At 48.5% G+C, this 144,179-nt stretch overlaps 1 protein-coding gene and 1 non-coding gene across 2 annotated transcripts; one reads left to right on the top strand and one right to left on the bottom strand.

Annotated features, from left to right (window-relative positions):
* Positions 1 to 28,058: 28,058 nt before the first annotated feature.
* On the bottom strand, positions 28,059 to 141,987 carry LOC144948136 (receptor-type tyrosine-protein phosphatase beta-like). Its single transcript, XM_078877565.1, has 16 exons — positions 141,831 to 141,987; positions 140,574 to 140,681; positions 133,398 to 133,658; positions 120,877 to 121,143; positions 106,199 to 106,513; positions 105,144 to 105,404; positions 80,778 to 81,038; positions 80,273 to 80,533; positions 78,916 to 79,254; positions 77,885 to 78,034; positions 76,971 to 77,178; positions 76,412 to 76,533; positions 71,269 to 71,365; positions 40,415 to 40,453; positions 31,737 to 31,865; positions 28,059 to 30,374 (listed from the first exon to the last, which is right to left on the bottom strand). The coding sequence occupies exons 1-16, from the start codon at positions 141,985 to 141,987 to the stop codon at positions 30,251 to 30,253; spliced, it is 3,099 nt and encodes a 1,032-aa protein (XP_078733691.1). The 3' UTR covers positions 28,059 to 30,250.
* On the top strand, positions 88,759 to 88,862 carry LOC144948331 (U6 spliceosomal RNA). The gene has a single exon (XR_013640143.1). It is a non-coding gene; the product is annotated as a U6 spliceosomal RNA (small nuclear RNA).
* Positions 141,988 to 144,179: the final 2,192 nt, after the last annotated feature.

The raw sequence follows: 144,179 nt of genomic DNA, 5'->3' as shown, positions 1-144,179 counted from the left end.
TACATGTGTAATAAAGGACTCGATCCTGGGTCTGTCTCCGTTGTCCTTTATTCGGGTTCTTACACTTGTCCCACACGGCCCTCGCTCAGAGCTCTCCCCTTGGCAGCTCCATAGCTGCGCTCGCTCCCGTAGCCTCCACACCTCTGCAACTCCGCTGCAGATCCCCTGTGCAGTCCTCCGGCTGCCCTCACTGCAGCTCCACCGCTGCCCGTCGTTCCTCCGCGCTTGGTCACCGCTGGCCGACGGTGCCAAGTTTTACTCTGCGTGTGTGTGGCGATCTCGCCACTCCTCGACCTCCGCCCTGCGTGGCCTCACTCTAACTCTATCTCCCACACTCTCCCGTCTCTTCCGGTATCTCTCCCTTAAGACCTCACCCCTTTCTCCCACGTGACCTAACTCCTCCCCCCCATGACGTCATATCCGCGAGGTCGTTTACGCCCGCATTACACCACCCTCCCCCGTAGAGAAAATCCAGCCGACCTCGGCTGAACAATAACGAGACAAGTAATGCGAGCGAACACAATCATCACACATTCAAGGACAACGAAGCATACAATAAATATAACAACAACAACACAACAGTAAAATTCAACGAAATGTAAGCGCGTTCGGGTCGCCGGTCCGTCCCGGACAGGCGGCGGCCCTCCTGCAGACCGGGAACGTGACGGGGTTTTAGGAGCGACAGGATGAAGTCTTCCTGTCGCTATTGGAGGCCCGTCAACGTCCCGGTCCCGTGTCCCTGAAGGCCCAGCGTCGGGGGTGCGTCGCGATCGTGTCTGCGACGGGGTCGGAAGGGCGGCGGGGCTCGGAGTCCCCGCAGCCGTGGTAGGCACACCCCGAGCAGAGTCTCCTGTCTCCAGCAATGTCACGGCCGGCTTGTCTGTAAAAGGCACGACAGGCGCTCTTGCAAGGTCAACAGGCACAGGCAAGGATGAGTCGGCAGCCACAGACCCCGGCAAGGCAACATCGGGAGATGACGCATCGTCTCGAGGGGCCACATATGGTTTCAAGCGCGACGTGTGAACGAACCAACGCCGAGATCCAAACCGAACACGCGCAGACTGTGGGCTGGGAACCTCGATGAGGCGGACCGGCCCTTGCCATGGTTTGTGTAATTTAGGAGAGGTACCTGGCCGCACCTGTGGGCAATGGAGCCAGGCCATGTCCCCCGCCTTCCAGGGGCACTCCCCCTTCGAGCGTCGAGCACACCGCTCGTTCCGGGCCTGGGCTTTGGCAGTAGCCATGCGGGCCCCCTCCCGTGCCTCAGTAACCCGGCGAACGGTATCCCGAATGTAATCAGGAAGAGGCTTAGCAGGTCCCCTCACTCCAGTTCCCAACTGCACATCCATTGGCGGCACGTTCTCGCGACCGTACATAAGGAAAAACGGCGAATATCTTGTAGCCGCATGCGGCGTCATTCGGTATGCCGAAAGTACCCCAGGGATATGCAAATCCCAATCTGATTGCTTTTCACTCACGGTGTGACACAACATGGCGGACAATGTCCGATTTAGCCGTTCGACCATACCATCCGTTTGCAGATGGTAGGGAGATGTCCGTATCTTTTTAGTTCCAAGAGCCGCGCACACCTCCCCCAACAATTTAGAAGAAAAATTACGGCCTTGGTCTGTGACCAAGGCCATCATTTTCCGGCGCCCCCTTGTCCATAATGTACCCGAATAGAAAGGCGTCTGTGATAGACGCCGCTGACTGGTCAGGCAAAGGCCAGGCCATCGGCCAGCGGGAGAGGTACTCCACCCCAACTAGCAAGTATTTATTTCCCTTAGCGGATGGCGGGAAGGGTCCCAAAATGTCCAACGCCACCAATTTGTTAACTCTAGACACCTGAATAGACTGTATGGGCGGCACATATGGTTGCTTAGGTGGTTTTCGCCGGGCACAATCGGGACACGCGCGAACGTGACCGACGACATCCGTTGTCATGCCGTGCCAAAAATAGTCTCGCTGCAGCGTCAATAGGGTCTTCTGCACCCCCAGATGTAAAAGCGTGTCCCCATGCAGAGTCCTAATCAACTCGTACCGCAAGGATGCCGGTACAACCAGACGCCAGCGTTCCTGTAACCCTTCCCTCCACATCAGCAGACCATCGCGGAGAGCGGTTTCTGGCATATCCCCCGTACCCAGTCCCCCACTCTTCTTCGCAGTCCGATTCCGTAACGAGACCAATGAACCATCCAACATTTGTTCCCGAATCCACACAGCCCTTGGAAGATTCAGAATCCCATCAGCCGGTCCCGGCTGCTTTGGAGCTTCAGGCACGTCGACCTCCAACGCAACAGGCTGAGGGGGTTGCTGAATCGGCGCACATCTATGCGTCCCCGACGCGCACGCGCAAGGGGATCGCTGCGGTAACCTAGAAAGCGCGTCCGCATTCGCGTGACGCACCCCCTTCCGATGGTGAATTTGGAAGGAAAATTATTGCAGCGTGTCCAACCACCGCGCCAACTGGCCAGATGGTTGGTCCATCTTAAGAGCATACTTCAAGGCCGCATGATCCGTGAGAACAATAAACGAACGACCGTAGAGATACGGTCGAAATTGGCGGAGAAAGAAAACAATAGCCAAAAGTTCCCTGTGTGTGACGCAGTAGCGAGTTTCTGCGGGAGACAAAACCCGGCTACCATACGCCACCACGCATTCCACACCACCTTTTGATTGAGACAACACGGCCCCAATGCCCGTGTCACTCGCATCCGTATCCAGAATGAAGGGGTGATCGGCGGTCCCCAAGCAAATTTTCTTCCTTTACCCGTAAAGAGGTGCAAGGGCCTCGCGATCGTCGCGAAATCCGGAACAAACCTCCGATAGTATGAGGCAAACCCCACAAAGCGACGTACATCCCCCACCGTGGCCGGGGTTGGCCAGTCACGGACGCATGCTGTCTTGTCCGGATCCGTGGCCACCCCGTCCGCACTTACGATATGCCCCAAATAGCGCAAGGACCGTTGCAGTAGGTGACATTTCTTAGGCTTAAATTTCAAATTTGCGGAACGCATCCTGGCGAACACCGCCTCCAACCGCAGTAAATGCTCATCAAATGTGCGGCTGAAGACGATAATATCATCTAAATATATCAGACATGTCTCCCACTGCAACCCCGTTAACACCAACTCCATCAACCCTTGAAATGTGGCAGGGGCAGCATTCAGCCCCATCGGAAGACAATTAAATTGGAATAACCCCTGCGGCGTACGGAAAGCAGTCTTCTCCCGCGAGGGCTCGTCAAGGGGAAGCTGCCAGAATCCCGAAGAGAGATCCAGCGTTGAAAAGAACTTCGCCCCCGACAAGGCATCGAGGGAGTCGTCCATACGCGGCAGGGGGTACGCATCTGCCACAGACACTTTATTCAATTTCCGAAAGTCGACACAAAATCGCAATTTGCCATCCTTCTTTTTAACCAAAACAACAGGCGCGCCCCATGGGCTGTTAGATGGAGATATTATGTCCGCAGCCAACATGTCATCCACTGCCCCTCGAACCTGATCTCGCTCCGCCGGCCTCATCCGATGCGAGTTCAACCGAATAGGGGCAGCGTCCCCTGTGTCAATATGATGTTAAAGCAACGAGGTGCTTCCCAAGACCAACTCGTCGGAGCTAAACACATCAGAATAACTCAACAATAATTTGCGAAGCGCACAACGTTGTTCACCGGAAAGGGAAGAATTTTCCCCACACAATTCGGCGATCCAACGATTATCAGCGGCACCAGGACCTCAAACACCACCAACCACGACCTGGCTGCCCAGATGATCTTGTGCCGTAAACGCCGTAGTGGCATGTTCCACAACCGTACCAGCCGGCACACACACATTTTCGGTACTTGCATTAAGCACCTGCAGAAACGGCTGCTGGTCAGGCCGGACAATAGTTTGCGCCCCAACAAGCGCCGCTCCGCCCGTTATAGTGGCGGACGGCGACAGCAAAATCCCAATTGCACCCTGACGACCAGGTACAGGCTTCCGATATTGCAAGGGGATAAGCATCTGTGAGCCAGGTGGAATATCAACAGATACCTCGGACAGCGCCTGCACCTGAGTGACCGGAGCAGGTCGCCCCCAGGGCGATGGTAGAAATGTAATTTTTCGCCCACCCGGTAATTCAATGCAGTTTTGATTAATTCGAATTAGAATGGGCATCTTGGCCAGGAAGTCAGTTCCCAACAAGCAAGGAACCGCGAGGGACCTCGAAATTAACACAATTCCCGAGGCCGACACTCCCCCGATAGATATTGTAGCGTCCACCTGGCCCACAATGCCCATGCTACCCCCGTTGGCAGCGACGCAGGAATCGTAAACCGGACGCACGACCTCAGGTGGGATGTTCAACAGATGGAAAATGACATCCGATATAATGGTCGCGGACGCCCCTGAATCCACTAGCACACGTACGTCCACCCCTTGTATAGAACCAGGTACAGTGGACGAACCAGTAGCGGCCGCGACGACCCGCCATGCCAATTTACGCCACTGCGTTACCGAGTGACGTGGCCCAGTCGATGGCCTCCCCCCGTTATTAACAACACCCGGATCGCACGACAACGGTGATGAGTGAGGTGTCAAGCCTTGCCGGGTGTCTGGTGCGCACCGACTTGCCTGTCCTGGAGGATCCTTCCGTGGCACGTCCGCTGACGAGGCCTCCTGCTGGTTCGGACCCGGGATGCGGGCCCAGCAGTCCCTGGCGTAATGGCCTTTACGGCCGCAGCGGAAGCAGTCGATGTTGTTGCGCCGCGCCGCAGGCACCCCGTCCCGATGCTCCCGTGGCGGTGGCGCAGATCGCGGCCCCGGCGTACTGCGGGCCGACCACTGAGCAGAGGCGGCTGTCAGCTCCTGCGGGCCCCCCCCCCGTCAGGAACGTACACCGCCTTCTTGGGATCCCAACCCGCGGCACCTCCATCGACGATGGGCCCCCCCATCCACGCCGTAACTTGCTTCCAACGGCGCAGGTTGAACTGGGCATCAAGACATTTAGCGGCCACCCGGGACGTGAGCTTTTTGTGGCCACACACCGGCATAGGAATCCCCAAATCCCGGGACAGCTTGAGCATCTTACCCAAGATGAGAGGTTCGAGCAGGTCAGGCTCCGTCTCCGGGTATGCAGCCATGGCCAACTCCAATACCGCACCCCTGTATGCCACCAGCGACTCCTCGGGTGCTCGCTGACGTTGAACAAACCGGCGATGAGCATCATCCGGTGGCTCATATGCATCTGCCATCTCGTCGAAAACTCCTCTTAATGTTTTCTTCTTCTCGGCCTTTATAGAGCGAAAGAATCTCACCGACTCGTCATCGAGAAGAGTCGGTAAAACCTCCAATGCCTCAGCGTCCGTCCACCTTGCTGAGCGTACCGCCGCCAGAAAGCACTCCAATCGCCCCCGATGGAGAATTCTTTAACGGTCGTGAGATGACAACTGCGACTCCTTGTTGCACCGTCCTCAGCCGATGACTCACCCGGCGGCATATTCAAAATGGCGTCGCATCGCAACGCGTTCAAGATGGCGGCCTCTCGCCGCGGAGAGCGCAAGATGGCGGCTTCCCGCCGTTCTTCTCCTGCCACGCCCAAGATGGCGTCTTCTTGCCGCGTGGCCAATGGCGCCGACAGCGGAGGCAAGGCAGCGACCTGCGGACCTCCATCGGCTCTCCCCAACGCCGTCCTCGGCGTGACGAGCTCGCACAATTGCGCGAGCACGATTTTCAGTGTCTCCAGCTGCGCCGCCATCTGCCTCCATCGCCAATCGGCGTCCTCTGGTGTAGACGGGTCCACCGACGTGGCGACATCTTGGACTCCCGGACCCGCACTAGTTCCCGCACGGATCTCCTCCTCCATCGCAGGCAGGTCGACCGCCCGAGGAAGGTCGTTGTCGTCGGATGATGTAGCAGATGATGGCGCAGGAATATTCTTTCTTCTGAGCTGTTTTGACATGCCGTTTCACTTCTGACACCAGTGTAATAAAGGACTCGATCCTGGGTCTGTCTCCGTTGTCCTTTATTCGGGTTCTTACACTTGTCCCACACGGCCCTCGCTCAGAGCTCTCCCCTTGGCAGCTCCATAGCTGCCCTCGCTCCCGTAGCCTCCACACCTCTGCAACTCCGCTGCAGATCCCCTGTGCAGTCCTCCGGCTGCCCTCACTGCAGCTCCACCGCTGCCCGTCATTCCTCCGCGCTTGGTCACCGCTGGCCGACGGTGCCAAGTCTTACTCTGCGTGTGTGTGGCGATCTCGCCACTCCTCGACCTCCGCCCTGCGTGGCCTCACTCTAACTCTATCTCCCACACTCTCCCGTCTCTTCCGGTATCTCTCCCTTAAGACCTCACCCCTCTCTCCCACGTGACCTAACTCCTCCCCCCCATGACGTCATATCCGCGAGGCCGTTTACGCCCGCATTACACATGTGTGCGTGTCACTCGATGTGTGTGTGTAACTCAATGCATGTGTGTGAGTCGATATGTGTGTGTTCATCCATGTGTGTGTTTTTAAAGTAGATGTCTGTGTGTGAGAGTCTGTATGTGTGTGTTAGGCAATGTGTGTGTCAGTCTATGTATGTGTGTGTGAGTCTATGTGTGTGTGTGTGTAAGTCGATGTGTGCATGGGTCCATGTGTATATGTGTGTGTTTTAGTCGATGTGTGTGTGTAAGTACATATGTGTGTTTACGTCAATGTGTGTGTGAGACCAGGTATGTCTGTGTATGAGTTGATGTGTGTGTGTGAATCGCTGTATGTGTGTCTGGCAAAAAACAACCCCGTACCTCCTCGCGGTGCCGGATGGGCAACACTGTCGTGGACAGCGCTGTGGGGGGAGGGCCAATGCCCATTGGCTAAACGGGGGCTCTGGACGGGTGCGAGGGGCTCATAACCCCTCCACTCTCAATTAATTACCACTAAACCACGACTTAAACATAAATATGTGACTAATAAGCTTGTGCCGGAGGCCTCGGGGGGACAGGCGTCTATGACGTATCCTGGCCAAACTCCAATTGGCGGAGCCAGGAGATTGAATCTTCACCCTCGGAGCTCCTCTAGAAACAGCGAAAAGCCACTGCGTGTGGCCACGTGGAATGTTCGAACACTTACTGCGGAGGAGAGGCTGCCACTCCTTTGTCGGGAGCTGGACCGGTACCACCTGGATCTCTGTGGCATTCAGGAGGTCCGGTGGACCGGTTCTGGCTCCTGTCACCATGAGGGGTGGACAGTCCGCTACTCGCGGCTGGATTCTGCCAAACAACAGGGTGTGGCTCTTCTTCTGAACAAAAGAATGAAGGGGGCGTGGGAGCGTGGTAGTGAGGTGTGGGAAGCTGTAAGCCCCAGGCTACTTTATGCTCGCCTTCCTGTCAACCGGAGGTGAGGAGTGGTGGTCGTGGTTACTTATGCCCCCACCGAAGACGAACATCCGTGGAGGGATGCAGGGAAAGCCGATGAGTCAGATGCCTTCTATAACCTCCTGTCACAGATGCTGGCTAAAGTGGCCACTCGGTACAGAGTCATCTTGTTGGGTGACTTCAATGCCCCAGATGGTCATGATGCTGGCAACTGGTCTGGAGTGATTGTAAGGCATGGGTCAGATCAGCTCAATGACAACGGTAGGAGGCTGCTAAATTTTTGTGCAGCCCATGGGCTTGTAATTACCAACACGCTCTTCTGACATCGGCGCATCCACATAACATCATGGATGCATTCCGGGTCCAAGCAAGAACATCTGCTGGACTACATAGTGACGGACCAGTAGATGCGAGCCCATGTCCTTGACACCAGGACCTACCGTGGAGCTGATCTACCCTCTGACCATCGACTAGTCATCTGTAAGATGCGCCTGCCATTCTTCCACTACGGTGGTGGGTGTACACTCAGGACTCCATTCCAACCAAAAGTGGCCTGGTCTCAGTTAGCTGATGAAAGTTGCAAGCAAGAATTTCATCATCGCTTGCAGCTGGGGTTGGCATCGTCCCCCACTCCTCCCGATGTCGAGGGTAAATGGGCGAGGTTTAGGACTGTGACTCATGTAGCTGCAATGGCTGCTTTGAGTACGTGGTCCAGACCTCCCCAGAAACCCTGCCTGACAGAGGAGGTGTTCAGGTTAGTTGAGAAAAAGCGACAGGCCCACTCTCATCGGCTACAGTATCCCACGTCAGAGAATGAGGAGGTTTACTGCAGCCTTCACTCGGAGGTTCGGAGAGCCGTAAGGTGCTGCAAAGATGGGTGGTGGTCGCGGGTTGCTGAGGAGATGGAGTCTGCAATAATGACCATATACACTCTCCACAACACCACAGCCCAGTCCCGCAGCATGGAATCCGCTCAAATCTAAATTATGTTAACAGCAGCTTGTATCGACGAACATTTAACATACAAACATCTGCCAAAAACATATGTAATGCCTCCTAAATGCCCTAGTTCCTGATAATACTTAAACGAAACAACACGTTTCACAAGGCTATCACTATCTGAAGCCCCGGTGGTTTCCACGAGATTAATCTCGAACAGTCGGCACGATGGTTGCCACGATGCCAATCTCCAACAATCTCTGAGGCAGCGACCTGATCGTGGGCCTCGCTCCCCCTTATATACTTGCTCGGCCATACCCTGGTAACTTCCAGCATTTTCCCCCTGGTAGATTCTTCCAGCAGACTCTACTATATTCTACTTCCCTTCTCGAACCTTCCCTCACCTGTTTCCACCCATTTCCATTTAACCCACTATAACCCTTGCCACATACAGAATACCCTACAAAAGTATGAAAATTAAGAATTGGTTTTACTCTTTTGTGAGGTGTTACGATTTTTAAACACCAAATAGAGCATACCTTTATGCAGGAAATAATGTCTGCATTAACCATACTTACTTGTGCTGAACATATAAATAAACTATAATATGTGCACTGTCTTTGAAACTGATTGGCCTACACCATAGTATTTTTACAGCCTAGTCTCAGTGTCAGACCAGAAAACGCCAAAAAATGAACAATATTTTGATACTTGCATTGCCTTTGTATTGTGCACCTTTTGGCGTTCTCTGGTCTGACACTTCGGTGATCGCTTATCTTCAATGGCTAGTCAAAAGCCGTTGCTGCTGGATTGTGTATGCTCCTTGACAAGTCAAGTTGGGCACGATTGTGTATTATTAATCAGATAATGGGCTAAATTGCTGCCAAATCAAGGCACTTGTTGTCGTTAAACCCGCCACTACCCTACACAGACGATTAGTAAGGTTTGTCACTTAGACATAACATGCCAATTCGTTACTAGTACAGCACACCGGTGTGTTGGAGAGCAAAGCCACAGCATTTACAATCTAAGTGCGACGTTTTGCCAGCAATCACAACTAGCTTCATCAGGTGACGGTCAGATTTGTGGAGAAATCCGCCTATTTCGTTCCTTAGAGGCGTATATGTGAAGGCACCACTTGTGAACACTTCTTGAGGGATGTTGGGGGGGGGGATTAATGAATGCATATAAATGACAATAGGTATCCATTGCCGGTTGGAAGATGACCAGGCATTAGGTTGCCAACATTATTCAGAACAGTAAATTGCTAAAAACTAATATTAGACCATTGGAACCTCCTTTGCCAGTAGCAAAATATGATAATTATTTTTGTTAGTTTTGTTGGCAGATGAAAGGGTAAAAAAATAATTGTCAACAAATATTAGTTTCAGTGAAGCAAAAGCCTTAAGAGAATTGAGAGCAAATAAAGATATCCAAATTCTTGCTCCTAATAAGGGCCGATCAACTGTTGTGATGTTCCGTGAGGATTATAATAATTAAATCTAAAGATTTTCTCAATGAAGGTACCGACCTTCAAATTAAACGAAACCAAACCAACAACACCTTGGGACGTAAAACAACGGCAATCATTGCCAAGTCATCAATTCCAAAGGAAAATCAATACCTGATCAAACCAAGAGCCTCAAAACCACGAAGACTTTATTGGCTACCAATGATTCACAAACCTGATGTGCTCTCAAGACCCATAGTTAGGAGAATAGGCTCTGCCACATACAACCTAGCACAATACTTAACAAAACAAAAACAGCCCTACATCAGTAGGACCCGTTCATTCATAAAAAAAATCTGAACATCTCGTAGATATCATTAAAGATATTATGCTTGACCCAAATTATATTCTCAAATTTTGATGTGACTTCTCTATTCACGAAGGTTCCAGTCAATGAGCCAATTGAATTACTTGAAACTCTAACAAACACAGGTTTAGCCAAAGATATCCCACGACTAGCTTGAACACTGTCTAAAGAACGCATATTTCTTGTGGAAAGATGATTTCTACAAGCAAAAGGAAGGAGCAGCAATGGGCTCTCCTTGATCTCCTGTGATAGCGCATTTGTACATGGAAGATTTTGAAATAAAATCAATAGCTTTAAGCACACTAAAACCCTCTACTTGGTTTAAATATGTGGATGACACATTGGTGGTCTGGCCACACGGCAAAATACATTTAACGAATTTCTAAATCATCTCAACTCAGATTAATTCTCCAAAAAAAATGTTACGCATACAATAAAAGGAAAAAAGTCAACATCTGAAAATGTTGCTTCTGCCTCTACATGAATGTAATAGATGCAGGCATTGGCTCGATAAGGTCCATCATGTATTTATCGGATACAAATGGTTGACTGAAGCTGCTTGCTGCCTCACGGTTCATGTTGAAAAAGAGCAGTGCTCGGTTTCAAGTTCCACATTTTACAAAACATTTGCTCGCAATTACTAATCTCCATTTATTATTTAACGTGAGCACAGTTGGTCACGTATGGTGCGAAATAAGTTGAACATAAATTTTAACTTTCAACTTCCGTGACTGCAGGAATTCATAGTATTGGTTCTTTCGGTAAAGTAACGTAATCAGAAAAAAAAAATCTAAAAAATAATAATTAAAAAATAATAATATACGATTGTAAATAAAATTAAATTGAAAACAATAAAAGCAAAAAACCAACGACATTTCGATCGCAACAGAAGCTGTCTTCATCGGGTGGAGAGAAAATTGTTAATAATTATTTTTATTTTATTTTTTAAAATTTAGATTTTTTTTTCTATTTACGTGACTTTACCGAAAGAACCAAGAATAAGTTTAATTTACATTGTAGCGCATTTAAACTCTGCAGGGTGCTTTAAACCTCATCTTTCAGCATTTGTTTAAGGCACTGCACCAAAGTCGAGTGATAATGATGACAAGGGTCAGTGTGCAAGGCCGATCAATGGGTGACCTAACGGGAAGGCACACGGGGTCACGAAAGGGCGACAGTGGTGGGAAGGAGTGGAGTGGCGAGGGGAGGGTAGAGGAAGGGAATGATGGGCAGTGGGTGAATCCACTCGCTGTAGCAACGGCGCCCTAACTGAAGACGACAGTCGTAACGCCTTTGCGAGAGCCATGAGCTATAACAATAAAACAATGTCTTTAGAAATGCTTTTGTTTGTTTTGTTTGTTTTGTTTGTTTTGTTGTCCTCCAATTAGCATGGCCGGCTACGTGCGATGCGAAGCGCAAAGGTCTTAACGCTGCGACACCAATCCCCTCCATACACATAGATCCACCATGCAGATTTTAACAACTTGCTGGGGCACGTGGTGTCAGCGAGCACCTTTGATGATCGCAACCGCCTTTGTCTCACCAGTGACGATGATTTTACAGATCACACCAGGTACTCATTTATGGCTGAATCGACCTAGAGTCTCAGGACCGGTTAAGATAATCGTCACTGGTGTTGGCCGATGAGTGGGAATCGAACTCTGGCCGCTGGGTTCGTAGGTCAGCGCGCTAACCGCTATACTACCGCTCCCCACACCATACACAAGACAAAAATCCCCTGTATAGCCTTAACATACTATAGGGGGCAAGTGCTGTTGTCTCCCCAGTAACGATGTTAAGATAATCGTCACCGCACACACACACACGTAAATACACAATACCGTAAAGACAAATTAGTCCACATGAGAAATCGGCGGAAGAATTTGTATAAGCTTGAGTAACTCTTCTTGGTTCTTTCGGTAAAGTCACGTAGAAGGGAAATAATAAAATAATATAAATAACACATAATAAAATAATCATAAAAATTTGATTTGTATTATTTCATTATTTCCCTTCTACGTGACTTTACCGAAAGAACCAAGAAGATGAATCCCTGCAGTCACAAAAGCTTTAAATCGAAACTTGAGTAACTCGTCTTGTGACATTTTTGGGGGTGTTTGGGACGACGGAACGCAAAAAAACCGGTTCACAATTTGGAAAGCTTTTACAATCGGTGTCCTCTTACGAGAGGACGAAGGCGCAGGCCGGCAACTTCCCGCTCAGACTACTGGCAAAACAGGACTGCCCCCCCCCCCCCCGCTGCGAAGAGGGTTATAGAGCAGTTTCTGTTCTCCTATAACGCGGTTGTAGTTGTGTTTCTGAACACAGCTTTATTAAAGACTCGTATAACTAAAGAATATATAATATAGGGGGGTAAAGCACAGTCCACGATAATGCATGAGGTGTGTAACACAGTCCGAACAAAGACCGAGGTGCGTGGTGGGTAATGTTTAGAAGAATCCAGCAGCATCCAAGTTCCTCTTGCGATTCTATGCCGAGGCAGTCGAACGTACGATCGCTTGTTCCTATTGGCACTGCGACGTAGTTCCGTTTTCTCGATCGCATAATATATCCGAATCGCATCCGCGTTATAAAAACATGCATTCTCTGACACAGTCATTGCCTAAGCCTATCCTTATGTTTTCATCATTCTGAAACTGGAAAAAGGTTTCATATATATATATAACTACTCAACCCAAGCTTTTAATAATTTGATACTTGTGTAGAGGTGCGAGACACACTCTATTCGGTAACCTGCCGGGCACTATGTAATCAGAGGGAAATGCAGTGTTACCGCTCTGGGACCAAGGGCTGGGGTCAGGGAAAGGCGGGAGCAGATCGTAAACACACTTACCCTCCAGACCAATGGCCAAGGGTCAGTTAGGATAAAAGAGGATCGAAAACACAGATTCTAGAGAACCAATCAGAGGGTCCCACGAGGGAGCAGTTTTCCTCAAGACGAAGACTCAAGCCAGCTCAAGATGGCTAGGACCCTGGACCAAGCCTTCTAGCTCTTCAAGAGCTAAGGCTCAGTGTTAACAGTGGTCAAGGGCAGAATAGGTCCTGGCAGGCAGGACCCTGGCTCCCCAGCCTTCCAGCTCTTGTAAGAGCTGAGGCTCGGCGCGACCTGTGGTCAGGGGACCCACCGAGCCAGCGGTGGGTCAAGCTAGCCTCCCCTAGGTTCCAGCCGGAGGACGCTAGGGTAGCGGGTAGATGGAGAATAGTCCCCACCAGGTAGGAGGCTGTACCTCCCTAGGCTAGCATCCAGACCCGTATGTAGGTCCCGCTAGGTACGGAGGCTGTACCTCCTTAGGCTACGGGTGAGGGAACCGCATATCCCTCTGTGTGTATAGGGACTGTGTCCTAAGAAAGACAATAAGCCAGTGTGTGCCTTCAGAAGTTTATTTATCTGTTATTTACAACACAACACTTGCATTGCCTTTGCACTGTTCGCCTTTTGCCGTTGTTTTCTGGTAAAGCACTCATGAGTCAATGCCATACATAATGGTGTCTCTGTAGGCCCATCAGTTTCAAAGATAACGCGTATATTATAGTCAGAGCATGTTTGTTTGCATGTTTGGGCACAATTACATGTGGTTCATGCAGACTTGATGTCTTGCAAGAGGATTTTGGTGTATGAACATTTTAACACCTTCTGTTATAATTGCCAGAAAGGGTAAAACTTATTCTTATGTTTTTCATTGTGCCCTAAATATTACAAAGTCCTCCACGTTGCCCACTGCTTGACAGACCACTGTGATGGCAAACCGGTTATTGTCCATAACCATAATTTGTGGGGTTTTTAAGGTAAAGACAATATGTGTCGCTAAAGCGCCACCACCACCCGACATACCCAATTAGATGGGTTTTCACGTAAACAAAAGGGGACAATTTGCTCCTAGTTTTATACCAAACCGGTTGTGTGCTGGAGAGTAAACCCACAACACATTTTACATGGGGGTTTACTCTCCATCACCCATTTATATTCACGCCATTTAACCCCTCAAACAAACCTTAATGGTTAATATTGGTGGCGAAAGCGTATGAATACGTGTTAATCATTGTCCATATCGCCGATCTTACCAATAAACATTTTCCAACGGCCATCGAAGAGACCCATTCACGGTGCCTCTCAAAACCAGAACTCACCAGTTGCTTTCACTCACCTTCATTCGAGCTCCCTCTTGATGGGAGAATAATCACTTTCCTCAGTGAGCGCTCTCCGACCCAGAGAAGATTGGTTCCGGATACAACCAAATTTTAAAATGTGGTTTGTAACTTTGATCCTTACCCGTGTATCGATAGTTCAATGTTATTGTGTAGTGTTATTGAGGGGCTACTGCTGTGTGTTGTGGTCTTAGTTTAGTTAAGGACTATTGTTGTTTTTCTACCTTGCCCAAACTTGCATTTGATTCTTCAAAAATCGGCAGGAATGTATGAACTTATGCAATGTTCCAAAATTAGATTTCTTATTTCTTGTTTATTTTGCATTTCACACTTCCTGGTAGACATATATGCGTTCCCTGCATGCCGAAAGTTGAAAAACACGATGACAAAGCCAAACAGCAGCAGAATGAGAGGCAGGGAAACAGAATACAAGATGTTTTGATCAGATGGGCATGCTGATAATTACAAGAGCTGAGGATGGTCTTGTGAATTCGCAGTATAGTTTGCTTCCCAGGAATTAACCTAACTCATGAAGCAGACGGGGAACAAATTAATGACAGACCATAAAGGAAATAACCCTCGCGTGGGCAAGGAGTGACTCAGGGAAATTTCTGAGAGATATTCACGGAAGGGGTCTTACATCATCACCTCCAAAGGACAGAGCAGAACAGGATACGTAAGAGAGCACTCGTGGCAAAACACCATAAACCACTGCCCACCCGAGGACAAATACAGGGCAAACAGACAAGAATGTCCCTTGCTGTTGCAAAGACTGTTGAAACAGCAAGGGACATTCTTGTCTCTTGTGCTTGGAGAGTTTAAACGTTCAAAATGACAAATACGCTATATGAATAATCTTAACCATCGTGGTACTACATGGTAATCTATTGTTGCATGACAATAGAGCACAGAGTCACGAAGTTTTGAATACGACTAGTTGCATGTTTTATTAACATCCACTTATCCGTACATTAGTGCCTTGAGATCTGGGTTAAGCATATACACTTGATAACGAACGGTTATGAAAAAATACCTAAGATAAAATCACATTCACGTTGTTGTCGTGAATTTTAATAATCTCCAGAAGGAGGTGTGGCAATTTTTTTATTATTTTATATTCGTGTGGGGACACAGATATGAGAATGAAGAATATTTCCTGCTGATGCATTGTGTTACATTCTTCACAATGACATGAGTGACTATCGAGCTGTGTAAAAAAAACAGAAAATAAAAAGTATTTTTTAAACATCCATGGAACAATAAAGTTACAGATACATTAAACATATTCTAGGTGATTATTGCACTGCAATGCAAACAGACAAATTATATCCTTGTTGGTTTAATAACGTTTCAATAACGAATTATTAGGAATCGCTGCCTTCTAAACGAAAGGGCTGCCTGAGAATGCTTTACATTTCTTATGAAGAAAAATTCTAAAACACCACGCAATCCGGTGGCATTCGAAGTTGCAGACAAATAAAGGGGACCCATGTCCCTGATTTGTTTAGTATGCCTCTTCAGCCAACTTGCTGGGGGAGATAAATGGCCTCGTCTGACATTTCGCCCCTGGCATCAAAACACCTTTCGGGGGGGGGGGTGTCCTTGCTATAAATTCTGAATCACGTCATGTTGAAACTGGTCTACTTTACTTGATAAATGCTGTTAGGATGCTATCGATCAAATAGAGCTTAAATTCAAAACAAACAAATTAAACTGTACGTTGTAGAACTACTCGAAGTGCGTTTATATGTTACTGCTCGATAGACCATTCTAGCGAAAAAGTAATGAACCTCCCTGCTGGAAGTGGTGGCATAACAACCATCCCTAGCCCTCGAGGGAACCGTGAGCATTTAAGCCACACGCTCAAGGGCAGGGAGCAGGGAGTTTGAGGCTAAATTGTCGCCCACTCCCACTGAGGGGACGGGGGGAGGGGGACGGACGTTCCATTTAATCTGACAGTGAGTTATGTAGCCGGCAGCAGTGCACCTGCACTGAGGCCCAAGGGCCAAAGTGGCTGAGGTACCAGGTGACGAAGACGGGGGGGGGGGGGGGACCCTTTAAAATACTTGTGCCATGTCCCCTCACAATCGTCTTAGAACACTTCAGCGCGGCATTCCAGATGTTACACCAGTCGTGGTAAATGGACGTTTTTGGTGCGAACACGAAAATATTCTACTGACATCCAAAGAAGTGGAGGAAGGTGCATTAGCCATAGCGTAGATACGTAGGGCTGGTCAGCCTTATTATTCCAGATGTAATGTGTGCACATACGTATGTTAAACTTCTTTCACGCCGTACGTAGCCAACCGTGCTAATCGGAGGTGGTTGGAGGATTCATTAATCACGAATTAATAATGAATCCTCTGAACAAATCGCATTTAAAATATGTCGGATCGCGGAAGCTAAGGTTTGAGCCTGGCTCGTGCTCGTACATGGGTGACCATAGGCGGCGTATAATACGTTATGGACTTGGAACTATGCGATGACCAGCCGACTACAGTCCAGTGCAGCAACATCCATTGTTGTATTGTACTTTTATGTGTCTCGCCTTCAACAACCCACATTTACCAGAATAGTGCAATCTGGTCAAATACCCCCCCCCCCTCCCAGCCATCAATGTGCATGGCTTAACCTTTGTATTTTGCTTTTGAGATTTTACAAGATCAGGTGCATTCTATGTTGTATGTGGAATGACAATTGAGCCTGCATGTGGTGTGAAGGGGCTAGTGGCCACGGGAGGTAATGACGGGTAATAGTTGTGAGTGCGAAGGGACTGGTGGCTACGGGAATGTTCGAAAAGGGAGCGTGGTCAGGTAACGGAAGAAAACGGTTGAATCTGCCGGTAGAGCGAGCGTCCAGAGTCGGCGAGAATGATCGAGAAGGGGGGCGTGGTCTCAGTTGGTATAGAAGGGAGATGCGTGCGAGACTCGGGGCTGTTGCCATCTCAAGAGAAGTGTCAAGTCGTAATTACAACCGGTGCCAGAAGTGGGGTGTCATCATGCAATGGCATGGTTGCAAGGAGAACTCACCGACAACGACTTCATATGGGGAAGAGACCCCCTTCCAGCAAACACCAGTTGGTGGGGACCCGGTGAATAACCCCACCGGTGAAGAGGGAGCAATGTGGTAACGAGGAGAGGGGGCCGGCCAACAGAAACAAATAAGCGAGGAATTTGACGAGGTAACGGGATGGCTGGATCGGCTGTTAGCAGTGTTCTCACAGCTCACTGTATAGCTTGCCGCAGCTGCGGCGAGAGGAGGAATGGCGAAGAGCACGGTGGGCGTCACTTCAGTGAAAACCGCTCAACCGATGGCCGCCATTTCACAAGGTAACCAAATGGCGGCTGAAGAAAATACAGCTCCGGAGGCGTTGGAAAGAGTAACTGACTGCCCGCGGTGGATGATGCCTCTAAAATAATTTGTAGCAGCAGGAGGCAACTGGGGTGCCTTCCCCCAAAGGTTCGAGGGAGCGTATCAAGCCATCGGATGGTCGGAAGAGCAAACACTGAGAGCCCTGCCTACCGCCCTTGAAAACGACGCCCTTGCAGTGTTCCGAGCTGTGCCGGAGGAGTAAAGGGCTTCGCTACAAGAGGTGTATGGTGAAATGGCGACTGTTTTTGATTCCCCATTGAATACGCAGAGAAAGTTCCTGCAGCAAAAGTGGGAGAACGCCGAGACGTCCATCGCTTACCACAGCATGTTGATATCACTGGGCCAGGTAGCGTATCTATGGCTGGACGAGGCGGCACTGGAATTTCTAGTGATGGAGCAGTGACTGCTGATCAGCGGGAGTGGAATGCCAATTCTCCGGAGTCGGTGGATGGCAGAGTGGGCCACAGGGCTTGCTGGAGCTGCCATCTGCAGTGGCGATTTCTGCGGCGGAGACCACGTGGTTGCTGGCCGCCATTTCGCCTACGGAGGGCATGGCGGGGCTGGTGGGTGCCATTTGCCGTGGGCTGCGGGGCTCGACGGAGCTGCCACCTTCAGCGGTGATTCCTGCGGCGGTGACCACGAGGTTGCCGGGTGCCATTTTTTTCCACGGAAAGCATGGCGTGGCCAGTGGGTGCCATTTGGCGTGGGCAGCAGGGGGCGTCGGAGCTGTCGCCTGCAGTGGTGATTCCTGCGGTGGAGACCATGGAGGGCATGGCGTGGCTGGCGGACACCATTTGGAGTGGGACGCAGGACGATGCTAAGGCGGCGATGCGAGGAGCTGCGTACAGACCACTATGGCTGCCGCCCGTTCAAGAGTTCGTGGTGGCTGGAGGCGATTGGATAGCCTTCCGTCATTGCTTCAAAGCAGCTTGGTTGTCCATCGGATGGACGAAATGGGAGGCTCTGCGAGCCCTACTGATGGCCCTCGACGACGATGCGTTGACGGTGTTCCAGGCCATCCCGGAAGGTGATCGATCAACTCTCAGGCAGGCATAAGCCCAAATTGCAGCAGTCTTTGACCCGCCATACAACACCAAAAGTAGATTTTGCAAAGGAAGCGGTGGAGGCCCAGTAGCATCTCGCTTGTCATAGCACTTTGCTGGCATCGGTGCAAGAGGAGTATCTGCACATGAACCGGACGGCGCTCAAATCCTTAGCAGTAGGAAGGTTGGTGTCATTGGTGCAGGAGTTGAGGGTTGTCCTGACCTACATGCCAGGAAGTGGAGATGGTGGCTGTGGTGTACAGCTATGGGCAGCGTGGGAGGGTCACTACAGAAGGCCGATGGGTCGGAGTTGGCAAGAAGGGCAGACTTTTCTGCCCTGGAGTCACACGGCCGCCTGCGGTCGGCCGGGCCACATCGCAAGAGAATGTCGGGATGTTAACCCAACGTCGATAGCACTAATGACAGCCTTCATCATACTTGCCTCTGCTCCTCAAGCCCCACAGGATCCAAGTCTCTGATTCCGGAATATATTCCGAGGTCGCCGTGTGTGAGGGATTGGAGGCTGGAGCCCGGTCATGTGCTGCTATGTTGAATCCAGGGAGGAGCCGCAAAATTTAGGCCAATTTTTTTTTGTTCCTCAGAGCCCCACAAAAGTACAGGATCCTGCCCAAGGCGGGGGACCGGTGTCAAGGACTAGGTTCAAGTGAGCAATGTCCAGTAAAGCAGACTCTTGTCCTGTTGATCGGGGAAAAATGGCATGTTAAAGGTTAATGGGCACTGAAAAGGGGTTGTGTAGTGCTGCGTGCTGATGGGGTTTTTTTTGCTTGTGCCATGCGCCGAGTGTCACGGCGGTTGTGTTATCGGTTCATGGAGGTGCTCAGGTGGAGCTATTGTTGGGTTGTTGGTTCGCGGGAGTGTCGTGACTTTTTTTGGTTGTTGTATTCTTTTTATTGGTGTTTTGTGATGTTCCTCAGTTGTGGGAGTTGCTCTGCCTGTCCACCCGGTTGCATTGCTGTGTATCAGCTGGGAATGCTTTATCAAAGGGGGGAGGGTGATTTAGTGTCATAACGCCGGCTGGTGGACAGCAGCAGCAATTGCTGTGGACAGATAGTACACACGCTGGTGAGAGTGTGCACGGGGTGTAGGCAGAGGGTGGAACTATGGTAAGGGTCACGGAGTACCCCATCTGAAGGCCCCTTGAACCTGCTTGCGGGTTCGAGAAGGGAGGCGCGGTCAGGGTGGAGCCAGGCCACGCTGGTAGCATAAAATGAGCTGAGAGTGGAGGCTCAGGGCTGTCGGTTCTGGGAATAGACTCGTCTTTTTGTTGCTGTCGTCTCGTCACCATCGTCGCTAATGATCTCCACTAGATATTGCGCTACAAAGGATAGCAGTTGGCTATCTCAGTCAGCGCCATCAGTGTAAGATGGCTAGTGTTGTGTACAGGCTAGGTTATGCTACTGTGGAGAGTGTGTGGACGAGACCATGGAAGTTGTTAATAAAGAACATGCCCCATAAAAATTGTTGACACTAGACATGCATACGTTTAAATGTGTCTATGGAGACCATCCATCGAGGAGATAGAGCTAGAAAAGTAGTTTTTTTTTTTCGCAGGATGGTGAGGAATTGAGCAATGGCGACACCTTACCGAAAGCTTCAACTACTGGTTGACAAAAGGCAAAACATGGTGACAAACGCGTGACCGTGCCCACGATTAACCCTATGCTTTTACCTTTGTGGTTTTTGTTTCAACAGGAGACGTTGCTTGGGAAAGTGATGTTCTACTCCAACAACGATGTAACGATCAGCGTCAGAGTGTTCGAGAGGGTGGAATGCAGTGTGGGCGGCAACATCAGCAACGCTGTCAAAGTTTGGACAACGTGTAGCTGCAACGCTTTAAGTAGTCAGTGGGTCCGCAAGCAAAGCCACAAGAAGAGCCATTTAATTTTCGAAATGTGTCCAAAACTCTATACACTTGATAATCGATTATCCTGGCACGCAATTATATTCTGCTTACAACATTATTCGGCGTGTCCCAGTGTGCAATATTCCATACAGTACATGAAACACTACATACAACTTGTGTGTGTGTTTGGGGAGTTGTGGCATGCATTAACCACATGTACTTGTGTGGTGAACATGCAATCAGACATGCTCTGATAAGATATGCATTGTCTTTGAAACTGATTGGCCTACACCAGAGACATCAGCCTTCATTCTGGCCTAGTCTCATTGTAATGTAGCAACTCGGCGGGAGACGACTTCACGGGTAGCACACTCTTTATTTCACCAAACTCGTTCACAGGTGACTAACAACCACTTAGTATCCCGGGTGACAAACACCCACTTAACTACTCTGGCAACTAACGCCCACTGAGCTACTCGGGTGACCAACACCCACTTAGCTACTCTGGCGACTAACGCCCACTGAGCTACTCGGGTGACCAACACCCACTTAGCTACTCTGGCGACTAACGCCCACTGAGCTACTCGGGTGACCAACACCCACTTAGCTACTCTGGCGACTAACGCCCACTGAGCTACTCTGGACACTCCCTGCCCGGGGTGTCCGTCTTGACTGTGGGTCCCCAGCCCGACCCACGTGGGCGTCGGACCACGGGTCCCACAGTCTCGCCTCCGAGCCACACAGGGCCCCGGTCCCTACAAGGACGGCGGGACTAGGGGTCTCGGGGCACTAGGTCTTCAACTCCGTCTTCGATCTTCAACTGGATAACTCTCCCCGAGTGCTCTCGCGCGTCCCCCTTTATACCCCACCTGCGGACGTCGCTGCGAGCACCCATCCTATTCGACCAATCACTGGGCGCTGGCTACGATCCTGTTTTCCCACATCTCAGCGTGCCTCACCACCCACGCCGCGCCGCCTCGTCATCTGTCACTCCCGGCGCGCGCGTCCATACCACGCCCACAACGCGTGCCCAACCCCGCACCCTGTGTCGCCACGTGATCCATCACTGTCACAGTCGGCGCACGTCAACACCACCACTACATCATCACCAGTGTCAGAACAGAGAACGCATAAGGCGAACAGTACAAAGGCATTCATCGCTTGGGGCAAGCAACTTTATCATGGGACCTTTTTGCCATTATCAAGTATGAAAAATAAGAATAAGTTTTACCTTTTCTGAGACAAGGCCATAAAGAAGACTTTCTCTGGTGTAGGCCAATCAGTTTCAAAGACAATGCGGATATTATCAGATCATGTTTGTTGCATGTTCACCTTAAGTACGTGTGATTCCTTGCAAAATTTATATATTTGGTATTTTTGAACATCGTAACACTTGTTTTATTCACAGAAAGGGGAAAAAAAACTATATTAGCTTATTTCGCGTAATGTTAATTATGTTAAGAATGGCACGCGGTAAAGTTGACGAATAAACCTTGTTTATTTTGTACAACATTTGTTCAGGCTCTTGGGCCTTCGATCTTTACACGGTTGGAGTCCATATCAATGTTAACTTCACAAACCCTGTTCAGATTTCAAAGATGGTGATGGCTGGAAATTACTACTATTGGGCGTATGCACTGGAGGTTGGAGTCCTTTTTTTCTTGCTCCTTGAGTCTCTCCTTCTATTCTGACTTACCTTGCTTTCGTTGGTTGGTGTCACGTCATCAAGGGGTACACATTTTTCGAATTTTCACACTGCAGTACGTAATCTTCCCCCAACCCCCCACGCATTATAGAATGGTCCATGGAAGTGGATATATCGTGAGAATGTCTCTGAGATACCTTCAAAAAAATCTGGTCCACACCGCACCCTGAAAAGCGGAGTGCTCGAATTTAGGCAAATACAATATAGAACCACATTTTGTCGAGTGGAGAGGTCTTCATAATTGATCATCATCAAGAAAATTAAAGATTCATTAAGCAACAAGTCACGTCAAAGGGCGATATATATTTGTATTTTTAAAAATTAATTTTAAAGACCTCGTGGTCCAAGAAGATCACAGATCTTATCAGCAGGAAACATTAAGCATTGAGTAACATAAGACACCCAAAGTTGCTTTGAATGTTGGTGATTTCATAACTATGTTATGTTTTATTTTTACTATGTTGTATTTTACCAGGTAAAGCCTAATGAGCTGTCTAGTTCTTTTTCCGAAGAGAACTGGCTACCACAAATGATAGCTCAATGCATTTGTGTATCACACGGAAATTTATAGCAACAAATACTCTAAACGCATGCTTCTAAATGTGGAAGGAAAATCCGGAGGACCCGGAAAAAAATACACACAACCACGGGGAGAGAGAAATGCAAACTCCAAATATACAGGTGTCAGGGTCGATATTGAACCCACAACCACCTGTATACCAGGCGAGGAAGTTAACATCTCGGCCACCATGGTGCCATACCAGCAAAATATCAACCGCTATTTCAGATGAGCACTCAGCACTACGCTTGATACAACAGTGCGTGCAGACAGTGTGAATTTAATACTCCGTCTGACCAACGTGAATGCGCGCAAACCATACCACAACGTGGGCATGGTTCGAAGTGAGACGACGGTTCGTTGATGGACGGAAGTCACGGATGAGAAATTCTGAAGGCGTTGCAGACACCAGTGTAATACCACTCATACCTCGTGTGTTAAAACAAGAAGTGATCCTTTGTAAGGCTGCATGACGACTACAACCACTCTACAATGGCAGCAGTTGGCCTCTCTGATTCCCATCTGTGTTCACGGATGAATGGCCATCACAGCTCGCAGTGGCTCTCAGTGACACTCACAATATCACGCACGGACATTCCTCGGTTACGCTCGGCCAAGCACGGTTCATAGTTGCACATCAGGGTCACCTCCTGACATTGAACTCGCAAGTACCGAACGAAATGAACGCTGCACAACACGTAAGGACGTACCGTGCATATTCGTTTGGCACACACGTTTTGTCGGCAAGCCGATCACAAAAGCTGCAATTCACAGTAAAATTAAGTAGCATACGCACTCTGTCATACCTAAAAGCGATGACTTAAATTAAAACCCGAGTTTGGTTGTATTACCAACTGTACAAACTAAATTAGAACCAAACTTTGTTTTTATTTTACCAGATAAGGCCTACTGAGCTATGTCGCCTTTTCAGAAGTGACCTGGCCACAAATGATATCTCAACGCAGCGAAATACTCCAAACGCTTATTTCTGAACATGGAGGGAAAACCCGGAGAACCCGGAGAAAAATTCACGAGATCCAGTAGAATCACGCAAACTCAAAATATACAGCAGGTATTGTTAGGGTTAGGATCGGACCACAAAACCTCCTGCATACCAGACGGGAGATATAACATCTATCCACCACGGCTGAGCCCACTATCCCTAGCTCAATTGTTTCTTCACAGCCTAAGGATGTTAACGCTCGCCGATTGTGAGCGCTGCTGTTATTATCGCAAATTAAATACTTGCCGAGGGAAATTGAACACTGGAGTGTTTGCTTGATCCATGCGTGTACACGATTTGGTCTTGTTGTGTTCTCAGGTGGCGTACAGCATAGACAATACCATTTGGGATAGTTACATTGATTGCACGGATGATAACTATATACTACAAGGGGACACTGATGCTGAAAGTATCAACTTTTTAATATTCTTGCCAAATACAAATCTTTCATCCATAATCTATCAAATATCCTGAGTTGTTTTGTTAAATGTTGGTTAATGAGAAGACTGAATGTTGAAAGATTGAAGCGTGATTATTTAACTGTCACAAATTGTGACTATTCAAAGCCCCAACATCCACCCAGGTTAATCCTGCTGGTGTATTAATCATGAACACACACACCATGGGCTTAAAAGGCAAGACGTGAAAATATCCCCATAATGTCACTCACACAGAGTGGGTGTTGCCAAATAAATGCACTGGGCGGGAGCGGGGAGATAGGAGCTGGGAGAGGTGGCGAAGCAGACGCCCAAACGTCAGAGGCCAAGCTCGGGTGACTAGACCAGTGATGGGCAACCCAGACGAGTTGGTAGGCCCAGTTGCGTAGTAACTACATTATTAGTGGCGTAGTAGCTACATTTTCAGTGGCATAATGACTACATGATTAGTGGCATAGTAGCTGCATTAATAGTGGCATAGTGACCACATTAGTGGCGTAGTAGCTGCCTTATCAGTGGCGTAGTAACCACATTATCAGTGGCATGGTGACTACATTATCAGTGGCGTAGTAGCCACATTATCAATGGCGTAGTAATTGCATTATCAGTGGCATGGTGACTACATTATTAGTGACGTAGTAGCCATATTATCAGTGGCGTAGGAGCTCCATCATCAGTGGCATAGTAACCACATTAGTGGTGTATTGGCTGCATTATCAGTGGCATAGTAACTACATTATCAGTGGCGTTGTAGCTACATTACACTATGTAACACGATTTTTGTTCCTGGGTAGTGTTGTTTTCTAATTGCTTATGCCTAAAAAGTATAGAAAATGGCTATTATTCGCCACAAACTTTGCTTTTGCTACAATGCTGTGGACTCTCATGAAATTGTCTTTTTCGAGACCAAGGTGCTCTGCAAACCTTCTGGCTACCATCAAAGGTTTGTACACAAAGCCATTCAGATATACAAACACAGACATAATTTCAACCGTGATGATAGGTACAAAGTTAGTAATCATTGGAAAGATGTTATCAACCATGCAAAAAAAAAGACTTAATTACACATTTTGGACCATCTTATCTGACAGGCACTATTTTACTTTACTTTACCGAGTGTTAACATCCCCAGTGTTTAACAGTACTCTCTTTATTGTTCAGCCAGCACTGGTATAAACATGGGCATTTTCGTTCTTTTCTATCATGTGTATCAACAGGTGCTTGTGCATACACATGTCCACGTACACTTGCACCCCACACTCTCTTTTGGCCTCCCCTCCCCCTCTCCGTCCAATACGTTGGCGTGTGCAACAATAGTTGCTTGCGCACAACCACGTCCACGTCGCCGACTCTCGTGTACCACTTCGTGCATTCTTTTGACCCCTCCCCCTCCCGATACGTTCTACGTAGCACTTCGTGCCTTCTTTTAGCCCCGCCCCCCTCCCTACCAATACATTCCATACATTCTACCACATTCTGATGAGCCCCCCCCCTCTCCTCCCCCCTCAACTTGCATTTAAGGGATTACATCTTGAATCCTTGCCTCACTTGATGCAGCAACTCTGGCTGTGACGGTCCCACCTGATGACGGAGACTTGTGTTGCCTCCGAAACGTCGTAATTTTTATTGTTTTATTTTTTATTAATTTCATTTTTTACCTACGTGACTTTACCGAAAGAACTAAGAGTATGAATCCTTGCAGTCACGAAAGCTTCAAATCTGGAATTAAGAGGTAGGGAGTTGTTTTGCAGTCACCTGCACATCCACAATGTACCAACAACAATATGAAGACCAAGACGACACAGACTGCGTAACATTTTAATTTCTTACCTCTGTTTTGGCTGGGCATAGACAAATATTCTTGGGTGACTCGCCCTGGTGTGCACAGCGTTATGGCACTCGAAACCAGAAGGTGAGCATTCTCGAGGAACTCTTCGCCTTCTTATTCGTCCACACATAGCCACTTTCCAGCGTGCCCTCCTCCAGACTGTCCCGTTCATGCCCTGTGCCTCCCCCTTCCTAGTTAACGTGCACCCTTGGCCCTAGCACCCTGAATCGCTACCGATAGGGGAGGGGGCGTACGAGATTTGCTAGTGACAATCACGGGACCTCGACTCTCCCCTTCCACCCTTTCCCCGCCTCCCTCAACCGCCTTCTAACTTTCAATCAACTTTTGAATTGCTACCAGGTGAGAAGCGGTCATTCCCATGGGCTTGGGAGCAGCCATTTGCATTCTTCTCCTGGGGAAAGCCACTTATTCGATCAACATTCAACCTCGGACATTAGGAAAACACATATTCAGGCCTCCAACTTGGACTAACTTGGCCTAAAAACCTTTGTCCGAGGTGTGGGGGATGGCGTTCCTAACATTAACAGAGAGTGAGAGAGGCCTTCAGAATGTCGAGTGAATCCCCTCTTGCTGTTGAAGCAAATGCGGACGATCTTGTTGATTGTCATATTCTTGAACCAATCAGATTTAGAGTTTGCCATGTTGGGCGTATTTTTAGACACGCCGGAGACCCCGCACTGGCCTAGACGCCTACGGTAGCATTTTTCATGTGGCGTGATCAGAGGGCCAGTTAGCTAACTGAAGTAAAACTAGCTAGCACGTAAGGTAGCATCATCTAAGATTTATTAATAAAAATCTAAAAGTCATTTAAACGTTAAAACGTTTAGATTTTTAGATGTGATTTCGATGTTTGTTTGTGGGGAAGCCTGTTGAATCCTGATTGTGTCATTTGTGTTTTACAGAATTTTTGCTTGCTTGGTGGTCGTATGAGTAAATGTGACTGGTTGTTGTGAGTGTGTTCTTGTTTCTTTGGTAATGACATTGATTTGGGCTATGCGATGTCTATTTGTGATGCAGCATCCTGTCATACTGCATAATAGTGGTACATCCTTAATGGTTTCAGTCACCATGAATTTATGTCTCTGCAATTAGTATATTGTAACTCTCATAGATGTTGAGCCTCGTGTTAAATCACTTTATTCCACTCGATAAATGTTACTGTCACTGCGAATATGGGGTGGTTACGTCGAATGACGATTGCCTATAGCCCTAGTGTCATGGTGAGGTTGTTCGAAGGTGGTTTAATTGCAGGAGGATACCACTGAAGGCCTAGGTGTAAAATACACGGCCCGCTACTGCTCAAGTGGCTGAAATCAAGTGCACCACTCGAGTGTGGCTAAGGCCTTGTAGTCTTTTTGTCTGCCAAAAAGTGAGCAGTAGCGCTCTAGAAATGTTCACTCACAGCTGCCAAGTTCAAGAGTATTTCCAGGGAGGTCTCCAAGGTACTCCTGGCCGCTCTGGGACTCTCATTCACTGCGCTACCCATTGGCCCGAGAACAACTTGTCCCCACTTCGGTTAAGCTCCGTCCTCTCTCCCCCTCTTGCCTTCTCTCGCCGTTTCAAACATAAAGCATATGTTATTATCAGAGCATGTTTGTATGTTTTGCCACAAGTATGTGTGGGTAATGCACGACTTGATGCCTTGCAACAGGTGTCTATTTGGTGTTTTAACATTTTCACACCCGTTAAAATGCCAGAAAGGGTAACGCCTATTATAGTCTTCTTCATATACCTCAACCCACCACGTTTATATTGCACCGTGTGTATATGTGCACGTGTTTGATGTATCGGTGTGTTTTGTATGAGCAAGTGCTTTTTGCACTAAATGGACTATATTAAAAAAAACACAAGTTTCTTACAATAGTTTTGCGGTAGGTTATATACTTTATTTGAAGTTGGTTCAAGAATAACGAGCACTGTTTATTCCATGGAAGTAGTCGTAAAATAATAACAGATGACTGATTTGAAATATTCGAGCAATGAGTTGCATCCTGTGGAAACTCGTGCGTCAAATGACATCGCCTGATGAGAACCCGTCTGCTTACACAAAAAAATCCTTTGCCCATTGTGGGGGGGGGGGGGGGGATTACTGTCTTGAATAGAATGGCAATCTGCAAGCTCGTATATGGAACAATTGGAGTTTGGTTTACAGTTCTGTTTATCTTTCCTATACTTTCCACTCCTATTGTGTTTTTTGCATTGCTTGTTGTAACGTTCTTACCCGCCCCCTATTGGACGTCTGTGAAAAAGTGCCTTATATATTATCGGATTCCTCCTGTAGTATAGAGTTTCCGATTATGTAATACGACACTCCCTCCTTTCCTCTCATGTTACCCACATCAACCCAAGCATTAAACAGGAAGTATTGCAAATGTAAAATATTATTAACATTGTCGAGTGTTTACATATTCTTTTAACGATTTTTTTTTATTTAAAAAAATGTGTAGAGGAGGTTTCCTGTATTTCTAAGATTACATCAAACTACGTCTCATGTACTGTTTATAACGGACTCGTAGAGTGAATTTTCTGATTAACAACAATTTTCTAGTAGCTAGAACTCACAAAAAGGAAATTGATGCGGATGTCAATAAAGTTTGAGGACATGAAAGCAGATGATCCTGATTATAGCCAAATACCCGTCATAAAGAAGTATAAAATTCAGACATTAAGTCACAATTTTAATGGGACAAATTCATGCCTATAAAATTAAGGTGTTTCATTTACTTCCCTTTACTATTACATTTTATAGAACTAAACCTACAGGTTAATTTTGAACCAGCTGTATTATATCGATACATATTAATTGCATGGTAAATACAAGTAAAGTACATGATGATCCTTAAACTAAACTATTTTATTTTGCCAGACAAGGCCCACTGAGCGAAATATATATTTTTAAGAAGCGATCTGGTTATCACAAATTATAGCTCAACGTAATGGCTTATCACGTGGACATTTGTAGCAGGCAAATACTCTAAATGTGTGATGGCGATTCTAAATGTGGAGGGCAAAATCGGAGGACTCGGAAAAAAATCCACGTAACCACGGAAAAAACACGCAAGGGTCGGGATCGATCTCACGACCACCTGTATACCCGGTAAGGTATTTAACATCTCCCCACCGTGGCGCGCCATTGATGTTACAAGAGTACCATTACACATCCAATGGATAATATGTATGAGTTTTAACGCGAAATTTGCAGAAGATTTGGGTTTAGCATTTCTCGTGATTGTGAAAAATGATCGATTACTTGCAAGTTTAATTATTACTGATCCTCCCATCCTGCGTGTCCATGACTCGGTCGTCACCATGTGGCGACAAATGAGTCTGACATGAAACCGATAATCTTAACAAAGAATAATAACAGATTAACGCACTCTATAGATTCACCCCCGTATAGACTATGTAGGTAAGTAATACATATATTTCATCGCCCGATGTGTTATATTTGGCATTATCCATGGATTTGTTTTGTCCAGGCCACCTGTCCTCTACCTTTACCCAGATTCAAGACCCGAGGCAGACGATCCATGGCTTTGATCTTCCACGAAGAATATGGGCACAAACCCAAATCGAATCCACCCAAACAATGGCAGAAGTGGTTACTTAAAGCACAATTGAAAATAAATATCTTCGGTAGTGTGTGCCTGGGATCACCCAGAGTAGGCCACAGAAGGAATGACTCTTTAATGCCCAATTCACAAATACGAATGGGGGAGCATCATCAGAGCAGTACAATCCACTACATCTGACACAATCATCTGGCTCAACCACCTCAACGTACATTTTTTGTTGTTACTCTACACCTACATCAGCCATTCGAAGAAGACACTTCTAGATTTCCACAGACCATTAAACTTGCATCAGTACCCTTAGACCAGTACAGATACTCCATACACTCACAGATCTATAGGCGCAGCTGCAAAAAGGCAGAGTAGTGTTTGCAAGAGCAATTTTTCTTCTCGAAGTGCAATGCCTGCCCGCTGGGGAGCATTATGACAATATCACACCTGATAAATGTGTACCTGGTACGAATGAATTAACCTTGAGAACGAGGTCAACTTTACCTTGGCATGAACCCAGCATAGGAAAGGTCTTATTCATGTTTTCAGAGGATCTGTTTTTTATATCTAACAGAATGAGGTGGAGAGTGACTTGAATGGCTATTTCTTATTGACGTATATATTGTCGGGGGCGAGATAGGTCGGATCGGAACTGGCCACGGTCTTGGCATCATCTTCTCCCGTCTTCGACAGTGCACCTGAGTGGTGGTCCTCTTGGTGTTCACTTAAATAAGATGAAAATAAAACGTTTGAACACGATTAACCAATCCACATGTAACATAATAATAACCTCTTTTTATGTGCCACTCACGAGTATAGATACAATCTAAACGAAATAGAAAGCTGATAATAATATCAATGACTACTCCCGATATTCCAATAAAATTAAGAACTATGATAATAGCAAATAATAATAACGTGCATTAAAAATCGAAAACATCAGAAATTGTATTTTTAATTAAAGTTATTTTAACAATTTTCTGTGATTTTGACCGAGGCAGTGACCTGACGTAAATTAATTTGTTGTCCTTAGAAAGGCAACAGAGATGATGAAATCCGATACAAATATAGTCGAACCAACGCCGCTAACTCGCTATTCAGAAACATTTTATTGGGGAATTTAAACCGTGGCCTAGATTCTGCTGGTAAATCAGAATGAAGGATATGCTTAAATATAACGTTAAACTATCAAATATGAAGCAAAACGCTCGATTGTAGATGCGTTTGTTGAGCCAGCAAAACTTAACCCACTTTTCATCTAGGAAACTGGAGAGCAGCGCAGACTGTTACGAACTTAACATTACAAACAATAGCACATTTAATAATTACATTTAAAAGACAACATATATACTACTAAAAAGTGAGAATTAAAATTACTTTGTAAAACTGATCAGTGCTCCTCAAAGTCATGCTCTTTTAGGCTCCTAAACATTAGGGCATGTAAAACATACTTTTTCACTTTTTTTAAAATAGTTCTACGTCTGGGCGTTTTGAAAGTAATTTAACTTCAATATGGATTTGAAGCTTTCATGACTGCAGGAATCCATACTCTTTGGTTCTTTCGGTAAAGTCACGTAGGTATAAAATAGAAAATAATCACGACGTTTTGGGCACAACACAAGCGTCCGTCATCAGGTGGGAAAGCAGTCTGCTGCTGAGGCAGACTGTTTTAAAAAGCATGGTCTGCTACCGAAAGAACCAAACAGTATTTACTTCAATAGTGACGTATTTTTCACTTGTTTTTTTTGTGCATTTTGGAAGAGTGAGATATAAAAGGCCTGCTACCAAATCGAGTTGAATTCGATTTAGATTTTTCAATCGACCAAGCCTGAATCAGAATGTGATACGAGAAACATCAGGTCACATTTTGATTGTAGCTTCAAGAAATTTGTATTTGCTATTCATTTTTTAAACTGTAAATGATTCTTCTTATACACATATAATTATGTTACCCATATAATTATGCATTGCATGAACTAGATGCTTACACCCATGGTAAGCATGATTGTCACTCGTGTAGAATTGGATTACCTATACTCATAGCAAATTATGTGTCAATTGATGCAATTGTTGTTTATCCACGTACCCATTGTCCAGATCTTCATAAATGCAGTCATCAGCAGCCATGTATTCATTTTCGACCTTGTGACTTGCATCACAAACATCCTTTTTCATGCCACCTGGTACATCCGGAAGCTCGCCCCATTTTCTTTCGCTTTAGGAAAAACATGGCATAAAAATGGATCAGTGAGCATTTTTTTATTACCACATGCAGGCAATCTGCAAGAAGTATTGTTATCAGAAAGGTAGCTAAAACTGATGCTACCGGCCTCAAAGCACAACCGCACTAACCATTGTGCTTGTCACTCCATGCCCGTTGAGTTTACATGTTTGTGCATTTTTACCTTAGGAATATAATCACAGTACTTCATTATTCACTTCAGAAGAAAATTGCACCGTGTTCTTATTTTGTCGAGAGGTGTCAACAAAGACAGTTAATATAAATGGAAGCTCCTGGCCTCCAACTGTGACTTGCAGAATTAAAGTTTTCTAGACCATTTAAGTGTTTCCAATATTGATATCTAAAAAAATCCCATTTTTTTGGAAGCCACTGGAGCTATGCTCTTTTAAATAATCTACATTGACAAACTAATTTCGTTTAGAACTGCTTTTTGTGTTAAGTTTGTTGTCCTAACCCTGCACTTCGTCCTCAGATCTTGTGGGGTCGGGGGAATAATGTCCGAGTTCCCTCACTAACTTCTTACTCATTTTCAGCCCTGACTACAACCACTCTAAGACACATCCAATGCTAAATATCTCAAGCACAATCCTTTATTTGCATCCCACACCTCCGATGAGCACGGTTGGCTACGTACGGTGTGAAAGAAGTTAAACATACACAGGGCATGTTCTCCTATAAACACGGGAGTTGTGTTCATGAAGAACACCGTGTTATAGAAAAATCGCGTTATAATAAAACATTCTTGCGGAGGGAGCTGGTAGTAACATTGGGTTTTTCGGTCAATGGCCAGGGTCAACGGCAGCGTGGTGTATTCCGCAAATATGCCCGACTGTGAGGGCAGGCACAAGCCGGCATGAGTAGGTTAAACGTTGAGTGTTATAAGGGCACCACGGGGTGACCAGCCCCTCCCCACACAGCCCCTCCCCACCCAGCCCCACCCAGCCCCTCCCCACCCTCCCCACCCAGCCCCTCCCCACCCTGCCCTCTCCCCCCAGCCCCACCCCTCCCATTTTTGGATGCACGACGGACGAACAAAATAATCCCCTGTGGGCTGGTGTAACCAGGAGGTTACTACCAGTATAATATAATATAGGGGTAAAGCACATTCCGCGATAACACTTGAGATGTGTACGCAGGCTGAACAAAGACTGATGTGCGTGGGTGGCATCTAGAAGCATCCAGCAGCATCCATATGCCTTGGGTGAGCCAGCGCCTTCACACCTGAAGACACCGCCACATTAATAATTCCACCGCTAATGCTAGAAATAATTTAACAATGCGAGCGATATTAATAACTTCACCTTCCTCTGTAATTAATGACTGCGGGTCACTGCAAGTTGGCAAATGCTGAGGATTCTTGATATTTTGTAGGAATTGGGGAACGTCGGTGCTTATTGTCACTCCCGCTTCCAAGCTGCCTTTATTTCATCTTGATTTTCTTTATTCTTTGATTCTTAAGTAAACAGTTATTTTTATTAGGTTGCATTTTTTATGTATAATCACCATTCAGCTGCGTGGCCTTCCTGTTGGTATCGGCACATGCAGCCTATTCTTGTCACGAGCCATACAGATATCCATACATTACACTAACATCACACATGAATATACTCACCTTCACATATGCACTGTAGTTTAAAGCATACATTAAATACACTTCACATTATAACACATACTGTACTTTCATATCACACATTCAATATCACCTGCACTCATGCATTAAACACACACTTTTGCACCAGAAAGCATATGCATTAACTATTGCTTACGCATTAAACACACACTAACGCCTGTATCCTTACATTCAACCAGACTTAACATATACTGTATGTACACATGAACACTTATACATTCCTTACAAAACACGTTGGATTTCCCCATATCTATATATATAAAATCGCAAATCTGTCTGTCTGTCTGTGTGTGTGTCTGTGTGTCGCCGGACCATACGCAGTTTCATTGGACGAAATGTGAGGGATTTGCGAGACACGATTGGTCCGTTTGGTTTTCCACGGCGGTTGCCCCTGGCAACGGGTAGCGACGCATTCGCTGCGGGGTGGACGCCATTTTTAATTCACGTTAAAAATATGCGCAAGCAATAACACGCGACTCTGAGGTAAATTCATCAAAGTTTCACGTCCTCTTCACTCCCCCCCCACCCCAATGTGTGCAATTACTATTATAGGGTCGGTATATAATAAAATTATAGCGATTAGACAGTATTATTGTAGCGCGGGGGGGGGGGGGGGTAACGGCCCCAGTACCCAGCCTCAGCCGGATGGGCAATCTAGGCGAGGCCGGAGGCTCTGCACGGTACTAGGCCTCGACACCCACCACGCGACTCTGAGGTAAATTCATCAAAGTTTCACGTCCTCTTCACTCCCCCCCCACCACAATGTGTGCAATTACTATTATAGGGTCGGTAGATAATAAAATTATAGCGATTAGACAGTATTATTGTAGCGCGGGGGGGGGGGGGGGTAACGGCCCCTGTACCCAGCCTCAGCCGGGTGGGCAATTTAGGCGAGGCCGGAGGCTCTGCACGGTACAAGGCCTCGACACCCCACCACACTATAGGCCGTACATATTACTGCACAGCGGCCCAGGAGATCGTGGCTGGGGGGGGGGCAGGGGTAGCAGCCCATCTGTGTATATATGTAAGGTTATTAAGAAATATATTTTTCACCCGGGCAACGCTGGGTACTTATGCTAGTAGCCTATACAAGCTGTTAGATGGCGTTCTATCAGCGTGTGCTTATACACATAAAGATTATAGCAAACTCCTTAACACTGGTACACATACATTAACATTTTGTTTTTTTTCATACACAACACTCATGCACTTACATATTGAAACAATCACATGGACACTAAATGACATGTCAACACATGCACATATCTCATAACACATTCACAGACGCACGCAGGGAGTGTAGGGTTTTATGTTCCTCTTTATTTTCTACCGACTTGTCGCTATCCCGGGCGCTGTTGCCGCTGTCGACTGGGGCTATGGTTCTGGGTTGGTTGTGGTGTCTGTGACTGTGGTTGCAGCTGTTGATGCAGCTATTCTTTTTCATCTGTTTCTCCATGGGCACTGGTTTGGCCGGTGCATCTGTGGCCAGCCCAGCTGTGATATTCACTTTGGGAGGCAATCACAGCGGCTCATCTCCGAGTGAGGTGGCCCTGCGATTGTCTGCCTCGTTGGCCTGGCCTGTTATGACATTGACCCTTAGCATCTGCTGTCAGCGATTTGGCTGGCGTGCATACTGCTACGTTGCCGGTGGTGCCTGCCATTTGACGCCATACAGCACGTGTTGGGGCTTTTTGTGGTCTGCACTACGTCTGCCTCTCTCACCTATCCAGCCCGGGCTTCGGTTCTGAATTGGCTGTGGTGACTGCCAGCTTACCACGTTGGCTGACCATCATTATGTGGCTGCCTGGCTTTGTTTGAGCCGTCTGGCACCGTCGGGGATAAGGTAAAGTTATGGCACGTGTGTAGCTGCTGCCTCCACCACGAGTGCCGTCTCCACCCAGGCTTTGGCCTTCAGGCTGTTTGCTCATCGTGCTGATGGCCTGCTGCTCTAGCTGCTACATCTGTGTTGGCGTTTGCAGGGACCATATCGGGACGAAGCCTGCAAGTGGTTAAGCTAGGGCCCTGTTTTTGTATGGCCGTAACATTGCCTGCTTTAGCTGTGTTGCTTGCTGCAGCCATCATTCTGCGGCCTGCCTAGGCCTAGATGCGGCATTGGATGCCATTGGCCCCAGTGACTCCCCCTACAGTGACGTACTGGTCAACTCAGATTTGCTTGGTTGTCATGCTTCGTCAATCAACAAAGTCACAGGTGTTGCATCACGTGGCTGTCATTTCTGCCACCCATTGTCCTATCTGGGTTGTTTGCTGGGTAGCCACAGCAATTTCTTCAGACTTTAGAACTCTGTGGTGTTATGTTTTTTTTGGGTCTGTGTCGGTTATCCACTTTCTGCTGCTTGTGACCCACCCCGGCATTGTTTTGTATGGCTGTGGCCCTTTCTCTTTTGGATTTCACACTGGCTGTGCGAATTTCTGCCTTATCTGTTTACAAACATCGCTAGTAGATTGATGTACATGATGACAGCAGTCTGATATTACGAAGCCTCTGTACCCTAGATATATATTATGGAGTTTGCACTGTTTTTCGATCTCGTGATGCACCGTTGTTCTGTCATTCCCTGGTTATTCTCAGGCGATCACCCTATGTTCATAATGGGGCTGGTGATAGCAAAATCATCAGTTTACTCACAAATCAGGTCACAACATCGGATCTGTTTTGTCATAGCCCTACCATTTCCATTGGTATGTCTTCCATTCATTGCCCGTTGGGGCCTGCATTAATTAATGTACGTTCTATCCCAAGTAAGGCGTTTGTAGTAAACACACTTTTCACAGACCACTGTCTTGACTACCTATGTCTGACTGAGGCCTGATAAAGGCCTCTTGACTTTTTTCACAGAACGAGGCAACTCCATCTGGTTTCTCTTTTTGTGAGAAACCACAGTCATCAGATACAGGTGGTGGCCTGGCTTAATTTAATGCAAATTCTGCAATTGTAAAACCTGTCCCATTGCCAATGTTCCAGTCATTTGAGCACCTAGCATTAGATTGTAGCCAATCTGTACCCAGCTCAGCATTACTAATATTACTCTATTGCCCTCCAAGGTTTATTTCCGCATTCCATTCAGAGTCCTCTGTGTTCCTCTCAGTCGTGTGTGCTCATTCTGAACAAATTCCCATAATTGGTGACAAAAATGTTCACGTTGATACACCATCCAGACCTCATGCCAGGGACTTTTTGGCCTTCGTTGACTGTTTTTCATCCAGCATGTCAAAAAGCCAACACAGTCTGGTGGATGTACTTTAGATTTGGTTTGTTCCCTTGGGCTTTCACTATCTGAACTGACTGTGATGGAACTAGGAATATCAGACCACTCTTTGGTCCTCTTTGATAAATCTCTAACCCCGCCTGGCCCGTCGATTAAAAATATAATATATTACCTACCATAACAACATTGCCTTGGCGAAATCCGCCTACATTGCTGGTAGCATTGCAAATAGTGATGACAATCCTTAGACCTTATTTTACTGTATCAATCAACTTTTATAACAGGAACCAAATGTAATCTCCCACTCCTCTGCTGATTTCTGCATCCAAATTCAACAGGTTTCTTATTATACTTATTTTCGCTCTCTTCCTTCTCTTTCCTACTTACCTCCAGCTCAGTTGAAGGGGACATTGTTGAATGAGTTTCCCGCAATTTCTACTGTGGAAGCCATCTCCATATTTGCTGTCTTTCGACCTACCAGCTGTCCACCGGATCCCTTTCTTTCGAGGCTATTACAGGACCATTCTGTTATACTGAGGCCGTTTATCCTTGGTCTTTTGAATATGTAACTCGGCACAGTTCCTGACATTTTTAAGATAGCTGCGGTCACCCCACTTTAAAAAATGCTGGGTCTTGATCCTGAGATACCGGAAAATGTTCGCCCAATATTAAACCTTCTGCATTTGTCTAAAATTCTAGAAAGAGCTGTGGCCACTCGTTTACATCTGCACCTGGCCTCAAACGATAAATTTGACCACTTTCAATCGGGGTTCAGAACAGCTCATAGCACTGAGACTACTCTGTCAAAGGTGGTCAATTATTTACTTTGTCAACAGATAAAGGCTTTGTCAGCCTCCTCATTTTGCTATATTTGAGCGCCCCCCAACAACCACAGCCTGCGGTGCCCCCCAACAACCACAACCTGCGGCGGCCCCCAACAGTCTGGTCAAGTAAATCCTTATGATCCACTCGCACAACGTGCTGTGGGCCTTAATCCAGCAGTGGATGTAAGCACCAATAAAACGACAGTACTAATATAATTAGAACCGTGTGCATTGTTTGTCAGATTTAATTCTTAAAAAACTCAACTTCAACTACCTATTAACTTAATGTCTTAAGACACGATCAGATGTATGGCTGATAGTGAATTACATAAAAAATTAAAAAACAACGCGAACCGCTTTGCTGTACTTACAACTTTCACTCTACATACAGTGAGGGAAAAAAGTATTTGATCCCCTGCTGATTTTGTACGTTTGCCCACTGACAAATAAATGATCAGTCTATAATTGTAATGGTATGTTTATTTGAACAGTGAGAGACAGAATAACAACAAAATCCAGAAAAACGCATGTCAAAAATGTTATAAATTGATTTGCATTTTAATGAGGGAAATAAGTATTTGACCCCCTCTCAATCAGAAAGATTTCCGGCTCCCAGGTGTCTTTTATACAGGTAACGAACTGAGACTAGGAGCACACTCTTAAAAGGAGTGCTCCTAATCTCAGCTTGTTACCTTGTAGGACTTGAAATATCACGCGCCACGCGTTCTGTTGCTAGGCAAGCGAGCAGAGTACAGTGGGAGCATCTGAGGACACAGTTGTTGTTGTCGTGGCATTAAGGGGGGGGGGGGGTCGTTAAGATACGCGACAGGTGTTAAGGGTGACTGAGGATGCAGGCCGGTGATTGGTCAGGAGGGTGAGTGGCTAATGACCGGCGCCGGCCTGGCGGCAATAACATGGTCACGTGAGGCTGGGGGCCTGGGGGCGAGTAGCAAAGCGGGGGACGAGAATATTGATTGGGACTGATTGGTGCAGGGATAAAGGGGACAGCGTAACAGAGAGAAGGGATTCTTGGTTGGGATTGGAGCTGGAGTGGTTGGTGCTCGGGGGAGAGACGGAGCAGCATTGAGCAGGAATAGATACGATAAGGATAGAGAGAACACAGTGTACGGGTAGCAGTGGATAGAGAGAACACAGTGTATGGTAGCAGTGGATAGAGAGAACACAGTGTACGGTAGCAGTGGATAGAGAGAACACAGTGTACGGTAGCAGTGGATAGAGAGAACAGTGTACGGTAGCAGTGGATAGAGAGAACACAGTGTACGGTAGCAGTGGATAGGGGGAATACAGTTTACGGTAGGAACGGGGAGACATGGAGTGTTGTTAATGGCGGGTTGTGCATCGGAGCGAACGGAGAGACACGGAGCGATGATGAGGAGGAGGTGTGAACTCTATGCGCGAATAAACGAGACGAGAAAGACAACGAGAGTACGAGTCCTACACCTGTATAAAATACACCTGTTCACATAAGCAATCAATCAATCAGATTCCAAACTCTCCACCATGGCCAAGACCAAAGAGCTCTCCAAAGACGTCAGGGACAAGATTGTAGACCTACACAAGGCTGTAATGGGCTACAAGACCATTGCCAAGCAGCTTGGTGAGAAGGTGACAACAGTTGGTGCGATTATTCGCAAATGGAAGAAACACAAAATAACTGTCAATCTCCCTCGGCCTGGGGCTCCATGCAAGATCTCACCTCGTGGAATTTCAATGATCATGAGAACGGTGAGGAATCAGCCCAGAACTACACGGGAGGTTCTTGTCAATAATCTCAAGGCAGCTGGGACCATAGTCACCAATTAAACAGATGGTAACACACTACGCCGTGAAGGACTGAAATCCTGCAGCGTCCGCAAGATCCCCCTGCTCAAGAAAGCACATATACATGGCCGTCTGAAGTTTGCCAATGAACATCTGAATGATTCAGAGGACAACTAGGTGAAAGTGTTGTGGTCAGATGAGACCAAAATGGAGCTCTTTGGCATCAACTCAACTCGCTGTGTTTGGAGGAGGAGGAATAGCGCCTATGACCCCAAGAACACCATCCCCACCGTCAAAAATGGAGGTGACATTATGCTTTGGGAGTGTTTTTCTGCTAAGGGGACAGAACAACTTCACCGCATCAAAGGGACGATGGACGGGGCCATGTACCGTCAAATCTTGGGTGAGAACCTCCTTCCCTCAGCCAGGGCATTGAAAATGGGTCGTGGATGGGTATTCCAGCATGACAATGACCCAAAACACACAGTCAAGACAACAAAGGAGTGGCTCAAGAACAAGCACATTAAGGTCCTGGAGTGGCCTAGCCAGTCTCTATACCTTAATCCAATAGAAAAATCTGTGGAGGGAGCTGAAGGTTCAAGTTGCTAAACGTCAGCCTCGAAACCTTAATGACTTGGAGAAGACCTGCAAAGAGGAGTGGGACAAAATCCCTGCTGAGATGTGTGCAAAGCTGGTGGCCAACTACAAGAAACGTCTGACTTCTGTAATTGCCAACAAGGGTTTGCCACCAAGTACTAAGTCATGTTTTGCAGAGGGGTCAAATACTTAATTCCCTCATTAAAATGCAAATCAATTTATTACATTTTTGACATGCGTTTTTCTGGATTTTTTTGTTGTTATTCTGTCTTTCACTGTTCAAATAAACCTACCATTAAAATTATAGACTGATCATTTCTTTGTCAGTGGGCAAACGTACAAAATCAGCAGAGGATCAAATACTTTTTTCCCTCACTGTATGCATCCCCAGAACTATGAGACATGGTGATGGACAGCTATTTTAATGAATGAGACAAGCAGATTAGAGGAATTAATACTTGCCCAGTTTGCTGTGTGGAATCGGGTTTCTTGAAACAATTCCTGTAGAAAGAGGCGCATTTTGAGAACATATTTAACCAATAGACAGACTACAAGGTGGACAGACACACAGATGAATGGAATGGCAGAAGCAACGATAGGTCGAAGACCTAACGGAGTGCCCGGATTTTAATCTGGGCAGATGCCTGTGTTTAAAACTGTGCTCAACCCAGTCAATAATGACTGCACAGAAACCCAAGTCATGAATTTGCTTCTGCACTTAATTTGGATAAATTCCAGCTCTGTAAATAACGCAACAGTCAAAATCTGTCCTAAAAGTAAAAAAATATACACGTAATATATACTAGATGATATCTTGGTCAATGATGTTCTTTATAACACACTAGCGGAAGTACCCGGCTTTGCCCGGGTGAAAAATATATTTCTTAAAAAAACTTTATATATATACACAGATACTAAGGTATTGTCAAAGCCCGGTGGGCTGTTTGTACATTTCTCCACCAACAAATATATAAGAGGCTTTCACAAGTCCAAAAAGTTGTAGAAAGTGTGGGGTAAATAGTTGATGTCAAAAGGTTTCCGAAAATTGTGGTCTCCCCCCCCCCCCTCAAAAATATCTTTACCCCTCGTAGGTATATATACTAACAACACCTTACATACAACAGAGGAAGTGGTATCTATTGACTCTGTAGTAGTATCTACTGACTGTACCGTAGTATCTACTGAGCCAATAGTAGCTACTGACTGTGTAGTAGTATTTAGTGAGTGGAATAACTACTGACCATAGTATTTACTGGGCCTACAGTAGTATCTACCGACTATATACTCGTAACGACTAACTGTATAGTATCTGCTGACTCTATAGTTGTATCCACGGACTATAGTAGTAACTACAAAATCTATAGCAGTATCTACTCACTCTATAATAGTATCTACTGACTCTAGTAGCTACTCAACGTGGTAGTATGTACTGACTGTATAGTAGTATGTACTGACTGTAGCAGTATTGACTGACTGTAGCGGTATATACTGACTGTTTTAGTATTTACTATAGCGGTATCTACCAACTCGATAGCAGTATCTACTATCGCCACAGCAGTGTATACCGACTGAGGTCGTACCTGCTATCACTACAGCAGTGTATACTTCTGTGTTGGTACCTGCTATGACGACAGCAGTACATACTGTGGTGGTACCTGCTATGGTGACAGCAGTACATTCTGTGGTGGTGGTACCTGCTATGATTACAGCAGTGCATATTGACTGTACTCATCATTCACCCTCACCATTCACCACTCACAACTCACCCTTACCACTCATCCTCACTACTCACCACTCCCACTCACTATTCACCATTCACCCTCACAACTCACCACTCACCAATCTCCCTCACCAATCTCCCTCACCACTCACCCTCACCACTCACCGTCACAACCACCACTCAACCTCACCACACAACCTCACCGTCACTACTCACCATTCATCCTCACCAATCACCACTGACCAATCACCACTCACCACTCTCCACTAACCCTCACCACTCAACCTCACCACTCACCCTCAAAACTAACCACTCTCTCACCACTCACCCTCACCACTCAGCACTCACCCTCACCACTCACCCTCACCACTCACGCTCACCACTCACCCCTCACCACTCACCCTGACCACTCACCACTCATCCTCACCAATCACACCCTCACCAATCACCACTCACCCGCACTGCTCACCCTCAACACTCACGCTCACCCTCACCACTCACCCCTCACAAATCACCACTCATAACCGCCACTCACCATCACCACTCAACACTCACCCTCACCACTCACCCTCACCACTCACCCTCACTACTCACCACTCATCCTCACCAATCACACCCTCAACAACCACCACTCACCCTCACCACTCACGCTCACCACTCACCCTCACAACTCACTCTTACCACTCACCACTCACCCTCACAACAACCACTCACCCTCACCGCTCACCACTCACCCTCACTACCCACCTCACCACTCACCACTCATCCTCACCAATCACACCCTCACCAATTACCACTCACCCTCACTGCTCACCCTCACCGCTCACTACTCACCCTCACCACTCAACCTCAACCTCACCCCTCACTAATCACCACTCAAAACCGCCACTCACCCTCCCCACTCACCCTCACTACTCACCACTCATCCTCACCAATCACACCCTCACCAATCACCATTCACCCTCACCACTTGCCACTCACCCTCACCACTCACCACTCACCCTCACCATTCACCCTCACCACTCTCCCTCAACACTCTCCCTCACCACTCATCCTCACCAATCACACCCTCACCAATCACCACTCACCACTCACCCACAACACTCACCCTCACCTCTCACCACTCACCCTCACTACTCACCCTCACTACTCACCACTCATCCTCACCAATCACACCCTCAACAATCACCACTCACCCTCACCACTCACGCTCACCACTCACCCTCACCACTCTCACCACTCACCCTCACAACAAACACTCACCCTCACCGCTCACCACACACCATCACTACTCACCTCACCACTCACCACTCATCCTCACCAATCACACCCTCACCAATCACCACTCACCCTCACCACTTGTCACTCACCCTCACCACTCACCACTCACCCTCACCATTCACCCTCACCACTCTCCCTCACCACTCTCCCTCACCACTCATCCTCACCAATCACACCCTCACCAATCACCACTCACCAATCACCCTCAACACTCACCCTCACCGCTCACCACTCACCCTCACTACTCACCCTCACCACTCACCACTCATCCTCACCAATCACACCCTCACCACTCTCCCTCACCACTCTCCCTCACCACTCATCCTCACCAATCACACACTCACCAATCACCACTCACCACTCACCCTCAACACTCACCCTCACCACTCACCACTAACCCTCACCATTCACCCTCACCACTCTCCCTCACCACTCTCCCTCACCACTCATCCTCACCAATCACACCCTCACCAATCACCACTCACCACTCACCCTCAACACTCACCCTCACCACTCACCACTCACCCTCACCATTCACCCTCACCACTCTCCCTCACCACTCATCCTCACCAATCACACCCTCACCAATCACCACTCACCACTCACCCTCAACACTCACCCTCACCACTCACCACTCACCCTCACCATTCACCCTCACCACTCTCCCTCACCACTCTCCCTCACCACTCATCCTCACCAATCACACCCTCACCAATCACCACTCACCACTCACCCTCAACATTCACCTTCACCACTCACCACTCACCCTCACCATTCACCCTCACCACTCTCCCTCACCACTCTCCCTCACCACTCATCCTCACCAATCACACCCTCACCAATCACCACTCACCACTCACCCTCAAAACTCACCCTCACCACTCACCACTCACCCTCACCATTCACCCTCACCACTCTCCCTCACCACTCTCCCTCACCACTCATCCTCACCAATCACACCCTCACCAATCACCACTCACCATCAACACTCGCCCTCACCACTCACCACTCACCCTCACCATTCACCCTCACCACTCTCCCTCGCCACTCTCCCTCACCACTCATTCTCACCAATCACACCCTCACCAATCACCACTCACCCTCAACACTCACCCTCACCACTCACCACTCACCCTCACCATTCACCCTCACCACTCTCCCTCACCACTCTCCCTCACCACTCATCTTCACCAATCACACCCTCACCAATCACCACTCACCACTCACCCTCAACACTCACCCTCAACACTCACCACTCACCCTCACCATTCACCCTCACCACTCTCCCTCACCACTCTCCCTCACCACTCATCCTCACCAATCACACCCTCACCAATCACCACTCACCCTCAACACTCACCCTCACTACTCACCACTCACCCTCACCATTCACCCTCACCACTCTCCCTCACCACTCTCCCTGACCACTCATCCTCACTAATCACACCCTCACCAATCACCACTCACCCTCACCACTTGCCACTCACCCTCACCACTCACCATTCACCCTCACCATTCACCCTCACCACTCTCCCTCACCACTCTTCCTCACCACTCATCCTCACCAATCACACCCTCACCAATCACCACTCACCACTCACCCTCAACACTCACCCTCACCACTCACCACTCACCCTCACCATTCACCCTCACCACTCTCCCTCTCCACTCTCCCTCACCACTCATCCTCACCAATCACACCCTCACCAATCAACACTCACCCTCACCACTTGCCACTCACCCTCACCACTCACCACTCACCCTCACCATTCACCCTCATCACTCTCCCTCACCACTCTCCCTCACCACTCATCCTCACCAATCACACCCTCACCAATCACCACTCACCACTCACCCTCAACACTAACCCTCACCACTCACCACTCACCCTCACCATTCACCCTCACCACTCTCCCTCACCACTCTCCCTCACCACTCATCCTCACCAATCACACCCTCACCAATCACCACTCACCACTCACCCTCAACACTCACCCTCACCACTTACCACTCACCCTCACCATTCACCCTCACCACTCTCCCTCACCACTCTCCCTCACCACTCATCCTCACCAATCACACCCTCACCAATCACCACTCACCACTCAACCTCAACGCTCGCCCTCACCACTCACCACTCACCCTCACCATTCACCCTCACCACTCTCCCTCACCACTCTCCCTCACCACTCATCCTCACCAATCACACCCTCACCAATCACCACTCACCACTCACCCTCAACACTCACCCTCACCACTCACCCTCACCATTCACCCTCACCACTCTCCCTCACCACTCTCCCTCACCACTCATCCTCACCAATCACACCCTCACCAATCACCACTCACCACTCACCCTCAACACTCACCCTCAACACTCACCACTCACCCTCACCATTCACCCTCACCACTCTCCCTCACCACTCTCCCTCACCACTCATCCTCACCAATCACACCCTCACCAATCACCACTCACCACTCACCCTCAACACTCACCCTCAACACTCACCACTCACCCTCACCATTCACCCTCACCACTCTCCCTCACCACTCTCCCTCACCACTCATCCTCACCAATCACACCCTCACCAATCACCACTCACCCTCAACACTCACCCTCACCACTCACCACTCACCCTCACCATTCACCCTCACCACTCTCCCTCACCACTCTCCCTCACCACTCATCCTCACCAATCACACCCTCACCAATCACCACTCACCCTCACCACTTGCCACTCACCCTCACCACTCACCACTCACCCTCACCATTCACCCTCACCACTCTCCCTCACCACTCTCCCTCACCACTCATCCTCACCAATCACACCCTCACCAATCACCACTCACCACTCACCCTCAACACTAACCCTCACCACTCACCCTCACCATTCACCCTCACCACTCTCCCTCACCACTCTCCCTCACCACTCATCCTCACCAATCACACCCTCACCAATCACCACTCACCACTCACCCTCAACACTCACCCTCACCACTCACCACTCACCCTCACCATTCACCCTCACCACTCTCCCTCAACACTCTCCCTCACCACTCATCCTCACCAATCACACCCTCACCAATCACCACTCACCACTCAACCTCAACACTCGCCCTCACCACTCACCACTCACCCTCACCATTCACCCTCATCACTCTCCCTCACCACTCTCCCTCACCACTCATCCTCACCAATCACACCCTCACCAATCACCACTCACCACTCACCCTCAACACTCACCCTCACCACTCACCACTCACCCTCACCATTCACCCTCACCACTCGTCCTCACCACTCTCCCTCACCACTCATCCTCACCAATCACACCCTCACCAATCACCACTCACCACTCACCCTCAACACTCACCCTCACCACTCACCACTCACCCTCACCATTCACCCTCACCACTCTCCCTCACCACTCTCCCTCACCACTCACCCTCACCAATCACACCCTCACCAATCACCACTCACCACTCACCCTCAACACTCACCCTCACCACTCACCCTCACCATTCACCCTCACCACTCTCCCTCACCACTCTCCCTCACCACTCATCCTCACCAATCACACCCTCAGCAATCACCACTCACCACTCACCCTCAACACTCACCCTCACCACTCACCACTCACCCTCACCATTCACCCTCACCACTCTCCCTCACCACTCTCCCTCACCACTCATCCTCACCAATCACACCCTCACCAATCACCACTCACCACTCACCCTCAACACTCACCCTCACCACTCACCCTCACCATTGCCCCTCACCACTCTTCCTCACCACTCTCCCTCACCACTCATCCACACCAATCACACCCTCACCAATCACCACTCACCACTCACCCTCAACTCTCACCCTCACCACTCACTACTCACCCTCACCATTCACCCTCACCACTCTCCCTCACCACTCTCCCTCACCACTCATCCTCACCAATTACACCCTCACCAATCACCACTCACCCTCACCACTTGCCACTCACCCTCACCACTCACCATTCACCCTCACCATTCACCCTCACCACTCTCCCTCACCACTCTCCCTCACCATTCATCCTCACCAATCACACCCTCACCAATCACCACTCACCACTCACCCTCAACACTCACCCTCACCACTCACCACTCACCCTCACCATTCACCCTCACCACTCTCCCTCACCACTCTCCCTCACCACTCATCCTCACCAATCACACCCTCGCCAATCACCACTCACCCTCACCACTTGCCACTCACCCTCACCACTCACCACTCACCCTCAAAATTCACCCTCACCACTCTCCCTCACCACTCTCCCTCACCACTCATCCTCACCAATCACACCCTCACCAATCACCACTCACCCTCAACACTCACCCTCGCCACTCACCCTCACTATTCACCCTCACCACTCTCCCTCACCACTCTCCCTCACCACTCATCCTCACCAATCACAACCTTACCAATCACCACTCACCCTCACCACTTGCCACTCACCCTCACCTCTCACCACTCACCCTCACCATTCACCCTCACCACTCTCCCTCACCACTCTCCCTCACCACTCATCCTCACCAATCACACCCTCACCTATCACCACTCACCCTCACCACTTGCCACTCACCCTCACCACTCACCACTCACCCTCACCATTCACCTTCAACACTCTCCCTCACCACTCTCCCTCACCACTCATTCTCACCAATCACACCCTCACCAATCAACACTCACCACTCACCCTCAACACTCACCCTCACCACTCACCACTCACCCTCACCATTCACCACTCACCACTCTCCCTCACCACTCTCCCTCACCACTCATCCTCACCAATCACACCCTCACCAATCACCCTCAACACTCACCCTCACCACTCACCCTCACCATTCCCCCTCACCACTCTTCCTCACCACTCTCCCTCACCACTCATCCACACCAATCACACCCTCACCAATCACCACTCACCACTCACCCTCAACTCTCACCCTCACCACTCACTACTCACCCTCACCATTCACCCTCACCACTCTCCCTCACCACTCTCCCTCACCACTCATCCTCACCAATTACACCCTCACCAATCACCACTCACCCTCACCACTTGCCACTCACCCTCACCACTCACCATTCACCCTCACCATTCACCCTCACCACTCTCCCTCACCACTCTCCCTCACCATTCATCCTCACCAATCACACCCTCACCAATCACCACTCACCACTCACCCTCAACACTCACCCTCACCACTCACCACTCACCCTCACCATTCACCCTCACCACTCTCCCTCACCACTCTCCCTCACCACTCCTCCTCACCAATCACACCCTCGCCAATCACCACTCACCCTCACCACTTGCCACTCACCCTCACCACTCACCACTCACCCTCAAAATTCACCCTCACCACTCTCCCTCACCACTCTCCCTCACCACTCATCCTCACCAATCACACCCTCACCAATCACCACTCACCCTCAACACTCACCCTCGCCACTCACCCTCACTATTCACCCTCACCACTCTCCCTCACCACTCTCCCTCACCACTCATCCTCACCAATCACAACCTTACCAATCACCACTCACCCTCACCACTTGCCACTCACCCTCACCTCTCACCACTCACCCTCACCATTCACCCTCACCACTCTCCCTCACCACTCTCCCTCACCACTCATCCTCACCAATCACACCCTCACTATCACCACTCACCCTCACCACTTGCCACTCACCCTCACCACTCACCACTCACCCTCACCATTCACCTTCAACACTCTCCCTCACCACTCTCCCTCACCACTCATTCTCACACAATCACACCCTACACCAATCAACACTCACCACTCACCCTCAACACTCACCCTCACCACTCACCACTCACCCTCACCATTCACCACTCACCACTCTCCCTCACCACTCTCCCTCACCACTCATCCTCACCAATCACACCCTCACCAATCACCACTCACCACTCACCCTCACCACTCACCACTCACCCTCACCATTCATTCACCCTCACCACTCTCCCTCACCACTCTCCCTCACCACTCATCCTCACCAATCACAACCCTCACCAATCACCACTCACCCTCACCACTTACCACTCACCCTCACCACTCACCACTCACCCTCACCATTCACCCTCACCACTCTCCGTCACCACTCTCCCTCACCACTCATCCTACCAATCACACCCTCACTAATCACCACTCACCCTCAACACTCACCCTCACCACTCACCACTCACCCTCACCATTCACCCTCACCACTCTCCCTCACCACTCTCCCTCACCACTCATCCTCACCAATCACACCCTCACCAATCACCACTCACCCTCACCATTCACCATCACCACTCTCCCTCACCACTCTCCCTCACCACTCATCCTCACCAATCACACCCTCACCAATCACCACTCACCACTCACCCTCAACCACTCACCCTCACCACTCACTCACTCACCCTCACCATTCACCCTCACCACTCTCCTTCACCACTCTACCTCACCACTCATCCTCACCAATCACACCCTCACCAATCACCACTCACCCTCACCACTTGCCACTCACCCTCACCATTCACCCTCACCACTCTCCCTCACCACTCATCCTCACCAATCACACCCTCACCAATCACCACTCACCCTCACCACTTGCCACTCACCCTCACCATTCACCCTCACCACTCTCCTCACCACTCTCCCTCACCACTCATCCTCACTAATCACACCCTCACCAATCACCACTCACCCTCAACACTCACCCTCACCACTCACCACTCACCCTCTCAATTCACCCTCACCACTCTCCCTCACCACTCACCACTCACCCTCACCATTCACCCTCACCACTCTCCCTCACCACTCACCCTCACCACTCACCACTCACCCTCACCATTCACCTCACCACTCTCCCTCACCACTCTCCCTCACCACTCATCCTCACCAATCACCACTCACCACTCACCTTCACCACTCACCACTCACCCTCACCATTCATTCACCCTCACCACTCTCCCTCACCACTCTCCCTCACCACTCATCCTCACCAATCACACCCTCACCAATCACCACTCACCCTCACCACTTGCCACTCACCCTCACCACTCACCACTCACCCTCACCATTCACCCTCACCACTCTCCCTCACCACTCTCCCTCACCACTCATCCTCACCAATCACACCCTCACCAATCACCACTCACCCTCAACACTCACCCTCACCACTCACCACTCACCCTCACTATTCACCCTCACCACTCTCCCTCACCACTCTCCCTCACCACTCATCGTCACCAATCACAACCTCACCAATCACCACTCACCCTCACCACTTGCCATTCACCCTCACCACTCACCACTCACCCTCACCATTCACCCTCACCACTGTCCCTCACCACTCTCCCTCACCACTCATCCTCACCAATCACACCCTCACCAATCACCACTCACTCTCACCACTTGCCACTCACCCTCACCACTCACCACTCACCCTCACCATTCACCCTCAACACTCTCCCTCACCACTCTCCCTCACCACTCATCCTCACCAATCACACCCTCACCAATCAACACTCACCACTCACCCTCAACACTCACCCTCACCACTCACCACTCACCCTCACCATTCACCCTCAACACTCTCCCTCACCACTCTCCCTCACCACTCATCCTCACCAATCACACCCTCACCAATCAACACTCACCACTCTCCCTCACCACTCTCCCTCACCACTCATCCTCACCAATCACACCCTCACCAATCACCACTCACCACTCACCCTCACCACTCACCACTCACCCTCACCATTCATTCACCCTCACCACTCTCCCTCACCACTCTCCCTCACCACTCATCCTCACCAATCACACCCTCACCAATCACCACTCACCCTCACCACTTGCCACTCACCCTCACCACTCACCACTCACCCTCACCATTCACCCTCACCACTCTCCCTCACCACTCTCCCTCACCACTCATCCTCACAAATCACACCCTCACCAATCACCACTCACCCTCAACACTCACCCTCACCACTCACCACTCACCCTCACTATTCACCCTCACCACTCTCCCTCACCACTCTCCCTCACCACTCATCCTCACCAATCACAACCTCACCAATCACCACTCACCCTCACCACTTGCCACTCACCCTCACCACTCACCACTCACCCTCACCATTCACCCTCACCACTCTCTCTCACCACTCTCCCTCACCACTCATCCTCACCAATCACACCCTCACCAATCACCACTCACCCTCACCACTTGCCACTCACCCTCACCACTCACCACTCACCCTCACCATTCACCCTCAACACTCTCCCTCACCACTCTCCCTCACCACTCATCCTCACCAATCACACCCTCACCAATCAACACTCACCACTCACCCTCAACACTCACCCTCACCACTCACCACTCACCCTCACCATTCACCACTCACCACTCTCCCTCACCACTCTCCCTCACCACTCATCCTCACCAATCACACCCTCACCAATCACCACTCACCACTCACCCTCACCACTCACCACTCACCCTCACCATTCATTCACCCTCACCACTCTCCCTCACCACTCTCCCTCACCACTCATCCTCACCAATCACACCCTCACCAATCACCACTCACCCTCACCACTTGCCACTCACCCTCACCACTCACCACTCACCCTCACCATTCACCCTCCCCACTCTCCCTCACCACTCTCCCTCACCACTCATCCTCACCAATCACACCCTCACCAATCACCAATCACCCTCACCATTCACCATCACCACTCTCCCTCACCACTCTCCCTCACCACTCATCCTCACCAATCACACCCTCACCAATCACCACTCACCCTCAACACTCACCACTCACCCTCACCATTCACCCTCACCACTCTCCCTCACCACTCTCCCTCACCACTCATCCTCACCAATCACACCCTCACCAATCACCACTCACCCTCACCACTTGCCACTCACCCTCCCCATTCACCCTCACCACTCTCCCTCACCATTCTCCCTCACCACTCATCCTCACCAATCACACCCTCACCAATCACCTCTCACCCTCACCACTTGCCACTCACCCTCACCACTCACCACTCACCCTCACCATTCACCCTCACCACTCTCCCTCACCACTCTCCCTCACCACTCATCCTCACTAATCACACCCTCACCAATCACCACTCACCACTCACCCTCAACACTCACCCTCACCACTCACCCTCACAATTCACCCTCACCACTCTCCCTCACCACTCACCACTCACCCTCACCATTCACCCTCACCACTCTCCCTCACCACTCACCCTTACCACTCACCACTCACCCTCACCATTCACCTCACCACTCTCCCTCACCACTCTCCCTCACCACTCATCCTCACCAATCACACCCTCACCAATCACCACTCACCACTCACCCTCACCACTCACCCTCACCATTCATTCACCCTCACCACTCTCCCTCACCACTCTCCCTCACCACTCATTCTCACCAATCACACCCTCACCAATCACCACTCACCCTCACCACTTGCCACTCACCCTCACCACTCACCACTCACTCTCACCATTCACCCTCACCACTCTCCCTCACCACTCTCCCTCACCACTCATCCTCACCAATCACATCCACACAAATCACCACTCACCCTCAACACTCACCCTCACCACTCACCACTCACCCTCACCATTCACCCTCACGACTCTCCCTCACCACTCATCCTCACCAATCACACCCTCACCAATCACCCCTCACCATTCACACCTCACCACTCTCCCTCACCACTCTCCCTCACCACTCATCCTCACTAATCACACCCTCACCAATCACCACTCACCCTCAACACTCACCCTCACCACTCACCTTCACCATTCACCCTCACCACTCTCCCTCACCACTCTCCCTCACCACTCATCCTCACCAATCACACCCTCACCAATCACCACTCACCCTCAACACTCACCCTCACCACTCACCCTCACAATTCACCCTCACCACTTGCCACTCACCCTCACCATTCACCCTCACCACTCTCCCTCACCACTCTCCCTCACCACTCATCCTCACCAATCACACCCTCACCAATCACCACTCACCCTCACCACTCACCCTCACCATTCACCCTCACCACTCTCCCTCACCACTCTCCCTCACCACTCATCCTCACTAATCACACCCTCACCAATCACCACTCACCCTCAACACTCACCCTCACCACTCACCCTCACAATTCACCCTCACCACTCTCCCTCACCACTCACCACTCACCCTCACCATTCAACCTCACCACTCTCCCTCACCACTCTCCCTCACCACTCATCCTCACCAATCACACCCTCACCAATCACCACTCACCCTCACTCACCCTCACCACTCACCCTCGCCATTCACCCTCACCACTCTCCCTCACCATTCTCCCTCACCACTCATCCTCACCAATCACACCCTCACCAATCACCACTCACCCTCACCACTTGCCACTCACCCTCACCACTCACCACTCACCCTCACCCTCACCACTCTCCCTCACCACTCTCCCTCACCACTCATCCTCACCAATCACACCCTCACCAATCATCACTCACCACTCACCCTCAACACTCCTCCCCACCACTCACCACTCATCCTCACCATTCACCCTCACCACTCTCCCTCACCACTCTCCCTCACCACTCATCCTCACTAATCACACCCTCACCAATCACCACTCACCACTCACCCTCAAAACTCACCCTCACCACTCACCACTCACCCTCACCATTCACCCTCACCACTCTCCCTCACCACTCTTTCTCACCACTCATCCTCACCAATCACACCCTCACCAATCACCACTCACCCTCACCATTCACCCTCACCACTCTCCCTCACCACTCTCCCTCACCACTCATCCTCACCAATCACACCCTCACCAATCACCACTCACCCTCACCACTTGCCACTCACCCTCACCACTCACCACTCACCCTGACCATTCACCCTCACCACTCTCCCTCACCACTCTCCCTCACCACTCATCCTCACCAATCACACCCTCACCAATCACTACTCACCACTCACCCTCAACACTCACCACTCACCACTCACCCTCAAAATTCACCCTCACCACTCTCCCTCACCACTCTCCCTCACCACTCATCCTCACCAATCACACCCTCACCAATCACCACTCACCCTCAACACTCACCCTCACCACTCACCACTCACCCTCACTATTCACCCTCACCACTCTCCCTCACCACTCTCCCTCACCACTCATCCTCACCAATCACAACCTCACCAATCACCACTCACCCTCACCACTTGCCACTCACCCTCACCACTCACCACTCACCCTCAACATTCACCCTCACCACTCTCCCTCACCACTCTCCCTCACCACTCATCCTCACCAATCACACCCTCACCAATCACCACTCACCCTCACCACTTGCCACTCACCCTCACCACTCACCACTCACCATTCACCCTCAACACTCTCCCTCACCACTCTCCCTCACCACTCATCCTCACCAATCACACCCTCACCAATCAACACTCACCACTCACCCTCAACACTCACCCTCACCACTCACCCTCACCATTCACCACTCACCACTCTCCCTCACCACTCTCCCTCACCACTCATCCTCACCAATCACACCCTCACCAATCACCACTCACCACTCACCCTCACCACTCACCACTCACCCTCACCATTCATTCACCCTCACCACTCTCCCTCACCACTCTCCCTCACCACTCATCCTCACCAATCACACCCTCACCAATCACCACTCACCCTCACCACTTGCCACTCACCCTCACCACTCACCACTCACCCTCACCATTCACCCTCACCACTCTCCCTCACCACTCTCCCTCACCACTCATCCTCACCAATCACACCCTCACCAATCACCACTCACCCTCAACACTCACCCTCACCACTCACCACTCACCCTCACCATTCACCCTCACCACTCTCCCTCACCACTCTCCCTCACCACTCATCCTCACCAATCACACCCTCACCAATCACCACTCACCCTCACCATTCACCATCACCACTCTCCCTCACCACTCTGCCTCACCACTCATCCTCACCAATCACACCCTCACCAATCACCACTCACCACTCACCCTCAACACTCACCCTCACCACTCACCACTCACCCTCACCATTCACCCTCACCACTCTCCCTCACCACTCTCCCTCACCACTCATCCTCACCAATCACACTCACCAATCACCACTCACCCTCACCACTTGCCACTCACCCTCACCATTCACCCTCACCACTCTCCCTCACCACTCTCCCTCACCACTCATCCTCACCAATCACACCCTCACCAATCACCACTCACCCTCACCACTTGCCACTCACCCTCACCACTCACCACTCACCCTCACCATTCACCCTCACCACTCTCCCTCACCACTCTCCCTCACCACTCATCCTCACTAATCACACCCTCACCAATCACCACTCACCCTCAACACTCACCCTCACCACTCACCACTCACCCTCACAATTCACCCTCACCACTCTCCCTCACCACTCACCACTCACCCTCACCATTCACCCTCACCACTCTCCCTCACCACTCACCCTCACCACTCACCACTCACCCTCACCATTCACCTCACCACTCTCCCTCACCACTCTCCCTCACCACTCATCCTCACCAATCACACCCTCACCAATCAACACTCACCACTCACCCTCAACACTCACCCTCACCACTCACCCTCACCATTCACCACTCACCACTCTCCCTCACCACTCTCCCTCACCACTCATCTTCACCAATCACACCCTCACCAATCACCACTCACCCTCACCACTTGCCACTCACCCTCACCACTCACCACTCACCATTCACCCTCAACACTGTCCCTCACCACTCTCCCTCACCACTCATCCTCACCAATCACACCCTCACCAATCAACACTCACCACTCACCCTCAACACTCACCCTCACCACTCACCCTCACCATTCACCACTCACCACTCTCCCTCACCACTCTCCCTCACCACTCATCCTCACCAATCACACCCTCACCAATCACCACTCACCACTCACCCTCACCACTCACCACTCACCCTCACCATTCATTCACCCTCACCACTCTCCCTCACCACTCTCCCTCACCACTCATCCTCACCAATCACACCCTCACCAATCACCACTCACCCTCACCACTTGCCACTCACCCTCACCACTCACCACTCACCCTCACCATTCACCCTCACCACTCTCCCTCACCACTCTCCCTCACCACTCATCCTCACCAATCACACCCTCACCAATCACCACTCACCCTCAACACTCACCCTCACCACTCACCACTCACCCTCACCATTCACCCTCACCACTCTCCCTCACCACTCTCCCTCACCACTCATCCTCACCAATCACACCCTCACCAATCACCACTCACCCTCACCATTCACCATCACCACTCTCCCTCACCACTCTCCCTCACCACTCATCCTCACCAATCACACCCTCACCAATCACCACTCACCACTCACCCTCAACACTCACCCTCACCACTCACCACTCACCCTCACCATTCACCCTCACCACTCTCCCTCACCACTCTCCCTCACCACTCATCCTCACCAATCACACCCTCACCAATCAACACTCACCACTCACCCTCAACACTCACCCTCACCACTCACCCTCACCATTCACCACTCACCACTCTCCCTCACCACTCTCCCTCACCACTCATCCTCACCAATCACACCCTCACCAATCACCACTCACCACTCACCCTCACCACTCACCACTCACCCTCACCATTCATTCACCCTCACCACTCTCCCTCACCACTCTCCCTCACCACTCATCCTCACCAATCACACCCTCACCAATCACCACTCACCCTCACCACTTGCCACTCACCCTCACCACTCACCACTCACCCTCACCATTCACCCTCACCACTCTCCCTCACCACTCTCCCTCACCACTCATCCTCACCAATCACACCCTCACCAATCACCACTCACTCTCACCATTCACCATCACCACTCTCCCTCACCACTCTCCCTCACCACTCATCCTCACCAATCACACCCTCACCAATCACCACTCACCACTCACCCTCAACACTCACCCTCACCACTCACCACTCACCCTCACCATTCACCCTCACCACTCTCCCTCACCACTCTCCCTCACCACTCATCCTCACCAATCACACCCTCACCAATCACCACTCACCCTCACCACTTGCCACTCACCCTCACCATTCACCCTCACCACTCTCCCTCACCACTCTCCCTCACCACTCATCCTCACCAATCACACCCTCACCAATCACCACTCACCCTCACCACTTGCCACTCACCCTCACCACTCACCACTCACCCTCACCATTCACCCTCACCACTCTCCCTCACCACTCTCCCTCACCACTCATCCTCACTAATCACACCCTCACCAATCACAACTCACCCTCAACACTCACCCTCACCACTCACCACTCACCCTCACAATTCACCCTCACCACTCTCCCTCACCACTCACCACTCACCCTCACCATTCACCCTCACCACTCTCCCTCACCACTCACCCTCACCACTCACCACTCACCCTCACAATTCACCCTCACCACTCTCCCTCACCACTCACCACTCACCCTCACCATTCACCCTCACCACTCTCCCTCACCACTCACCCTCACCACTCACCACTCACCCTCACCATTCACCTCACCACTCTCCCTCACCACTCTCCCTCACCACTCTCCCTCACCACTCATCCTCACTAATCACACCCTCACCAATCACCACTCACCCTCAACACTCACCCTCACCACTCACCACTCACCCTCACAATTCACCCTCACCACTCTCCCTCACCACTCACCACTCACCCTCACCATTCACCCTCACCACTCACCACTCACCCTCACCATTCACCACTCACCACTCTCCCTCACCACTCTCCCTCACCACTCATCCTCACCAATCACACCCTCACCAATCACCACTCACCACTCACCCTCACCACTCACCACTCACCCTCACCATTCATTCACCCTCACCACTCTCCCTCACCACTCTCCCTCACCACTCATCCTCACCAATCACACCCTCACCAATCACCACTCACCCGCACCTCTTGCCACTCACCCTCACCACTCACCACTCACCCTCACCATTCACCCTCACCACTCTCCCTCACCACTCTCCCTCACCACTCATCCTCACCAATCACACCCTCACCAATCACCACTCACCCTCAACACTCACCCTCACCACTCACCACTCACCCTCACCATTCACCCTCACCACTCTCCCTCACCACTCTCCCTCACCACTCATCCTCACCAATCACACCCTCACCAATCACCACTCACCCTCACCATTCACCATCACCACTCTCCCTCACCACTCTCCCTCACCACTCATCCTCACCAATCACACCCTCACCAATCACCACTCACCACTCACCCTCAACACTCACCCTCACCACTCACCCTCACCATTCACCCTCACCACTCTCCCTCACCACTCTCCCTCACCACTCATCCTCACTAATCACACCCTCACCAATCACCACTCACACTCAACACTCACCCTCACCACTCACCACTCACCCTCACAATTCACCCTCACCACTCTCCCTCACCACTCACCACTCACCCTCACCATTCACCCTCACCACTCTCCCTCACCACTCACCCTCACCACTCACCACTCACCCTCACAATTCACCCTCACCACTCTCCCTCACCACTCACCACTCACCCTCACCATTCACCCTCACCACTCTCCCTCACCACTCACCCTCACCACTCACCACTCACCCTCACCATTCACCTCACCACTCTCCCTCACCACTCTCCCTCACCACTCTCCCTCACCACTCATCCTCACTAATCACACCCTCACCAATCACCACTCACCCTCAACACTCACCCTCACCACTCACCACTCACCCTCACAATTCACCCTCACCACTCTCCCTCACCACTCACCACTCACCCTCACCATTCACCCTCACCACTCACCACTCACCCTCACCAATCACCACTCACCACTCTCCCTCACCACTCTCCCTCACCACTCATCCTCACCAATCACACCCTCACCAATCACCACTCACCACTCACCCTCACCACTCACCACTCACCCTCACCATTCATTCACCCTCACCACTCTCCCTCACCACTCTCCCTCACCACTCATCCTCACCAATCACACCCTCACCAATCACCACTCACCCTCACCTCTTGCCACTCACCCTCACCACTCACCACTCACCCTCACCATTCACCCTCACCACTCTCCCTCACCACTCTCCCTCACCACTCATCCTCACCAATCACACCCTCACCAATCACCACTCACCCTCAACACTCACCCTCACCACTCACCACTCACCCTCACCATTCACCCTCACCACTCTCCCTCACCACTCTCCCTCACCACTCATCCTCACCAATCACACCCTCACCAATCACCACTCACCCTCACCATTCACCATCACCACTCTCCCTCACCACTCTCCCTCACCACTCATCCTCACCAATCACACCCTCACCAATCACCACTCACCACTCACCCTCAACACTCACCCTCACCACTCACCCTCACCATTCACCCTCACCACTCTCCCTCACCACTCTCCCTCACCACTCATCCTCACCAATCACACCCTCACCAATCACCACTCACCCTCACCACTTGCCACTCACCCTCACCATTCACCCTCACCACTCTCCCTCACCACTCTCCCTCACCACTCATCCTCACCAATCACCCCCTCACCAATCACCACTCACCCTCACCACTTGCCACTCACCCTCACCACTCACCACTCACCCTCACCATTCACCCTCACCACTCTCCCTCACCACTCTCCCTCACCACTCATCCTCACTAATCACACCCTCACCAATCACCACTCACCCTCAACACTCACCCTCACCACTCACCACTCACCCTCACAATTCACCATCACCACTCTCCCTCACCACTCACCACTCACCCTCACCATTCACCCTCACCACTCTCCCTCACCACTCACCCTCACCACTCACCACTCACCCTCACCATTCACCTCACCACTCTCCCTCACCACTCTCCCTCACCACTCATCCTCACCAATCACACCCTCACCAATCACCACTCACCACTCACCCTCACCACTCACCACTCACCCTCACCATTCATTCACCCTCACCACTCTCCCTCACCACTCTTCCTCACGACTCATCCTCACCAATCACACCCTCACCAATCACCATTCACCCTCACCACTTGCCACTCACCCTCACCACTCACCACTCACCCTCACCATTCACCCTCACCACTCTCCCTCACCACTCTCCCTCACCACTCATCCTCACCAATCACACCCTCACCAATCACCACTCACCCTCAACACTCACCCTCACCACTCACCCTCACTATTCACCCTCACCACTCTCCCTCACCACTCTCCCTCACCACTCATCCTCACCAATCACAACCTCACCAATCACCACTCACCCTCAACACTCACCCTCACCACTCACCACTCACCCTCACAATTCACCCTCACCACTCTCCCTCACCACTCACCACTCACCCTCACCATTCACCCTCACCACTTGCCACTCACCCTCACCACTCACCACTCACCCTCACCATTCACCCCCACCACTCTCCCTCACCACTCTCCCTCACCACTCATCCTCACCAATCACACCCTCACCAATCACCACTCACCCTCAACACTCACCCTCACCACTCACCCTCACTATTCACCCTCACCACTCTCCCTCACCACTCTCCCTCACCACTCATCCTCACCAATCACAACCTCACCTATCACCACTCACCCTCACCACTTTCCACTCACCCTCACCACTCACCCTCACCATTCACCCTCACCACTCTCCCTCACCACTCTCCCTCACCACTCATCCTCACCAATCACACCCTCACCAATCACCACTCACCCTCACCACTTGCCACTCACCCTCACCACTCACCCTCACCATTCACCCTCAACACTCTCCCTCACCACTCTCCCTCACCACTCATCCTCACCAATCACACCCTCACCAATCAACACTCACCACTCACCCTCAACACTCACCCTCACCATTCACCACTCACCACTCTCCCTCACCACTCTCCCTCACCACTCATCCTCACCAATCACACCCTCACCAATCACCACTCACCACTCACCCTCACCACTCACCCTCACCATTCATTCACCCTCACCACTCTCCCTCACCACTCTCCCTCACCACTCATCCTCACCAATCACACCCTCACCAGTCACCACTCACCCTCACCACTTGCCACTCACCCTCACCACTCACCACTCACCCTCACCATTCACCCTCCCCACTCTCCCTCACCACTCTCCCTCACCACTCATCCTCACCAATCACACCCTCACCAATCACCACTCACCCTCAACACTCACCCTCACCACTCACCACTCACCCTCACCATTCACCCTCACCACTCTCCCTCACCACTCTCCCTCACCACTCATCCTCACCAATCACACCCTCACCAATCACCAATCACCCTCACCATTCACCATCACCACTCTCCCTCACCACTCTCCCTCACCACTCATCCTCACCAATCACACCGTCACCAATCACCACTCACCCTCAACACTCACCCTCACCACTCACCACTCACCCTCACCATTCACCCTCACCACTCTCCCTCACCACTCTCCCTCACCACTCATCCTCACCAATCACACCCTCACCAATCACCACTCACCCTCACCATTTGCCACTCACCCTCACCATTCACCCTCACCACTCTCCCTCACCACTCTCCCTCACCACTCATCCTCACCAATCACACCCTCACCAATCACCACTCACCCTCACCACTTGCCACTCACCCTCACCACTCACCCTCACCATTCACCCTCACCACTCTCCCTCACCACTCTCCCTCACCACTCATCCTCACTAATCACACCCTCACCAATCACCACTCACCACTCACCCTCAACACTCACCCTCACCACTCACCACTCACCCTCACAATTCACCCTCACCACTCTCCCTCACCACTCACCACTCACCCTCACCATTCACCCTCACCACTCTCCCTCACCACTCACCCTCACCACTCACCACTCACCCTCACCATTCACCTCACCACTCTCCCTCACCACTCTCCCTCACCACTTATCCTCACCAATCACACCCTCACCAATCACCACTCACCACTCACCCTCACCACTCACCCTCACCATTCATTCACCCTCACCACTCTCCCTCACCACTCTCCCTCACCACTCATCCTCACCAATCACACCCTCACCAATCACCACTCACCCTCACCACTTGTCACTCACCCTCACCACTCACCACTCACTCTCACCAATCACCCTCACCACTCTCCCTCACCACTCTCCCTCACCACTCATCCTCACCAATCACACCCTCACAAATCACCACTCACCCTCAACACTCACCCTCACCACTCACCATTCACCTTCACCACTCTCCCTCACCACTCATCCTCACCAATCACACCCTCACCAATCACCCCTCACCATTCACCCTCACCACTCTCCCTCACCACTCTCCCTCACCACTCATCCTCACTAATCACACCCTCACCAATCACCACTCACCACTCACCCTCAACACTCACCCTCACCACTCACCCTCACCATTCACCCTCACCACTCTCCCTCACCACTCTCCCTCACCACTCATCCTCACCAATCACACCCTCACCAATCACCACTCACCCTCACCACTTGCCACTCACCCTCACCATTCACCCTCACCACTCTCCCTCACCACTCTTCCTCACCACTCATCCTCACCAATCACACCCTCACCAATCACCACTCACCCTCACCACTCACCCTCACCATTCACCCTCACCACTCTCCCTCACCACTCTCCCTCACCACTCATCCTCACTAATCACACCCTCACCAATCACCACTCACCACTCACCCTCAACACTCACCCTCACCACTCACCCTCACAATTCACCCTCACCACTCTCCCTCACCACTCACCACTCACCCTCACCATTCACCCTCACCACTCTCCCTCACCACTCTCCCTCACCACTCATCCTCACCAATCACACCCTCACCAATCACCACTCACCCTCACTCACCCTCACCACTCACCCTCGCCATTCACCCTCACCACTCTCCCTCACCATTCTCCCTCACCACTCATCCTCACCAAGCACACCCTCACCAATCACCACTCACCCTCACCACTTGCCACTCACCCTCACCACTCACCACTCACCACTCACCCTCACCCTCACCACTCTCCCTCACCACTCTCCCTCACCACTCATCCTCACTAATCACACCCTCACCAATCACCACTCACCACTTACCCTCAACACTCACCCTCACCACTCACCCTCACAATTCACCCTCACCACTCTCCCTCACCACTCACCACTCACCCTCACCATTCACCCTCACCACTCTCCCTCACCACTCTCCCTCACCACTCATCCTCACCAATCACACCCTCACCAATCACCACTCACCCTCACTCACCCTCACCACTCACCCTCGCCATTCACCCTCACCACTCTCCCTCACCATTCTCCCTCACCACTCATCCTCACCAAGCACACCCTCACCAATCACCACTCACCCTCACCACTTGCCACTCACCCTCACCACTCACCACTCACCCTCACCCTCACCACTCTCCCTCACCACTCTCCCTCACCACTCATCCTCACCAATCACACCCTCACCAATCACCACTCACCACTCACCCTCAACACTCACCCTCACCACTCACCCTCACCATTCACCCTCACCACTCACCCTCACCATTCACCATCACCACTCTCCCTCACCACTCTCCCTCACCACTCATCCTCACCAATCACACCCTCACCAATCACCACTCACCACTCACCCTCAACACTCCTCCCCACCACTCACCACTCACCCTCACCATTCACCCTCACCACTCTCCCTCACCACTCTCCCTCACCACTCATCCTCACCAATCACACCCTCACCAATCACCACTCACCACTCACCCTCAAAACTCACCCTCACCACTCACCACTCACCCTCACCATTCACCCTCACCACTCTCGCTCACCACTCTCCCTCACCACTCATCCTCACCAATCACACCCTCACCAATCACCACTCACCCTCACCATTCACCCTCACCACTCTCCCTCACCACTCTCCCTCACCACTCATCCTCACCAATCACACCCTCACCAATCACCACTCACCCTCACCACTTGCCACTCACCCTCACCACTCACCACTCACCCTCACCATTCACCCTCACCACTCTCCCTCACCACTCTCCCTCACCACTCATCCTAACCAATCACACCCTCACCAATCACCACTCACCACTCACCCTCAACACTCACCCTCACCATTCACCCTCACCATTCACCCTCACCACTCTCCCTCACCACTCTCCCTCACCACTCATCCTCACCAATCACACCCTCACCAATCACCACTCACCACTCACCCTCACCACTCACCCTCACCATTCATTCACCCTCATCACTCTCCCTCACCACTCTCCCTCACCACTCATCCTCACTAATCACACCCTCACCAATCACCACTCACCCTCACCACTTGCCACTCACCTTCACCACTCACCACTCACCCTCACCATTCCCCCTCACCACTCTCCCTCACCTCTCTCCCTCACCACTCATCCTCACCAATCACACCCTCACCAATCACCACTCACCACTCACCCTCAACACTCAACCTCACCACTCACCACTCACCCTCACCATTCACCCTCACCACTCTCCCTCACCACTCATCCTCACCAATCACACCCTCACCAATCACCACTCACCACTCACCCTCACCATTCACCCTCACCACTCTCCCTCACCACTCTCCCTCACCACTCATCCTCACTAATCACACCCTCACCAATCACCACTCACCACTCACCCTCAACACTCACCCTCACCACTCACCACTCACCCTCACCATTCACCTTTACCACTCTCCCTCACCACTCTCCCTCACCACTCATCCTCACCAATCACACCCTCACCAATCACCACTCACCCTCACCACTTGCCACTCACCCTCACCACTCACCCTCACCATTCACCCTCACCACTCTCCCTCACCACTCTCCCTCACCACTCATCCTCACCAATCACACCCTCACCAATCACCACTCACCACTCACCCTCAACACTCACCCTCACCACTCACCCTCACCATTCACCCTCACCACTCTCCCTCACCACTCTCCCTCACCACTCATCCTCACCAATCACACCCTCACCAATCACCACTCACCCTCAACACTCACCCTCACCACTCACCCTCACCACTCTCCCTCACCATTCTCCCTCACCACTCATCCTCACCAAGCACACCCTCACCAATCACCACTCACCCTCACCACTTGCCACTCACCCTCACCACTCACCACTCACCCTCACCCTCACCACTCTCCCTCACCACTCTCCCTCACCACTCATCCTCACTAATCACACCCTCACCAATCACCACTCACCACTTACCCTCAACACTCACCCTCACCACTCACCCTCACAATTCACCCTCACCACTCTCCCTCACCACTCACCACTCACCCTCACCATTCACCCTCACCACTCTCCCTCACCACTCTCCCTCACCACTCATCCTCACCAATCACACCCTCACCAATCACCACTCACCCTCACTCACCCTCACCACTCACCCTCGCCATTCACCCTCACCACTCTCCCTCACCATTCTCCCTCACCACTCATCCTCACCAAGCACACCCTCACCAATCACCACTCACCCTCACCACTTGCCACTCACCCTCACCACTAACCACTCACCCTCACCCTCACCACTCTCCCTCACCACTCTCCCTCACCACTCATCCTCACCAATCACACCCTCACCAATCACCACTCACCACTCACCCTCAACACTCACCCTCACCACTCACCCTCACCATTCACCCTCACCACTCACCCTCACCATTCACCATCACCACTCTCCCTCACCACTCTCCCTCACCACTCATCCTCACCAATCACACCCTCACCAATCACCACTCACCACTCACCCTCAACACTCCTCCCCACCACTCACCACTCACCCTCACCATTCACCCTCACCACTCTCCCTCACCACTCTCCCTCACCACTCATCCTCACCAATCACACCCTCACCAATCACCACTCACCACTCACCCTCAAAACTCACCCTCACCACTCACCACTCACCCTCACCATTCACCCTCACCACTCTCCCTCACCACTCTCCCTCACCACTCATCCTCACCAATCACACCCTCACCAATCACCACTCACCCTCACCATTCACCCTCACCACTCTCCCTCACCACTCTCCCTCACCACTCATCCTCACCAATCACACCCTCACCAATCACCACTCACCCTCACCACTTGCCACTCACCCTCACCACTCACCACTCACCCTCACCATTCACCCTCACCACTCTCCCTCACCACTCTCCCTCACCACTCATCCTCACCAATCACACCCTCACCAATCACCACTCACCACTCACCCTCAACACTCACCCTCACCATTCACCCTCACCATTCACCCTCACCACTCTCCCTCACCACTCTCCCTCACCACTCATCCTCACCAATCACACCCTCACCAATCACCACTCACCACTCACCCTCACCACTCACCCTCACCATTCATTCACCCTCACCACTCTCCCTCACCACTCTCCCTCACCACTCATCCTCACCAATCACACCCTCACCAATCACCACTCACCCTCACCACTTGCCACTCACCTTCACCACTCACCACTCACCCTCACCATTCACCCTCACCACTCTCCCTCACCTCTCTCCCTCACCACTCATCCTCACCAATCACACCCTCACCAATCACCACTCACCACTCACCCTCAACACTCACCCTCACCACTCACCACTCACCCTCACCATTCACCCTCACCACTCTCCCTCACCACTCATCCTCACCAATCACACCCTCACCAATCACCACTCACCACTCACCCTCACCATTCACCCTCACCACTCTCCCTCACCACTCTCCCTCACCACTCATCCTCACCAATCACACCCTCACCAATCACCACTCACCACTCACCCTCAACACTCACCCTCACCACTCACCACTCACCCTCACCATTCACCTTAACCACTCTCCCTCACCACTCTCCCTCACCACTCATCCTCACCAATCACACCCTCACCAATCACCACTCACCCTCACCACTTGCCACTCACCCTCACCACTCACCACTCACCCTCACCATTCACCCTCACCACTCTCCCTCACCACTCTCCCTCACCACTCATCCTCACCAATCACACCCTCACCAATCACCACTCACCACTCACCCTCACCACTCTCCCTCACCACTCTCCCTCACCACTCATCTTCACCAATCACACCTTCACCAATCACCACTCACCACTCACCCTCAACACTCACCCTCACCACTCACCCTCACCATTCACCCTCACCACTCTCCCTCACCACTCTCCCTCACCACTCATCCTCACCAATCACACCCTCACCAATCACCACTCACCCTCAACACTCACCCTCACCACTCACCCTCACCACCCTCACCACTCTCCCTCACCACTCTCCCTCACCACTCATCCTTACCAATCACACCCTCACCAATCACCACTCACCACTCACCCTCAACACTCACCCTCACCGCTCACCCTCACCACTCAACCTCCCCTCACCACTCACTAATCACCACTCACAATCGCCACTCACAACCGCCACTCACCCTCACCACTCATCCTCACCAATCACACCCTCACCAATCACCACTCACCCTCACCACCTGCCACTCACCCTCACCACTCACCACTCACCCTCACCATTCACCTTCACCACTCTCCCTCACCACTCTCCCTCACCACTCATCCTCACCAATCACACCCTCACCAATCACCACTCACCACTCACCCTCAACACTCACCCTCACCATTCACCCTCACCATTCACCCTCACCACTCTCCCTCACCACTCTCCCTCACCACTCATCCTCACCAATCACACCCTCACCAATCACCACTCACCACTCACCCTCACCACTCACCCTCACCATTCATTCACCCTCACCACTCTCCCTCACCACTCTCCCTCACCACTCATCCTCACCAATCACACCCTCACCAATCACCACTCACCCTCACCACTTGCCACTCACCTTCACCACTCACCACTCACCCTCACCATTCACCCTCACCACTCTCCCTCACCTCTCTCCCTCACCACTCATCCTCACCAATCACACCCTCACCAATCACCACTCACCACTCACCCTCAACACTCACCCTCACCACTCACCCTCACCATTCACCCTCACCACTCTCCCTCACCACTCATCCTCACCAATCACACCCTCACCAATCACCACTCACCACTCACCCTCACCATTCACCCTCACCACTCTCCCTCACCACTCTCCCTCACCACTCATCCTCACCAATCACACCCTCACCAATCACCACTCACCACTCACCCTCAACACTGACCCTCACCACTCACCACTCACCCTCACCATTCACCTTAACCACTCTCCCTCACCACTCTCCCTCACCACTCATCCTCACCAATCACACCCTCACCAATCACCACTCACCCTCACCACTTGCCACTCACCCTCACCACTCACCACTCACCCTCACCATTCACCCTCACCACTCTCCCTCACCACTCTCCCTCACCACTCATCCTCACCAATCACACCCTCACCAATCACCACTCACCACTCACCCTCACCACTCTCCCTCACCACTCTCCCTCACCACTCATCCTCACCAATCACTCCCTCACCAATCACCACTCACCCTCAACACTCACCCTCACCACTCACCCTCACCACCCTCACCACTCTCCCTCACCACTCTCCCTCACCACTAATCCTCACCAATCACACCCTCACCAATCACCACTCACCACTCACCCTCAACACTCACCCTCACCGCTCACCCTCACCACTCAACCTCCCCTCACCACTCACTAATCACCACTCACAATCGCCACTCACAACCGCCACTCACCCTCACCACTCACCCTCACCACTCACCCTCACTACTCATCCTCACCAATCACACCCTCACCATTATATTTTTCCCCAGTCAACGCCAAGTATTTCCCATTCATAGCAGTTCATATCAACTCTATAACCAACTTATATTAAACAGGAAGCGCGATCCTAAAGTAATCTATAACCTTCGATTAGTCCTTTGTGCGATTCAAATAATCGATTCCTGGCATGTTGGGGGTTTACATTGTGAATGACAGAGTTTTATTTTCATTGGTATGTTATGTTTTAATGTTTTCAGGAGTTTTTAATTACATTTTTGCCCCGGTCAACGCAGGATATTTCCAGTTCGTAGCAGTTTATATCGACTTTAACCAACTTATAGTAAATGGGAATCGTCCGAATCTAAAGGAATCTACAACCTTCGATTCCTTTGCGCGATTCAGAGAATCGATTCTTGGCGCGTCGGGTTTGAAAGTAATTACACAGTTCTATTTTCATTGGTATGTAATGTTTTAAAGTTCAGAAGATTTTAAATGTATTTTATCCCCGGGCAACGCCGGGTATATCGAGTTTATACCACAAAGTCGTCGCTTGACACGGGTGGGGTGTCGAGGCCTAGTACCGTGCAGAGCCTCCGGCCTCGCCTAGATTGCCTACCCAGCTGAGGCCGGGTACTGGGGCCGTTACCCCCCCCCCCCGCGCTACAATAATACTGTCTAATCGCTATAATTTTATTATCTACCGACCCTATAATAGTAATTGCACACATTGGGGTGGGGGGTTGAGTGAAGAGGACGTGAAACTTTGATGAATTTACCTCGGAATCGCGTGTTAATGCGTGCGCATATTTTTAACGGGAATTAAAAATGGCGTCCACCCCGCAGCGAATGCGTTGCTACCCGTTGCCAGGGGCAACCGCCGTGGGCCGCGCTGGTCGGAAATAGTAAATAAATAAATAAAGCGTTAAATAAATAAATAAAGAGCAATCGCACTATATCGATAATCGGTCCGATTTAAAGTTTAGAGACGAAAAATCGGAAATGCCTAAGTTTACCGCGGGGCCGGGGGCGTGCCCACCTGCAAAATGTAATCTCGCCGAACCCCACGGTCCGAGAGTTACATCCCCCGCAAGGGAGCGTACGCAGACGGACAGACGGACAGACAGACAGACAGACAAAAAATGAATTATATAGGTTAGATAGGTGAAGAAGGGCCCATTGCCCAAACGTTATCGATTTTTTCCCTTTTAGGGCGCCTATGGCGCCGCCCAACAACATAGTACAGTATGTGGTTGTGCGAGGGAGCCTGTGGGTGTTGTGCGGGGGAGCCTGTGGCGCCCCCGCACAACACCCATCTCCTCACTCTAACTCACTCGTCTCCTCACTCACCCATCTCCTCACTCACCCATCTCCTCACTGTCACTCACCCGTCTCCTCACTCTCAATCACCCTTCTCCTCACTCTCACTCACCCTTCTCCTCACTCTCACTCACCCTTCTCCTCACCCTTCTCCTCACTCTCACCCACCGTCTCCTCACTCTCACTCACCCGTCTCCTCACTCTCACTCACCCGTCTCCTCACTCTCACTCTCTTGTATCGCGGTCACGTGACGCACTTCAACCAATCCGGGGGCGTACGTGTTTTGGAGGGGCGCACCTATGGTTGGCTGCTTGCTCGCGGTCACGTGACGCACTTCAACCAATCCGTGCCACGTTAATCACAGTCACAGAGTGACATAATAACAGAGATGGGTGTTTATATATACGTATGTTTTTTATCTATGCCTATGAAATACTGGCAATGCAGTATCACAAACATACAATTAAAATAATTGGTTTGAATGCCATGCGATGAATATTACACTTTCCGTTGCAGGGTGAGTTGGAATATGCTGCCCCCTGTTGTATGTCTAGATGTATGTTGAAATTACTTCGCACCTTACGTAGACAACCGTGCTAATCAGAGGTGCGGGGGAAGGCCTTTTGGTGTCATCTGGTCCAACCCATGTGAGACTAGGCTCTAAGGAAAGCTGTCTTGGGTGTGGACCAATCAACTTCAAGGACAGTGCATATATTATCAGAGTTATGTTTTTTGTTTGCATTATGGATGCAGGTATTGTGGTCTATGCAAACATGACTCCTTGTAAAAAAGGTGTCAGTTTTGTTGCCAGATAGAAGGGTAAAAAAACAATTATCAGACGAAGGGTTGTTCATGTACATCTGTGACCAAAGTTGATATCGCGGTGAATGTGAGGTTGGCAGCTGTGCTGTGTGTATGTGTGTGTGTGCTCAGAACGTACAGCTGCTTCCGGCGTATGTAGAGTAAGACCCCTCCAACAATGATCACAAACGCTCCCAGCACACCTCCCACCACAGGGCCAATGATGCTTCCCGAGCCTGAGAGGAAGGGGAAAGGAGAGAAGGGCGACATCAGTGATGTGTCAACACCAATAGGCTATACATATTTCTCCAAAAGAGGGTTTTTTCGGTTATATTGTGTAAATATAAATGCGTTGCTAAACGCAACACCACCCAACACAGCCAATCACGCAAACAAATGTGCCAATTAGTTACTCGTTCAGCACTAACCGGTTGTGTGTTTGAGAGTAAACCCATAACATTTACAATTCAAGTACATCATTACAACCAGCCTCATCAGGCAACAGTCATAATTGACAAACTTTACGAATTGGCTGTGTCAGGTTTTGGCGGGTTTAACGACACTTATATTTACGTGATCTAACCCACTCGTCGGCATAGACCTAATCCCTGATCCTGACTCACCCACCTACTCTACATGGTCCTGACTCACCCACCTACTCTACCTGGTCCTGACTCACCCACCTACTCTACCTGGTCCTGGATCACTCACTACTCTCTTCTACCCCCGCCCCCCTTCACTGGAATAAACTCCTCCCTCAACATTAAGCAATAATCTTCGCTCACTCGTTTCTTCTCCTCCTCCAAAACTCACGCAATGTTCCCTAGCTCACCGCACGACTCCTTAATCTTCCCCTCATAACCACCACCATTCCTGATTCCTCTTCATTTTCTCATGATAATACTCCCCGCTCATTCCCTCATTCATTCAATAAATTAATTAATTCATTAATCATTCGCCGTCATCAATTTTGCCTTAACATTATTCGCGCAATCATCACAGATTTGCTCATAGCTTCCTCTCGTCTTTTTTATTCACCTCATCTTCACCATTACATTAATATGGACCATTCCTAATTCTCCATACAGCGCTATATAAATTACGTTAAGACAAAATAAGCTTCTTGCTCCTGGCCCTGCTGGTTACCACTCATTGTCCGGCATCCCTGCCCACTGCTCAGGTTTCTCAGTTTTTGCAAAACGCTTCAGAATAGCGACAACAGCCTTTCTGGAACTGGAACCGTGCCGGCCCAAACAATAAATTACAGAGCTTCGAGGGAACAATTAAATGTAAAAATGCATATTGTAGATGGTCAATATTTTGTGGATACTGATGAATGCAGTGTTCAATGAACCTGGTTTCCTCAGTTTAATTCCCAGTGACAATTCATTTCAGGGGTGACTGATGTCTGAACCGGTCCTGGCCTCTACCCCCCTGCACCAACGTGCACCGACCAGTGGGGTGAAACGTGGCCAAGCAACTCCCATGTGTGGTGAAACGAGGTTAAGATAGCATTGGGAGCCCTTCAGCAATGAACATATCAAGCTTGATCCAATGTCATTTGGTTTTCTGGAGACTTTGCAATTGTGACTGGTTTATAATGGAGATGTAAGATGGTCTGAACCGAGTCCCAGTTTTCTTAGGACCATTAAAGCGCTTGCCACAAAATAACCTAGATATCGCGCTGATCTCATCAAGAAGCATAAAGCATCATCACAAAAATTCCGGTCATCCTCACAGCAGCAGCTTTTGGTTAAATGTCTAACTAAGATGGTCAGCGCATCATGCGGTGCTTCCAGATGCACTTCTGCGGTCATCCGGAACACCTTAGGATCTGTGCACTTTTAAATCATTAAATGAAAACTCATTTCTTTGGAACTGATTTTTATGTTTAGTTTATTTTCCTACCCCTGCACCTCCAATTATCACAGTTGGCTATGTATGTTGAAAAATAATGTCAACATATATACACATTGGTTAGCTACTACCTTACCAACACTTACTTCACCTGGAATGGTACTTTCAACAAACAAAATGAAGGTACCCCATGGGTTCCCCCTTATCACCAGTGATAGCGAATGTTTTCATGGAGAAATTTGACACAGATACCATCCAGACATCCACCCTACGTCCTTCCTTGTGGAAGAGATGTGTAGATGACACTTTCGTCATTTGGCCACATGGCCTGCCAACATTGAACCAATTTCTCAACCACATGAATTCCATACACCCATCCATCAATTTCACCATGGAAGTGAATAAGGATGGTAAGCTACCATTCCTTGATATTTTGTTTGAGAAGAGGTCTGACAACTCGTTGGGACATTCTGTCTACAGGAAAGCCACCCACACAGATTCCTATCTAAAACCTGATTCCCACCACCAGCCTGCCCAGAAGAATTCCCTCATCAAAACACTACACCATAGCGCCCACTGCATCTCCGACCAAAACCACCTAGCTAGTGAAATGTAACACGTACACCAAGCCCTCAAGACGAATGGGTACTCGGACTGCATTATTCGCAAAGCTGTTTCTCCAACCATGGAGAAACAATCTCATGAAGCCAATCAAAACCATCACTTTACGATACATAGCAGGTGTTACCAAAAATATTTCCAAAATCTTAAACAAACACAAGCTCCAGGTCCGATTCAATACAGTACACAAAATCCGTGATCTAATCCCATCTGTGAAGGAGGTCATTCCTGACATGCAATACCCTGGAGTCTACAAACTAAGTTGTACCTGCGGTAGCAGTTGCATTGGGGAAACGAAACGACATGTCTCGGACCGTGTTCACGAATACAAGGCAGATCTGAAACACGGCAGAACCAATAACTCTGCCATAGCTGACCATTGTTATACTGCTGTGGGCTCGCATGATATTGTTATTTCCGAGACCAAGGTACTCTGCAAACCTTCGGGCAACTATCAAAGGTTTGTTCATGAAGCCATACAGATATATAAACATAGACAATACTTCAACCGAGAAGATGGATGCAAATTGAACAATTATTGGAAATGTTGTATATATAGGCCTTCTCACAATTGATATTAAGAATAATCCTGCCAATATATTTTTTATTAATAATCAATGGGGGTGTAGCATGAGGCACACAAACATTTAACAACCACCCTCACCCCTCAGAGCAGCTGCCTTCCACAAGCCACACCAGGTGAGGAAGTAGCCATAAAAGGTAATTTTAAAAAACCCGGTGCAAAAAGGGGAGAGGGGGGTTGCTAATGAGATTCTGGGGAAATCTCTACACAGCTTCAAAGACAGCCTCAAAAGCACCTACAAACAACAGGCGCCATGAGAACCAAACAACGTTTTTATTGTTTTTTTGTTGTTTCTCTTAATACAATAGTAAAAGTTCGGAACTTGACTTTACGTGACTTTACCGAAAGAACCAAAAAGTATGGATTTCTGCAATCATGAAAGCTTCAAATCTAGATAGACCAAATAATACTTGGGAAGTATTAGACCGAGGGTCATCCAGAAGAGATACAAGACAAAATAGGTCAATCACACATGACCAAGATCAAATGTATCCCATAGAGCCTTCCAACCGCATTTGTCTTCCAGAAGCACGTGGTAGCAATAAATCACAAATGCAGGGAGGGTGCCTCCACTTGAGAAATCAAAGGAATTCCAAACCACGATGGAAGTACTGTAAACACTGCTCCAAACATACCTTGAGTCACTTACAGTGTCAGAACTGCAAAAAGTGGTATGGTATCAAGGCCACAGCGCCCCTATTTGAGAGAGACAAAAATGTAACACCCCACCCGTGAAGGAAGAGAGGGGAGAACGCAACCGGACAGGGGGACCCCCCCCCCCTTCTTCCAGATTAATTATTTCAGAGGGTTAGAGGACTGAAAGGACGCACTTGGGGGCAATTTGGAGCATCTGTTTTCATTGATGGCAGGGTGGCATGAAGGGGACAGGAACCAGGCCTTTGTGAGACTTCACATATTGCTTAAATCAGAACAGACCTGTTCTTCACCTGAGGACGGCTGCTTGCTGTGTGGCCGAAACGTCGTGAAAATTATTTTATTATTTTGTATATTTTTTTATTTCCCTTCTACGTGACTTTACCGAAAGAACCAAGAAAATGAATCCCTGCAGTCACGAAAGCTTTAAATCGAAATTCAATGGATAAGCATTTGCTCGACAGACAGGCACACTCCCGTACAACATTGTTCCAAGACATTTTGTTAATTGCATAATCTTACCAATGAATTCATTGAGATCTACTTTTGCTTTCAGGACATGTTTCTTTATTGCTGTTTGTATGAATATTGTCACATTAATTTTTAAGGACTTTTTCCCTTCGCCGTGTATGCTCGCTTTACTCTAAGGAATTAACCGATTGTTCTGTTACCCAGTTTAACAAACGTAATCATAGAGGGTTAAATGTACGGATCAATGAGGAGGACATTTCCAGGAGTACTGTGTTGACATTCCTATCATAATAGTTCGAATATTAGAGTGTTATGTTTTTGTTTAGAGATTAAAGTTGCTTAATACGGAAGAATCTGAGTGGTGCCTTCCTAAGTTCATGCATAATAATCTTAATCAGTAAAAGTTAAAGCAAGAATCATTGTATTATCCTGATTGATAATACAACCCTCGACAACGAGGCTGAGCCTAATTACCATAACTGCATACATTAGCATTATTACATACACTTGCATAACTTAATACAATTACACCTTCCAAATTAGCTTAACATAATTACGTTAATCAGCATAATTTTGGATAATTACAAATTTTTTTTCATTTAGTTTGTATTATGTTTTAGTATTTCAAGACCCAATATATACAGCAGAAGGATGTTATTAACCAGGTAATGCCTTAACTGCTTGTGGTTGTTTCCATCATACCTGCCGTTTACTATATAAATAAAAATACCCGTGTCCCACACTCAGCTTCCCACTTCTAGCCCCGCCCACTTCCCCCCCCAGTGTCACGTCCTTTCTCCCCCTAACGCTCACGCAGCCCCCGCTTCTCTAACTCCCCCCCCCCCCTCTCTCTCCCCCCTTGCCTCCTCCCATTTTTTACCTAGATAACATCTTGCACGGCAGCTCTCTCGCCTACTTCAGCATTTTCTTGCTGTGGTTGTTCCACTTGTTGAAGATTGCTTTGTTGCGATCGAAACGTCGTGATTTGTTTCATTTTATTTTATTTCTACCTACGAAAGAACCAAATGGTATACATACACATGTGCACGAGCTGCATATGCTCTTATGCTGAATGGCAGTAAATGGGAATACTTACTCCCGATGCCACCCACTAATGTCATGAGTGGTAGAGAGAAGCGTGTGTCCGTATAGATGGCTACCCCTCCAGCGCGGACGGAGCGTACGCTTGGAAGGTACGTGTAGACGCGGAAACTGATCCTGAATGGTGACAATGGACAAGGTGGAAGAACAACACGAGAATGGGGGCAGGAGTTTACACAACTGATAGGTGGGAAAATATGGATCCATGGGTGGTGTATACAAGAGGTGAATGAGAGGTCATACCTTCCCCATATGCCTATTATAAGGCTTGTCATTGCAACTTTAAAACATGGCACTTGTGCCAGGCTAGATGCACTCTTTAGCAGCAGAGCAGCGTAGCAAATGCTCTCATAGGCAGCTGTCAGATGGAGGGAAACTGCACCGGTTTAACGTCTCCAATTTACAAATGTGTTCTACATAGGTCTCGTCAAGGCTCCTGCCATTGTGACCACGTGATGTCACCATCCTTATGGGAACATCGAGTAAACATTTCAGCAGGGTTTTCATTCTTTGAAATAAGCTCACAGAAAAACTCACGCAGGCGAGGGACATACCTGTAGGCAGTGTTTGGCTTTAATGGGCCATCGGAGAAGCTGCCACTCGTTCTGCCGGTACCAATTTGGACACTAGCTACAGAGTTGGGGTTGGAGCACTCGGAGGGGTAGACACGATCGTCCACCTGGTACACGTTCGTGCTGCCACTCGAATATTCTGAGTACGTGCTCAGAGGCCACCTCTTCTCTGGGCTCTCGCTGTTGGTTCCTGTGTGATCGGACAGAGTGAATCAATTAATCGGTGGATTCCTTTTTGACATTCTTAAAAGTTCTACGCAAAGTTTATAAAATGAATCCTCAATGGTATACTAAATTGCACGTGAAAATTTGTACTTTAGATTCAAAATGTGTATATACTACGTTTTCATAACTAACAATTTCAACTAGAAGATGGAGAATTACTCATAGAGGTGCAAGGAGTAAGCACAGATAAGATGGAATTGCAGCAGCAGCCAGGAAGTCAGCTGGCATCAAATTTAGACTCAGACTCCCACCCTCTACCACCCCAGGTTAGCTCTACAGTCCTCTGATTATTAAGGTTTAATCTGTCAGTTAATAAGTGTTCACATCCAGGAGGAAACCAGAGTACCCAGAGAAAATCTACATTGGGCAAGACCGTTCCATACAGATGTCTTCTCCTGGCCAGTAAGGGTACGGGACCACGACGTTAATGGGTAGGGCGTTTCACCACACGGAGTGATTCACTAACCCTCGCCTCCACTGTTGTGGATTACAGGCATGCATAGCTACCAAGGCCTGGATACAAATAATAATAATTTGGAAGATACTTATCGTATACTTAGCAAGCACTCGAATGTATCATCTCATTCCCACTGGTAATGAAGTTAACAATAATTTTAGACGTGCATGAATGAAGTGACCGAGCCGTATTTATGGCATGTCCATTGCGTTGCCATCGGATTGCTTGACGATAACCGTGTAGTACTTGAGGTCGCCGTTTGTGTTCTGGAACCAGCTGCAGCTGAAGGAGATGGTTAGGCTGCTCGGTGTCACCTGGTTCTGCACCGTCGTGATGTTCACCGGCTCCAGAGCGGGTGGAGGAGCTACCCATATGAGCATGGCAGTTTTAGAAATTTGCACAATTACACAGACTGTCGTTATTTAGAGCCATTTGGTAATCCACTATTGAATGAAGGCATGGACATTGCTTGATCATACTTTTCCATGCTGGTCAGTGTGGAATAGCGAAGCAGGGGCTGGAGGAGCTCGCAACAGTTCAGATACTGATATTTACCATAACCAGAAAATGCATGGGGGAGGGGGGGGTAGCTATATTCGTAGCGCAGCACCCTCAATACGGTGTCCACTGCTCCAACCTAACAAGTGAGGCTTAAACAAAAATCCATCGTAGCCGTTTTTGAACAGCCAGTCGTCAGGGCAAGTGCTCTTAATGAGCAGCCATTTAAAGGATGGCACTGCTCACAACGGAGTTGATAAGGCCACTCCCAGAACCACAGAACCAGCCACTTTTTTTCCCTCTCCAGTGCTGTACGTAAGGTGCAGTTCTTTTGCACCATACGTAGCCAATCATGCTAAATCGGAGGTGCAGTAAAAATACACATTCTGATGTTTAAACAATTAACCAGGTGGTCATTTGAGGTACAGTTGAGTAACGCGATGCCCAGAACTGAACTTAAGTTGTTGGGTGTAGGATGACAACTTTGAACTCTTTAGAAAAATACCGCGTACAAAATGGTTGTTACTGGCAGGTCAGAAAGTTAGGACACAGTTAAGAAATTTAAATTACTGATACAGGTTAGTTTGGGTGGATGGGTGCCTGGACATGCTACCAGACCAGACCACCCAGTTGTCTCCAAAATGCATTGCACCCATTTATGACGGGGAGACAGATGGATTTGCTCAAACATTTGGTACAAAACAACAATCACAACCACTCATGTTCCAAAAAAATGTATGAACTCACCGCTGACGGTCTTTGCTTTTCCTTGTAGAGTTTTACTGAACAGTTTTCCTGAATAGGTGGTGATATTGACTAAGTATTCAGTGTTCAGCTGCAGACGTCCAAGCATGGCAAATGTTAAATTTGTTCTTCCATTTCCCCGAGGCTCCGTAATTATTTCATTAAAATATATGGTAATGACATCGAGACTGTTGTTGAAGATGCCTATGGACTGCAATAGCTCATTGTCGTTGATCACTTGCAGGAACAGCATGCTCCATACACCATCGGGGAGAGACCAACTGCAGGATATATTCTCCGTGGAATATGGGAAGCAAGAAAAGTCTCTGACAGCTGCTGGATCTGGGGGAAAAAGGTTGGTGAATGGGGTAGTTGGGGGGGGAAGGGGATGAAGGATTGCTGAAGATGAAACTTACTGCTGATAGTATCAATTAACATTAATCAAACCCATTTGATTCATAACACAGTCGCAAAAAAAATTGAGACATTGCAGGGGCTCAGTTATGCGCATGTGCGTGCATGTGAAACACATATGGCGCCTGAAATTGTCGACTACATTGGCAATGCGTCCGTGCCAACATTGGCCCTGATTCTCCTCGGTGCTCCTCTCCATTTATTATCATGCGTTTAGAGTATTTGGCTGCTATAAGTTTCCACATGATGATAAGCCACTTCGTTTATCTATCAATTATGATCGCCAGGTCGCTTCTGAAAAAGTGCTACAAAGCTCAGTGGGCTTTAAATGGTACAATTAAACTAGTTTATCGTTGTGCGTGCCGGGGTTACATCTCTGTATGATGAGAGATAACGGGGCCTTTTCTCGTGTGGCCCCCTGGCTGTAGAGTTCACATCCCCTGGACGTTCACTATGCTGACTCCCTAGCTTTATTTAAATTGTGCCTTAATACGCACTTATTTTAAACAACATTTTCTATTCCTTGAATCTTTAAGTTTGAGGTTTGATTTTATTGAGTTGAGCCTGCACGTGTGTGTTGTTTGTACATCGCCTTCTGACCTCTAGGAGCAAGGCGCGTTAGCAGTGTAAATTAATATTATTAAATAATTATGACCAGGCTCAAGGATTACATCTGCCTACTTTAAAACAGCCCAAATCAAATCCTGACGTGTTTTTGACCTACTTATACCAAAAAAGAATAGTGGCCTGTCAATATGACCAGTGTGAATCGTGTATGTCTATTTTAAAAACAGGGGCAATGGCAGCATTACATGGTGGTGAAACATTTTCCATACCAAATAATGTAATACAGTATTTTATACGCAATGTACTTGTGATATATAGTAGCATACACACTACTATTTAAATTAATATAGTGCGATCAACAGACTGTATAGGTACTTACAAGTTCTGTCCATTACCACATCTGACCAATATGAGACAGACCCATCGGAAGCCTGCACAGACACGGAGTAGTTCATTCCAGGAACCAGGCCAGTAAATGTTGACGAGTTTGAGTAAATCGGGAGTGTTGTAACCAAGTTTCCACTCGCAGTCTCTCTCAAGTAGGCCCAGTAGGAGAACGAGTCTGGGAGATAAGTCGTTCCTGAGACTGTCATGGTCGTGGTAGTCTTGCTAGTGATGGTCAAAAAGATGTAACTTGACACTGAAATGGCCACATGCAAGCAAGACATTTAATGGCATGTTTAGTTATTTTACAATAGTTAACGCGAATAATGAGAAAGACCAAGAGCAAACAATGTCAGCATTATGTGGTGGTGAAACGTTTAGAATACTAAATAAAGTAATACAACGTGTAATATATGCAATGCACTTGCAATATGTCGTAGCATACACTGATTACTGTCTATATTAATCTAGTCTGAACAATTGACCACAACGGAACTTACAGGTTCTGTCCATTAACACATCTGACCAATATGAGACAGACCCATCGGAAGCCTGCACAGATACAGAGTAGTTCCTTCCAGGAACCAAGCCAGTAAATGTTGTCACGTTTGAGTAAATCTGGAATGTTGTAACCAAGTTTCCACTCGCAGTCTCTCTCAAGTAGGCCCAGTAGGAGAACGAGTCTGGGAGATAAGTCGTTCCTGAGACTGTCATGGTCGTGGTAGTCTTCCTCGTGATGGTTAAAACGATGTAACTTGACCCTGAAATGGCCACATGCAAGCAAGACATTTTAATGGCATGTGTGGGACAATAGGAATGGAACACTTTTAATTATTTCCTCGTGCAGCAATGGAGTAAAGTGTGGTTTTGTGAAGGCCCCTATGTGCTGTGCAGTACATAAATGCAGTGCGTACACCAGCATGTGATACTGAGTCGGGCCTGTAGGTGGCTGGCAGGGTTTTTGAGTAACCAGACCTGAACACCAGTCGCGTGCTTAATGGTGACACGGTTGTGAAATTTCTGTGTGTAACACACGTGCTGTTGCATTTTACAGGTAAAGGACCCAAATGTTGGTTTTGATGGTTATAGACATGTTCTAGTCTTTAAGCTTGGCTTTGAATTGGTAGATTGTGATATATTCAATAGGAGGGGGTTTAGGACTGTACACTGTAAAGGATGACATAATGTAGTTAACACTGGTAATTATTTAACCCTAATACTGTTTATTCTATAGCCATGCCCATGCACCCATAGTATGACTAATTGCAATGCTATTAAGAATGGAACACATTTGCAATTGTAAGTTGTACAATGGTGACAAATACAGTACGTATACAGTACATATGCAGTGCAGATAATGGGTGTAAGATATCAGTATAAGTGGATGGTATGGATAGACAGTCAGCTTAGGATTAAAGTATTATTCGAATAGTGAAGTTTAAAGGTTATGATTATAGACAAAGATAATTTATCAGCAGTGAAATGGATTTAAGGGGAACTGTTATTGAGTAACCTGAAACTATACACCAGTCACTTGGTTAATGGCGACTTGGTTGTGTTGTATATATGCCTTTTTCCAAAATTCATATTAAGTCTAATTCGGCCAATATATACATATTTTTTAATCAACCGCGGTGTAGCACGAGGCACAAACAAAAATTGTAACAACCCCCTTACGAGCAGCTGCCCCTCTTCACACTCGAGGCCAGAGAGCCAGAGAGGGAGGAGAGGGAGGGGAGGGAGCTCCGGGAGCTCCGGCAGTACATATGTAATGCGGGCGTAAACGGCCTTGCGGATATGACGTCACGGGTGGGAGGAGTTAGGTCACGTGGGAGAGAGGGGTGAGGTCTTAAGGGAGAGATACCGGAAGAGACGGGAGAGTGTTGGGGACAGAGACACAGTGAGGCCACGCAGGGCGGAGGTTGGAGAGTGGCGAGATCGCCACACACACAGTAAGACTCGGCACCGTCGGCCAGCGGTGACCGAGCACGGAGGAACAGGGAGCAGTGGTGGAGCTGAAGTGAGAGCAGCCGTAGGGCTGCACCAGGGACCAGCAGCGGAGCTGCAGGAGCGCGGAAGGCTACGGGAGCGAAGGCAGCTGTGGAGCTGCCAAGCGGGGAGGCTCTGAGCGAGGGCCGTGTGGGACAAGTGTAAAGAACCCAAATAAAGGACAACGGAGACAGACCCAGTAATCGAGTCCTTTATTACAATGGTGTCAGAAGTGAAACGGCATGTCAAAACAGCTCAGAAGAAAGAATATTCCTGCACCATCATCTGCTACATCATCCGACGACGACGACCTTCCTCAGGCGGTGGACCTGCCTGCGATGGAGGAGGAGATCCGTGCGGGAGCGAGTACGGGTCCGGGAGTCCAAGACGTCGCCGCGTCGGTGGACCCGTCGGCGCCGGAGGATGCGGACTTGAGATGGAAACAGATGGCGGCGCAGCTGTAGACACTGAAAATCGTGCTGGCGCAATTGTGCGAGCTCGTCACGCCGAGGACGGCTGTGGGGAGAGCCGATGGTGGTCTGCAGGCTGCCGCCTTGCCTGCGCTGTCGGAGCCATCGGCCACGCGGCACGAAGACACCATCTTGGGCGTTGCAGGAGAAGAATGGCGGGAAGCCGCCATCTTGCGCTCACCGCGGCGGGAGGCCGCCATCTTGAACACGTTGTGATGCGACGCCATTTTGAATATGCCGCGTGATGAGTCATCGGCTGAGAACGGCGCTACAAGGAGTCGCAGTCGTCATCTCACAACTGTTAAGGAATTCTCCATCGGTGGCGATTGGAGTGCTTTCGCCTGCAGATTTTTGGCGGCGGTACGCTCTGCAAGGTGGACTGACCCTGAGGCATTGGAGGTTCTGCCGACTCTTCTCGACGACGAGTCGGTGAGATTCTTCCGCTCAATAAAAGCCGAGAAGAAGAAGACGTTGAGAGGAGTTTTCGACGAGATGGCAGATGCATATGAGCCACCGGATGATGCTCATCGCCGGTTTGTTCAACGCCAGCTAGCACCCGAGGAGTCGCCGGTGGCATACAGGGGTGCTGTATTGGAGTTGGCCATGGCTGCATACCCGGAGACGGAGCCTGACCTGCTCGAACCTCTCATTTTGGGAAAAATGCTGGAGCTGTCCCGGGATTTGGGGATTCCTATGCCGGTGTGTGGCCACGAAAAGCTGACATCCCGGGCGGCCGCTAAATGTCTGGATGCCCAGTTCAACCTGCGCCGTTGGAAACAAGTCACGGCATGGACGGGGGGGCCCATCGTCGAAGGAGGTGCCGTGGGTTGGGATCCCAAGAGAGCAGTGTACATTCCTGACGGGGGGGGGGCCCGCAGGAGCTGACAGCCGCCTCTGCTCAGTGGTCGGCCCGCAGCAGGCCGGGGCCGCGCTCTGCGCCGCCGACACGGGAGCGTCGGGATTGGGGGCCTACGGCGCGGCGCAACGACATTGACTGCTTCCGCTGCGGTCGTAAGGGCCATTACGCTAGGGACTGCTGGGCCTGTGTCCCAGGTCCGCCCCAGCAGGAGGCCTCGACAGCGGACGTGCCACGGAAGGATCCTCCAGGACAGGCAAGTCGGTGCGCACCAGACACCCGGCAAGGCTTGACACCTCACTCATCACCGTTGTTGTGCGATCCGGGTGTTGTTAATAACGGGGGGAGGCCATCTACTGGGCCACGTCGCTCGGTAACGCAGTGGCGTAAATTGGCACGGCGGGTCGTTGCGGCCGCTACTGGTTCGTCCACTGTACCGGGTTCTATACAAGGGGTGGACGTGCGTATTTTAGTGGATTCCAGAGTGTCCGCGACCATTATATCGGATGTAATTTTCCATCTGTTGGGCATCCCACCAGAGGCTGTGCGTCCGGTTTACGATTCCTGTGTCGCTGCGAACGGGGGTAGCATGGGCATTGTGGGCCAGGTGGACGCTCAAATATCTATCGGGGGAGTGTTGGCCTCGGGAATTCTGTTAATTTCGAGGTCCCTTGCAGTTCCTTGTTTGTTGGGAACTGATTTTCTGGCCAAGATGCCCATTCTAATCAGAATTAATGAAAACTGCATTGAATTACCGGGTGGGCGAAAAATTTCATTTCTACCGTCGCCCTGGGGGCGACCTGCTCCGGTTGCCCAGGTGCAGGCGCTGTCCGAGGTATCTGTTGATATTCCACCTGGCTCACAGATGCTTATCCCCTTGCGATATCGGAAGCCTGTGCCTGGGCGTCAAGGTGCAATTGGGGTTTTGTTGTCGCCGTCCGCCACCATAACGGGCGGATCGGCGCTCGTCGGGGCGCAAACTATTGTCCGGTCGGACCAGCAGCCGTTTCTACAGGTGCTTAATGCAAGTACCGAAAATGTGTGTGTGCCGGCTGGTACGGTTGTGGCACTTGCCACTACGGCGTTTACGGCACAGGATTATTTGAGCAGCCAGGTCATGGTTGGTGGTGTTTCAGGGCCTGGGGCCTCAGATAATCGCTGGATCGCCGAATTGTGTGGGGAGAATGCTTCCCTTTCCGGGGAACAACATTGCGCGCTTCGTAAATTATTGTTGAGTTATTCTGACGTGTTTAGCTCCGACGATTTGGACTTGGGACGCACCTCGTTGCTTTACCATCATATTGACACAGGGGACGCTGCCCCTATTCAGTTGAACTCGCATCGGATGAGTCCGGCGGAGCGAGATCAGGTTCGAGGGGCAGTGGATGACATGTTGGCTGCAGACATAATATCTCCATCTAACAGCCCATGGGGCGCGCCTGTTGTTTTGGTTAAAAAGGACGGCAAATTGCGATTTTGTGTGGATTTTCGGAAATTAAATAAAGTGTCTGTGGCAGATGCGTACCCCCTGCCGCGTATGGATGACTCCCTCGATGCCTTGTCGGGGGCGAAGTTCTTTTCAACGCTAGATCTCTCTTCGGGATTCTGGCAGCTTCCCCTTGACGAGCCCTCGCGGGAGAAGACTGCTTTCCGTACGCCGCAGGGGTTATTCCAATGTAATTGTCTGCCGATGGGGTTGAATGCTGCCCCTGCCACATTTCAAAGGTTAATGGAGCTGGTGTTAACGGGGTTGCAGTGGGAGACATGTCTGATATATTTAGACGATATTATCGTCTTCAGCCGCACATTTGACGAGCATTTATTGCGGTTGGAGGCTGTGTTCGCCAGGATGCGTTCCGCTAATTTGAAACTTAAGCCTAAGAAATGCCACCTACTGCAACGGTCCGTGCGCTATTTGGGGCATATCGTTAGTGCGGACGGGGTGGCCACGGATCCGGACAAAACAGCGTGCGTCCGTGACTGGCGAACCCCGGCCACGGTGGGGGATGTACATCGGTTTTTGTTGTTTGCCTCATATTATCCGAATTTTGCAACGATCGCGAGGCCCTTGCATCTCCTTACGGGTAAAGCACGAAAATTTGCTTGGGGACCGCCAGAAGAGGCGGCGTTTCAGGACCTGCGCGATCGATTGGCTACGGCGCCGACGTTGGATTATCCTGATTTCGATCACCCCTTCATTCTGGATACGGACGCGAGTGACACGGGCATTGGGGCCGTGTTGTCTCAGTCCAAAGGTGGTGTGGAGCGCGTGGTGGCGTACGGTAGCCGGGTTTTGTCTCCCGCAGAAACCCGCTACTGCGTCACACGCAGGGAACTTTTGGCAATTGTTTTCTTTCTCCGCCAATTTCGACCGTATCTATACGGTCGTTCGTTTATTGTACGCACGGATCATGCGGCCTTGCAGTATGCTCTCAAGATGGACCAACCATCCGGCCAATTGGCGCGGTGGTTGGACACACTGCAAGAATTTTTCTTCCAAATTCACCATCGGAAGGGGGTGTGTCACTCGAATGCGGACGCGCTTTCTAAGTTGCCGCAGCGATTGCCTTGCGCGTGCGCGTCTGGGACGCATAGATGTGCGCCAATTCAGCATCCCCCTCAGCCTGTTGCGTTGGCGGTCGAGGTGCCTCAAGCTCCAAAGGAGCCAGGACTGGCTGATGGGATTTTGAATCTTCCAAGGGCTGTGTGGATTTGGGAACAAATGTTGGATGATTCATTGGTCACGTTACGGAATCGGCCTGCGAAGAAGAGTGGGGGACTGGGTACGGGGGGTATGCCGGAAACCGCTCTCCGCGATGGTCTGCTGATGTGGAGGGAAGGGTTACAGGAACGCTGGCGTCTGGTTGTACCGGCATCCTAGCGGTACGAATTGATTAGGACTCTGCATTGCGACACGCTTTTACATCTGGGGGTGCAGAAGACCCTATTGACGTTGCAGCGAGACTACTTTTGGCACGGCATGACAACGGATGTCGTCGGTCACTTTCGCGCGTGTCCCGATTGTGCCCGGCGAAAACCACCTAAACAACCATATGTGCCGCCGATACAGTCTATTCAGGTGTCTCGAGTTAACGAATTGGTGGCGTTGGACATTTTGGGACCCTTCCCGCCATCCACTAAAGGTAATAAATACTTGCTGGTTGGGGTGGAGTACCTCTCCCGCTGGCCGATGGCCTGGCCGTTGCCTGACCAGTCAGCGGCGTCTATCACAGACGCCTTTCTATTTGGGTACGTTATGGACAAGGGGGCGCCGGAGAGGCTCCTCACAGACCAAGGCCGGAATTTTTATTCTAAATTGTTGGGGGAAGTGTGTGCGGCTCTTGGAACTAAAAAGATACGGACATCTCCTTACCAACCACAAACGGATGGTATGGTCCAATGGCTGAATCGGACTTTGTCCGCCATGTTGTGTCACACGGTGAGTGAAAAACAATCAGATTGGGATTTGCATATCCCTGGGGTACTTTCGGCATACCGGATGACGCCGCATGCGGCTACAGGATATTCGCCGTTTTTCCTTATGTACGGTCGCGAAAACGTGCCGCCGATGGATGTGCAGTTGAGACCTGGAGTGAGGGGACCCGCTAAGCCTCTTCCTGATTACATCCAAGACACCGTTTGCCGTGTTACAGAGGCGCGGGAAGGGGCCCGCATGGCTACGGCCAAAGCCCAGGCCCGGAACGAGCGGTGTGCTCGACGCTCTAAGGGGGAGTGCCCCTGGAAGGTGGGGGACATGGCCTGGCTTCATTGCCCGCAGGTGCGGCCAGGTACCTCTCCTAAATTACATAAACCATGGCAAGGGCCGGTTCGCCTCATCGAGGTTCCCAACCCACAGTCTGCGCGTGTTCGGTTTGGATCTCGGCGTTGGTTCGTTCACACGTCTCGCTTGAAACCATATGTGGCCCCTCGACCTGATGCGTCATCTCCTGATGTTGCCTTGCCGGGGTCTGTGGCTGCCGACTCACCCTTGCCTGTGCCTGTTGACCTTGCAAGAGCGCCTGTCGTGCCTTTTACAGACAAGCCGGCCGTGACACTACAGGAGGCAGGGGACTCTGCTCGGGGTGTGCCTACCACGGCTGCGGGGACTCCGAGCCCCGCCGCCCTTCCGACCCCGCCGCAGACACGATTGCTAGACACCCCCGATGCTGGGCCTTCAGGGACACGGGACCGGGACGTTGACGGGCCTCCAATAGCGACAGGAGGACTTCATCCTGTCGCTCCTAAAACCCCGTCACGTTCCCGGTCTGCAGGAGGGCCGCCGCCCATCTGGGACAGACCGGCGACCCGCACGCGGTCAAAGTCTCTTACATTTCGTTGAATTTTACTGTTGTGTTCTTGTTCTTCTTGTTATATTTATTGTATGCTTCGTTGTCCTTGCATGTGTGATGGTTGTGTTCGCTCGCATTACTCGTTGTCGTCATTGTTCAGCAGAGGTCGGCTGGATTTTCTCTACGGGGGAGGGTGGTGTAATGCGGGCGTAAACGGCCTTGCGGATATGATGTCACGGGGGGGAGGAGTTAGGTCACGTGGGAGAGAGGGGTGAGGTCTTAAGGGAGAGATACCGGAAGAGACGGGAGAGTGTTGGGGACAGAGACACAGTGAGGCCACGCAGGGCGGAGGTTGGAGAGTGGCGAGATCGCCACACACACAGTAACACTCGGCACCGTCGGCCAGGGGTGACCGAGCACGGAGGAACAGGGGGGGTCAATAGATGCGGAGTCGATAGGGTTCATTAGCCCACACACATGCGGACTACAAGAGGTAGCGTCGGTTATTATTATATGGTGAGGGGAGAATAAAAGATCCGGGACAAAAGTTGGGGGAGCCTCCACATGCCAAGTGGAGTTGTCATAACAAAAGTCCTGCAGGGTGGTGACTGAATCCCAAAAGGGGGGAAGGAGGGGGGAAGGAGGGCACCGTCGGCCAGGGGTGACCGTGCACGGAGGAACAGGGAGCAGCGGTGGAGCTGCAGTGAGAGCAGCCGGAGGGCTGCACCAGGGACCTGCAGCGGAGCTGCAGGAGCGCGGAAGGCTACGGGAGCGAAGGCAGCTGTGGAGCTGCCAAGCGGGGAGGCTCTGAGCGAGGGCCGTGTGGGACAAGTGTAAAGAACCCAAATAAAGGACAACGGAGACAGACCCAGTGATCGAGTCCTTTATTACACATATATTAAAATTGAAACGATACAGAGAAGATTAGCATGGCCCCTGCGCAAGGATGACACGCAAATTCGTGAAGCGTTCCATATTTGTGTTTCTTGTTGGTGTCTATGAACACGTAACACACAATGGGACTAATGTTACACGGGAAAACCTCGTTATATATTTGATTAAAAATCGGAGCACATAAGCAAAAAAAATAGAAGTAAAAAAAATGTACGGAAAAAATACTGAGCATCTTTCCCGTTTGATCGTTTAAAAAAAACCATAAAAGAAAAGAAAAAAACACCGCGATGGAAGGTGGGGGCGCTGAGGGGGCGCACCGGGGGCCATCTCGAGCAAACTTCCTTTTTTCTTGGTTCTTTCGGTAAAGTCACGTAGAAGGGAAGTAATAAAATAATAAAAATAAAACATAATAAAACAATTCTCACGACGTTTCGGCCACAACGCAAGCAGCCATCCTCAGGCGAAGAATGAAACACCCCAAGCTTGGAGCGTATATTTAAGCTGGGTTAGAGGGGGGGGAGGTGGGAAGAAGAGCGCCTAAACAAAATAATTTGCATATCAAGAGGAATTCAGCATATGGAAAATGCGTAGGAGGTGGGCGGGGGGGGTTCCAAATCAATACTATGCCCGTGCATTATGCAGGATTAGCAGCATCAAAGGGGGGGGGGGAAGGGGGGGAGCATTAACAAAGGAAAGGAATGTTAATAGTATGTAGCTGTAGTTACTAAACAACCACGTAAAAAACTACAGTATAAACTGCATGACAAACTAAAGTATAAACTACATAGCATCATCAGTAAACTTACTATACTCTACAATAAGCTGAGTTACTAACAGTAAGTAATACATGAAAAAATTCTACGTTGTAAAAAATTATATAATATGCTTCCATCTAAACTTTATTCTCTTACATCACACGCGTCTATACCGTACTATATACTTCCATAGGCAAAACCAACATTAAATTACATACTGTATTGCTATAAACCACCCTATACCTTATACATTTTTAATATAACACTATGTATTATTCTACCCACCCTAATGTGTATCAAAATGGTTTATTACGTCCTTCCAGTGATTGCTAAGCCAGAATCCATCTTCTCGGTTAAAATTGTCTCTGTGTTTGTAAATGTGGATCGCCTCATGTACGAATCTCTCATGATAGCCAGATGGCTTGCAGAGAACCTCTGTCTTGGAGAAGTCAATGTCATGTGAGCCCACTGAGTTGTAACAGTGATCTGCCACGGCTGAGGTGTTTGTCCTACAGTGTTTCAGGTCAGCTTTATGTTCACGGATGCGGTCCGAGACATGTCGTTTGGTTTCCCCAATGTAACTGCTACCACAGAGGCAACTTAGTTTGTAGACACCAGGGTACTGTATGTCTGGAACCACATCTTTTACAGACGGTACCAGATCACGGATTTTATGTACTGTGTTGAATCGGACCTGGATCTTGTGTTTAATCAGGATTTTGGAGATCTTTTTTGTGACCCCAGCAATGTAGGGTAAGGTGATGGTCTTGAAAGGCTCCTCAACAGGATCCTTCTTGGTGGTTGGAGTGATGGCTTTGCGGATTGTGTAGTCGGAGTAACCATTAGCCTTAAGAGCTTGGCGTACGTGTTTGAGTTCACTGGAAATGTGTTCATGGTCGGAGATGCATTGGGCTCTATGATATAGAGTCTTGATGAGGGAATTCTTCTGGGATGGATGGTGGTGGGAATCCGGTTTTAGATAAGCATCCGTGTGGGTGGCTTTCCTGTAGACAGAGTGGCTCATTGAACCATCAGGTCTCCTTTTGATTAGGACATCCAAAAAGGGTAGCTTGCCATCATTTTCGACTTCCATGGTGAATCTGATGGCTGGGTGTATGGAATTGATATGGTCGAGAAATTGGTCTAGAGCAGGCCGGCCATGTGGCCAGATGACAAAAGTGTCGTCTACGTACCTCTTCCATAAGGTCGGGCGTAGAGTGGCAGTCTGGATGGCGTCCGTCTCAAATTTCTCCATGAAGATGTTGGCTACAACCGGAGATAAGGGGGAGCCCATTGGGGTGCCCTCAATTTGCTTGTAGAAGGTTCCATTCCAGGTGAAGTATGTATTGGTTAAGCAGTGTCTCACCAGGGGGGGTACCCCAGCATTCAGTCCTTGATGAACCAAGTCTTCAATGATTGCGATGGTGTCAGGCACAGGCACCTTGGTGAACAAGGAAACCACATCAAAACTGACAAGCAGGTCGTCTGGGGACAGGGCAATCCCCTTGATTGTTGATACCAGGTCAGCTTAACCAATACATACTTCACCTGGAATGGAACCTTCTACAAGCAAATTGAGGGCACCCCAATGGGCTCCCCCTTATCTCCGGTTGTAGCCAACATCTTCATGGAGAAATTTGAGACGGACGCCATCCAGACTGCCACTCTACGCCCGACCTTATGGAAGAGGTACGTAGACGACACTTTTGTCATCTGGCCACATGGCCGGCCTGCTCTAGACCAATTTCTCGACCATATCAATTCCATACACCCAGCCATCAGATTCACCATGGAAGTCGAAAATGATGGCAAGCTACCCTTTTTGGATGTCCTAATCAAAAGGAGACCTGATGGTTCAATGAGCCACTCTGTCTACAGGAAAGCCACCCACACGGATGCTTATCTAAAACCGGATTCCCACCACCATCCATCCCAGAAGAATTCCCTCATCAAGACTCTATATCATAGAGCCCAATGCATCTCCGACCATGAACACATTTCCAGTGAACTCAAACACGTACGCCAAGCTCTTAAGGCTAATGGTTACTCCGACTACACAATCCGCAAAGCCATCACTCCAACCACCAAGAAGGATCCTGTTGAGGAGCCTTTCAAGACCATCACCTTACCCTACATTGCTGGGGTCACAAAAAAGATCTCCAAAATCCTGATTAAACACAAGATCCAGGTCCGATTCAACACAGTACATAAAATCCGTGATCTGGTACCGTCTGTAAAAGATGTGGTTCCAGACATACAGTACCCTGGTGTCTACAAACTAAGTTGCCTCTGTGGTAGCAGTTACATTGGGGAAACCAAACGACATGTCTCGGACCGCATCCGTGAACATAAAGCTGACCTGAAACACTGTAGGACAAACACCTCAGCCGTGGCAGATCACTGTTACAACTCAGTGGGCTCACATGACATTGACTTCTCCAAGACAGAGGTTCTCTGCAAGCCATCTGGCTATCATGAGAGATTCGTACATGAGGCGATCCACATTTACAAACACAGAGACAATTTTAACCGAGAAGATGGATTCTGGCTTAGCAATCACTGGAAGGACGTAATAAACCATTTTGATACACATTAGGGTGGGTAGAATAATACATAGTGTTATATTAAAAATGTATAAGGTATAGGGTGGTTTATAGCAATACAGTATGTAATTTAATGTTGGTTTTGCCTATGGAAGTATATAGTACGGTATAGACGCGTGTGATGTAAGAGAATAAAGTTTAGATGGAAGCATATTATATAATTTTTTACAACGTAGAATTTTTTCATGTATTACTTACTGTTAGTAACTCAGCTTATTGTAGAGTATAGTAAGTTTACTGATGATGCTATGTAGTTTATACTTTAGTTTGTCATGCAGTTTATACTGTAGTTTTTTACGTGGTTGTTTAGTAACTACAGCTACATACTATTAACATTCCTTTCCTTTGTTAATGCTCCCCCCCTTCCCCCCCCCCCCTTTGATGCTGCTAATCCTGCATAATGCACGGGCATAGTATTGATTTGGAACCCTCCCCGCCCACCTCCTACGCATTTTCCATATGCTGAATTCCTCTTGATATGCAAATTATTTTGTTTAGGCGCTCTTCTTCCCACCTCCCCCCCCTCTAACCCAGCTTAAATATACGCTCCAAGCTTGGGGTGTTTCATTCTTCGCCTGAGGATGGCTGCTTGCGTTGTGGCCGAAACGTCGTGAGAATTGTTTTATTATGTTTTATTTTTTATTATTTTATTACTTCCCTTCTACGTGACTTTACCGAAAGAACCAAGAAGATGAATCCCTGCTGTCACGAAAGCTTTAAATCGAAATACAAACTTCCTTTGTTGGCGGGATGGCTCGAGGAAGCAAATTATCACCCCCAATAAAGTAGAACAAACACACACACACACGGACACACATACCACTTCCCCTCCCCAACAGCAAAGCGACATCAAAGGAAATTCGGGTCCTTTGCGAGAAGACGCGCGAAGAGGGGAGGGAATTTCACGTTTTTTTGTTTAAGCCCGAACACAGATCGTGCAGTCTCAGTATTCTCGCGACGGAGGCTTGCGAGGGAGGATCGCAAGGGGCAGGCTCCGGGGCATGGCCTCGAGACCAACCATGGGTGTCGCCTCGCCGAGTGAAGGGACATGTGTTGTTAAGAGCTGAGTTCGGCATGAGCCAACAGAGTATCGCTGAAAGTTTTATTCTACAATTATCCTGATGTGTTGAGTCGCTCGCAAAGTCAAAGATTGTGATAAGTTGGATTACACTAAGCTTTCCCAGTCGGCGAAGAGGTGTGCGAATACAATTACAAGTTTTGAGAGTGAATTCCAGCAGCTGCAGCTGAAGTTGCGCTAATGAGCAATCAACCAGGAGGAAGGGCGGAAAGCGCCAAGCATCGACCAAGCGAGCATCGCACAGGACCAGCAACAAAGGACACGCTGAAAGCGCAATCGTACATCGCCAGATAGCACGGAGTAAGAGAGAGAGCGCACCACCAGCGTCACCAAACAAGAGTGTCGGCACCGGTAACCAGCGGACGAGCGACGAGAGCCATCGTGCATCGCCAGAGAGAACGGAGCAGTGGAAAGAGCCTGAGCCAGCGCAGCCCTGAAGTAAGGGCGGGTGTCCGTGTGAAGCTGGCAGCTGCACGATCAAAGAGAGAGCACGGAGCAGTGGAAAGAGCCCGACCTGCCGCTCGTGAGCAAGAGTGTCAGCGCCAGCGAGAGCGGCGTGTGTTCGACCACATACACCGACCTGCACCAGCTGGGAACCAAGGCATCCAGCAGTGGAGAGCAACATTGCTGCTGCCTCAAAGAGAATGAGCAAGAGTGAGGAACGGCGGCCCAGCGGACGAACTGTGCGCGCTGACGACGGAATCATCGCGCACCGCCGACGGCGAGCGTCGTGCCGACTCGTCATCCAGCTGCGGAGAGAGCCGGAAGTAACGGCAAACCCACCCGGGCGAGAGAGCGAGAAAGAGCAAGCAGCTGTTCGTATGCCCCTCCCCCACCCTCACAAGCTCGCAACGCAGCGCCCGGCGTCTGCTTAATACAAATATTTATCAAGGGACAAACCAACACACACACACATCAAACCAACCCGAGCCAATCATAAGAAGACTAATTATAAGAGTGCATGAACCATTAGCTGATCGTGAAGACATTGGTGCTCATTGAGTGATAATAATACAGTCGTTTATACGTACATTAGTCGTTATATTATTATTATTATATCTTTTTTAATCGCGTAAAATTACCAATAGATTCATCGATGCAAACTAAACTTTTGAAAACGTGTTACGAATCTACACGCTCACAGGGAGAATATTGTGTTAAAACCTTTCTTTTGATCACAGACTCTTGCTCACGAATTAATTTAAGCTTAGCCAAAAGATAGGCATCTCGCGTAAGCGGGCACACACACCGCCGCACACCATTGTTCCAAGACATTTAGTTAATTATATTATCTTGCCAATGCATCTATTGACGTATACTTTTGCCTCCGGGATATAATAATTTGCTTTTTATTGCCTTTCGTATGAATATCGTCGTATGCATGTTTTAAGGACTTTCCCTATCACCGTATATGCTCGCGTTACTCGGTGGAATTAATCAATTGTTCGGTTGCCCAGTTTAACAACGTAATCATTGATGGTTAAATGTACGGATAAATGAGGGAAATTTCCCCTGTGATACTGTGGATAATTCCAAGCATGAGAGTTCGCATATTAGAGTGTAACGTTTTTGTTTAGAAGAGTCTGAGTGCTTCTTTCCTGAGTTAATGCGTAATAATCTTAATTATAAGAACTGTATCCTGCGTTGACATTGGAATTTGGAGACCTGACATAATCACACTAAGACATAATCAGTAAATGTAAAAGCAACTCATTGTATTGTCCCGATTGATAGTACGACCCTAGACAACGAAGCTAAGCCTAATTATCATAACCGTACATATTAGCATAAGCGCATACATTCCCATAAAATAATATGATAATCTCCATTAATAGCATAATGTATTCGCATATTTGCAACAAAATAGCGTGCTTTACGATAATTACGCATTTTTTCAATATTCATTTAAAAATTTTAACCCGACATATACAACAGTTGGATACTTCTGTGTGTAACACACGTGCTGTTGCATTTTACAGATTATCACAATTTTGCCCTCGATTTGGAACACCTGCCCACGTCCTTCATTTCGAGTGTACAACATATTTTGGAGAGCCTGGCAGGATAGTTTCCCAGAGTTCACTGACAGGGATCAACTCTTCCAACGAGATCGACCAAGCAATTGTACGGGCACCATGTGTAAATACACTCGTGCAAGGATTTGAACGGCCTTCACATCATGGCACTGGAACAGCTGAAGAATAAGGTCAATGCTGCCTTGGATCAGCTGCAGAGAGCCCAGCTCACGGAAACATGTAGATGTTTGAGGTGTTTCCATGATTATAAGACTGTTGAAGATAATAGCAGACATGCTTTAATTCGTATGGCAGAAATAGTACTCGATGAAGTTGAAGGCCAAGAAGAAGATTTTGAAGCCTGTGCTTGTGTTCAAAACCTGCTGTCTTTCATTGAGACAATAGAGGATAAAGACAAAGACAGCAAGGGAACAGGTGAAACACTTCCACAATCAAAACAATCTGAAGATATGGATGGTGAAATACAAGAGTCACAAGAAGATTCCAGAAAAACCCTTGAGGAAAAGAAAACCTCAAGTGAAGGTTGAACAAAACCAGAGCAGCATTGGAACTCGTACGAATGGCCAGACCAGGAAATGTGTCAGAAGTCACAATACAGAGATAATTCAGGATCTGTAGGCAGATTGGTGGAGAGCAGAAAAACAAGTTATCTTACACCAATCTGATGCACCAGATCGACGCAGGAATCCGTAAGGGCCATGCTGAGTCTGACATCATTGAGGTTGTTATCAGAGCAATCAGTCCTGGTCTGAATTTGAGGGACATGCTAGAAATAAAACAAGATTTGACTATTTACAAGTTAAAAACCATTTTGAAGGGACACTGTAGAGAACAAAGCATTATTTGATTAACATCTCTCAGGAGCCAAGAGAATCTGCACGAAACTTTTTGTTTGAAGCTATCGAATTAATGGACTCTGACGAGCAGAAGACAGATTGGAAGAACTTCCTGGCCAAGGTAGTGCATGCTTATAACTGTACTCGTAGTGAAGCAACATAATTCTAACCTTTTTATCTCCTGTTTGGGAGGTCTCCAAAACTACCAGTGGATCTTATTTTTGGTTTCGAACACCAGGGAGAGGGAGGATCCTAAAAGCAATATGTGGAAAAGTGGAGAGAGCGGATGGTGGAAGCTTACAGAATAGCATACAACTTTGCAACAAAAAAACTCACTAAAGGGAAGGGCCAGTATGACGAGAAAATCCATTAGGCAGAGCTACAGCAAGGCAATCATGTCCTGGTGAGAAACATGAGTTAGAAAGGGGGACCAGGTAAAATTTGCTCCTTATGAGAGGACAAGGTGTTTATTGGTATTGGGAGAAAAAGTAATGACAGCCCAGTTTATGAGGTCTAACCTTAGAATGGTGAAGGGAGAACCAAAATGATTCATCGGAATTTGCATCTGCCTTGTTACTTCCTTACAATTGAGCAGCCGTCACAAAATCAACGGAGTAAGAAAGCAATCAAGAAAACTCACCAAACAAGGACAAGATGCCCATGCAAAGAAACGCAGGAACCAACAGACAATGAATTGGTAACGGATAAAGAATTTGAGTTTACTATAGTTGACAAAAAACTGATCAGCAAGCTATAGTAATACAGGACACGCAGTCACCGTTGAACCCAGAAGCTGAAGAATTCCACCCACACAAGACAGAAGGTTAACAACAGTTATCAGAAGCAGGCAAGAAATATGTATGAGAGTAGTCATCACAACAGAAGACTCGACCCTCAAAGAGAGAGAAGACAGCCAAAGACACCTATGACAAGTTGGGCTAACCTAACATTGTGAGAAGGAGCCCATGGAGAAACAAGGGTCTTTTAACTACAACATGGGTGATTTAGACAAAATATTAGCAGTGATAATATGGTTGTGAAGTTGTTGAAGATTTTTTTTGTAATTGTTGTGTTTAATATGTTAAGAAGGGGTTATTGCTTGAGATGACACATAAAACAAAAATGATGAGGAAAAGGTTTAAAGTATGTTGGTAGGGCGATTAGTAAGTACCTAAGAGCTAAATTCCACAGGGCATTTACAAGCTGGAAATGATGTTTTTCTTAACAAGTACTGGGAGAATAATCTTAACCATTTCTGATGAGTAAAATGTGAAGCATGGTTTAATAATACCAGAGTGTCTGGTAATTCCAAAAGCATAATACAATGCTTGGTCTCCTATCTCTTCGTGCACAAAGAGTTTGAGCTAACTCAAAATAGAGAGCTTAGCACTGTACACTGTAAGATGATGTACTGTAGTTAATACTGGTAATTATATAATCCTAATACTGTTTATTCTATAACCATGCCCATGCACCTATAGTATGCCTAATTGCAATGCTATTAAGAATAGAACACGTGTACAGTAGTAAGTTGTACAATGGTGACAAGTGAAGTACATATAAAGTACATATACAGTACAGATAATGGGTGTAATATACCAATATAAATGGATGGTATAGATAGACATTTCAGCTTAGGATTAAAGTAATATTCGAATAGTGAAGTGTAAAGGTATTGATTTGAGACAAAAATGGTTTATCAGTAATGGAATGTGTTTAAGGGAAACTAAAAATAGGTATTTTTACCCTTTTTTCTGCCAACAAAACTGACACCTTTTTACACGGAATCATGTTTGCATTAATCCCAATACCTGCGGTCAGAATGCAAAAAAAAACAACTCTGATAATGCATGCATTGTCCTTGAAATTGATTGGTCCACATTGGAGACAGCTTTTCTTGGAGCCCAGTCTCACATAGTGTTGGCGTCATCTGGTCCAGAAAGCAATGCTATATATTTTAATTTAATGTATAATTGTCTTCGAATTTAGATTAAATTATTCTTAACGTGGATCAAATTTTTTTTTTTAACGACATTGTGATTGTTTACAAATGCCTTCTAATAAAATACCGAGATTATATTTGTGGTGATTGCTTTTGCTTGTGAAAATGCATTTCTTCTGTGGTGCTCACCCAAATGAATATCTGAATATAAACAATGCATATACTTACAGGTTCTATTCGTGACAATGTCTGACGGTTGGGAGTTGATGCCACTGTATACTGTTACAGAAGCGTTATAACTTCTACCAGGGACCAGATCAGTAAATGCTTGTGTTGTAACGGTGGAAGGCAAAATGAAGCTCTTCACTGCTGTTGCATTGTAGGTTTCATTTAAGTAGACCATGTAATAGTCAACGTCTGAAGTCGGAGCCACCCATGAGACTGTTATGGCTGTAGGGCTGTTGACGATGACGGTAACATTGACTTGTGGAGGAACTGCAATGTCAAATTAACATGGTTAGGACAGACGAACTGCAAAGACTACTTACGTCATTAACTTAAGCCACTAAAGTGGCACGTAACACATTTATATACAACGATCACCATATATTTTGTATATATCCTCTTTTTTTGGTCCAACTATGTATTGATGAGAAAAGTACGTGTTTTTTGTTGCAACAATATAAGAACCCAGTATTTAGCATACACCCCAACAAGGGGAGGGGGGTTTACAAAAATTATGTGGACTGAGGCCCTCAATACTCCTGGGTCTATAGATGGGGAGGAGATTGGGCTAATTGACCTACATACGTACAGACTAAGGGAGGGAGCGTCAGTTATTATTAGTTAGTGAGGGGAGAATGACGGGTCGGTGACGAAAGTAGGGGAAGCCTCCACATGCCAAGTGGACTCAGCTGTCCTGCAGGGGGGAAGGAAGGCCATTCCTCAAGGGCCCACCTCCTCCCACCGACCTCAGTACATGTGTTGCGCCATAACAAGGCGCTGTAAGCAGCTTACCTGCCACAACGCTCACGGGCCGACACGGGGCAGCCAAGAAAGAGCGAGGTGTGTCGGGGTTGACCGAAGGTCAAACCCCCTCCCCCCTGGGGGGCCGTGACCGGAGGTTGACACCCAAGACCCCCTAGGGGCTGGGGGCTGAGGGGGATGGGCTCCCCCCACCCCTTCCTAAGATCCCTTAAGATTTAAGACCCTCTTAAATATTAAATCTTAAGGGGTGTAACCAGGAGGTTTCTACCAGTCTATTAGGAAGCCACTGGACCTATGCACGTTTACATGAAGGTTGAAGTCCTATTTCTTTAGAACTGCTTTTTGTGTGTTAGTTCGTTGTCCTTCCCTCGCAACTCTGATTAGCACGGTTGGCTACATATGGTGCAAAAGAAGTTCAACATAGATACAAGGGCAGGTGTGAAATTCTTCCGTATGGCTAATGTAGATGCAGAGCAACAACTACAATTTCACATTCAGGTTGTCAAGCCAGTTAACCGCGTCAGGAGAAGCGGAATGTATCACTGTGATGTCTCCTTTATATTTGTGGATCGGGCATTGGGTCGTCATATGTTGTAAAGTCTCTGTTCTGAATTACCTCAGTCGCACACTGGACAGTCTTTAATTTTCCATTTGTGGATCAGGTATCCGCATTTACTGCCATGGTTTGTGCAGATGCGGCTTAGAGTTGACCATGAGCTTTGTGGAACATCAAACCCATGGATATTCTGCATTGGGTCTTTCAAAGGGTATTTGTGAATTCTTTTGAACTCCATTCAGCTCTCCAGGGTTCATCGGGGTTGAACCTGCATTGTATAAGGGGAAGCACATTGGTTCTAATGGGCTTGTGTGACTTCAAGTAATGACGAGGGACGTTAGTGATGTACTGATGAATGGCAAGGCGACTTTCCTCGATTCGCAGGACTCCCCGCATGGTTGCAGTTTTGCGGCGGATGGGTGGGGAAGGCATATTTAGCTGCACGTGCAGCCAGGTTGTTGGTGTCCGCTTCAGGGTTCCAATGAAACACCACATTGTAGTGTTTAGTTGAACATCAGCAAGTCGAGTGTGACAGCTTCTGGTCCATACTGATGCATAGTAATCGGCAACAGAGTACACAAGGACCACCGTTGATGTCCTTAGCACTGGTGATGATACTCCCCAGCTTGTGCTTGCCAGTTTATAGACCAGGTTGACCCTTGTTTTGATCTTGGCTTCATTCAGATAGGTCAGAGTGGTGTCATGTCACACATTATTGCCACAGAAGGTAACTTTCAGACTGTGCGCTGGTCTTGAATTTCTTCTGGAATATGGTCTCAATGTGCATCGCATGTGCCAAAATTGGGTCACAGCAGCTGCATCAAGGCTGGAATCCCGCTTATTCTGCAGGGATCAGACTCTACCATTCTCTGGAGGATTATGTTTTCCAGGAGTTTTTAGGTTGTGCACATGAGTGATATTGGCCGAAAGCTTTCCAGGTTACCAGTTGGCTTTCCCAGTTTGGGTACGGCAATGATTATTGCCTCCTACAATACTTTTGGGATTCATCCTATTTTAATAGTTTTGGTGTACAGTTTTGCCAGGTCCCCTAGAAGCTAAGTGATGAAGGAATTTGTGGGGGTGGGCAGCCTTGTTTTTCTTCATTTCAGCCAGACCCTCCCTCACTTCCTCTGTGTTCATGGCGGTGGGGTCTTGTGCAGACAGTGAGGCCATTGTCTGGTGTAATTGGCAATGGATCTCTCACTTGATGTTTTTGTCAAACAGTCATTTTGTTTTCCAATAGTTTGGAGGCAATAGAGTTGGGCAGAACCCTTGCGGTCCAGTATTATGTTGGATTAGCAGAACCTAGGTGTTGCAGTAGTGCCAAGGTATGGCAGCTGGAGTGAGTGAAGTCCAAGCTTTCAACACTCAATCCACCGCTTACATCTGGCTTAGTCTAAAGACTCCAGCAGGCTCTATCAAATATCTGGCTGCCCACCTGGATGTACTGTCGGAGCAGGTCCTAGGTTTCTTTTGTCCAGCAGGGAGTGGATTCTTTCTGGTAGCCTCGCGGGTTGCGCTTCTTTGTGGCTGCTGTAAGGAGGCTAATAAAATGATGATAGCATTCCGGTGGCGTGGGCATTTGACGCGCCACTCTCTCTACAGCCTCCTAATATTGGCCCCAGTCAACTTTGACTGGTTCCACCTTGGTAATCGTTTTTTACACAATCACGGGGATTTCAATGCCAATGTGGACAATTATGGGCCTTTAGTGACTTTTGGGGATGCTTGGAAGTATTTTGCAGGATCGGTGAAGTATGCTCCTACTTTGATTCTTGGAAACGATGGTGCTATACAATGTAATAGTAAATCATATTAAACTTTGTCATCAACATCAGCCATGATCAGTCTACTTCTGAATGAAGGTTTCCCCAAGACATCAGCATCCCTGATGATTCTGTAATGTGACAGTCCATCTAGCGAATGCAATAAACTTATTTCATTTCTACATCTCCCGGATGCATAAATCACTCTCAGGCACGTTCACTCCTATTGATGCCACTCAACCACTGGCCGTTATCCCTTCTAATGACATGTCCTGTCTATTGGTGTATCCCAGCATGCACTTCTTCGAGTCTTTGTGCACTTACAATTTTTATTTGTAACACGTAGGCTTTCACGACCAATAATAGTCATTATAAATGTGATTTTTAGATCTTTGCTTAGTTTTAAATAGCAATTCAGCTGCATATGTCTTGGGGTAATTTTTCGGTCATTACACATTTCACAAATACATTTTCTAATCAAAATGTACAATTTGCAAGTAGACAGGGCTGGTTTTAAATGCTCAAAAAAATGGTTTTCAATTACGTGTTTGATATGTATATATGTTGTTTAAAGATTCATAATAAACGTTTTTGGGTTAGATCGCGTAATTATTTATAAATGTGTCGAAACCCTCCACCACCCAACATGGCCAATCAGTAAGGGATTTGTCACGTAAACAAAATGCCAAATAGTTTACTACTTCAGCCCACCGGTGTGTTTGAAGAGTGAATCCACAACATTTACAATTTTAGTGCGACGTTTCGCTGGAAATTGCAGCCATCATCATCAGGCGATTTGCCAGAATAGTTAAGCCATCCACCTGCTTCTGGTCTTAACATTGACAGAGGCATCATTCCATGATTGAGGTATTCATGTCTGTATGGAAATTTAGTGAATTTGTCCTTTGTTGTTAGTAAATAGGCAATTAAATAAGTACAATTTGAGAAATTCCGCGTTAAAATAATACATAGTTCAAATTCGAATGTCCCTTAACATGGCTAACGTGATCACATCACATTTATTCCTCTATTTATGAACGAACAAGATGATGTATCCACAACTCTCACTGTCGCCTGATGATGCTAATTATAATTACCGGTGAAACGTCGTACTTGAATTGTAAATGTTGTGGATTTACTTTCGAATACCCGGATGTACTGTACTAGTGTAGTGACATGAAATGGTTTACTATGTAGCATAGTGCTTGCTGCTGGTAGGGAGGGGGATCTGCAGAGTGAAGCAGCACTGATTGAAAGCAGGCCACGTCATAGACCGAGAAGGATCTAGGGTAAAGGTTACAAAGGGACGCATCGAGAGCCCGCTCGTAAGTTCCAGAAGGGGGGCGTGGCTGTGGCGGAACGAGGCCACGCTAACAGGCTTAAAGGGGACCCTGAGTGAAGGCTCGGGGTCGCCGTCGTTGGAGTGGGATCCCCTCGTCGTCGTCGTCGCTGCTGTCGCCTTGGCCACTGTCGTTTCGTGCCTTCATCGTTGTCGTTGCCCACTTAATAATTGTGCTGCTAGTAGTAGTTGGCTGTCTTAGCTCAGCACCGTCAATGTCAGATGGCTAGCTTTGGTTGTTTGGCTTGCAACCAGTATAGCGTTGCGTTTAAGTGAGAGAGAGAGCGTCGTGTAACAGTGCAGAGTGTGTAACAGTGTGCTCGGAGTTAATTAAAGAATTGCCTCCAAGAGATACGTCTCCAAGTCATTAACTACACTAGTAACGAATCAGCATGTTCTGTTTATGTGACAAACCTTACTTATTGGCTGTGTCAGGTGGTGGCAGGTTTAACTACGCATTAATATTTACACAATCTAGCTCAAAAAACCTGTTATATCCTCAACTTAAGCCACAAAACTGGCATATAACACATTATATTCAACGATCACCATATGTTTTCTATATGCTCTCTTTTTTTTGTCCAAATATATATTGATGAGAAAAGTACGTGTTTTATTTGCAACAAAACAATAGCTCACGTGAAGGTAACAAACGTGTGAATCGTGCATTTGTCTGTTTTAAATGCAGGAACAATGGCAGCATAGCATGGTGAAACGCTTTCAATACCAAATTAAGTAATACAATATGTAAGATACACAATGCAGTTTTATATAGTGATATTTAGTAGCATACACAGATTAATGTCTATATTAATATAGTTTTAACAGTTGACTTCATCGGTACCACACAAGATCTGTCCATAACCATATCTGACCAAGCTTAGAAGGACGCATTGGAAGCCTCCACAAATGGATCATTCCATGATTGAGGTATTCATTTCTGTATAAATACTGAGTAAATATATCCTATGTTGTTCGTGAACAAGTGATTAAATACGTAAATATTTGGACAAAATTCGAACGAAAATAAAACCTACAATCGAAATTATAATACTCTCAACATGACTGCACACATTTTTATAACAGAAATAACAATAAATGTATAATCAAGGAAATACTCACAGCTCCTTTTAATAACGATGGCTGATGATTGGGAGTTGATGCCACTGTATGCTGTTACAGATATCTGGTAACTTCTACCAGGAACAAAATCAATGAAGCGCTGCATTGTAACATTGGAGGAAAAATTGAAGTGATATGCTGCTGATGCGTCGTTAGTTTCATTTAAGTAGACTATGTAGTAGTCAACATCTGAAATTGGAGCCACCCATGAGACCGTCATGGCTGTAGAGTTGTGGACGATGACGGTGACATTGACTTTTGGAGGCACTGCAATGTCAAATAAAATGATTGAGAGACGAAGTGAAAGGGCTAATTACGTCATTAACTTATGCGACTAAAGTGGCATATAACACATAAGTTACCACAATCACCATATATTTTGTATATGCCTTCTTCTTTTGGTCCAACTATATTATGAGGAGAAAAGTATGTGGTTTATTTGCAACAAAACACGACCCCAGTATAAGGCACGGACCGAAACAAAGGGGGGGGGGGGGTACAAAAAATTACGTGGACTGAGACCCTCAATACCCCTGGGTCAATAGATGCGGAGTCGATAGGGTTCATTAGCCCACACACATGCGGACTACAAGAGGTAGCGTCGGTTATTATTATATGGTGAGGGGAGAATAAAAGATCCGGGACAAAAGTTGGGGGAGCCTCCACATGCCAAGTGGAGTTGTCATAACAAAAGTCCCGCAGGGTGGTGACTGAATCCCAAAAGGGGGGAAGGAGGGCAATACCAACCTCCCTGCATGCACACCCCTCAACCAGCTCCACGGGGGTGGGAACCGCCCGACTCCGAACTCACTACTTATCATCGTGCTCGTGTTATGATCACATGAGGGTTAAAAATAACTGTGCCAGAGTTTCCAAGAAGAAGGCCCATGATCGCTGCAGTTTACCAGTTGCCTACCCAGCCATAATGTCAAGGGTTTACAATAAAATGGACGAACATTTTAAAACGCTGTTGATTTTAAGTCCCCACAGGATTGTTTAAATTGTCGGGCTGGGCTTTATACCGCAGACATTGATAAGGAGGTTCGTTGTATACGAGTAACCGAGGTCGGGTGAGGAGTCTCGATCCCATCACTATTGCATGTGTATGTATGTAGAACTTATTTGGCACTGTACGTAGCCAACCATGATAAACATGTGAATTGTGCATGCGTCTATTTTACATGCAGGGACAATGGCAGCATCATATGGTGGTACAACGTTTTCAATACCAAATTAAGCAATACAATATTAAGATACAAATGCGCTATCATATATAGCGATATAGTAGCATACACACATTTCTGTCTATTTTAATATAGCACGAACAGTTCACCACATTGGTACTTACAAGTTCTGCCCGTTACCACATCTGACTCATATGAAAAGGTTGTGTTTGAAGCCTGCACAGACACGGAGTAGTTCCTTCCAGGAACCAGGCCAGTAAATGTTTCCGTTGATGAGTTAATAGGCAATGTTGTAACCAAATATCCACTCGCAGTCTCTCGCAAGTAGGCCGAGTAGGAAAACAATTCCGGGAGAGAAGTCGTCCCTGAGACTGTCATGGTCGTGGTAGTCTTGTTGGTGATGGTTAAAACGATGAAACTTGGCACTGCAAAAGGCATGGGTGACATTTTAGCAATTAGTATTGTAATTATTTTAAGAAAAAATGGTCAAATTATTAATAGACAGACGAATTGAAAACATTTCTAACTGTGGATGTAATAACCACCCTTTATGAAAGTACTGTTTGTAAATCTAATTATTTTAAATGGAATGTGTCAATAAATTGTTTCATTTGCAATATTAAATGAACAATTCCTATGAGTACCTGGAGTTGAATATTCATTGTTTAATGGATTTACGATTCACCTGTGAATTAGATTGTATTTTTTTAGGTAGAAGAAATAACATATCACAAAAAATGTTGGGAATGTCATCTGAACACGCATAGGATGCTGAGATTCCAGTTACGTGTTGCTGTTAGACACATTTGGTGTGTAAGTTATTATTTTCTCCTGGCCTGCATACATTTAGCGGCCAATTTAAGTTAGTTTTATCTAATCAAATAATACTTTAGTTAATTTTACATTTATTATTTTAGCAGGTAATATCCTCTGATCTATGTACTATACACTGTAGATCTTTTTCAGAAGTGACCAAGCCAAAACTTATAGCTCAATGAAGTGACTTTTCACGTGGAAATTTGTTGTTGAATCCAATTTAAACTTTCAAATATCAGTTTTAGGATAAACTTTCGAAATAATGCATGAAACACATATATCAAATTGATCTTATGTGGATAAAGAATAAATGTATTGCTAGCAATGAACAATTTTATTGGGTATGCAATAACAAGACAACAGAGCACAAATACGTATTGACCAACACATTAATTTAAGTAACCTTGCAAGCAGATGACTGAGGCATCTTCATTGTGGCCGCAGTTGTGAGTCCCCCAGGGACGATGACTACAGTCGGAGAGCTGAGTCTCATAACCAGAGCACTGAACATCGTCGAGCCAGATAAGGCCACTGCCCCATCCAAAGCGAGCCAATGACACGGCAAAGGCAGTGAGCCCACAACCCAGCTGACGACACACGACCTTGGCATCCTGTGGGCTCCAGAAGTCGTCACACACCGTGCCCCACAGGCCATTGTAGAACACCTCCACCCGGCCCTGACATGCGGTGTTACTCCCAGCCAGCCGAATTGGCAAGTCTAATTTAAACACACACAAACACACAAATGGGTACAGTCATGTAATGATTCGCCTACCATGCGGTGTGATAAATTGTCACAATTCGGGGTAATGATTCCGTTTAATAATTCATGGATTTTTTTTACAATATTCATTGTGAATGTACTGGATAAACTCTTATTGGCTACAGAGGTCACATGTAATTATTACACTCAATGTATACGAATATTAAAAAAGCGTTTCTCAAACTCACTATGTAATGCATGCAGTGTGATGCAATAATCGTTGCATCAGCATGTGCCTATTATATCAGAATACGCGCGGCTGAATATTAGAGTTAAAGGCACTGCATCTTGATCGCTAGGCAACATGTTTAAACGAGTGTCTATTGGCCATCATGATGAGGTATGCAATGATATATATTTTCCCATATGACTGAGAGGAGTTGCTTCATTATTTGACGGTCAAGATTATGGGCTTTCAGATGCGCGTCTGCACCCGTCTGAAACGATCTTCCAATATTAGGGAGCCACTGGACCTATGCACTTTTACATGCAGGTTGAAGTCCTATTTATTTAGAACTGCTTTTTGTGTGTTAGTTCGTTGTTCTTCCCTCGCAACTCTGATTAGCACGGTTGGCTACATATGGTGCAAACAAAGTTCAACATACATACAAGGGCAGGTGTGAAATTCTTCCGTATGGCTAATGTAGATGCAGAGCAACAACTACAATTTCACATTAAGGTAGTCAAGCCAGGTAACCGCGTCAGGAGCAGCGGAATGTATCACTGTGATGTCTCCTTTATATTTGTGGATCGGGCATTGGGTCGTCAAATGTTGCACAGTCACTGTTCTGAATGACCACAGTCGCACACTGGACAGCTTTACATTTTCCATTTGTGGATCAGGTCTGCGCATTTACTGCCATCGTTTGTGCAGATACGGCTTAGAGTTTACCATGAGCTTTGTGGAACATCAAACCCATGGATATACTGCATTGGGTCTTTCACAGGGTATTTGTGCGTGTCTTCTTGGTTCCTTCGGTAAAGTCACGTAGAAGGAAAATAATAAAATAATAAAAATTTAACATAATAAAATAATTCTCACGACGTTTCGGCTACAACGCAAGCAGCCGAAACGTCGTCAGAGTTATTTTATTATGTTTTATTTATATTATTTTCCTTCTACGTGTCTTTACCGAAAGAACCAAGAAGATGAATCCCTGCAGTCACGAAAGCTTTAAATCGAAATATTTGTGAGTGATTTTGAACTCCATTCAGCTCTCCAGGATTCATCGAGGTTGAACCTGCATTGAATAAGGGGAAGTGTGATGCCGCCACCACGAAGCCGTTCAGCAGGCGCCCCATCTGCGGCCTCGCCACCACCAAGCGACGGAGCCGACCCCACGTCCCCCTCACCTCACCTCACATGAACACACCAGCACGCATCCCCCCCCCCCCCCCCCCATAGGGCGGGAAGGGGAGGACACCTGATCGACCGGTTTTTATCCGAGAAACCCTTATCGGGATTAACTCTCACGGTTTCCGGCGATCAGGGAATTGGATGACCTCCCCCGACGCTACGTTGCACCGCGGCTCTGCGACCGGCCTTAATATGGTGTGGCCGCGGCGAAGGGCATTCGGCCACCACGGTTGAAACGCATCCCCCACACACACCCCCCCCCCCCCCCCCATGCGTCGACGAGGCCAGCAGGGGAAGGACGGGACAGCATGAGTAGCAGGACCGCAGGGGCTCTTGCGCATAGTCGCGGAAGGTTGGGATATTTGCGCTTGAGCGCGCAGGCACAATGGTTGGGGAGGGTAAATGATTGAGTTGAAGGTATGAATAGATCGGGAGAGGGGAGGCGCGCGGGGAGCCCGTGCACAGATTCCCACGGCGAGCCTTTGTGACGAACGCCGCCGCATGAACTGCAATAATGGGGGGGCCTGCGTGAGAAAGGGATTGATTGGAATTTGCGCCGCGCAGGTTGAGCATTAATTAGCATATCAAAAGCGCCCGGAACCGCCGTGCGCGTGCCAGAGGGTCGTGAGCCTATTGTTCAGAGCCGCATCCCTTTGAGGTAGGGAGGATAAATAGGGAGCGCAAAGGGGAAATCGCTCTCCTTTCTCCAGGCCAGAGGACCAGCCGCAGCTCCAGCCAGCGACCCGGACGTCCGTGCGACGCATCGAGGTGCGCTGTTAGCACAGGGAGCAGCGAACCACCGTGGGCACCAAACAGTGAGTGGGGAGGTGAAGTAGGGTATCGTAAGCCGATAAATAGGGAAAAGGTCCAGGGGAAGTAGGATAGGCCACCCTCGTCGACTCGCACTGACTTAGCATCAATTCGCGAGTAGCAGATAATAAATCATTAATAGCGAAGCGTGGTCTCGCGTGATCTTGTTGAGCAGTGTGTCGCGTGGGGAGCTGCGTGTGCGTGCGTGCGTCCACCCCGTGTGCGATACAGGTGCGCGATCATAACGCGAGTAGTCAGGGGTGAGTGTAGTGCTGCGGCTCGCCTCGGGGGAGCGCTGCGCAGAGCGGCGCGAGAGTGGGTGTCGCGTGTGTTCACTCCGTGTGTGATACAGGTGCGCGATCATAACGTGAGTTGAGTTGGAGTGCGCGGAGCGGCGTGTGTGTGGGCGTGCGTACGTTCGCTCCGTGTGGGTTGCAGGCGCGCGATTAGGAAAGGGAAGTATCGTAGTAGAGAGGGGCAGAATACTACTCGGTAATTAACCATGCCTATTACGCGGACCCGCGGTGGAGGGGAATCCTCGAGCGACGGCTCCCACACCATGGGTGAGGAACTCAGCAGCGGTTCGCATAGCAGCGGGGGAGCGAGGGATGATGTTAGCCCGGCCGTTAGCATTATCGAGGGAGGGATCTCGGGGGCCAGCGACCCCCACATATTGGTGTCAGAAACGGGACGATCCCCCGCACCCCCAAGGGAAAGAGGCCCCCCAACCCAGATTAAAATCAAATGCACATTTACGGGCAAAGGAAGTCCATCATGGAAATCGTTTGCACGCAGCATCAGGGGGGCTAAAAAAGTTAATGGGTGGTCAGATGAGGAGGCGTTGCAGCAGTTAGAGCTACATTTAGATGGGCGGGCAGATGACTTTGTGGAAGCTTTGCCCGCAAGCGCTCAAACTCATTGGGAGGAACTAATGTGCCAACTCGAAGAGCGCTTCGGCAAGTATGATGAGGAGGAGGCGCAGGCGGCATTAGAGGCACGCCGCCGCCAACCCGGCGAGGATTTACGAGATTACGCCGAGGACGTACACATGTTGACCCAGCTCGCGTACCCGGAGTACGAGACAAAAATAATTGAGGGCCTCGCCGCCGGGAAGGTCCAGCGATATTTGGCACACACCCCGTGGTGGCAGCCAAATGTCGACGGTGCACGCCTCTCCTTTGACACCCTCGTCAAGCGCGCGCACAAATGCGAGAAACTCTCGGCTGAGCGCGCGCAGCCTCGAGGGAGGGGACGAGAGTGCGCTGTAGCGAGTCTACTCGCCGACGAGGAGGAAGAGATCGCCATCGCAGTAAGGGGACGGGCAAGGGAGCCCCAGAGACCCAGCGAGACCACCCCGGGGTGGGTAGCCGGGTTACAGGCCGGTGTGGGAGATATGATAACCCAAGCACGCGAGGAAACGAATAAAAATATGACCAAACTGAAATCCTCCGTTGAGACCATCCGATCCGAAATGGGGGACCTACGCGCCACGGTGGGAGGGTTATCTGGAAGGGTAGCCCGACTAGAGGCGGAGGGTGGACAGCCGCGTAATGGGGGGGGAGGGAGTGGGCAGGGGGCCCACTACGGAGCCTCCCCCCCTCCTCGGGCATGTTATATGTGCGATCGCCGAGGGCATTTAGTGAGAGACTGTCCTGAAATCACCCGAGCTAGGCAGACGCGGGGGTTAAACTCCAACGCCTCCTAGTGAGCGGACCAACTAGGGGTGCAATCGACGCGGTCCCGATACAAATAGACGATAATGAGAATAATGGCGAGCGAGTGATCTCCACACAGGTTCCAGCAACAACGCCCACAGAAACGGTGACTCCTGGTGACTGGCTACGGGAGCTGGTGGCAGGGATCACGGGGGCCACGTCGCTGGTGGAAGGGAAGGTAAACGGAGTGCGTACCCGAATCCTGCTGGACACGGGGGCGGTGGCCTCGCTCGTGAGTGCAGCGCACTGCAGCGCGATCGGGGTCGACGTGCGTCACCTGCAGGCACCGGACCGCGCGCTGCACACGGCGAGCGGAGCCGGAATGGGGCTGCTGGGGAGAGCCACCCTAGAGGTCCGCATAGGCAGCCAGGTGTGCACCCAGGAGTTCTACGTGTCGAGTGCGTTGTGTCACGAGTGTATTGCAGGTACCGACCTCTTAGAAAAGCTGGGACTCAACGTGCAACCCCGCCAGCGATGCGCCACCATGGAGAGCAACGGCGAGCGGATTCCATTCCTGGGACGAGAACCAACGCGCCCCCGCTTCGCACCTGTGGCCGCTATCCTGGCGACGGCAGTCACCATCAGGCCGCTCACCGAAATGCTGGTGCCGTTGGCAACATCCCCCACCGACCCCGCGCTCCGACCATCAGGGGAGGTAATGCTAACTCCTCACCCGGAGTTGGCAAAACGGTATGGGGTCGTGGGATCCGCCACGTTGGTAAACGCAGATGGGGACCGATTGTTTATGCGGATGTTTAACCCGCACAATACCCCAGCGATACTGCGACGGCGCACCCCGATCGCCACTGTACACCCCCTGCACGCACGCCACTCTGACGAATCGGTGTTCGCACTCTGGGCTGAGGACCCCGGTCGTTCGGAGGGTGACCAGGACCTGGCCTGGCGAGTCGGCCCGACTCCCCGAGCCGAGATCGTCCCCCTGCTCGACGCGTTACATGTGCCATGGGCGGATTTACCTAAGGGAGAGGCCGATCGGCTGCGCGAGTTACTGCGGGAGTATGCCGACGTGTTCAGTGAACACGACTCGGACGTGGGTCGGACCGACCTTGTTAAGCACCAAATTGACACCGGTGCAGCCCGACCCATCAAACTCCCTGCATACCGAGTGGGCGCACCCGAACGCACCCAGATCAAAGAGGCAGTTGGGGACATGCTTCGCGATAACATAATTCAGCCCTCGGCGAGCCCCTGGTCAGCCCCAGTGGTACTAGTAACGAAAAAGGATAGGTCAACCAGGTTCTGCGTCGATTACCGTAAACTGAACGCAGTCACGCTCGGCGACGCCTTCCCCATACCCCGCAACGACGACACTTTTGACAGCCTCGCCGGAGCGCGATATTTTTCCACCCTCGATCTCGCGTCCGGGTACTGGCAGGTGGAGATGGCGGAGGAGGATCGGCCGAAAACCGCATTCACCACCCCGATGGGACTATTCGAGTTTCGAGTACTCCCTTTCGGACTCACCAATGCGCCTGAGACGTTCCAGCGGCTGATGGAGTTGGTGATGCGGGGTTTGCAATGGGAACAGTGCCTGATTTACTTGGACGATGTGATCGTGTTCAGTAGATCTTTGTCTGAGCATTGGTCCAGGCTACGAGAGGTGTTCCAGCGACTGCGAGCGGCTCATCTCAAGCTCAAGCCCCATAAGTGTTACATCGCACAACGCGAGGTGGGGTACCTCGGGCATCGCGTCAGCGAGGCAGGCGTGCGCACCGATCCGGAGAAGGTACGCGCCGTAGTGGAGTGGCCACGGCCAAGGAATCTGTCGGAGATCAGATCATTTTTGGGGCTCACCACCTATTATCGTCGATTTGTAAAGGGATTCAGCGAGATTGCACGCCTCCTCACCCAACTCACCTCCCCTAAGCACCCCTATCAGTGGACGGGGGCCTGCCAGACGGCCTTCACCACTCTCAAAGACCACCTCACCCACGCCCCCACCCTCGCTTTCCCCGATTTTACCACCGATTTTATTTTGGACAACGACGCATGCAGCAGCGGGCTGGGCGCGGTGTTGTCACAGGTACAGGATGGGACGGAACGAGTCATCGCGTACCCCAGCCGGACCTTGAGTGGGGCCGAGCTTAACTATTGCGTGACCCGCCAAGAGTTGTACGCCGTGATTTTCGCATGTAAGCAGTTCCGGCCATATTTGTACGGCAGGAAATGTCGCGTACGCACTGACCATTATGCTCTGCAGTTTCTTCTTACATTCAAGGAGCCGCGGGGGCAGATGGCCCGGTGGTTGGCGCAGTTGCAGGAGTACAACCTGCAAATCGAGTATCGGGCTGGCCGGACGCATGCAAATGCGGACGCCTTGTCGAGGCGGCCCACGGTGTACGCCGAGACAAGGGCGGAGGAGGCCTGCCCGTGTTTCACGGGGGGATGCTGCCGGCAGGCAACGGACCCCCGAGGGGCCGCGGCCACTGACCCCCCCCCCAGCGAGAGAGAGTGCAGTGTGCGCCACAGAGACCCTCACAGGTGGCACCGAGGATCCCGTCGACCGCCCGGCAAGCCCGGGACCCACGGCTCGGGACCCGGCGGATCACCCCGCCCCGATCGGACGGATCCAAGAGGACGTCGGCTGCGCCTTCCCGGGCCTGAACGACGAGCAGCTGAGACAGACCCAGCAGCGGGATCCCGATCTGGCGGCAGTGGAGGCGGCACTGCGGGAGGAAAAGAGCGCCCTACCAGGACCCTGGAGCGTTTTGCCCGGTTGTGTGTGCAGAACGGAGTGGTACGGGAGTTAACCGAGGCCAGCCGGGGTGTATCTATGTTCCTGCCCAGGTGCGACCCCAGCTGCTACGGCTGGTGCATGACCACCCACTCGGGGGCCACGATGGGGAACGACGCACTCGAGAGACCCTGCGTCGCCAATATCTCTGGCCCAAATTGGCACAAGACGTGGCGGCCTGGGTACAGGGCTGCCGCGCCTGTCAGCAGTGCGGGCCGAAACCGGCACGATACCAGGTACCCCTAAGGCCGTTCCGCGTCAGCCGCACGAATCAGCTGGTCGGGATCGACCTACAGGGGCCATTCCCGCGATCCCATCGAGGCAACCGGTATATCCTGGTCGCAGTAGAGTATTTCACCCGCTACCCCGTGGCAGTGGCCATCCCTGATAAAACGGCCTTGGTGGTGGCCCGGGCATTTGTGGAACATTATGTACTGAAGCACGGGATCCCAGAATGAATCCTCACCGACCAGGGTAGCGAGTTCGAGGCCGAGCTGTTCCAGGCACTGTGCCGAGAATTCGGAATCCAGAAGGACCGAACCACAGCGTACCACCCCCAAGCGAACGGTATGGTAGAGCGCATGAATCAGACCCTAGCGGGGAAACTCAAACGTATGGCGGCCGCAAATCAACGGGATTGGGACGAACACCTCCCCTACGCCCTTTTCGCCTACGCCACCACCGTACACACGTCGACGGGACAAACCCCGTTTTTAATGATGTTCGGCCGTGAGTCTCGTTTACCCGCAGATCTGCTATTCGGCGTCCCTTCCCCCCAGCCGGAGGAGGGAAGCCGCCCCGTGGAACACCTGTTGGAGACCCTGCGAGAAGCCCGAGGCCGAGCATACCCGCAAGGGGAAGCCGCGCATCGGCGGAAGGAACAGGGCACCCGACCCCGCATGGAACCACCCTTATTCCTGACAGGCGCTAAGGTGTGGCTACACACCCCTCGCGTTGGGGCCGGGCAGGTGGGGAAACTGACAACCTACTGGCGGGGACCCTGGACCGTGGTGCGACAGATCTCCCCCTGGACGGTACTAATTTATGGCGGGGAGAGGGATTGAGAGACGGTGGTCAACGTCCGCCGCTTAAAACCGTAGAAAGCGGCCCCGGGGAGAGAGAACCCCGTCACCCGAAGGCCCCGAAATCACGGAGTACCCGCACCCCTCGTGTTGGGGGGCCTCGCACCCTACATGGGCCTCGCCGGGCCCCCGAGACGCCCCGATCCAGTCAGGAGACGATGCGGACGACGGCCCCTAAACCCATCCGCTGCTGAGTTTGTGCCCCAGCCCACAGGTGCCGGAGGACGGGGAGAGCCACTGGAGTGGAGGAGGAGGCCGCCGCAGGAGCTACAGAGGACGGAGCCACCCGCCCCGAGACCAGCCACCAGGTCCAGACGGATCCCCCGGACCCCACAACGTTTCCTCGTGGGCGCGGCCCAAGCAAGGTGCTCCAGTCAACCCGGGATGGGGACTGGCACCTCGGGGGGCTATGTGATGCCGCCACCACGAAGCCGTTCAGCAGGCGCCCCATCTGCGGCCTCGCCACCACCAAGTGACGGAGCCGACCCCACGTCCCCCTCACCTCACCTCACATGAACACACCCGCACGCATCCCCCCCCCCCCCATAGAGCGGGAAGGGGAGGACACCTGATCGACTGGTTTTTATCCGAGAAACCCTTATCGGGATTAACTCTCACGGTTTCTGGCGATCAGGGAATTGGATGACCTCCCCCGACGCTACGTTGCATCGCGGCGCTGCGACCGGCCTTAATATGGTGTGGCCGCGGCGAATGGCATTCGGCCACCACGGTTGAAACGCATCCCCCACACACACCCCCCCCCCCCCATGCGTCGATGAGGCCAGCAGGGGAAGGACGGGACAGCATGAGTAGCAGGACCGCAGGGGCTCTTGCGCATAGTCGCGGAAGGTTGGAATAGTTGCGCTTGAGCGCGCAGGCACAATGGTTGGGGAGGGTAAATGATTGAGCTGAAGGTATGAATAGATCGGGAGAGGGGAGGCGCACGGGGAGCCCGTGCACAGATTCCCACGGCGAGCCTTTGTGACGGACGCCACCGCATGAACTGCAATAATGGGGGGTCCTGCGTGAGAAAGGGATTGATTGGAATTTGCGCCGCGCAGGTTGAGCATTAATTAGCATATCAAAAGCGCCCGGAACCGCCATGCGCGTGCCAGAGGGTCGCGATCCTATTGTTCAGAGCCGCATCCCTTTGAGTTAGGGAGGATAAATAGGGAGCGCAAAGGGGAAATCGCTCTCTTTTCTCCAGGCCAGAGGACCAGCCGCAGCTCCAGCCAGCGACCCGGACGTCCGTGCGACGCATCGAGGTGCGCTGTTAGCACAGGGAGCAGCGAACCACCGTGGGCACCAAACAGTGAGTGCGGAGGTGAAGTAGGGTATCGTAAGCCGATAAATAGGGAAAAGGTCCAGGGGAAGTAGGATAGGCCAGCCTCGTCGACTCGCACTGACTTAGCATCAATTCGCGAGTAGCAGATAATAAATCATTAATAGTGAAGCGTGGTCTCGCGTGATCTTGTTGAGCAGTGTGTCGCGTGGGGAGCTGCGTGTGCGTGCGTGCGTCCACCCCGTGTGCGATACAGGTGCGCGATCATAACGCGAGTAGTCAGGGGTGAGTGTAGTGCTGCGGCTCGCCTCGGGGGAGCGCTGCGCAGAGCGGCGCGAGAGTGGGTGTCGCGTGTGTTCACTCCGTGTGTGATACAGGTGCGCGATCATAACGTGAGTTGAGTTGGAGTGTGCGGAGCGGCGTGTGTGTGGGCGTGCGTACGTTCGCTCCGTGTGGGTTGCAGGTGCGCGATTAGGAAAGGGAAGTATCGTAGTAGAGAGGGGCAGAATACTACTCGGTAATTAACCATGCCTATTACGCGGACCCGCGGTGGAGGGGAATCCTCGAGCGACGGCTCCTATACCATGGGTGAGGAACTCAGCAGCGGTTCGCATAGCAGCGGGGGAGCGAGGGATGATGTTAGCCCGGCCGTTAGCATTGTCGAGGGAGGGATCTCGGGGGGCAGCGACCTCCACAGAAGCACATTGGTTCTAATGGGCTTGTGTGACTTCAAGTAATGACGAGGGACGTTAGTGATGTACTGATGAATGGCAAGGCGAGTTTCCTCGATTTGCAGTACTTCCGCGTGTTTGCAGCATAGCGGTGGATCGGTGGGGAAGGCATATTTAGCAGCACGGGCAGCCAGTGTGTTGGGATCCACTTGAGGGTTCCAATGATGCACCACTTTGTAGTGTTCAGTTGGACATCAACAAGTCGAGTGTGACAACTTCTGGTCCATTGGTGCATAGTACTCGGCTACAGAGTACACAAGGACCATCATTGATGTCCATAGCATTGGTGCTGATACTCCCCAGCTTGTGCTTGCCAGTTTCTGGACCAGGTTGACCCTTGTTTTGGTCTTGGCGGCTACCTTTTTCAGGTGGTCGTAGAATGTTAGTGTAGGATCCAGCTTCATTCAGACAGATCGGAGTGGGGTCGTGTCGAAGTTTTGCCGCAGAATGTCACTTTCAGAGTGTTCCCTGATCTTGGATTTCTGGAATATAGCCACAATGTTTTTCGCAAGGGCCAAAATTTAGTCACAGTAGCTGCATCCAAGACGAAATCCAGCTTGTTCTGCATGAATTAGACTCGACAAGGGGGGTGATTCTCAGGAGGATGATGTGTTCCAGGAGTTTATAGGTCGTGCACAGGAGTGATATTGGCCTATAGCTTCCCGGGTCGACCATTGCCTTCAGCCATGCTTTTGGGATGCATCCCGTTTTCATAGTTTTGGTGTTCAGTTTAGCCAGCCATTGGAGTCCCCTAGGGCCTAAGTGATGGAGGAATTTTGGGGAGATACCATCTAGCCTAGAAGCCTAGAAGGGCCTTTCCAACCTGTGGGCTGCCTAACTGGCTGTACTGTCGGAACAGGTCCTGGGTCTTGTTTGTCCAGCAGGTGTAGTCTTTCTGGAAGCATTGGGGGATGCTCTTCTTTGCAGCTGCAGTAAGGAGGCCAATAAAAGGGTGATAGCGTTCTGCTGTCATGGGAATGACTCACCACTCTCTCTACAGCCTCCTTATATTGGCCCAGTCAGCTTTGACCAGGTTCCACCTTGGTAATAGTTTCGACACAATCACAGGGATTTTGATGCCAGTGTGGGTGATGATGACCCAATGTTGACTTTTGGGGAATCTTGGAAGTATCTTGTGGGTTGAGTGAAGTGTGCTCCCACGTTGATTTTTGGAAACGATGCGCTATGCAATGTAATACTAAATAATGTAAAGCTTTGTCATCAACATCAGCCGTGATCAATATAATTATGGATGAAGTCCTCCGTAAGACATCAGAATCCCTCATTAATTCTATAATGTAACAGTCCATCTAGCTCCTGCAGTAGAACTTATTTTATCGTTCCATCTCCAAGGTGAATACACTCCCATGCATGCTCCCTCCTATTGATGCCACTCAACCACTGGCCATCGTCGCTTCTAATAGCATGCCCTGTCTCCCAGCCTGCACGTCTTCACGAGTCTTTGAGCACTTTTCATCTTTTGTCCATTAATACCCCTGTTTATTAAACGTAGATCATAGCATTCGGTTTGCAATGGAAACTAATGATCCCGTGTTAACATGCTGAAATGTTTTGTTTTCATTACTTAATCATCATTTAGGTCTGCCTTCTAAAGCTGCACTAAATAGCAAATGTTAAATTTGTTCTTCCATTTCCCGGAGGCTCCGTAATTATTTCATTAAAAGAATACATGGTAAGACTGTTGTTGAAGATGCCTATGGACTGCAATAGATCATTGTCGTTGATCACTTGCAGGAACAGCATGCTCCATACACCGTCGGGGAGAGACCAACTGCAGGATATATTCTCCGTGGAATATGGGAAGCACGAAAAGTCTCTGACAGATGCTGGATCTGGGGGAAAAAGGTTGGTGAATGGGGTAGTTGGGGGGGGAGGGGATGAAGGATTGCTGAAGATGAAACTTACTGCTGATATTACCAATGAACATTAATCAAACCCATTTGATTCATAACACAGTCGCAAAAACAATTGAGACATTGCAGGGGCTCAGTTATGAGCATGTGCGTGCATGTGAAACACAGTTGGTGCCTAAAATTGTCGACTATATTGGCAATGCGTCCATGCCAACATTGGCCCTGATTCCCCTCGGTGCTCCTCTCCATTTATTATCATGCGTTTAGAGTATTTGGCTGCTATATGTTTTCACATGATAAGCCACTTCGTTTATCTATCAATTATGATCGCCAGGTCGCTTCTGAAAAAGTGCTACAAAGCTCAGTGGGCCTTAAATGGTACAATTAAACTAGTTTATCGTTTGCGTGCCGGGATTACATCTCTGTATGATGATAGATAACCGGGCCTTTTCTCGTGTGGCCCCCTGGCTGCAGAGTTCACATCCCCTGGACGTTCACTATGCTGACTCCCTAGCTTTATTTAAATCGTGCCTTAATACGCACTTATTTTAAACGAAATGTTCTATTCCTCGAATCTTTTAGTTTGAGGTTTGATTTTATTCGGTTGAGCCTGCACGTGTGTGTTGTTTGCACATCGCCTTCTGAACTCTAGGAGCAAGGCGCGTTAGCAGTGTAAATTAATATTATTAAATAATTATTTCCAGCATCAAGGATTACGTCTGCCTACTTTAAATCAGCCCAAATCAAATCCTGACGTGTTTTTGACCTTCTTACACCAGAAGAGAATACAGGCCTGTCAAAATGACCAGTGTGAATCGTGTATGTCTATTTTAAAAACAGGGGCAATGGCAGCATTACATGGTGTTGAAACGTTTTCCATACCAAATAATGTAATACAGTATATTATACGCAATGTGCTTGTGATATATAGTAGCAAACACACGACTGTCTAAATTAATATAGTCCGATCAACAGACTGTATAGGTACTTACAAGTTCTGTCCATTACCACATCTGACCAATATGAGACAGACCCATTGGAAGCCTGCACGGACACAGAGTAGTTCCTTCCAGGAACCAAGCCAGTAAATATTGTCACGTTTGAGTAAATCTGGAATGTTGTAACCAAGTTTCCACTCGCAGTCTCTCGCAAGTAGGCCCAGTAGGAGAACGAGTCTGGGAGATAAGTCGTTCCTGTGACTGTCATGGTCGTGGTAGTCTTGTTAGTGATGGTTGAAACGATGTAACTTGACACTGAAATGGCCACATACAAGCAAGACATTTAATGGCATGTTTAGTTATTTTACAATGATTAAAGTGAATCATGAGAAACACCAATTGCAAACAATGGCAGAATCATGTGGTGGTGAAACGTTTTAAATACTAAATAAAGTAATACAACGTGTAATATATGCAATGCTTGTAATATGTCGCAGCATACACTGATTACTGTCTATATTAATCTAGTCTGAACAGTTGACCACAATGGAACTTACAAGTTGTGTCCATTACCACATCTGACCAATATGAGACAGACCCATAGGAAGCCTGCACAGATACGGAGTAGTTCCTTCCAGGAACCAAGCCAGTAAATGTTGTCACGTTTGAGTAAATCTGGAATGTTGTAACCAAGTTTCCACTCGCAGTCTCTCTCAAGTAGGCCCAGTAGGAGAACGACTCTGGGAGATAAGTCGTTCCTGAGACTGTCATGGTCGTGGTAGTCTTCCTCGTGATGGTTAAAACGATGTAACTTGACCCTGAAATGGCCACATGCAAGCAAGACATTTTAATGGCATGTGTGGGACAATAGGAATGGAACACTTTTAATTATTTCCTCGTGCAGCAATGGAGTAAAGTGTGGTTTTGTGAAGGCGCCTATGTGCTGTGCAGTACATAAATGCAGTGCGTACACCAGCATGTGATACTGAGTCGGGCCTGTAGGTGGCTGGCAGGGTTTTTGAGTAACCAGACCTGAACACCAGTCGCGTGCTTAATGGTGACACGGTTGTGAAATTTCTGTGTGTAACACACGTGCTGTTGCATTTTACAGGTAAAGGACCCAAATGTTGGTTTTGATGGTTATAGACATGTTCTAGTCTTTAAGCTTGGCTTTGAATTGGTAGATTGTGATATATTCAATAGGAGGGGGTTTAGGACTGTACACTGTAAAGGATGACATGCTGTAGTTAAAACTGGTAATTATTTAACCCTAATACTGTTTATTCTATAGCCATGCCCATGCACCCATAGTATGACAAATTGCAAATTAAAAATAGGCATTTTTACCCTGTTTTCTGGCAACAAAACTGACACATTTTTACACGGAATCATGTTTGCATTAATCCCAATACCTGCGGTCAGATTGCAAACAAAAAACAACTCTGATAATGTATGCATTGTCCTTGAAATTGATTGGTCCACAACAGAGACAGCTTTTCTTGGAGCCCAGTCTCACATAGTGTTGGCGTCATCTGGTCCAGAAAGCAATGCTATATATTTTAATTTAATGTATAATTGTCTTCGAATTTAGATAAAATTATTCTTAACGTGGATCAAAACAATTTTTTTTAAACGACATTGTGATTGTTTACAAATGCCTTCTAATAAAATACCGAGATTATATTTGTGGTGATTGCTTTTGCTTGTGAAAATGCATTTCTTCTGTGGTGCTCACCCAAATGATTATCTGAATATAAACAATGCATATACTTACAGGTTCTATTCGTGACAATGTCTGACGGTTGGGAGTTGATGCCACTGTATACTGTTACAGAAGCGTTATAACTTCTACCAGGGACCAGATCAGTAAATGCTTGTGTTGTAACGGTGGAAGGCAAAATGAAGCTCTTCACTGCTGTTGCATTGTAGGTTTCATTTAAGTAGACCACGTAATAGTCAACGTCTGAAGTCGGAGCCACCCATGAGACTGTCATGGCTGTAGGGCTGTTGACGATGACGGTAACATTGACTTGTGGAGGAACTGCAATGTCAAATAAACATGGTTAGGACACACGAACTGCAAAGACTACTTACGTCATTAACTTAAGCCACTAAAGTGGCATGTAACACATTTATATACAACGATCACCATATATTTTGTATATATCCTCTTTTTTTGGTCCAACTATGTATTGATGAGAAAGGTACGTGTTTTTTGTTGCAACAATATAAGAACCCAGTATTTAGCATACACCCCAACAAGGGGAGGGGGGGTTACAAAAATTATGTGGACTGAGGCCCTCAATACTCCTGGGTCTATAAATGGGGAGGAGATTGGGCTAATTGACCTACATACGTACAGACTAAGGGAGGGAGCGTCAGTTATTATTAGTTAGTGAGGGGAGAATAACGGGTCGGTGACGAAAGTAGGGGAAGCCTCCACATGCCAAGTGGACTCAGCTGTCCTGCAGGGGGGAAGGAAGGCCATTCCTCAAGGGCCCACCTCCTCCCACTGACCTCAGTACATGTGTTGCGCCATAACAAGGCGCTGTAAGCAGCTTACCTGCCACAACGCTCACGGCCGACACGGGGCAGCCAAGAAAGAGCGAGATGAGTCGGGGTCGACCGAAGGTCAAACCCCCTCCCCCCTGGGGGGCCGTGACCGGAGGTTGACACCCAAGACCCCCTAGGGGCAGGGGGCTGAGGGGGGTGGGCTCCTCCCACCCCTTCCTAAGATCCCTTAAGATTTAAGACCCTCTTAAAAATTAAATCTTAAGGGGTGTAACCAGGAGGTTTCTACCAGTCTATTAGGAAGCCACTGGACCTATGCATGTTTACATGAAGGTTGAAGTCCTATTTCTTTAGAACTGCTTTTTGTGTGTTAGTTCGTTGTCCTTCCCTCGCAACTCTGATTAGCACGGTTGGCTACATATGGTGCAAACGAAGTTCAACATACATACAAGGGCAGGTGTGAAATTCTTCCGTATGGCTAATGTAGATGCAGAGCAACAACTACAATTTCACATTCAGGTTGTCAAGCCAGTTAACCGCGTCAGGAGAAGCGGAATGTATCACTGTGATGTCTCCTTTATATTTGTGGATCGGGCATTGGGTCGTCATATGTTGTAAAGTCTCTGTTCTGAATGACCACAGTCGCACACTGGACAGTCTTTAATTTTCCATTTGTGGATCAGGTATCCGCATTTACTGCCATGGTTTGTACAGATGCGGCTTAGAGTTGACCATGAGCTTTGTGGAATATCAAACCCATGGATATTCTGCATTGGGCCTTTCACAGGGTATTTGTGAGTTCTTTTGAACTCCATTCAGCTCTCCAGGGTTCATCGAGGTTGAACCTGCATTGTATAAGGGGAAGCACATTGGTTCTAATGGGCTTGTGTGACTTCAAGTAATGACGAGGGACGTTAGTGATGTGCTGATGAATGGCAAGGCGACTTTCCTCGATTCGCAGGACTCCCCGCATGGTTGCAGTTTTGCGGCGGATGGGTGGGGAAGGCATATTTAGCTGCACGTGCAGTCAGGTTGTTGGGGTCCGCTTCAGGGTTCCAATGAAACACCACATTGTAGTGTTTAGTTGAACATCAGCAAGTCGAGTGTGACAGCTTCTGGTCCATACTGATGCATAGTAATCGGCAACAGAGTACACAAGGGCCACCGTTGATGTCCTTAGCACTGGTGATGATACTCCCCAGCTTGTGCTTGCCAGTTTATAGACCAGGTTGACACTTGTTTTGATCTTGGCTTCATTCAGATATGTCAGAGTGGTGTCATGTCACACATTATTGCCACAGAAGGTAACTTTCAGACTGTGCGCTGGTCTTGAATTTCTTCTGGAATATGGTCTCAATGTGCATCGCATGTGCCAAAATTGGGTCACAGCAGCTGCATCAAGGCTGGAATCCCGCTTATTCTGCAGGGATCAGACTCTACAATTCTCTGGAGGATTATGTTTTCCAGGAGTTTTTAGGTCGTGCACATGAGTGATATTGGCCGAAAGCTTTCCAGGTTACCAGCTGGCTTTCCCAGTTTGGGTACGGCAATGATTATTGCCTCCTACAATACTTTTGGGATTCATCCTATTTTCATAGTTTTGGTGTACAGTTTTGCCAGGTCCCCTAGAAGCTAAGTGATGAAGGAATTTGTGGGGGTGGGCAGCCTTGTTTTTCTTCATTTCAGCCAGACCCTCCCTCACTTCCTCTGTGTTCATGGCGGTGGGGTCTTGTGCAGACAGTGAGGCCATTGTCTGGTGTAATTGGCAATGGATCTCTCACTTGATGTTTTTGTCAAACAGTCATTTTGTTTTCCAATAGTTTGGAGGCAATAAAGTTGGGCAGAACCCTTTCTGTCCAGTATTATGTTAGATTAGCAGAACCTATGTGTTGCAGTAGTGCCAAGGTATGGCAGCTGGAGTGAGTGAAGTCCTAGCTTTCAACACTCAATCCACCGCTTACATCTGGCTTAGTCTAAAGACTCCAGCAGGCTCTATCAAATATCTGGCTGCCCACCTGGATGTACTGTCGGAGCAGGTCCTAGGTTTCTTTTGTCCAGCAGGGAGTGGATTCTTTCTGGAAGCCTCGCGGGTTGCGCTTCTTTGTGGCTGCTGTAAGGAGGCTAATAAAATGATGATAGCATTCCGGTGGCGTGGGCATTTGACGCGCCACTCTCTCTACAGCCTCCTAATATTGGCCCCAGTCAACTTTGACTGGTTCCACCTTGGTAATCGTTTTTTACACAATCACGGGGATTTCGATGCCAATGTGGACAATTATGGGCCTATAGTGACTTTTGGGGAAGCTTGGAAGTATTTTGCAGGATCGGTGAAGTATGCTCCTACTTTGATTCTTGGAAACGATGGTGCTATGCAATGTAATAGTAAATCATATTAAACTTTGTCATCAACATCAGCCATGATCAGTCTACTTCTGAATGAAGGTTTCCCCAAGACATCAGCATCCCTGATGATTCTGTAATGTGACAGTCCATCTAGCGAATGCAATAAACTTATTTCATTTCTACATCTCCCGGATGCATAACACTCTCAGGCACGTTCCCTCCTATTGATGCCACTCAACCACTGGCCGTTATCCCTTCTAGTGACATGTCCTGTCTATTGGTGCATCCCAGCATGCACTTCTTCGAGTCTTTGAGCACTTTAAATTTTTCTTTGTAACACGTAGGCTTTCACGACCAATAATAGTCATTATAAATGTGTTTTTTAGATCTTTGCTTAGTTTTAAATAGAAATTCAGCTGCATATGTCTTGGGGTAATTTTTCTGTCATTACACATTTCACAAATACATTTTCTATTCAAAATGTACAATTTGCAAGTAGACAGGGTTGGTTTTAAATGCTCATGAAAATGGTTTTCAATTACGTGTTTGATATGTATATATGCTGTTTAAAGATTCATAATAAATGTTTTTGGGTTAGATCGCGTAATTATTTATAAATGTGTCGAAACCCTCCACCACCCAACATGGCCAATCAGTAATAGATTTGTCACGTAAACAAAATGCCAAATAGTTTACTACTTCAGCCCACCGGTGTGTTTGAAGAGTGAATCCACAACATTTACAATTTTAGTGCGACGTTTCGCTGGAAATTGCAGCCATCATCATCAGGCGATTTGCCAGAATAGTTAAGCCATCCACCTGCTTCTGGTCTTAACATTGACAGAGGCATCATTCCATGATTGAGGTATTTATGTCTGCATGGACATTTAGTGAATTTGTCCTTTGTTGTTAGTAAATAGGCAATTAAATAAGTAAAATTTGAGAAATTCCGCGTTAAAATAATACATAGTTCAAATTCGAATGTCCCTTAACATGGCTAACGTGATCACATCACATGTATTCCTCTATTTATGAACGAACAAGATGATGTATCCACAACTCTCACTGTCGCCTGATGATGCTAATTATAATTACCGGTGAAACGTCGTACTTGAATTGTAAATGTTGTGGATTTACTTTCGAATACCCGGATGTACTGTACTAGTGTAGTGACATGAAATGGTTTACTATGTAGCATAGTGATTGCTGCTGGTAGGGAGGGGGATCTGCAGAGTGAAGCAGCACTGATTGAAAGCAGGCCACCTTATAGACCGAGAAGGATCTAGGGTAAAGGTTACAAAGGGACGCATCGAGAGCCCGCTCGTAAGTTCCAGAAGGGGGGCGTGGCTGTGGCGGAACGAGGCCACGCTGACAGGATTAAAGGGGACCCTGAGTGAAGGCTCGGGGTCGCCGTCGTTGGAGTGGGATCCCCTCGTCGTCGTCGTCGCTGCTGTCGCCTTGGCCACTGTCGTTTCGTGCCTTCATCGTTGTAGTTGCCCACTTAATAATTGTGCTGCTAGTAGTAGTTGGCTGTCTTAGCTCAGCACCGTCAGTGTCAGATGGCTAGCTTTGGTTGTTGGCTAGCTACCAGTATAGCGTTGCGTTTAAGTGAGAGAGAGAGCGTTGTGTAACAGTGCAGAGTGTGTAACAGTGTGCTCGGTGTTAATTAAAGAATTGCCTCCAAGAGATACGTCTCCAAGTCATTCACTACACTAGTAACGAATCAGCATGTTCTGTTTATGTGACAAACCTTACTTATTGGCTGTATCAGGTGGTGGCGGGTTTAACTACGCATTCATATTTACACAATCTAGCTCAAAAAACCTGTTATATCCTCAACTTAAGCCACAAAACTGGCATGTAACACATTATATTCAACGATCACCATATGTTTTCTATATGCTCTCTTTTTTTTGTCCAAATATATATTGATGAGAAAAGTACGTGTTTTATTTGCAACAAAACAAGAGCTCACGTGAAGGTAACAAACGTGTGAATCGTGCATTTGTCTGTTTTAAATGCAGGAACAATGGCAGCATAGCATGGTGAAACGCTTTCAATACCAAATTAAGTAATACAATATGTAAGATACACAATGCAGTTATATATAGTGATATTTAGTAGCATACACAGATTAATGTCTATATTAATATAGTTTTAACAGTTGACTTCATCGGTACCACACAATATCTGTCCATAACCATATCTGACCAAGCTTAGAAGGACGCATTGGAAGCCTCCACAAATGGATCATTCCATGATTGAGGTATTCATTTCTGTATAAATACTGAGTAAATATATCCTATGTTGTTCGTGAACAAGTGATTAAATACGTAAATATTTGGACAAAATTCGAACGAAAATAAAACCTACAATCGAAATTATAATACTCTCAACATGACTGCACAGATTTTTATAACAAAAATAACAATAAATGTATAATCAAGGAAATACTCACAGCTCCTTTTAATAACGATGGCTGATGATTGGGAGTTGATGCCACTGTATGCTGTTACAGATATCTGGTAACTTCTACCAGGAACAAAACCAATGAAGCGCTGCATTGTAACATTGGAGGAAAAATTGAAGTGATATGCTGCTGATGCGTCGTTAGTTTCATTTAAGTAGACTATGTAGTAGTCAACATCTGAAATTGGAGCCACCCATGAGACCGTCATGGCTGTAGAGTTGTGGACGATGACGGTGACATTGACTTTTGGAGGCACTGCAATGTCAAATAAAATGATTGAGAGACGAAGTGAAAGGGCTAATTACGTAATTAACTTATGCCACTGAAGTGGCATATAACACATAAGTTACCACAATCACCATATATTTTGTATATGCCTTCTTCTTTTGGTCCAACTATATTATGAGGAGAAAAGTACGTGTTTTATTTGCAACAAAACAAGAGCCCAGTATAAGGCACGGACCGAAACAAAGGGGGGGGGGTACAAAAAATTACGTGGACTGAGACCCTCAATACCCCTGGGTCAATAGATGCGGAGTCGATAGGGTTCATTAGCCCACACACATGCGGTCTACAAGAGGTAGCGTAGGTTATTATTATATGGTGAGGGGAGAATTAAAGATCCGGGACAAAAGTTGGGGGAGCCTCCACATGCCAAGTGGAGTTGTCATAACAAAAGTCCCGCAGGGTAGTGACTGAATCCCAAGAGGGGGGAAGGAGGGCAATACCAACCTCCCTGCATGCACACCCCTCAACAAGCTCCACGGGGGTGGTAACCGCCCGACTCCGAACTCACTACTTATCCTCGTGCTTGTGTTATGATCACATGAGGGTTAAAAATAACTGTGCCAGAGTTTCCAAGAAGAAGGCCCATGATCGCTGCAGTTTACCAATTGCCTACCCAGCCATAATGTCAAGGGTTTACAATAAAATGGACGAACATTTTAAAACGCTGTTGATTTTAAGTCCCCAAAGGGTTGTTTCAATTGTCGGGCTGGGCTTTATACCGCAGACATTGATAAGGAGGTTCGTTGTATACGAGTAACCGAGGTCGGGTGAGGAGTCTCGATCCCATCACTATTGCATGTGTATGTATGTAGAACTTATTTGGCACTGTACGTAGCCAACCATGATAAACATGTGAATTGTGCATGCGTCTATTTTACATGCAGGGACAATGGCAGCATCATATGGTGGTACAACGTTTTCAATACCAAATTAAGCAATACAATATTAAGATACAAATGCGCTATCATATATAGCGATATAGTAGCATACACACATTTCTTTCTATTTTAATATAGCACGAACAGTTCACCACATTGGTACTTACAAGTTCTGCCCGTTACCACATCTGACTCATATGAAAAGGTTGTGTTTGAAGCCTGCACAGACACGGAGTAGTTCCTTCCAGGAACCAGGCCAGTAAATGTTTCCGTTGATGAGTTAATAGGCAATGTTGTAACCAAATATCCACTCGCAGTCTCTCGCAAGTAGGCCGAGTAGGAGAACAATTCCGGGAGAGAAGTCGTCCCTGAGACTGTCATGGTCGTGGTAGTCTTGTTGGTGATGGTTAAAACGATGAAACTTGGCACTGCAAAAGGCATGGGTGACATTTTAGCAATTAGTATTGTAATTATTTTAAGAAAAAATGGTCAAATTATTAATAGACAGACGAATTGAAAACATTTCTAACTGTGGATGTAATAACCACCCTTTATGAAAGTACTGTATGTAAATCTAATTATTTTAAATGGAATGTGTCAATAAATTGTTTCATTTGTAATATTAATTGAACAATTCCTATGAGTACCTGGAGTTGAATATTCATTGTTTAATGGATTTACGATTCACCTGTGAATTTAAAAACGTGAGAATATTGTATTGAATTAATATTTGATGTTTAGATTGTATTTTTTTAGGTAGAAGAAATAACATATCACAAAAAATGTTGGGAATGTCATCTGAACACGCATAGGATGCTGAGATTCCAGTTACGTGTTGCTGTTAGACACATTTGGTGTGTAAGTTATTATTTTCTCCTGGCCTGCATACATTTTCGGCCAATTTAAGTTAGTTTTATCTATTCAAATAATAATTTAGTTAATTTTACATTTATTATTTTAGCAGGTAATACCCTCTGATCTATGTACTATACACTGTAGATCTTTTTCAGAAGTGACCAAGCCAAAACTTATAGCTCAATGAAGTGACTTCTCACGTGGAAATTTGTTGTTGAATCCAATTTAAACTTTCAAATATCAGTTTTAGGATAAACTTTCGAAATAATGCATGAAACACATATATTAAATTGATCTTATGTGGATAAAGAATAAATGTATTGCTAGCAATGAACAATGTTCTTGGGTATGCAATAACAAGACAACAGAGCACAAATACGTGTTGACCAACACACATTCATTTAAGTAACCTTGCAAGCAGATGACTGAGGCATCTTCATAGTGGCCGCAGTTGTGCGTCCCCCAGGGATGATGACTACAGTCGGAAAGCTGAGTCTCATAACCAGAGCACTGAACATCGTCGAGCCAGATAGGGCCACTGCCCAATCCAAAGTAAGCCAATGACACGGCAAAGCCAGTGAGCCCACAACCCAGCTGACGACACACGACCTTGGCATCTTGTGGGCTCCAGAGGTCGTCACACACCGTGCCCCACTGGCCATTGTAGAACACCTCCACCCGGCCCTGACATGCGGTGTTACTCCCAGCCAGCCGAATTGGCAAGTCTAATTTAAACACACACAAACACACAAATGGGTACAGTCATGTAATGATTCGCCTACCATGCGGTGTGATAAATTGTCACAATTCGGGGTAATGATTCCGTTTAATAATTCATGGATTTTTTTTTACAATATTCATTGTGAATGTATTGGATAAACTCTTATTGGCTACAGAGGTCACATGTAATTATTACACTCAATGTATACGAATATTAAAAAAGCGTTTCTCAAACTCACAATGTAATGCATGCAGTGTGATGCAATAATCGTTGCATCAGCATGTGCCTATTATGTCAGAATACGCGTGGCTGAATATTAGAGTTAAAGGCACTGCATCTTGATCGCTAGGCAACATGTTTAAACGAGTGTCTATTGGCCATCATGATGAGGTATGCATTGATATATATTTGCCCATATGACTGAGAGGAGTTGCTTCATTATTTGACGGTCAAGATTATGGGCTTTCAGATGCGCGTCTGCACCCGTCTGAAACGATCTTGCAATATTAGGGAGCCACTGGGCCTATGCACTTTTACATGCAGGTTGAAGTCCTATTTATTTAGAACTGCTTTTTGTGTGTTAGTTCGTTGTTCTTCCCTCGCAACTCTGATTAGCACGGTTGGCTACATATGGTGCAAACAAAGTTCAACATACATACAAGGGCAGATGTGAAATTCTTCCGTATGGCTAATGTAGATGCAGAGCAACAACTACAATTTCATATTCAGGTAGTCAAGCCAGGTAACCGCGTCAGGAGCAGCGGAATGTATCACTGTGATGTCTCCTTTATATTTGTGGATCGGGCATTGGGTCGTCAAATGTTGCACAGCCACTGTTCTGAATGACCACAGTTGCACACTGGACAGCTTTACATTTTCCATTTGTGGATCAGGTCTGCGCATTTACTGCCATGGTTTGTGCAGATACGGCTAAGAGTTTACCATGAGCTTTGTGGAACATCAAACCCATGGATATACTGCATTGGGTCTTTCACAGGGTATTTGTGAGTGTCTTCTTGGTTCCTTCGGTAAAGTCACGTAGAAGGAAAATAATAAAATAATAAAAATTAAACATAATAAAATAATTCTCACGACGTTTCGGCTACAACGCAAGCAGCCGTCCTGTGGCCGAAACGTCGTCAGAGTTATTTTATTATGTTTTATTTTCATTATTTTCCTTCTACGTGTCTTTACCGAAAGAACCAAGAAGATAGAAGATGAATCCCTGCAGTCACGAAAGCTTTAAATCGAAATATTTGTGAGTGATTTTGAACTCCATTCAGCTCTCCAGAATTAATCGAGGTTGAATCTGCATTGAATAAGGGGAAGCACATTGGATCAAAAGGGCTTGTGTGACTTCAAGTAATGACGAGGGACGTTAGTAAATTACTGATGAATGGCAAGGCGAGTGTCCTCGATTTGCAATACTTCCGCATGTTTGCAGCGTTGCGGCGGATGGGTGGGGAAGGCATATTTAGCAGCACGGGCAGCCAGTGTGTTGGGGTCCACTTGAGGGTTCCAATGATACACAACTTTGTAGTGTTCAGTTGGACATCAACAAGTCGAGTGGGACAACTTCTGGTCCATTGGCGCATAGTACTCGGCTACAGAGTACACAAGGACCATCATTGATGTCCGTAGCACTGGTGCTGATACTCCCTAGCTTGTGCTTGCCAATTTCTGGCCCAGGTTGACCCTTGTTTTGGTCTTGGCGGCTACGTTTTTCAGGTGGTCGTAGAATGTTAGTGTAGGATCCAGCTTCATTCAGACAGATCGGAGTAGGGTCGTGTCGCAGTGTTGCCGCAGAATGTCACTTTCAGAGCGTTCACTGGTCTTGGATTTCTGGAATATAGCCACAATTTTTTTCGCTAGGGCCAAAATTTAGTCACAGTAGCTGCATCCAAGACAAAATCCAGCTTGCTCTTCATAGATTAGACTCGACAAGGGGGTGATTCTCAGGAGGATGATGTGTTCCAGGAGTTTATAGGTCGTGCACAGGAGTGATATTGGCCTATAGCTTCCCGGGTCGACCATTGCCTTCTGCCATGCTTTTGGGATGCATCCCGTTTTCATGGTTTTGGTGTACAGTTTTGCCAGCCATTGGAGTCCCCTAGGGCCTAAGTGATGGAGGAATTTTGGGGAGATACCATCTAGCCTAGAAGCCTAGAAGGGCCTTTCCAACCGGTGGGCTGCCCAACTGGCTGTACTGTCGGAACAGGTCCTGTGTCTCTTTTGTCCAGCAGGGGCAGTCTTTCTGGAAGCTTTGGGGGATGTTCTTCTTTGCAGCTGCAGTAAGGAGGCCAATAAAAGGGTGATAGTGTTCCGCTGTTATGGAAATGACTCACCACTCTTTATATTGGTCCCAGTCAGCTTTGACCAGGTTGCACCTTGGTAATAGTTTCGACACAATCACAGGGATTTTGATGCCAGTGTGGGTGATGATGGCCCAATGTTGACTTTTGGGGAAGTTTGGAAGTATCTTGTGGGTTGTGTGAAGTGTGCTCCCACGTTGATCTTTGGAAACGATGCTGCTATGCAATATAATACTAAATAATGAAAAGCTTTGTCATCAACATCAGCCGTGATCAATATAGGTATGGATGGAGTCCTCCATAGGACATCAGAATCCTTCATTAATTCTATAACGGAACAGTCCATCTAGCTCTTGCAGTAGAACTGATTTTATCGTTCCATCTCCAAGGTGAATACACTCCCATGCACGCTCCCTCCTTTTGATGCACTCAACCACTGGCCATCGTCGCTTCTAATAGCATGCTCTGTCTCCCAGCCTGCACTTCTTCACGAGTCTTTGAGCACGTTTCATATTTTGTCCATTAATACCCCTGTTTATTAAACATAGATTATAGCATTCGGTTTGCAATGAAAACTAATTATCCTGTTTTAACATGCTAAAATGTTTTGTTTTCATTACTTAATCATCATTTAGGTCTGCTTTCTAAAGCTGCACTATATAGCAAATGTTAAATTTGTTCTTCCATTTCCCCGAGGCTCCGTAATTATTTCATTCAAAGAATACATGGTAATGACATCGAGACTGTTGTTGAAGATGCCTATGGAATGCAATAGATCATTGTCGTTGATCACTTGCAGGAACAGCATGCTCCATACACCGTCGGGGAGAGACCAACTGCAGGATATATTTTCCGTGGAATATGGGAAGCAAGAAAAGTCTCTGACAGATGCTGGATGTGGGGGAAAAAGGTCGGTGAATGGGATAGTTGCGGGGGGGGGGTAGGGGATATAGGATTGCTGAAGATGAAACTTACTGCTGATGTTACCAATGAACATTAATCAAACCCATTTGATTCCTGACACAGTCGCAAAAACAATTGAGACATGGCAGGGGCTCAGTTATGAGCATGTGCGTGCATGTGAAACACAGTTGGTGCCTAAAATTGTCGACTACATTGGCAATGCGTCCGTGCCATCATTGGCCCTGATTCCCCTCGGTGCTCCTCTCCATTTATTATCATGCGTTTAGAGTATTTGGCTGCTATAAGTTTCCACATGATTATAAGCCACTTCGTTTATCTATCAATTATGATTGCCAGGTCGCTTCTGAAAAAGTGCTACAAAGCTCAGTGGGCCTTAAATGTTACAATTAAATTAGTTTATCGTTGTGCGTGCCGGGATTACATATCTGTATGATGATAGATAACCGGGCCTTTTCTCGTGTGGCCCTATGGCTGTAGAGTTCACATCCTCTGGACGTTCACTATGCTGACTCCCTAGCTTTATTTAAATCGTGCCTTAATACGCACTTATTTTAAAGGAAATTTCTATTCCTTGAATCTTTTAATTTGAGGTTTGATTTTATTGGGTTGAGCCTGCACGTGTGTGTTGTTTGTACATCGCCTTCTGAACTCTTGGAGCAAGGCGCATTAGCAGTGTAAATGAATGGTATTAAATCATTATTACCAGGCTCAGGATTACGTCTGCCTACTTTAAAACAGCCAAAATCACATCCTTACGTGTTTTTGACCTACTTACACCAGAAGAGAATATTGGCCTGTCAAAATGACCAGTGTGAATCGTGTATGTCTATTTTAAAAACAGGGGCAATGGCAGCATTACATGGTGGTGAAACGTTTTCCATACCAAATAATGTAATACAGTATATTATACGCAATGTACTTGTGATATATAGTAGCATACGCACGACTGTCTAAATTAATATAGTCCGATCAACAGACTGTATAGGTACTTACAAGTTCTGTCCATTACCACATCTGACCAATATGAGACAGACCCATCGGAAGCCTGCACGGACACAGAGTAGTTCCTTCCAGGAACCAAGCCAGTAAATGTTGTCACGTTTGAGTAAATCTGGAATGTTGTAACCAAGTTTCCACTCGCAGTCTCTCTCAAGTAGGCCCAGTAAGAGAACGAGTCTGGGAGATAAGTCGTTCCTGAGACTGTCATGGTCGTGGTAGTCTTGTTAGTGATGGTTAGAACGATGTAACTTGACACTGAAATGGCCACATACAAGCAAGACATGTAATGGCATGTTTAGTTATTTTACAATGATTAAAGCGAATCATGAGAAAGACCAATTGCAATCAATGGCAGAATCATGTGGTGGTGAAACGTTTTAAATACTAAATAAAGAAATACAACGTGTAATTTATGCAATGCACTTGCATTATGTCGTAGCATACACTGATTACTGTCTATATTAATCTAGTCTGAACAGTTTACCACAATGGAACTTACAAGTTCTGTCCATTAGCACATCTGACCAATATGAGACAGATCCATTGGATGCCTGCACAGACACAGAGTAGTTCCTTCCAGGAACCAAGCCAGTAAATGTTGTCACGTTTGAGTAAATCTGGAATGTTGTAACTAAGTTTCCACTCGCAGTCTCTCTCAAGTAGGCCCAGTAGGAGAACGAGTCTGGGAGATAAGTCGTTCCCGAGACTGTCATGGTTGTGGTCGTCTTCCTCATGATTAAAACGATGTAAATTGACACTGAAATGGCCACATACAAGCGAGACATTTAATGGCATGTTTAGTTATTTTATAATGGTTAAAGCAAATCATGAGCAAGACCAATTGCAAACAATGGCAGCATCATGTGGTGGTGAAACGTTTTGAATACTAAATAAAATAATACAACGTGTAATATATGCAATGCAGTTGTAATATGTAGTAGCATACACATATTACTGTTTATATTAATCTAGTCTGAACAGTTGACCAGAACGGAACTTACACGTTCTGTCCATTACCACATCTGACCAATATGAGAATGACCCATCGGAAGCCTGCACGGACACAGAGTAGTTCCTTCCAGGAAACAGGCCAGTAAATGTTGTCACGTTTGAGTAAATCTGGAATGTTGTAACCAAGTTTCCACTCGCAGTCTCCCTCAAGTAGGCCCAGTAGGAGAACGAGTCTGGGAGATAAGTCATTCCTGAGACTGTCATGGTCGTGGTAGTCTTGCTGGTGATGGTTAGAACGATGTAACTTGACACTGAAATGGCCACATGCAAGCAAGACATTTAAAGGCATGTTCAGTTATTTTACAATGGTTAAAGCGAATAATGAGAAAGATCAATTGCAAACAATGGCATCATCATGTGGTTGTGAAACGTTTTTAATACTAAATAAAGTAATACAACGCGTAATATATGCAATGCACTTGTAATATGTAGTAGCATACACAAATTACTGTCTATATTTATCTAGTCTGAACATTTCATCACAATAGTAATTACAAGTTACGTCCATTACCACATCTGACCAATATGAGACGGACCCAAAGGAAGCCTGCACAGCCACAGAGTAGTTCCTTCCAGAAACCAAGCCAGTAAATGTTGTCACGTTTGAGTAAATCTGGAATGTTGTAACCAAGCTTACACTCGCAGTCTCTCTACAACCGGCCCAGAAGGAGAACGAGTATGGGAGATAAGTCGTTCCTGAGACTGTCATGGTTGTGGTAGTCTTGCTAATGATGGTTAAAACTATGTAACTTGACACTGAAATAGCCACATGCAAGCAAGCCATTTTAATGGCATGTGTGTTTGACAATAGAAATGGAACACTTTTAATTATCTCCTCGTGCAGCAATAGAGTAAAGTGTGGTTTTGTAAAGGTTCTTATGTGCTGTGCGCTATATCAATGCACGTGTACACCAGCATGTGATACTGAGTCGGGCCTGTAGGTGGCTGGCAGGGTTATTGAGTACGGTTGAGATTTTCTGTGTGTAAAATACGTGCTGTTGCATTTTACAGGTAAAGGACCTATTTGTTGGTTTTGATGGTTATATAAATGTTCTAGTCTTTAACCTTGGCTGTGAATTGGTAAATTTTGATTCATTCAATCGGAGGGGGTTTAGGACTGAACACTGTAAAGGATGACATACTGTAGTTAACATTGGTAATTCTTTAACCCTAATACTATTTATTTTATAACCATAGCAATGCACCCCTAGTATGACTAGTTGCAATTATATTAAGAAAATAACACATTTACAATAGTAAGTTGTACAATGGTGACAAGTACCGTAAGTATAAAGTACATATACAGTGCAGATAATGTGTAAGATATCAGTATAAGTGGATGGTATGGATATACATACAGCTTTGGATTAAAGTAATATTCGAATAGTTAAGTTTAAAAGTTATGATTAAAGACAAATATACTTTATCAGCAGTGAAATGGATTTAAGGGAAACTGTTATTGAGTAACCTGAGACTGTACACCAGTCACGTGGTTAATGGCGACTTGGTTGGAAACATCTGTGTGTAACACACGTAATGTTGCAAGTTACAGATTAATGAATGCGTTTGCCCTCGGGTTGCAACACCTGCCTACGTCCTTCATTTCGAGTGTACAACATATGTTGGCGAGCCTGGCAGAATAGTTTCCCAAAGTTCACCGACAGGGTTCAACTCTTCCAACGAGATGGACCAAGAAATTGTACGGGCACCATATGTAAAGACAATCGTGCAATGATCTGAACGGTCTTCACATCATGGCACTGGAACAGCTGCAGGATGAGGTCAATGCTGCCTTGGATCAGCTGCAGAGAGCCCAGCTCAAGGAAACTTGTAGATGTTTGAAGTGTTTCCATGATTATGAGACTGGTGAAAATAATAGCAGACAGGCTTTAGTTCGTATGGCAGAAATAGTACTCGATGAAGATGAAGACTAAGAAGATTTTGAAGCCTGTGCATGTGTTCAAAACCTGCTGTCTTTCATTGAGACAATACAGCAGAAAGACTAAGACAGCAAGGGAACAGGTCAAACAGTGCCACCATCAAAACTCTCTGAAGATATGGATGATGAAATACAAGAGTCACAACAATATTCCAGAAAAACCCTTGAGGAAAAGAAAACCTCAAGTGAAGGTGGAACAAGAACCAGAGCAGCATTGGATCTAGTACGAATGGCCAGACCAGGGAATATGCCAGAAGTCATAATATGGAGATAATTCAGGATCTGTTGGCAGATTGGTGAAGGAGAGTATAAAAACAAGTTATCTTACACCAATCTGATGCAGGATCGATGGAGGAATCCGTAAGGGCCATGCTGAGTCTGACATCATTGAGGTAGTTATCACAGCAATCAGTCCTGGTCTGAATTTGAGGCAAATGCTAGAAATAAAAACTGATTTGACTATTTATAAGTTAAAACCCATTTTGAAGGGACAATGTAGAGAACAAAGCATTAGTTGATGAATATTTCTCAGGAGCCAAGAGAATCTGCACAAAACTTTTTGTTCGGAGCTATCGAATTAAAAGACTGACGAGCAGAAGACAGATTGGAAGAACTACCTGGCCAAGGTAGTTCATGGTTATAACTGTACTCGTAGTGAACCAACATGGTTCTAAACTTTTTTTATCCTGTTTGGGAGGTCTCCAAATCTGTAAGTGGATCTTATTTTTGGTTTCGAACACCAGGGAGAGAGAGGGTCGTATACGCAATAAGTGGAGAAGTGGAGACAGCGGATGGTGGAAGCCTACAGAATAGCATCCAACTGTGCAATAAATTAACAGAAGGGCCAGTATAACGAAAAAAATCCATGGGGCAGAGCTACAACAAGGCAATCATGTCCTGGTGAGAAATATGAGTGAGAAAGGGGGACCGGGCAAAATTCGCTCCTACTGGGAGGACAAGGTGTTTAGTGTCATTGTGAGAAAAAGTAATGCCAGCCCAGTTTATGAGGTCAAACCATCGAGTGGTAAAGGGAAAACCGATATTATTCATCGGAATTTGCTGCTACCTTGTGACTTCCTCCCAATTGAGCAGCCATCACAAAAGAAACAGAGTAAGAAGGCAACAAAGAAACCCACCAAACAAGGACAAGAGGCATATGTAAAGACACGCAGGAACCAACAGACAGTGAGTTGGAAACGGATAAAGAATTTGAGCTTTCAACAGTTAACCAAAAACTGATGAGCAAGCTTCAGTAATACAGGACACGAAGTCACCATTGAACCCAGAAGCTGAAGAATTCTACCCACACAAGACAGAGGGTGAACAACAGTTATCGTCAGCAGTCGAGGAACATGTATCCCTAGCTGGTACAGAGAGCAGTGAGACGATTCAGAGAGTGAATATCAGTTAACTGAAACAACTGAGGGACAGATCTTGCCGAAGGCATCAGGATACATTGAGACCGATTTAGCTGTAAATAATGAATCAGTTGAGTCCTGCAAGTGAATCTGCAACGAACTTGGAAAATAATGATGAAGAGGATGAGAGTAGTCATCACAACAAGAGACTCCACCCTCAAAGAGAGAGAAGACAGCCAAAGACACTCACCTATGAAAAATTGGGCTAACCTACCATTGTGAGAAGGAGCCCGGTAGCACAAGAGATAACTGTTGGTTGCTACTGGAGACCATGGCGAAACAAGGGACTTTTATCTACAACATCGAGATTAAGAGAAAATATGTGCATTGATCATATGTTTGTTAAGTTGTTTCATGTTTTTTTGTAAGTGGTATGTTTAATATGTTAAGAAGGAGTTATTGCTTAAGATGAGATATGAAACAATAATGATGATAAAAAAGGTCTAAAGTATGTTGGTAGAGCGATTAGTAAGTACCTAAGAGCTAAATTCCACAGGGCATTGACAAGCTGGAACGGATGTTTTTCTTAACAAGTACTGGGAAAAGCATCCTAACCAGTTCTGGTGAGTAAAATGTGTAGCATGGTTTAATAATACCAGAGTATCTGGTAATTCTAAAAGCATAATACAAAGCTCGGTCTCCTATCTCTCTGTGCACAAAGAGTTGGAGCTAACCCAAAATAGAGAGCTTAGCTCTGTACACTGTAATATGACGTACTGTATTTAATACTGGTAATTATATAACCCTAATACTGTTTATTCTATAAACATGCCCATGCACCTAGAGTATGGCTACTTGCAATGCTTTTAAGAATAGAACACGTGTACAGTAGTAAGTTGTACAATGGTGACAAGTAAAGTACATATACAGTACAGATAATGGGTGTAAGATATCAATATAAGTAGATGATATAGATAGACATACAGCTTAGGATTAAAGTAATATTCGAATAGTGAAGTTTAAAGGTTTTGATTAAAGACAAAGATGGTTTATCAGTAATGGAATGGGTTTAAGGGAAAATTCTATTGAGTAACCTGACGTGTACACCAGTCACGTGGTTAATGGCGACTCGGTTGATAATTTCTGTAATACGTGCTGTTGCATTTTACAGATTATCACAATAAATTGATCAACACACACTCTTGCTTAAGTAACCTTGCAAGCAGATGACTGAGGCATCTTCAGAGTGGACGCTGTTGTGAATCCCCCAGGGACGATGACTACAGTCGGAAAGCTGAATCTCATAACCAGAGCACTGAACATCGTCGAGAAAGATAGGGACACTGCCCGGTCCAAAGTAAGCATTTGACACGGCCACGCCATTGAAGCCACAACCCAGTTGACGACACACGACCTTGGCATCCTACGGACTCCAGATGTCGTCACAAACCGTACCCCACTCGCCATTGTAGAACACCTCCACCCGACCCTGACATGCGGTGTTACTCCCAGCCAGCCGAATTGACACGTCTAATTTAAACCCACACAACACACAAATGGGTACAGTTATGTAACCATTCGCCTACCCTGCGGTGTGATAAATTGTCACAATTCGGGGTAATGATTCCGTTAAATAATTAATGGATTTTTTTTTCAAAATTCATTATGAATGTACTGGATACATTTTTATTGGCTGCAGAGGTGACACGGAATGATTACACACAATGTATACGAATATTAAATAAGCGTTTCTCAAACTCACTATGTAATGCATGCAGTGTAATGCAATAATCGTTGTGTAGTATTGTAAATTACGGCGGGAGACCAATTGACGGGTAGCACACTTTATTAACACTTGTTTTGCCACAATAACACGTGTGGTCACTACAGCTCACGCTACACGTTCCACCCGATACGTGTGGTTACTACAGCTCACGCTACACGTTCCACCCGGCTATACACACACAGGCATTCCAGCCCCGTATCATCTGGGGGAACCTACAGACCCACCCCAGCTTGGGTATGGGTCACGACCACTGGGTCCCGCGGCCCGGCCCTCACACGGACATCCGGCCCCGGGTCCCAAGGTCCCGCCTCTGAGCCACACAGGGTCCCGGTCCTTACAAGGACAGCGGGACTAGGTGTCTCAGGGCCCTATCTCTTCCTCCTCCGTCTTCCATCTTCACTGGTCACCAACTCCTCGAGCGTCCGCGCTCACCGCCTTATATAGCCCTCCGCTCCCGAGGAGACGGACCCTATGCGGACCGCGATGTGAGCACCCACCCTAGTCGACCAATCACCACGGGCTGCCACACGATCCCTTTTTCCAGCTTGTGTCAGCGCACACAACCAATCACCACGCGCTGCCACACGATCCATCACTGTCAGCGCGCGTCACCACTACACAGCCAATCACCACGCGCTGCCCCACGATCCCTACTGCCAGCACGTATCACCCCTACATCACCCCCTCCCACATAGCTCGCAGCCGGCCCAGCTGCTAAACAACAACAACAACAACAAAAAAAACCCCACTCCCCAAGTGTGCCCCGTAACACAACAACAACGCAAAACAACGACACAACACAACACAACAACAACCTATGTACAAACCGACGAGCAACACAATAAAAGTTATTCCGAAAAAACAGACGTGTCCAGTGTCTCCTTGACTACCGATCCCCCTTCCGCTCGCTCCTTGAACAGGGTGATAGAGCGGTCGAACGGACTGGGAACGTAGTGACGAGACGCTCCGGCCGCGTCGGCCCGCATCCCCACCCCATTTATTTGGTCAGGAAAAGTTGGGCGACCTAGCGCGAGTCCGCCTGGCCGGTCCGTCGTATGGGACGGGATGCAGTCGACCGTCCGGTGGCTCCGGCAGCCCAGGAAGGCACGGTTCGGGCCTGGAAGAACCGGCCGTGCCGCGGGGATCCGGTCGCCGGTGGTCGGCAGCCATCAGTTCCAAGACACCTGGGAGCGGATGAGGCGAAGACATGTGAGGATCAGGCGGAGACATTTCCCTCCCCGGGTCATCGGTCACATCACATGCTCGGTCCTCACGACATAAAGAAAGGCCATATGGAGGCGAGATCGGTTTCAGCCGGGAGGGGTGAACGTACCAACGGCGCTTTCCCCATATTATCTGAACACACTGGGGGCGTGCAACCCGCACGACCTCCACGGGTCCCCGCCATGGCCTCAAAAATTTAGGCGACGTAGCCAAAGGTGCATGAGGGCAGTGCAGCCAGGCCCTATCGCCTGGTTTCTAATCGTGCACGGACACCTTCCGTGCACGCAAGCGCTCGTTGGCGATTTGCCGAGATCTCGAATTAAGCCGTGCGGCCTCCCGTGCCTCGGCAAGTTTTGCAATGTTAAATTTAATATGGTCGGCCAATTTGGAATTAGGCCGTGGCACGGAAAGTCCCAGCTGAGTCTCCATGGGCGGATCGGCCTCCCGACAGTACATCAGATAAAATGGGGAGAACCCCGTAGCTGCATGGGGGGCCATTCTATACGCGGCGAGGACCCCCGGGACCTGCAAGTCCCAGTCAACCTGTGCCTCACACACCTGCTGGCACAACATGGAAGTTAAAGTCCTGTGGAGTCGCTCCACCATCCCGTCAGTATGTGGGTGGTACGGTGAGGTACGCACCTTTTTAGTACCCAAAAGGTCGCACACCTCCTGCAGCAATTTACTCGAAAAATTCTTTCCCTGGTCGGTCAGCAAGCGTTCGGGAGCCCCCTTGTCCAAGACGTAGCCCTGGACACAGGCGTCCACCACGGCCGCCGCCGACTGGTTGGCGAGTGGCCACGCCATAGGCCATCGGGTAAAGTATTCTACACCAACCAACAGGTACTTGTTACCCCTAGGCGTGACAGGAAAAGGCCCCAAAATATCCAGAGCAACGAGCTCGTTAGTGCGCGAGACCTGAATAGACTGCAGCGGTGGATTTGGTGCAACGGGCGGTGGTTTCCGTTTGGCGCAATCCACACACCCCTTCAGTATATTGAACACATCGCTCCCCATCCCCGGCCAATAATAGTCACGCTGGAGCAGAGCAAGCGTTTTGTTTACCCCCAGATGCAAGAGGTGTTCGTGTGCGGCCAGAACAACTTTGCCCCGCATAGCGGAAGGCACGACGAGTGCGTGCAGCCGGAACATATTGTCCCATCTCATTAGCAGGCCCTGCTTGAGCAGCCAGGAGCCAGCTCGCTTTCGACCCTCCTTGGGACCCCCCGCCCTGCGACGCAACGCGAGCAGGGAGCTGTCAGCCATCTGGAGTCGGCCCCACTCAACGAGAGACAGTGAGAGTAGCGAGTCCCCGCCCGCAGGGGTAGCGGGAACGTCAACCATCGGCGCATTCGCGGCTGCGACCAACTCACTCTCGGGTACAGCACCTGGCGGTTTACAGCGCGCCGACCCCATCAAGCACGCACATTCGGGACGAGGCGGCAACCGCGACAGGGCATCCGCATTGGTGTGGCGCAACCCCTTACGGTAAGTGGTCGTAAATTGATAGTCCTGGAGGACTTCCAACCACCGTGACAATTGGCCCGAGGGTTGGGCGACCCTCAATGAATACTGAAGTGCCGCGTAGTCCGTCCGGACCGTAAAATGACGGCCATAGAGATAAGGTCTAAATTGCTGTACAAAAAAAACAATAGCCAGCAACTCGCGACGGGTGACGAAGTAGCGCTGTTCCGCAGGCGACAAAACCCTGCTACCATAGGCGACCACCCATTCAACTCCCCCAACGACCTGTGAGAGCACCCCCCCAATGCCCGTGTTACTAGTATCAGTATCCAGCAAGAAGGGACTCGTAAAGTCAGGGTAACGTAAGGGCGGGGCACCCACCAAGGCGTCCCGGAGGGAGCAGAACGCGGCCTCCTCCTCTGGCCCCCATCGAAACCTGACTCCTTTGGCTGTTAGAGCATGCAAGGGTTTGGCAATGGTGGCGAAATGCTCAACGAATCGGCGGTAGTAGGAAGCAAAACCAATGAAGCTGCGGACCTCAGAAACCGACGTGGGCGTTGGCCATGAACTGACACAGTTCGTCTTCACGGGATCGGTGGAGATCCCTGAAGAATCGACAATGTGGCCCAAGTACCTTACGGATTTCCGAAGAAGGTGGCATTTCGCCAGTTTAAACTTCAACTTAGCCGATCGCATCCGCAAGAACACCCCTCTTAATCGCTGTAGGTATTCCTCAAAAGTTTTACTGAAAACAATGACATCGTCAAGGTAAATTAAGCAATTATCCCATTACAGACCCGACAAAACCAATTCCATAAGGCGCTGAAACGTGGCGGGAGCGGAGTGGAGTCCCATGGGCAACCGATTAAACTGGAACAGGCACCCTGGGGTCCGGAATGCTGTCTTAGGTTTAGACTCATCGTCGAGTGGAAGCTGCCAGAATCCCGACAGTAAGTCAAGTGTAGAAAAATACCGCGCCCCGGACAATGCGTCCAGGGACTCATCCATTCTGGGGAGCGGATACGCGTCAGCCACGGAGATTTTATTCAGGCGACGGAAAGCTACACAAAAACGCAAGGACCCGTCTTACTTTTTAACCAGAACGATAGGTGCACCCCACGGACTGGATGAGGGCGAAATGATGTCGGCCGTCAGAATGTCATTGACGGCCGATTGAACGTGTTCCTTCTCGGCAGGACTCAGCCGGAAGGGATTCTGCCGGACTGGTGCCGCATCGCCTGTTTCAATGTGGTGGCGTAACAGGTCCATGCACCCAATATCATATTTGTGCTTGCTAAACACATCGGAGAATTCGATCGGCAGAGCGCGCAGCGCACCCAATTGCACCCTTGACAAATCACTGGAGTCCGCACACAGTGAATCGACCTATTCAAGGTCATCACCCGATAGAATTTTCTGCGCCGGGACGAGATCAACATGTGCAATAAGGCGCTCTTCCGCAGGGACCCGTGCCGCGTGAGCAAGCACGGTGCCCTGCGGAATAACGGCCAGCCGCGAACCAGCGTTTAAAACCATAACAAACGGGTCCCCGTCAGCCCGAACCAACGTTTGAGCCACCGCCAAATCCAGACCCCCGACAGCTCTATTCGATGGACCCAAAAGCACGCCTTGTCCCGCAGTCTCCCCACCCAATGGCTTCCCCAACCGGAGGGGTATCAACATCTGCGAACCCGGGGGCACGTGCACCGTCTGTGTCGCTAGCGCTTGGATCGTCGCACACGTCGTCCGTATTTCAGTAAGGTTAGATAAAAATGAAATACGGCGACCCGATGACAGCTCAATACAACGTTGATCCACGACAATTTTAATGGGCATCTTAGCCAAAAAATCTGTGCCCAACAGACAAGGAACCGCTAGGGAAGAGGAGACGAAAACAGGTCCCGCCAATTTAATATCCCCTATGCAAATGGTCGCCCGAATCTGACCGATAATCCCCAACAAGCCCCCAATTGCCGCGTAAAATGGCACGTCCA

Source organism: Lampetra fluviatilis, chromosome 48, assembly GCF_964198595.1.
Source record: "Lampetra fluviatilis chromosome 48, kcLamFluv1.1, whole genome shotgun sequence".
In the NCBI taxonomy this organism is placed as follows: domain Eukaryota; kingdom Metazoa; phylum Chordata; class Hyperoartia; order Petromyzontiformes; family Petromyzontidae; genus Lampetra; species Lampetra fluviatilis.
The sequence above is the reverse complement of the archived record's forward strand: the minus strand, read 5'-3'. Positions and strand labels throughout refer to the sequence as shown.

Coding starts and splice junctions, on each gene's coding strand:
- LOC144948136 (XM_078877565.1), bottom strand. CDS start 141,987: ATGGCTGACAGCTCCCTGCTCGCGTTGCGTCGCAGGGCGGGGGGTCCC. Junction 121,144..133,397: donor TGTGGTAATGGACAGAACTT/GTAAGTACCTAT, acceptor TTGACATTGCAG/TTCCTCCACAAGTCAATGTT. Junction 30,375..31,736: donor TATGAAGATCTGGACAATGG/GTACGTGGATAA, acceptor ATCTTATTTAAG/TGAACACCAAGAGGACCACC.